Source organism: Peromyscus californicus, unplaced genomic scaffold, assembly GCF_007827085.1.
Source record: "Peromyscus californicus insignis strain IS unplaced genomic scaffold, ASM782708v3 Scaffold_11__1_contigs__length_118956290, whole genome shotgun sequence".
Classification (NCBI taxonomy): domain Eukaryota; kingdom Metazoa; phylum Chordata; class Mammalia; order Rodentia; family Cricetidae; genus Peromyscus; species Peromyscus californicus.
The window spans coordinates 34,897,948-35,019,843 of NW_026294402.1; the positions used below are offsets into that span (position 1 = coordinate 34,897,948).

Below are 121,896 nucleotides of genomic sequence, written 5' to 3' on the forward strand. Positions count from 1 at the left end.
GGGGTCCAGGATAACTACAGATAACTGAAACCATGGATAAGGATGGACTCTTGTGCTCTTGACTATACACACAGTCAAATGATTTCCTTACAACCATGTAACATACATATAGAGGCATGGTGCTTTTATTGGGCTCACAGGGACCCTGGGGCTGGACCCCAAAAGTGGGTAGTGTCACCTGTGTGAATGTGTGCATTCATATACGTGTGTATGCACCTGTCTGCATACTTGCCCTTCCCCACGCCTTTGCCTGCTTCCTGTGTGTGCACCTGCAGGCAGTCTCATATGTGAATAGGCATATATATATATATATATATATATATATATATATATATATATATATATATATATATATGGACATACATTAGTGCCTTTGACCCTCCCTTCCCCTCTGTCCTCAGCAGTGCCAGCTTCCTGTGTGTCTGCACCTGGGCAGAAGCCCCTAATGATGAGAAGAGGCGGAAATGGGTTAAAAGTATCCTATTCAAAAGCACTAAATAGGCCTAATTATAGGTGACTGTAAAACTCTAATCAGCCAAGGACTCATTAGCTATTAAAAAGAAGAGGAGACTGTAGACCTGAAATTAAGGGACCCCAGTGACAAATGCACTCAGGCACTGGAGAGAAAGGAACTTAGGGGCTGGGGAAATGGCTCAGGGAAGAAAATGCTGGCTGTGCAAGCGTGACAGCACCGGTGTGAAAGCCTGTCTGTAATCCCAGCGCTCGGGAAGCAGAGACAGGCAGGAGAGGCCAGGGACAAACTGGCTTGTGCAGCCAGCAGGCTCCAGGTTCCGCAGAGACTCTGCCTTAGTAAACAAAGTGGGGAGTGATTGAGGAAGACATCTGAAGTCACCTTCTGGTCTCCATGAGTGTGCAAACACACACACATACACGTGCAAAAAGAAAAGAAAGGGACTAATTTCTTCTAGTTAAACAAGGGTTGGCAAGACAGGAAGGGGAGGAAGCCAGTAACCAAAGAAGAGGAGTCCTGTGAAGATGGCCTCCCTGGCTGGGGCTATTGGCAAGGCCTGTGTTCCCAGCAGGTCTGGGGACTGAGAGGAGAATCACAAGTTCAAGGCCAGTCTGAGGAACTCAGTGAACTCCTGTCTCATAATAAAAGGAGTGCTCAGAATGTAGCTTAGCACTTCCCTGGCATGTGCTAAAGGCCCTGGGTTCAACTCCCCGTACCACAGACAAACAAGCAAGATTCCTTTCTGGGGAACCCCCACTTCCAGGCTCTTCCAGGCTCTCTGTAGTTTGCATGTGAGGATGCAGGTGCAGTAGGAGGGACTTGTGTCTGTCACTCTGCTCCCTTCCAGCTCTGAGGTGCTTCTGTGCTTCTTCCTCCTAATCAAAACTCGTTCTCTGGGGACCATAAGCCTTACCCCAGGGAGAGGGCGCCTCTTCCTGTCCTGGCTCAGCTGCCCACTAGAAAGCAGGATGACCTCTGAGAGTCACTCATGCTAGGCAAACAGGGCTGGTGACATCTGTGCCCTAGAGCTTTGAACACACAGGAGGGCCAATGAGAAAGGACTCTGTAATCAGCATGCTCCTACAATGCTTGGCTTCTGTGAACCAGGTCACATATTCCTGAGGACAGGACTTATTTCTAGTCAGATTGCTGCCACTCTTTAGTTATATGGTGGAGTTATTCTCATCATGGGGCACATAGATTCTGTCTACACTGGCTCACAAATGGATAAAAGCCCCAGCAATGGGATGGAGCTATGGTGGCCATGCCAATAACTTTAATATTTATTGTCCATTTACAAATACCAGCATAAGCATATATTGTGTTTATATATTTGCAGTCCCTACAATGCCCACAGTATGGAGTATATTATCTGTATCAAGTCTCAGGTTAAGAACCAACTCAACAGCCTGCTGGGAGCAGGCTGGAAGTACCTGAGATGCAGCACACTCCCAGCTGTGGAGTCTAGGTAATGAATGATAAATGGTATTTGCTTTTTAGATTTTCTTATTTGTTTATGGTTGTGTGTGTATTTGCATGCAAAAGCATGCCTCCTACATGTGTATGAATACTCACAGAGGCAGCTAGGCTGGCAGAGAGCAAGCCCCAGCAATCCTGCTCTCTCTGAGCGCTCGCTCTAGTGTTAGGGTTATGGGTGAATGTGTCCACACCCAGATTTTTAAATATGTGGTGGGGATTCAAACTCAGGCCCTCACGATTGTGCAGCAAGCTCCACGGAGCTGTCTTCCCAACCAACATCTGGCTCTCTGGAAACCTTTGATTGTGTGGTTTCCTCACCCCCCCTCTTCTTTTCCCTCCCTCCTTCCCTTCCTTTCCTACTTCACTTATTTTCAGTGTCTCATTTCTCAGCCTCAGCTGGCCTCTAACTCACTCTAGTTCAGGCTGGCTTCAGATTCTAGATCTTCCTGCCTCAGTACCATTGATACTGGATTACAGGCATGCGCCATCACATCTGGCTTTCTGGCCTTGCTTTCCCTCAAGTGTGAGGAGTGCTCACTTCTTGCAGTTCTGGAGATGAATAGCCAGCGTTTCTTGAATGTTTATAGCACCTTAGACCTTTTATGATATTTTTACACATATCATCCTTGATTGCTTCCACGATACTATGATATTGGTACTATTGTTCTATTTCTCCACTTTACAGAGGAGGAAATTGGGGTCCAGAAAGGTAAAATAAATTACCCAAACCACAGAAGGAAATAAATATAACCATATGTAAATACAGCAAAACATCACATGGTACCCTATAATTACATGTAATTTTGATTTGTCAATTAAAAATTAAAAAAAAATCAAAGAATGGCTGGGTATGACAGTGCACACCTGCTATCCCAGCGCTTGGGAGGTGGAGGTAGGAGGGTCAAAAGTTCAAAACCAGCCTCAGCCATACATCAAGTTCAAAACCAGGCAGGGCTTCACGACCCTGTCTCACAAACAAAACAAAACATCACCCTAACTGGGGAGCGGGGAGTTTGAAAATGAGATTTACCTTGGTTTGTCTTGAAGCGTACATCATGACCCACATAATATTTTGTTGTTATTTAGCATAAGCTGTTGCCTTTCTTGTCAGAAGTTAAAGGCTGGTCCTATGAAGCCCACGCAGACTAGTTTTGGAGTGAAGTGAGAGAAGTCTTGTTGGTAGTCATGTCATGGGGGTGGCAGGTGACGATTGAGGTTCAGACTGTCGGCTCACCAGGAGGCAACCCCCTAGTAAATAATTCTCAGGTTGGCTAGGCCTCCCGAGACCCCAGACCCCAGAATGTCCTTTGCTTCTGCTCTGCCTTTGCATGCTTGCTGTTGCTGTCTCTCTCTGATATCTGACATGGTTGAATTGGGGAAACTCCCCACTGCCTGTAAGGTAATGTGTTTATCACATGGAAACATCTATGATTCTTCTTTTTCAGTAGCACCACATTTGAAAGATTTTGCCTATCAAAGCCAAGTCAGCCCAAACAACAAAAAACCCAAGATACATACATACGAATACATATGTGTAAAGAGTAGTGTGTAGTTGGTTGTTTTATTTTTCTCTTTACTCTTTGGCTCTTTTTTGGAGGGCTCAGCACCCAGCTCCCAAATAAGTCACACACAGAGGCTTATTATTGCTTATAAATGCCTGGCCTTAGCTTAGGTGATTTCTAGTCAGCTTTCCTTAAATTATCCCATCTACCTTTTGTCTCTGGGCTTTTTCCTTTTCTTACTTTTATATATTTTACTTTTACTCTTACTCCATGGCTGGCTGTGTGGCTGTGTGGCTGTGTGGCTGTGTGGCTGTGTGGCTGGCCTCTAGCATCCTCCTCTCCTTGTTCTCTTGCTCCTTGATCCTCTTGCTTCCCTGTCCCTCTTTTTCTCCTTCTATTTATTCTCTCTGCCTGCCAGCCCTGCCTATTTCTCTCTCCTGCCTCGATATTGGCTGCTCAGCTCTTTGTTAGATCATCAGGTGTTTTAGACAGGCACAGTAACACAGCTTCACAAAGTTAAACAAATGCAACATAAAAGAATGCAAAACAGCTTTGCATCATTAAAACAAATGTTCCACAGGATACACAAATGTAACACACCTTAAAATAATATTCCACAACAGCAGTGATCTTTCTTTCTTGTAATGCTAAGCATCAAGCCTGAAATTTGTATGCACACAAAGTTGCCAAGGAGGTATGCCTTATTTATCCACCAAGTATTTAGTGACTGCTGTGAGTATGGTGTCATATTCAAAGTACACATCAACCAACAAGATCCTGCCCCTCTCAAAACAAAGGAAAACAAAACAAAAACAACAACAGTAACAACAATAAAAAACCCCAAAACCAACCAAACAAAAAGACACTGCCCCTCATTTAAGGAATTTCCTTAGTTTTCATTTGAAATTGAAGAAACTCAGCATCTCTGCTTAATGGTGTCTTGGGTAGAAAATAGAGTAACGTCTATTATTAGGCATTTTGAGATGTTTAAAAGAAAAAGCAATTAGCATTTATTGAGGCAACTTTGTGGCAAATACAAACAGGTGTGTTGTGGGATATTGTTCACTGTGTGAAAATGTATTGCTGTGATTGGTATAATTAAAAAGCTGAATAGCCAATAGGTAGGCAGGAGGTATAGGCGGGACTTCTGGGCAGAGAGAGCTCTGGGAAGAAGAAAGGCGGAGTTTCCCAGGCAGCCTGAGAGGAAACAAGAGGTGCAAGATGGAAGAGAGGTAATGCCATGTGGCAGAATGTAGATTAACAAATAAATGGGTTAATTTAAGTTATAAGAGCTAGTTGAGACAAGCCTAAGCTAAAGGCTGAGCATTTATAATTAGTAAGAAGTCTCTGTGTCATCATTTGGGAGTTGGCTGGGGAACAGAAAAGACTCATTACACAGTTACTATTACACAGAGTAATACTCATGCCACTTCCATCTTTGCTGGATGGCAGCTCCATGGTTTGTTCACCGTCTTCCAGTGATGCCAGCCACTTCGAGGATGCTCAGCAAACACCGAGTCCATCTAACTTTGCGGCAATTCTGCAAAGTTGGTGTTACTATTTTCCTTTGACATGGAATCAAAGAATCAAAGATTAAATAACTTGACCAAGTTCTTGCTACTCAAGTGACAAGGCAGAGGGTCAAACTCTGGCTTTGTCTGACTTTAAAAATTGTGACTCTGGTGCTGGGCGGTGGTGGCACACGCCTTTAATCCCAGCACTCAGGAGGCAGAGGCAGGTGAATCTCTGTGAGTTCAAGGCCAGCCTGGTCTACAGAGCAAGTTCCAGGACAGGCTCCAAAGCTACATGGAGAAACCCTGTCTTGATTTAAAAAAGAAAAAAAAAATTGTGACTCTGAGCCAGGCATGGTGGTCCACACCTTTAATTCCAGCACTCTGGAGGCAGAGTCAGGTGGATCTCTATGAGTTTGAGACCAGACTGGTTTACATAGCAAGTTTCAGGACAGCCAGGGCTACATAACAGAGAAACCCTGTCTCAAAAGAAAAAAAAAAGTGACTCCTATGTGCTACAGTACCGACCTGGCAGTGAGATGTTGCCATTGGTGCAATAACGATAAGACTGGGGTGGGGGTGGGGTTACAAGCCACCTTCTGCTAGAATCTGAGACCCACCCCATAGGAGGGAATGCATGCCCAGTACAGTAAACCTGGTCTAAAGCTTATGACTAAGAAGGTCACGTGCCCTAGGAGGGAACTTGGTATTGTTGGTGTGGCGTATGGCCAAACTGCCTTCTAAATGCTTGTGTTTCTATTCATGGACCAGTGTTGCTATCAGCCTGGGTCTGAGGGAGACAATGAGTTCAGAGTCTCACAACTGACAAAGCACCAAGCATGACTGTTGCATGCTCAGCCCTAAACAGGACATCTACATTACTTCTTTAGGGCTTAAGGAGCCTCGAGGAAGAGGGGCCGGAAAGACAGTAAGAGAAGTGCTGTGGAGCTAGATATAACGTGGCCATTGCAAACATGAACACCGTGGCTACCTGCACACGACCTAAATGAAAAACAAACAAAAAGGCATGGAAATAGGAGGAAGACTACGGGAAGAAGTGGATCTGGGAGGGGACAGGACGGGGTGGTGGGGGTGGATATGATCGCGATGCATTTATATGTACATGAGATTGTCAAAATTAAACATTTAATAATCAAAAACAGAGAGTCTTCTGCTATTCTCTTCTACTACAGATGCCCAGAGCCTGGGGCTACACGGTAACAAACTCTGAGATGAAATGTGAATATGCAGAATTGTGTCTGAGATGGAGCAGGGGCTTTGGGAGGATGCGCAAAGCAGCTAAGGACTTAGGAAGGCACCTGGAGTGCCAGGCTCTGCTCAGTTAAAATTGGTTCCTGGGAATATTAATCTAGCGATAACAGGTAGAGGAGACTGGCGTTCAGAGGGATTACTCCAGTAGTATTAATTCCTAATTAAGAAGGAGGTGAGTGTGTGTTGGGGGGGGGGGGGAGGCTGCTGCTAGAGAGATGGCTCAAAGGTTAAGAGCACTGGCTGCTCTTCTAAAAGTCCTGAGTTCAATTCCCAGCACCCACATGGAGGCTCACAATCATCTGTAATGGGATCTGACACCCTCTTTCAGCATGCAGTCATACAAATAGAGCACTCATGTACATACATGTGTGTGTGTGTGTGTGTGTGTGTGTGTGTGTGTGTGTGTGTATACATATATACATATATACATATATATATATATATATATATATATTTGTTTTTTCAAGACAGGGTTTCTCTTTGTAGCTTTGGCACCTTTCATGGACCTCACTCTGTAGCCCAGGCTGGCCTCAAACTCACAGAGATCCACCTGCCTCTGCCTCCCGAGTGCTGGGATTAAAGGTGTGTGCCACCACCGCCTGGCAATCTTTTTTTTTTTTTTTTTTTTTTTTTAAAGAAGGAGGCGTGGGATCTTGGGAGATGACCCAGTGAGTTTGCCACACAAGCACGAGGACCCAAGTTTGGATCCTCAGTACCCTCATAAAAGCCAGACGCAGAGGTAAGCACCTGTATTCTCAGAGGTAGGGAGTAGATCTAGGCAGATTCCCAGAACTCGGTGGCTAGCCAGCCTAGTCAAAATGGTGACTCGTGAAGCAACTGAGGAAGTCATTAACCCTGGGCTTCCACAGGTGCGGGGGTAAGTGTGCCTGTGCACACGGGTGCACACGTTCATACACCACATGCACACACTTAAAACTATACAAAAGAAAAGAAAGAAAAGGTGGTAATCAGTTTTTGAATAGAGGAGGGGACAGAAAGTGGCAACTGCAATGGAAAGGAGGAGTCTGGGGATGTAGTTCCGTGTAGAAAGGTTGTGCTGCACACACGAGAGCCTGCATTCCTAAGTTGCCCAAATGACAATCGATGTGCACGGTCAGGTAGGTGAGGTAGCTCCCCGACGATGTCCTCCCTCTTCCTGGCGTGACCTCCGGGTGGGTGACAGCTGCTGTGATGGAATCACAGCTTCCCTTGCTTTGTATTTTATTTGCTACGTGTGTATGTGTGTGCATATCTGCCACGGTTGCGCCTGTGGAGGTCAGAGAACAAACTGACCAGAGTCGGTTCTCTCCTCCCACCTCGTAGTTCCTGGGGATCGAACTCAGGTTGTCAGGCTTGGCTGCCGCAGGCGCCGTGGCCTGCTGAGCCCTCTGGCTCGCCTCAGGTCGCAGCTTTAACATCATCTTCTTGGCAGGCAGTTCCTTAGCTAATATTTATAGAGCGCTCAGCATTATGCTCACAGCATCGGCACCACCACTGTGTGCGCTCTTAATTCAGCACAGAACATTAAGCTCATACCGGGTGAGGGTTTGGAGGCACAAGAAGAACAGAGGTGAGGAACTCTGTCAGGCTTCCTAGCTCAGTCCACACGTGACCTCTGCCTTTCCGTTTCTTTGTAGCACAGGGATAGTAAGTGCACCCGTCTTGCAGAATTTCTGCGAGGCTTAAATGCATTAATGGGAAAATGCAAAGGGAACAGTGCCTGGCATGCAGTATATGTCTGATGTTATCCCTGAGACAAAATTCTTCTCAAGGACAGGCATGTCACCGGATTGGTACAGTCCATCACGGCGTAGCAATAAGACAAAGACATAGGGGACAGAGAGAGTTTGAAGGTGGAGCGATTCTTACAGAGACCTCTTCTGTTGTTGGGTCTGATTCTTCCCACCAAGTCAGGGTCTTGTCAGTTTCTAAGGCTGGTGCTTCGTCCTTGCCCCTCTTCCCAAACTCCCCAATGAGAAAACATCAAACCCACCTGGATTTCCCAGGCCTTTGGATGTCCCCGGGGTGTACAAGAGGCAGCACTCCCATGCAGTTCTGAAGGTAACCTTTATCCACTTCAAGCTCTGAAGATCTGCCAGGAATTAAATCTTTGTCCAGGACAAATGAGACTATGTTTCTTATGGAGAGAAAAACAAAGACAATTTTCTCCTCTCTCTGGACACAGATATGCATTAGCCCGTGAAACACATGAGCCTCAGTGATACCCTCTTTCTTGTTCATTTAAGGGTAAAAAATTGTCAGCAAGAAATCAATTAGCATCTTCTAGAAGCAGGTCCCAAGCCTCTGGAACCAATTCTTTCATCCCGTCCTCTGCATACAAGCAACATCTGTTCCAGGGATCTCGTCCTAATTGGGTCCAACCTGTTATCATTTGCTCACCAGAGCCCCACAGAGTCCTTCCTTTGTCTCCAGCCCAGAGCAAGGCTATAGGGGATGAGTGGCCAAAGGAACCAGTGTGTGTGTGTGTGTGTGTGTGTGTGTGTGTGTGTGTGTGAGAGAGAGAGAGAGAGAGAGAGAGAGAGAGAGAGAGAGAGAGAGAGAGAGAGAAGAGAGAGAGAGAGAGAGAGAGAGAGAGAGAGAGAGAGAGAGAGAGATGTAGGAACCACATCCATACATCTGAGACACTGATTTGCATGCAACAAAAATAGTTTTTACTTGATGGAGTATGCTATGATTTATGTGGGCTAACCTAATCACCACAGTGGTCCAAGCTAGGGGCTAGCATTAGTTCCATTTAGTTCTATTTGAAAACAAGGAACAGTGGCCCTAAAAGCCTAAGGACTTGCCCAAGATAACCAACAGAAAGAAAGCCAAGACTGAGGCCCTGACCTTCCCACTTCAGCCTCTGCACTCATAACCACTGTGCTGAACAGGTAGGTCCTGTCCACAGATTCAGCCCAGTCAGACAGAAAATATTTAATTTTTCTCAGCAGTGCTTAGGATGAAACCTGGGTTCTTGTTTCTTCTCCTGTGTGTGTGTGTGTGTGTGTGTGTGTGTGTGTGTGTGTGTGTGTGTGTGAGATGGGTAGTACCGGTATGTGGAGGTCAGAGGACAACTTTTAGGAGTCAATGCTTCTATCATGGGGATTCAGGAATTGAACTTGGGTCATTGGGCTGACACAGCAAGTGCCATTTTGCTAGCCCAAAACCCCAAAATTTGATGCATGCTAGGTAAGCATGTTACCACTGAGTTATATCCAAAATGATCATATTGAAAAATACTTGAAAAAAATAGCACTTGTATAAATACTAAATGTGTTTAAATGTTTTGTTTTTTTTCCCACATCACTATTTAATTTTTTATTTCTCTCTCCCTTCCCCCCTGCACTCCCTGATGTTTGTGTGTGTACCTGTGTATACTACTCCACTGTGGGAGTGCACATGACCTGGTATACAAGCAGAGGTCTGAGGACAACTTGTGCGAGTTGCCTCTGTCTTTGCAGGTCTCAGGCGCCCAACTCAGGAGGTCAGGCTTGGTGGCAAGTGCCTTTACTGGTTGAGCTACCTTTCCAACCCTGGTTTATTTAAAAATTAAAAAAATCAGTTCTAGCCGAGTGGCGGTGGCGCATGCCTTTAATCCCAGCACCCGGGAGGCAGAGGCAGGAGGATCTCTGTGAGTAAGAAGCCAGCCTGGACTACAGAGTGAGTTCCAGGACAGCCAGGGCTGTTAACACAGAGAAACCCTGTTTCGAAAAACAAAAACAAATGAACAAAAATTCTAATTAGCATACAAGATGTTAGGGATCATTATGGCATTTTCAAGTATAATTTGGTTTTCTTGATTCTCACCCTCCTCTTCTCTCTACCCCATTCCCTGTACCCCTCCACTTCCAGTGGCCTCTTGCCTTCTTTCATGTTACATACTCTATTTCTTCTCTCCTTCCTCAACTCTTTCCCCTACCTCATGGTCCCCTTTCTGGTTTCATGTCTTATCATCGTACTTTCAGCGATACAATACAACAGACCCACTTGCTTAGCATTTACATTTTTTGTTTGTTTGTTTTTTTTTCGAGACAGGGTTTCTCTGTGTAGCTTTGCGCCTTTTCCTGAAACTCGCTTTGGAGACCAGGCTGGCCTGGAACTCACAGAGATCCGCCTGGCTCTGCCTCCCGAGTGCTGGGATTAAAGGCGTGCGCCGCCGCCGCCGCCGCTGCCGCCGCTGCCACCGCCCGGCAGCATTTACATTTTATTAGGCATTGTAAGCCATCTAGAGATAATTTCATGCCATCCCAGCACTCAGGAGGCTAGTGCAGAAGGACTGTAAGTTACAGGCCAGCCTAGGCTAGACAGTGAATTTCAGGCCAGCTTTGTCTATAAAAATGAGAGCCTGCTTCAAAACAAGCAGGCAAACAACACACACGTAAACCATCTTGGACGCTGTGTGTGCAGGGCATCCAGGAACCAATTTCTCATGGATACCAAGCATCAGTGGATTGCAACTCACTTCTGCGGCCCCTTGGCTGTACTTAGAGAGCTAAGTCAACTGCCTCATTCAATCCAGCTGCTGATACTGTAGAAAACCGGACAATTCCCAGAGATGCCTTCTCTGTGGTCTGCCAGTTATCTGCTGGGAGCTTATATGTGTCCTAGAGGAGGATCCTGATCATACAGACTGGGATCTAGCTGCAGCGGTGAGGTGCCGAGTGCCTTTTGGGAGCTCTGCCTCAAAGACTCAGGATGAGTAAATGACTGAAATGCCCAAGGCCGTTAGAGGAAAAGGCCTGAGTCCCAAGCCCAGAATGCCAAGTAAAGCACACCAGACCTCTCACCCCAGAGACTTTCTGGCCTCCTCAGCTTCAAGGATTTTTCCCTGAATGAGGTCTGAGAGTGTGGAGACCCACAGAGGTTTCCTAATGAGACCTTACTCAGGGTCAGAGAATCTGAGCTTGCTTTACCCAGCAGGGCTGCATAATAGAATGATTTGGCCAGGGTCGTGTTTACCAGGTGTTTGGAAGGGTCTACACTTCGCTGTATGATGTGCTTTGATCTTGCAAGGGAGAGGTCTTATGCCTCTTCTCTTGGCATATTATAAAAAGCCCTTTTGAATGAAGTTCTGGGTGACTGGGTATTGATTCAGGGCCCTCCCGAAGCTATCCTGTGTCTCTGTCTTTCTCCTAGTCATCAAGGTCCATCTTTCTACCTAATATTTCCTAATTCCTCTCTCTTCCACCCAAGAACCCTTCCATAGGTAGGAGTAGGTTAGAGCTGGTCTCCTGCAGACTCCCACATGAGAGGACATTCCTCTCATATTGCAGCAACCATCCATCAGAGCCTGACTGTTAGAGCGCCACACTTTTCCAAATGAGGCAGCCTGCTTAGGTTCAAATCCAAATGCCAGATTGAGCTTCTTCCATTTCCTACCATCCATGGTTGCTCATTCCAATGTCCACAGGAGCCAGATAAGTGAAATATGCAAACAAGGGAGGAGGATTCCAAGTGAGCAGTGCAGGCTGATGTAGCCCAGGCTACACCTTCTGCCTGGAGGCTCAGAACAAAAACAGTCTGACAATCCTACACTGACCCATCAAACCCTCTCTGGGTCTCTGGAAGAGCATCCAGTGCTCCTAACTGCTGAGCCATCTCTCTAGCCCCTAAATCATCATCATCATCATCTTCTTCTTCTTCCTCCTCCTCCTCTTCCTCCTCTTCTTCTTCTATTTTTTTAATTTTTCGAGACACAGTTTCTCTATGTAGCCTTGGCTGTCTTGGAACTCACTTTATAGACCAGGCTGGCCTCGAACTCAGATCCACCTGTCTGTGCCTCCCAAGTGCTAGGATTAAAGACGTGGGCCACCATCCACCCAGTCCCTAATTATTGTTCTTTAGAAATTTTTTTTTTTTTTTTTTTTTTTTGTTTTTCGAGACAGGGTTTCTCTGTGTAGCTTTGCGCCTTTCCTGGAACTCACTTGGTAGCCCAGGCTGGCCTCGAACTCACAGAGATCCGCCTGGCTCTGCCTCCCGAGTGCTGGGATTAAAGGCGTGCGCCACCACCGCCCGGCTGTTCTTTAGAAATTTTTTAAACATCTTTTTTTTAATTGTTTCTTTGGGAATTTCACATCATGCACCCCAATCTCCCTCATTTCCTAGTCCCTCTATTTCCACCCTTCACCTTCGCAGTGTTCTCCCTGCAAAAGAAAATTTTAAAAAATGAATTAAAACAATATAAAACAAAACAAAACACTTCTCCATCTTTCCTTCCTCTCCATTATCTCTGTATTCATCTCAGTAGCATTGGGAGCTGCAGTGTGTCACACAGTAGTCCCTTTTGTCCAAACAGCTTTACTTACAAGTGTTCATTGCAACGAGTTGGTCTGGTTCAAGGCCTCTGGCTTCTAGTGCACCATCAATACTGGACCCTCACCAAAACTCCTCTTGGATATCTTGCTATTGCCCTAAGTCACAGAGATCCTGAAGCTAGGGTTCCTATAGACCAGTCCCTTCAGGCACTCCAGAAGGTCATAGATGGAACAGATGTTGGGGTGGACCAACTCAAAGCCCTGGATGTGGGCCTGGGTGGTAGCTGAGTTGGTTAGCCTGGACCTCCACTGGGACTGCCCACCTCAGGCAAAGGGTGGAGCCAGCTCTCCTGCACCCACACCCTCTGAGTCTTCTCTCTTGTGTGCATGTTGAGAGTGGGGCCAGTTTTCCCAGGGCTGAGGTCATCAGGGCCAGCTCTCTCAAGGGCTCGTGAGGAGTGGGACCAGCTCTCCTGTGAGGGGCCCCAGATCTCCCAGAGTCAGGGAAGGGTGTGACTGGATTGGCATCCCACACTCCCAGACACCAGCATGGCCACAGGTGGCGGTCTAGACCCTGGGCATCCGTGTGGCTTTTGGTGGCAACAGGGGCCATAGACATCAACACAAACCCCTACTATAAGACCATTGACCCAGACATGGCCCTGGGCAGCAGCCCAGGCCCGGATGGCACCATGGTCCTTGGTGGCATTGCAGGACACTCAGATCAGCAAGGCACAGTGGCAGCATGGCTTTTAGACATCAACATGGCCTCAGGTGGAGCCCAGTTCCTAGGCATCTGCATGGCCTTCAGTGGTAACAGGAGCCATGGACATCCACATAGACCCTGGCTGTGGTAGGGCCATGGACCCAGACATAGCCCTAGGCAGTAGCCTAGGCCCAGATGTCACCATGGCCCCAGGTGGGAGCTCAGGCCACCCACATCAGTTTGTTCCTCACCACCTTTGATTCTTCAGTTCTGCCTCTCTCCATAGCACATGAACTGCTTCTCTTCTTTTTCTCTCCCATTTCCCCACTCATCATAATGGCACCTGCCTGCCTGATGCATGGAGGCACTGGGCAGCTCTATGGGTGTCTTCCACCTACCTAGGCTGAGCCAGTGCACTGGGCAGGCCTGTGGGTGTATTCAGGCAGCCTGCTGGACCTTAGAAATTCTTGCAGCATTTGTTGACAGGTAACAACTTCTTTGACTAGAGAGAGACTGCTTGGAGTGGAGAAACTTGGGGCTGAGATTTCGCATTTTAAATGATCACATAGCATTTGATATTTTATGAAGGGCTTTCTGATGGCTCGAGATCCTTTGAAACAAGTGACTTCACTTTTTTTTTTTTTTTTGTCTTAAATAATCCTCTACAACAAAACTCTAAGGCAGGGGTCACAAATCCCCGACTGTAAATGGGATGATGGAGGCTTACCGGGGTCAGTTGACTTGCCCACAGTCACACAGTTAAATGCAAGTTCAGGACTTAAACCCATGCCTTCATCATACCCTGTCTAGCAGCTGGATCCTCACTGGCACCTAGAGATCTGGCCTGTAGCAGTAGGATCTGCAAGCCACACTTACAGCCCCTTGCTAAATGCCATGGGGGAGGGGACTGGGGTGATGACTCCCCAGGTACTGTAAGCATGAGGACTCCATTTCTCAGAACCTATGCAAAACAAGATACAGTACTGCACACCTGTGGTGAGATGGAGGTGGAGACAAGCCACTCCTCAGGAGCTTGGGGGTGGGGCTGGGAGGGGGAGGGCGGTTGGCTCAGTGTCAGATGGCAAAGAACGCTGCATCAGACAAAGTGGAAGGAGAAGACTGAGAGCTGAGGTTGTCCTTTGACCTACACACATGTGCTGTAACACACACACACACACACACACACACACACACACACACCCTCACCATGCATGCTGCCATGGGAAGTACAGATAATATCCTGACTAGATCTTCTTTATATTACAAATGGAGAGACGAGACATTCACAGGCTAGTGAGTTCACAATGGAAGGAATTTGGTCCACTGGTTCAGTTGGAAGTGAGGTTTTTTTGTGCTCAAGATATGGAGCTCAAGATATGGAGCACACCGACAAAATAGAGGAAGCAAGAGAAGTCGTATCTGCCCTGCTCAGCTCCATCCCCATTCATCTGTCACCCGAACTCTCAGTCTTGGATGTCCCCAGTGCCACAGAAAGTTCTTTCTCTCTTTTTCTTTTACTTGACATGCGTGTGTGTGTGTGTGTGTGTGTGTGTGTGTGTGTGTGTGTGTGTGTGTTTGCTGAGGGCTGGGGAATTGATGCCCAGCCTCTTCCCAGCATTCTTATCACTATGATTTGTTGAGTTTCCTAATCACCTAAGTACTGGTCAGCAAGCTGAGGAGGGATGTTGGGGCCGGTGTAGCACCTTCCTCCTCCTTCCTCAGCACTGTTATCCCCATTTCAATTCAAGGGGCCCAGCAGCCTGCATCAGACTATATCAGCTCCATTTCCCTCCAAGATTAATAATTATGACATTAGAAGGGTGATCTGTTGCAATTCAGCCTTTCTATTTGCAGGCTTGCGGCTGCATATCAATGGCGTGATTAGGCAAATGAAATCAGATTGGCACTGTTAGGAAATATTTACATGGCCAGAATGCATATGCTTCAATCTCATTGTTCCCATTATTAAGCCATTTTATAATCTCATAACATTTAGACTCACACTTTGCATTTCTAATTAACTCGAGCAGCGCCTTCGCTGGGAATTAATTGCAACTTGTGCATTCTTATACACACAAACTTGCTGGGGAACAAACTCTGGTTGGCAGTCATGTAACTCACCCCAACATGGACTCTTGAGCTGACTCCTGCTGTACGCCAGCCTCACTGCCAGTTGGGAAAAGTGGCGGGGGACGTTGGTTTTCATTAAAATCGGGCAGCAAATCGCATGCAAGAACAGTCTGAGTGCAAGGGTCCCCATGGACGGACTTGCCTTCTTCTCACAGCCGCTCATAAACAAACTGTTGGATGTGGGGCAGTGGATTTCAGCCTCGGGAATTTAATGAATCAATAACACTGCTAAAATAATAACAGCAGCACCAACATCTGGAATGCCTAAGTTGCTGTCCTTCAAGCTATTGGGTTGCCTTTCTCTTTCTTTCTTTCTTTTTCTTTCTTTCTTTCTTTCTTTCTTTCTTTCTTTCTTTCTTTCTTTCTTTCTTTCTTTCTTTCTTTCTTTCTTTCTTTCTTCCTTCCTTCCTTCCTTCCTTCCTTCCTTCCTTCCTTCCTTCCTTCCTTTCTTTCTTTCTTCCTTCCTTCCTTCCTTCCTTCCTTTCTTTCTTCAACTTTAATCTATTTATTTTGAGTCAAGGTCTTATGTAGCTCAAGCTAGCCTCAAACTAGCTGAAGATGACTTTGATCTCCTAGCTGATGATCCTCCTGCTTTTATTTCTCAAGTGCTGGGATTATAGCTGTGCACCACCACACCCAAGTAGTTATTTATTTCTAAAACAGGGTCCAACTATCCAGCCTAAGCTGACTTGGAACATACTATATGGTTCAGACTGATTTCAGATTGGCCAATCTCCTGCTCAACCTGCTCAACCTCATGAGTCCTGAGATTAAAATCATATATTACCATATCTGGTTTGTGTTGTCTCAATTTACAGTTGCTTCTGTATGAAGAGTGTGCTGTACATTTCACACCTCAGGGTTGGTCAGTTAACATTTGAATATCTCTGGTCAAAAGTGCATTACCCTTGAAGTGGCTGATGACTGCACTTTAGTGATATTTGTTTTCTTTTTATTTATTTTTTATTTTTATTTTTATTTATTTATTTATTTATTTTGGGTTTTTAAAGACAGGGTTTCTCTGTGTAGCTTTGTGCCTTTCCTGAAACTCACTTGGTAGCCCAGGCTGACCTCGAACTTACAGAGATCCACCTGGCTTTGCCTCCCGAGTGCTGGGATTAAAGGCGTGCACCACCACCGCCCGGCGATCTTTATTTTCTTTTATCACAGAGTTTTTATTAATAGTCACAATTAATGTTAGAAGTTGTTTTTTTTCTGGCCAATAGAACGTTGTTCATGGTATATTGAATAGACATATTGACAAGGCACTTTCATGAATGAAGAGGAAGCTTTGAGCAGCCTAAACCTTCTACACCAGTGCCCTTAGTCTAAACTTTTTCCTGGTCCCGTTTGAAGAGGCTTACAGAGATGTGGCTGTCCGGTTCTGTTGAGATGTTATCTGAACCCAGGGGAGTGAACATGGCTTGCAAAGTGCTCATAGGAGTTGTTCTCAACTGCAGAGAATGGTGCGCACCCTCCTCACCCTTCCAGAGACTGCCCACGTGTGTGAGGGCGCGACTAGCATCTAGTGGGTAGAAGCCACAGATGTTGCCCAAACTTCTTACAATACTGAAGGCAGCCTCTACAACAAAGAATGGCCCAGGGACCGGAGAGATGACTTAGTGGTTAAGAGTACTGGCTGCTCTTCCAGAGGACCAGAGTTCGATTCCCAGCACCCACAGGGCAGCTCACAAACATCTATAACTCCAGTTCCCAGGGTTCTGATGCCCCTTTTCTGGTCGTTGAAGACACCAGACACAGAAAGTAAAGGTGCACAGATATACTTACAGGCAAAACACTCACCTATATAAAATGGAAAAGAAAAAGAACAGCCCACCCTGAAATGTCAGCAGCCCTGAGAACTGGAACCTGCACACAGAGAGCTTCATCGTCGTAAGCCACAAAACTGGCTATCTAAGGGTTTTACACAGAATTGCTGAGGTTTGTGTGTGGCTGAGTTAATGTCTCTTTCCTCGTAGTATTTATCTGGTGATGAAGCTGTCGATGGAGAGATAAGGAGCCTGTCCCTATCTCAGCTGGAGATGGGACATTACAATTGTCTGTCAAGAGAATCTAGTAATGGGACTCGTCAGATGGCTCAGTGAGGGAAGGCGTTAGCCACAATGGTCTGGAATTCACCATGCTCCTGCCTCAGCTCTTCAGTGCTAGGATGTCAGGCTGTGCCCTCACACTTAGCTGTTTTCCATAATCTCAATCCAAGTCATGCAAACCTCAGCGGGAGTCACCTGTCATGATTTGTCTAAAGATCTTTCAAGGATTTTATCCTCAGTGTCTGAGGGATTACAGACTAAGTGGCCATGGATAAATTATCTAGTCTAGGGCCGGGCGGTGGTGGTGGCGGTGGTGGTGGTGGTGGTGGTGGCGGCGGCGGCGGCGGCGGCGGCGCATGAGGCAGTTGGATCTCTGTGAGTTCAAGGCCTGCCTAATCTACAGAGTAAGTTCCAGGATAGGCTCCAAAGCTACACAGAGAAATTCTGTCTCAAAAGACTTAAAAAAAAAATCTAGTCTAGAGGTTTCTAAATGCAGGCATTATAGATCAACAAAGCTTCAAAAATAATTATTTACTTAGATGTTTTCCAATAAAAATATTCTCAAAAGTATTATTATTAATATCAGTTTATTGAAAAAGGCTATTTTAATAGTAGAAAACAGAAAGGGTACAGTTTATTTCCTTATTCATTCCACATGTATTTATGGGTTGCCTATATGTACACGTGTCTTCTGGGGGTTGGTGATAAAACCGAGAACAAGGATGTCCAAGTGCTTGCCTTCTTAGAGCTCATATGTTCTGACATTAGAATAAAGGCTAGTTTGGTATGGGGGCACATGGCTTTAATATCAGCACTCCAGAGGCAGAGGCAGTCTGACCTCTGTGAGTTCCAGGCCAGCCAGGGCTACATGATGGGACCTTGTCTCGTATAAGACAAAGTTTGAAGGAATGTTTCTATTGGCCACATTGTATTCCTTTAGGTTTTCCAACTTTGCCATGTGTCAGCACTGGTACAGAACCCATTGTCTGGGAAAGGGAGCTCCAGCTCACTGCTTCTAGGGATAAAGCATTGAAACTGAGAACAAAATGTGAGGGGATGCTGGAGTCTCCTCAGAGCAGGGTTCAAGGCTCAGGTAAGAAGTGAATTCACTGTGCCTGAGCAGACTGATGGGAACAGCTCTCTCCCTGTCTTTTGGTTCCACATTACTTTGCATTGACGACTTTTCCTCTGCCTCACAGGTGAGTTTAAAGAGTGGTTTAAGAGGTCACCCAGAAAGGCAGAAACAGCTATAGATCCAAACCCCAGCTCCTCGATTTTTCATGCATGGATGTATTCATTGGCCAAGCTTGAGTCATTCCTGTTCAGAACACAAGAGGCCAGAAGCACAGAGTCTCCAAAGCCCCGGCAGGAGCGACCTTTTTCACCTTTCCCCTAGCTCTTGGGGGTCTTCAAAGTCATCCTTCCCCAAATCCTCAGCACAAATCATGTAACAAGTGTGCACGGTGACTATCTCGTGTGTTCAGAATTGCCCATCAGACTTGGGAAAGGAAAGAGAATGTCTCAAACATGGCAAGATTCTATTGTGAGAGGGAAGGAGAGGGAGAGCCAGGCTAGAGAAGCAGGAGCACTAGAGGGAGTTCCACAGTCTAAGGCTGATATCAGCCTTGGCGCATACGCAGACTCTCCTTATGCATCCATGTTGATCGCCACTCTTTTCTCGATACTAAGGAAACAGAATCAGCCCAGCCGTCCGTCAACAGATGAACTGATAACAAAAATGCGGTGCATAGGCACAATGGAATTTTACTCAGCCATAGAGTCGAATGGAATTGTGAAATTTGCAGGACATTGGACGGAGCTGGAAAATAACTATATTAAGCAAGGTAACACAGACTCAGGAAGACGAACATAGTATGTTCTTTCTCACGTGCTGATCTGAGCTTCTAATCGTTAAATATGTGTGTCTTGGTGGGAAAGTGGGAAGGGGTGCAGGAGGCTGCAAAAGGGGGGGCTTTAAGGGAGGTGGTCAGGAAGATAATAGTGGAAGGGGGAACAGTGGAGGCGAAAGGGGATCGCATGGGAGGGAGGGCAGGGAGATGAGGCCAGAGCTGAGCAGTGAGTGTGAGGGCTGGGAATCACCTAAGATACGTATGAAAATTCCAGGTGGAATCCTGCTATTTTGTAAGCCCACTAGAAATATTTAAATAAATAAAAAGAAAGAAATTTGAGGGTACCATCCCTCTGCTAGGTCACTGAGGCCATCCCAGACAAAAAGATCAGCATCCTTGTCCTGGCTGCAAGGGGTAGGGAACAAATGTCCCCGTCTACTTTGTGTGAGTGGGGTCAGTTAGTTTTGCCTTAGAGGAGCAGTTCTCAACCTGTGGGTCTTGACCCCTTTGGGGGCCAAACAACCCTTTTTCACAGGGGATGCATATCAGATATTCACATTATAATTCACAACAGTAGCAAAATGACAGTTATGAAGTAGTAACAAAAATAATTTTATAGTTGGGGGGGTCACCACAACTCGAGGAACTGCATTAAAGGGTCGCAGCATCAGGAGGGTTGAGAACCATTGCCTTAAAGAAAGGGAATTCTGGCTGGCTAAGATCTTTATGAGACATCAGGTTTTCCCTTTGGACCCCGAGTAAGGCTGTGTCCACAGAATTTCTGCTGGCTTCCATTACACAGGACTCCTCTTCCTCCTCCCAGGGCTGTGCAAACCTGGCACACCCGAACACCTGGCACACACACACTTTCCCCACCTCACCGCCATGGTCAAGTGTGGTATGTGCACAAGTCTGACCTCCGTGACTCACGCAGTTTTCACTGATTGTAGAGTGCATTCCTGGTCAACTAATGCGGCTGCCTGTCACCAAGAAGGGCGGGTGACAGGATCAAGCAATGGCTCAGGCCTAGGTCTTTCTGTTGGGCCTTTAGAACTGTCGAGTAACTTGCTTTGGTTTCAGATGAGGTCTACTTAATGTAGCCCAGGTAGACTTCAAAATGCCAATCCTCCTGCCTCTACCCTCTGAGTTCTATAACTTCAGGTGCTTGCTACCACACCTTGCTCTGTGAAATATTCTCTTATTTTTTATTCTTATTACTAATTATTGTGTATGTTGATGGCATATGCATGCATGTATGTGTGTGGGGTACATGAACATGCCACGGCATGTATATGGAGGTCAGAGGACAGTTTGGTAGAGTCACTTCTTTCCTTTCAACCTTCTGTGTGTCTTGAGGATCAAACTGGGGCCCATCAGGCTTTCTCTGCAAACGCTTTTTGTTGTTGAGCCATCTCGCTGGCCCTCCTTTTATTCTTTAGGTTAGGGTTAAAAAAGGAAATGGTGTTCCCAATTCCCATCGGTAGTGACTGAATATGAAACGGGAATTCTGGGAAGCATGGCTGGAGGGGAACAGCTTCCTTGGAATTCAGGCTTGTCACGGGTCACCTCCAACATGCAGAGTTGAGAGCTAATCTTTTGCATAGAATTATCATGCTTTTCAGTGTGTATGGTGTATATGTTTGGCAGAGTTTCTCTTGTCTATAAATGTTGGAGTGAATAATCAGTGAGAAAATACAATATGTGTTTCTATCTGACATTGTTCACACCATACTTGGACTATTAGGCTCAATTCAAGGGAAGCATGATTTTAAACTATATAGATTCACAAGGGACTAAAAAAACATTAGGAATAATGGTGCAAGATTTGAGAATATGCATTTGGAGCAAAAGAACACTTAGAGAAGCTGGCAGAATGTTTTCGTTTCCTGTTTTTGCTTTTGCCTTTGTTTCTCAGACAAGGTCTTGCCATGTAGCCTAGGCTGGTTCCAAATTCACTATCCTGTCCCAGCTTCCCAGTGTTGGGATTACAGGCATGCAGTGCCATGCCTGGCCTTGAGTGGTTGGCATTGGTTTTAATATTGGCAAAACTTCTCTGTGATAAGTGTGGCATTCTAAAAGACACCAGTGTCAGAATGGGAATCACCAGTTGAGGTTGTGTGGAAGTAAACTGAGACCTCCTATGGGAAAGACATTCAAGTGAGTTAGGTGTTTCCGATGGGTGGAGATTGGGCTAGATATCCTTCAAGGCTGTGTTTTGCAACTGAATTATTTGTGTGAGATTTGGTTCTCTCTCTCTTCCTGCCGCCTTCCCGCTCTGTATTTTTTTTTAAGTGGGAAGAACGTGGAAGAGACCATCTTCTGTGGGTACACTCACTATTTGAGAGACTGAGAACATGTAAAGATGTGTGTACACATAGTGGTGTTGTGATTTCCATTCAACAATATTCCCATATCAGATGCTACACCGACTATTTCTGTGTATTGTCTCATTTAAAGCTCTCAGCCATCCTTTGGGGAAGGAGAAGCCATTTATTTATGTCTCCACTTCACAGAGGAGGTTCCGTGGGGATAACATACCCCGAACCACACAGCTAGGGAGAGCTGGGGTGTTCCTCCTAGGGTGTTGGATGGCCAGCCTCTTAAATTAGGATGTGCCCCTTGTGTTTAAATACAGAGACTCACTCTGAGACTGCACAGGCATCACAGAAGCCCGTGTCAAAAGGCAGAGCCACATAAATACCTGCTGCTGCCGCATTAAAACAAATGTCCATCTGGGCTGAGGAGATAGATGGCTGGGGGAAAAAAAGGTCTTGCTGTACAGGCTTGAGAACCTGAGTTCAACCCCCCAGAGCTTGCATAAAAGCCGAATCTGTAGCGCAGGTGTCTGGCATCCCAGTGCTCCTTACAGGGAGCTGAGAGGCAGAACCAGGAGAACCCTTAGAAGCTCAAAGGCCAACTCACTAGCCTGGTGTATGGAGCAAAGAGAACAACATCAAGCAAAGTAGAAAGGGGGCGGGAACCAATACCTGAAGTTGTCCTCTGACCTCCACACACCACACTTGTCCCCATTGACACACACACACACACACACACACACACACACACACACACACACACACTCTGCAGATGTTGGGTGGGGCTGGAGAATCGGAAGCTTAGCCCCTCCCCTGAGCCAGGGCCCCTCCTCCATCCTCCTCCATCCTCCTTAAGGATCCACTTGCCTCAACTTCAAGGGGCTTAGAGCTTATGGCAGCGATGGGTCCGAGGTTCATCAAACAGGATAAACAACCTTCGACCTTTAGTTGCTTCGGTACACGAAGCTTTCTTCGGCTTACTTGATAGGTGTGTGTTTTGTGTCTGTACACGCACGTGCGCCTGTGGAGATTTCCGTTTTGTTTTCCTAATGGCTGGTATTGGCAGTGGAGTAGCTGGACTCCTTCCAGCAGGTAGAAGCTTCCAGATGAATGGGGGTGGCTAAATGAGAGGCCGTGCTTTTCTTAATTTGTCTCAAACAATCACTTAATGGGCACGGGAGATTCCCGTGAAATGGGTGAATAGCTTCCGTCCATTTTCCCCAGCCCTCACTGAACTAAAGCCCACTAGCTTTTAAGATACAGACAGCAAATAAATAAATAAACAAATAAATAAGGGGGGGTGTCTTTATCCTCACACACCAAATCTGTGCGCCAGTAAAGTGCAGGCCCTGACAGGAATTTCAATTATTTAATCAAAAAGAAAATGAAAGAGGTCTTAAGTGTTGCGATACGGAGACAGCCTTTTCATAGACCAATCTAGCGAGCGCGCACATTGAATATGAAGCAAAATGGAAGGAAATTAAGGCAGCTCCGGCTTAAATCATGTGATTGCAAATAGTAAATTAGTTTCTCGATGTTTTCATTTAAGTGTTTAAGTGGAAGGTTTTATTCCTAATGTAGTGTAGTGACACAGAAGAGAACCCTCGGCCGACTGCCGCTTCCCCATCCTGGCAACAACGGGTGCATTTGCCCTGGGGAGGGAGAGGGAGGGATGGAGAGGGCCGGGGACGCGGAGCCGCGCTCGCGTTAAGGCGCTTTTGTTTCGAATTGCTACCGAAGTAGCTTTCACAGCAAACTCATTAATCCAGCAGATGAGCAACGTCTGTTGAAAATGTACTAAGCGAAACGCATTTAATTTGGAAGGGAAATCAGGGGCCGCATTAGTCAGAGCGTATAAATGGCCACATCAGCCATTCGGCTTTTTTTTTTTTTTTCTTTTTTTGCTTTTATTTATTTATTTATTTATTTTGATGTGGACACGCTGAATTTGTGCTTAACGGTCGGGAGAAGCCGGTCATCACAAAGCTTGAGATCAAACCAGGCCGTCTGCTGTCACAGGCTTCTTTCTGGGTGGTTTAGACCGGCTGGAAGCCTAGTCGCTTAGCTAGGCGCCTGGGGTCCTAGAGGAGGTCTCCGCAACCTCCGGGGAAAGTACTAATTGGGTTGGACTCAGTTGACCTCTGGCTGGTGCAACAAGTAACCAGGGTCATTTCTTTGTAAATGAGCATCCCTTTGTGTTTGTAATTAGCTTTGATTATTCGTCTAAGAGCTTACAGCCCTGAACAGCGAGGAGGTCAGGCGCTGGGCTTCCCTCACTGCACCAACAGCAAGTGGACTTCCAAAGACAAATTAGGCGATGGGGCCCCTTGGACAGTTCACGGGTGGGACTGGGGAGTCAGGAGGCCTGTGGTTTTAGACCGACAACTCCCTGACCCTTCCTCAGTGACCCCCAGGCTTGGCTAGTGCGCATTCATCCACCGCCCACCTCCTCCAAGAAGTACTCCTTGCTTATGTCCTGTCAAGAAATCTCTTTTTTTTTTTTTTATCTCAAGACTCCTAGAAAGGTTTTGGTCTGTGGCGTTTTCTGAGTACTATGTGCTGAATATATACTAACGTCTACCATTGTTTAACTTTTGTGATTGAATATTATTATCAAATCAGAATGTTATAGTTATCAATCTTCTGTCCTGAGTCTTATTTAAATTCAGACATGGTGAAGTTCCACCCGTATTTAACAATCTCTCCCTGTTTGTCTCTGTCTGTCTGCCTGCCTCTCTCCTTCCTCTCCTTCCCTCCTTTCTTCCCATACTGCTGTGGGTTGAACCCAGGGTCTATTCAAACTAGGCACAATCTGTACTACACCCACTCCTGTGCTAGACCCCCAGCCTGCCCCCTCTGTGATTTTTCTTTGTTTATTGTAGCCTTAGCTGGCCTGGAACTCTCTGTGCAGACCAAGCTGGCCTCCAACTCACAGAGATCTGCCTGCCTCTGACTCCTGAGGGCAGGGATTAAAGTCATGCAAATATGGGCTCAGATTCCCTCTGGTGCCCAGTGTGGGCCTTGAACCTATGCCCCTGAAACTAAGAGTCTCAAGCTCAGTTGGGTGGTGGTAGCACATGCCTTTAATCCCAGGAAGGAGGATCTCTGAGTTCGAGGCTAGTGGGGTCGTTCCAAGAGTGAGTTCCAGGATAACCAGGGCTACACAGTGAAACCCTGTCTCAAAAAACAAAACATAAAACAAACAAACAAATAAACAAAAATTTCTTATTCTTAAAAGCATCCTTTGTTGTTGGATTGTTGGTTCAAAGCAGGGTCCAATTTAAAGACCACTAGTGTGTGACTTTCTCTCGCTCTTTTTTTAAAAATGACTTTTAATCTTATTATTATTATTTTTTTGGTGTGTGTGTGTGTGTGTGTCTCTCTCTCTCTGTGTGTGTCTGTGTCAATGGGATAGCTTACAGGAGTCGGTTCTCCCCCACCCTAAGATCAAACTCAGGTCTTCAGCCTTGGTGGCAAGCACCTTTACCCACAGAGCCATCTCATCACCCTTGATCTCAGCTCTTAAGTCGCTGGTCCTCACTATATTTCTGTTTTCCTCATTCCTGACTGAAGGATTGCAGGAATTCCCCAGTGTGGTATTGCATCTCCTGAATCTGTCAGGCTGCTTCCATGCAGTATAGTTTACCTTGTTTTCTGTCCTTTGTGTGTCCTATAATAACTTGAACTTAGTTATAACCCTAGTTTAATTAAGAGTAAACATTTCAATCCAAATACTTTTTTTTTTTTTTTTTTTTGGTTTTTCGAGACAGGGTTTCTCTGTGTAGCTTTGCGCCTTTCCTGGAACTCACTTGGTAGTCCAGGCTGGCCTCGAACTCACAGAGATCCGCCTGGCTCTGCCTCCCGAGTGCTGGGATTAAAGGCGTGCGCCACCACCGCCCGGCCCAAATACTTTTTTATTTTGTTCTAAGATGGAGATCTTCTGGTTTCTGAGGAGTATGTAGTCCAGGCTGGCCTTGAAGTCACTTTTCTCTTTAGTACCTGCAGCACTGGGATGATAGATGGGTACCACCACACCTAGCTTTGGTGCGAATACTTTATAGCCACATCAGTTAACACCCTGAGTACACAGAGCCTGATTCTCTCAGGCTTAGTTGATGCTAAGCTTGATCTTTGGCTTGAATGGCTAGCAAAAGGTTAGACTTTCTATTTAATAGTAAGTGATCTGTTGATGCAAGCTTGAGCTTTCCTGTTTTACAATCCCAATCATAAAATGTCCCAGGAGCTTGGGTTAGAGCTTTCTGTAGTACCTGGTGGTGCAAGGTACACAGTAACACTCTAAGTATTGGTGGAAGGGTGGAGGTAAGTGAATACATAGGATTTAAGTGGCTGGATTTTCACAATCAGCACGAGGAGAAGTACTGCAATTCTGGCTGTGACTGATGTGTCTCTGACAGGGTCCCCTACCTCTGGGAGTTACGGAAAGCTAACTCTCCACTAGATGTAGAGACTCTGGTTTCAAGGTTCTGCTTTCTTACTGTTTTTCAGTGTGACTTCAGATAGATGAATCCCCTCCTGTGGAATCTATTTGTACTACAAAGACTACCAAAAAGAGATATTTCCGAGGCTCCAAGGATTTACTAATCTTGGCATTCTAAGATACACACACCAAATAGTTGGAACCTGCAGATATACTGTTTTTAAGATGTACTTTATTATTTACTTATTTGTATGTGTGTATTTACATATGTGAGTGGAAATGCCTGAGGAGGCCAGAAGAAGGCACTAAATCTCCCGGAACTAGAGTTAGAGTGTGAGCTGCCATGTGGGTGCTAGGAATCAAATCCAGGTCCTCTGGAAGAGCAGCAGGTGCTCTTAATTTCTGAGCCATCTCTCTAGCTCCAAGCATGTAGATTTAAACCCACTTGCATCTGGACCTTCCCTGAGCACTATAGACCAATGATATTTAATAAGGTTGTCATAGCAACCACCCTCCCCACGTCTTCTTACCTGATAGCAAGCCAGTCCACCATCATCAAACTCCATTGCTACCTAGGATTAGCGTGTCCACTTTCCCCTCAAGCACAGTAATATCTTCCAGGGTGATGTTTCATTTATGCATTTACTTATTCACTTACTAATTCAGTAGTTACTCTGCATTCACTGAGCCCCGACTGTGTGTAACACCACACACCTGATGCTTGGGATGTGTTGTATCCCAATAATTGGCCTTCCTTATTTGGAGTTTCCAGACTAGAGAGGGAGACAAAGAGGCAGTTACAATACATGAAAACATATGTCAGACGTGTGTGGTAGCACAGAAAGGGTACCTAACTCCCAGGAGCATCAAGAAAAGACTCTAACATTAAATGACTTTTTGGGGGGAATTGATGTGTTAGCTGAGAACTGTATGGATGGAGTGAGAGTTGGTAGAAAAATAAATAAATGTTCCTGGTAGAGGTATAGTATGTATTAACACTTAAAGAGAGAGAATGGGACTGGAGAAATGACTCAGCAGTTAAGGGTGCTTACTGCTTTTCCAGAGGACATGGGTTCAGTTCCCAGCATCTACATCAGGCAGCCCACAACTGCCCATAACTCCAGTGTCAGGAGATCTAACACTCTGGCTTTTGTGGGTACTTTCACACACATGATGCATATAAACTCACAAAAGCATGTACTGAACATCAATAAAAATAAATCTTTAAAAAATTAAAGATGAGGGACTGGAGAGATAGCTCAGCGGTTAAGAGCACTGGCTATTCTTCCTGAGGTCCTGAGTTCAATTCCCAGCAACCACATGTTGGCTCACAACCATATGTAATGAAATCTGGTGCCCTCTTCTGGCCTGCAGACAGAACACTGTATACATAATAAATAAATTACAAAAAATTAAAGAGAGATAATGAGGTGTCTTAGAGTTTAGCATTGAGAAATCATCAAATGTTATTGTTTTGTTGACAAATATACACAACATACTAAGAGGATTTTCAGCATTAACTGATACAATAAGATTTACATTTTGAATCAACCTTCAGGCCAGAGAAGAAGGGATTGGAGAGACAGACCAAAAAAATGATTCCAAAGCAAAGGGCATGTTATTTGTATTTATATCTAAGATAATACTGTCATATATAGCTGGTATCCATACAAAGTGACATGGACTTTATTTTATTTTATTTTATTTTATTTTTAACAAATGAGAGGTTAGTTGGCTACTAACTGAAGGGACTTACATCTGGAAACACCAAAATTTAAATGTGTGGATTTACCAATTTCTTTTTTCTAATTCCTTCTGTACATAGAAATGAGATACAATTAAACCTTTTAAAAATATTGCTTTATTTCTCTCTCTCTCTCTCTCTCTCTCTCTCTCTCTCTCTCTCTCTCTCTCGTGTGTGTGTGTGTGTGTGTGTGTGTGTGTGTGTGTGTGTGCGTGTGTGTGTGTGAGCGCGCACGCATGCATACATGCCCACAGAGGACAGTAGTGGGGCTGGAACCCTTAGAGATGGTGCTACAGGCATTTGTGAGTTGCCTGGTGTGTGTGTGTGTGTGTGTGTGTGTGTGTGTGTGTGTGTGTGTGTGCTAGGATCCAAAGCCCCTTCCTCTGATAGAGCCGTAGCACTCTTAACTGCTGAGCCATCTCTCTAGCTTGAGATACAACTTCTCAGAGCGTCACTATGTGAGGGTGCAGATCCGCTCAAATAACCTTCGTTGTCCCCGGTTGTATCTATTTTTCCTCAAGATCTACCTCTGGTGATCTTCACATACCCAGCCATACTTCAGATACTTCCAGAAATATTTGCTGTGATTTTGCTAATCTCCATATCCTGCAAGCAAACCGTGTTCCACCCCACCTGTGAGCATCTGTTTATATGACTCATGTGAGCTGGAATCAACCCCACTGAAATATTCCAGAGCCTCCCAGTCCTTATAGGCTCAACTCCATTCTCCACATGCATTGTGCTTGACATATAATTTGAACAAAATTTCAAAACAAAGCACAAAGCAAGAACAAAAATTTATTTCTTAATATATAAACAAAAGCGTGATTTGGTGGAAAGAGCTCGATCTCTGGACTTGTATAGGCCTGTGTTTGAATCCTCTTCTGCCACCGACTAGCTGGAGGCCTTGGAAGGCCCCTCACTGATCCTCCATTCCTTGAAATGTGAAACTAAATTAATTGTGTTACATTGTAGCCTGGATTAGTGTGGGAGCACGAAAGCACCAGATGCTGGGAGGAAGCTATTTATTGCCCTTGGCATTCACTAGGTTTCCTATTTCCAGACAGTCTTTTAAAGCTTTACACATTCACTTCACAAAATACTTCCTACAATAGGTTGTGGTGTAGCACTTTCCTCTGAGACATTCCACCAATCCAGAAAGCTGAGAAAGTAAGGAAAAGGAAGTCCCTGAAACTGACTAACTACACTAGCCATGTGATCTTGACCTTACAACTGTTCCTAAGAGATTTCCATGTTTCATTATCCATAAAATAATAAAAGTTATGCAGAACAGATATATGTTGAATAATATAAATGGAAGAAACTCATCCTAAAGTTACCCAAAGAGCTATTATTGGGATAGTAAAAAGATTTTTTTTTTTTTTGAGGTAGTGTTTCATATATCCCAGGCTGGCCTGGAACTCACTATGCAACTGAAGATGACTTTGAACTTCTGATCTTCTTACCTCTACCTCTCAAGGGCTGGGATTTTACCACCATGCCTGTTGAAAAACTCTTGTTAACACACTCCTTCAGATGATATTATCTCTATTTATATGTGTTTGAGGGCAGGGATGTGTTAGTTCTCTGAAATCACGGCTAATGCATACGAAAGCAAGAGTTGCACGATCCTTACTAAGGAATATAAGTTTACTTAAACATCATTATGTCCTAATTTGGGACCAATAATTTGCATAGATAAAATGAAAATCGTAATATAAGATGATTTGGGTATTTACTTTAAAGTAAAATGATCCTTTTTTCTGTGTTTTTACTTTTGAAATTTTAATGTTTTTTATGCTTTATACTTAAAACATCCAAAAGGGGCAGAGGGGAAACACTTAATCCTCACTAAGTTCACAGCGCCTAGGTTGGTCCCTAGAGGCCACTAATGGGAGTGTCTTATGCATCTCTCCAAGTGATACAAGCATAGGTAATTAAGTTTGTTTTCTCTTCCTCCTCTCCTTGAAAACAGAAGTTCATATCTGGTGCTCAGCTTTTTTCACTTAGCCATGTGTCTCAAGGTTCCATTCATTCGAGTTCCTGTAATTTAGCCACGGTTTGCAGCCCGCAGGGAACTGATAATTTTGATCAAGTTGTTCTTCATCGAAGAGTTTATAATCCTTGCATGAATGTGGGAGAACAAGCATTTCCCACGATCCATCCACAGAATTCTTTAGTTGATTTTGATTTTGGGGATTTGTTAGTTGCGGCCCAGCATAGAGGCACTTGCCTTCACACCTGACCCTCAGAGTTCTACCCCTGGAATCCATATGGTGAAAGAAGGAACCTGGCTCTTGAAAGATGTCATTTCACTGCCACAAGAGAGCCATGCTGCTTGTCTCCTCCCCACAAAATAAATATATGTTTAAAAAAAAAGGTAGGCGGAAAATTTTTCTTATTGTCATCAAACTGACTTTATTATTTTTAATTTCATTTTAAAATTTTCCTTTCTTTCTTTTTGAGGTAGAGTCTTACTAAGTATCTCAGGTTAGCTTCAAATTCATAATTTAGCTGTCTCAGCCTCTTGAATGTTGGGATTATAAGAGTGTGCCAACATGACTGGCTAATATTTCTGTTTGCATCTTTTCAAATGTTTTGTGTGTGTGTGTGTGTGTGTCTGTGTCTGTGTCTGTGTACGTGTGTGTGTGTATGTATGTATGTGTGTGCATATATACTGTTTCTTTTTATCATTTTTTCCATTTTATTTATTTATTTATTTATTTTTATTTTTGTTTTTTGAGACAGGGTTTCTCTGTGACACAGTCCTGGCCATCCTGCACCTCACTCTGTAGACCAGGCTGGCCTCGAACTCACAGAGATCCACCTGCCTCTGCCTCCTGAGTGCTGGGATTAAAGGCGTGTGCCACCACTGCCCAACTCCTTTTTCCATTTTAAAATTATACTCTTTGGCTGTAGATATGGCTTAGAGGTTAAGAGTACATACTGCTCTTCCAGAGGACCTGAGTTCAGTTCCCATGTCTGGAGGTTCACAGTCACTGTAACTCCAGGGAATCTGATGTCATATTCCAGTTTTTAAATACCTCTGCTCACACGTACATACATATACATATACACACATAATCAATAATAAAAAATTATACTCTTGAGCCAGGTGTGGTGGCACATACTAGTAATCTCAGCATGGGCACTGAGAGTTTGAGGCCAGTCTTGGCCTCAGATTAAGTTAAAAACCTGCGTGGGATACATAGAGGGACCCCTGTTTCAAAACAACACAGCCTGTATCTTCCTACGACTTATAGGAATTTACACATAGTAAAGCACTCTGATTACTAATGAATCACAAGTACTTTCTTCCTGTTTGTGGTTTACCTTTTTTTTTATGTTACTTAAGATTATTTTTGCTATGTAGAATTAAAAAAAAATCAGCACAGCTTGTCTTACTGTTTTTTAATGGCTTCTAAATTTTTTATGTCACACATAGAATGCCCTTCCTTGTTTTAACTGTATTTATTTATCTTTTGATTGATGGATTGATTTTGAGACAGGGTCTCTCTAAGTAGCCCTGGCTGTCTTGGAATTCACTCTGTAGACCAGGCTGGCCTCAGACTCATGGAGATTCACTTGCTTCTACCTCCAGAGTCCCGGGATTAAAGGCGTGGGCCACCACTCCTGGCTGTGTTTTAATTTTATTGAACAAAGCTTTTTCAATATTTCCCCTTCTGTTTTAGGACTATATATCTTTGTGGTCATTGGAAAACAAATGCAATATTATTCCCTTAGAGTGATAAGACCTGTATTTCCTTTCTTTATCTAGTATCAACAAGAGTTAAAGGATTTAAATCAACTTGGCTTTATGAACAGTGTGTAACAACTAAGCAATTTAATAAAAAAAATGTACCAAATATCTACCTCTAGGCATGAATCTCTTTGGGGAAATGTTCACAAGCTCATCTCTGTTCCTAATAACAGAATTTGAAAGGGTCTTACAATTCATAATACCAGAAGCTGACCAACTATGAAAATAAACACACATATAAATATATTATCATACAAACCCAAATAAATAAGGAGTGAATATCTTTGGGCTAGGGAGATGGCTTAGCGTTAAGAGCACAAACTATTCTTGCAGAGGGCCAGTTTTGTTCCCAACACCTACATAGCATGGTTCACAACTGCGTGTAACTCTAGCCCGGGAGGATCTGACACCTCTGACAGCCACGGGTACTGGTAGATATTACCCACACACTAACACATGCATAATTAAAGATGATTAACTCCTTTTAAAAAAAATAAGACCTATGTAACTTAGTAATATGATTAGCAGTTCGTGTTGTGAAAGCTGTTTGCTGAACTCAGTTGTATTTTTGAGACAGGGTCTCATTAAACCCAGGCTGGTCTCCAGCTCATCTGGCTATCTCAGAAGTACCAATCTCCTGTCACCACCTCCTAAGTGCTGGGATTACAGACCTGCACGATCATGCCTGCATAACAGGGTATATAGAAAAGGCTTTTTGTTTGTTTGTGTTTGTTTTGTCTTTCAAGACAGGGTTTCTCTGTGTAGTCCTGACTGTCCTGGAACTTGTTCTGTAGACAAGGCTGTCCTTGAACTCAAAGATCTTCCTGCCTCTGCCTCTCAAGTGCTGGAATTAAAGGCATGCTCCACCATCGCCTGGCTTTTTTTTACCTTATCAACCATGCCCCTACCCCCACGGTAGTATATTTGGACACTCTTTCAAAATCTGATGGAGAAACGTAGAGCTACTGGTAAAAGGTAGATTAAAGGCCATTTTTATTCTATTGTGTATTTTTCAGGGATTTGAGAAATGGCATCAACTCTTTCACATTTGAAACTGAATTCTCTCTTCCAAGTTCCCCTTCCTAATAGATCATGAAATATGTTTTAATTTGAGATAGCCAAAGACAGCATTGGGAACTTCAGGAGAGAAATGGAAGATCTTAGAAATGGAAGATCCAAATGAGCAAACTGGATGGATTCTGTCCTTGACACATTAGAAATGCCGGGTTTTCAATCTCACATCTTTGAATGTGTTTCTCATGAGGGTTCACATCCTAATTTCCTGTACAAAAGCATTTGTTTTGAAGATGCATTTGCTAGAAGCATCCAGCGACTCCTGTTCTTTTTGTAGACATGTCATCCACTTTGGTAGTGCTTAAAATAAAGTACCCAGATAGAAGGTAGGCTGAAGCGGACAGCCAGCAATATAATACAAACTGTTATGAGTAAAGTGTGTTACTCAGATCCTGCTAAAATACATGTCTCCTTTATTTTGAAGGCAACTTAGCTAATGGAACCAGTCCTTCCTTTGATCATCAATAGGGCCATCTTTTTGGGAAACTAAGTCCCACCTCAGATGGCAGTTTTAGCTGAGGCTGACATGAAAGAGAGAGGGCCTGTTTAATTATCTATTCCCTGCAAAGCATGTCTTTTCTCTCTTTAAATGAATGATTCTCCAGCTAAAACCCAAGCAAGAATGTCATTGAATCCTAGATGGGGAGAGAGAGGATCATTTGATCTTTATTATTATTATTGTTGTATTCTTTTATTCTGGGCAACATATAGGATCTGGATTTGTGTCAGCCTTACAGCTACAGCTTTCTGGTTCTGAGTGACAGATTTTTTTTGACCAAGTGAGTGAGAATAAGATAAAACAAAATGTAACATGGATGCATTTATGAAACTTACCAAGGCTTGGAGAAAGGAGCCTTGTAGAGTAGATGCTCTGTGAATTCTTAATAATTAAGCATAGCGGTGAATGAAGGGCAAGCCTTGAGAATCTGTTAGGTTGGTTGCAGCAACTGCTTTTTATTTTTTTTGTGTGTCTGCCTACATTTGAAGGAAGTAAAAGAGAAGGCGGTGGTGAACTACAGGGCTGCTGTACAGTACGGTAACCTCAAACCTAGTATGGCTACAGAGCGCTTGAAAGAACTAGTGTGAATTGAGATGTGCAGTAGATGCAAAATAGACACTTCGCTTTAGTGGGAAGCCTTGCCTGGGACCTGTAATCCCAGAGCGTGTGAGGATCGAGTTCAAGGTTATTCTTGCCTGCATGTTGAGTTCAAAACCTATCTAGACTGCACGAAACCCTGCCTAGAAAACAAACAAGAAACGTAGTATGAAAAAGGATGCAAATAATATTTATATTCATCATATGTTGACTAATAATATCTGGGGTATATTGGGATTAAATATAGTACACAAATATTTGTTTTAATTTTTATTTAAAAAAAATTCTTTTGCTACGGGATTTCTCTGTATAGCCCTGGCTGTCCTGGAACCCTGCTATGTAGACCAGGCTAGTCTCAAACTCACTGCTTGCCTTTGCTTCCCTAGTGCTCGGATTAAAGTCTTAAAGGCAGGCGCCACCTGGCCTGGTTTTAAAATTTGACGGGTGGAATTGAAAATGGTCTATGTGGGTCACACTCTATTATTGACGGGCACTGTTCTAGGCTTCGGGGTTAAGCTAGACAATGACCCATCTGTCTTTTGGGTTTTTGTTGTTGTTTTAAAAAGAAATTGTTTCCCTGCAGCTCATAATCTTTACCCCTATCTAAAATCTAACACTGACTTGGTTACCTAGGCTGTCCCGAGCCTGGGAGAGGTGGAGTTGGAAGGTAGAGAGCGATGTGTGTGTAATCGGGCTGCCGATTGCAATACCCACTCCCTTAGAACAAGCTAGGACTGAGACCTGGAGGGGCCAGACACCGCGTGCCCGGCATGCACCCCAGAGCCGCTGCAGGACTGGGCCAGAGCTGGTTTTGGTCACTCTAGCGTTTTCGCAGGGGTTCTGCTCAAGGAGTCCGGCCAGTGGGAGAAACTTTATGGCACTCCTTGCCTCAGGATTTCCTCTAGGATCTGGGACATAGCCCGGCCTGGAACCTGAGGCCAGGACGGGATCAGAAACCTTCTGAGGACCAAGCATCCGCATACAGTCCGCACTCGCGCTTCCCTCCCGTTGGCGCACTGGTCTCAGGCCCCGCAAGGTCCCTGGCTGCGATGTGTCTGGGACCAGAGGAGAAGGGGGCTCTGTCGTGGATAAGGGTGGTGGCGGCACCGAGCATACCTAAGAGTTCCCAGGGGTCTGCTTTGGTCCTGGCGGCTGGAGCGGAACTCATCCAGCCTCCTAGCATTGTTCGCTAGCGGCGCCGATCGGGAAGGGAAAGACGCCAGTGCCCCAGGTCTTGCACCTTTCCAGCGACCGTGTTTCCTCCTTCGGCTCTAACTTCTTAGGTCCTACAGCGACCTAAAGAGGCAGAGGCTGGCCGGATTACCGAGGAAAACGCCTTCCAGTCTCTCTCCACGGGCAGCTATGCTTTCGGCTAGCCTGGGCGTGAGCCTCCGCCACGGCCACCCTTTCCCACCCCCTCCCCGCCCCCCCCCCCCCCCCCCCCCCCATCGCCAGTTTCTGCCCCGGGGAGAGAAGCCTGAGCCTGAGCGGAGAATACAGCATCTATGTTAGGGTGTAAAGTCTGACACCAAAGGACCGGGAAGGCAATCTTCCACTCCTTCTCCCCGCCCCCCATTCCTCTAGCATTCGGAGATGTGTTTGTTTAAGGAAGAGTTCTCTGTGTCACCGCTCAAAGACTGGCATTCAAGGACGTTCCTACTAACCCTATCCCCCAAGTGACATTCAGTCTTTTCTGTTTCCAAGGTACAAGTCAGTCCCTGACCCAAGGAAGCTGGAAAGTCCGCCCCCCGGAGGTCGGGTGAGGATCTGAACCTAGGCTGACGGACATTCACCGAAGTCTGGTTGTAAGGCTCCCTCCCCACAATAGCCCGCCAGCCTTGTGTTTGGAGATATAACAGATGGATATCCATTTGCTACGTTTGGATGACTGATACCCATTTGATACATTCACACCGAGAGTAGAGATGGGTGGACTTCCATTGTGTGGACCATCATCACCTTTATCTCCCCCAGTGCCATAAACGATGACTTGGCCAGGACAAAAGGTTAGGGAACTTCTCTAAAGTCTGCTGTCTCCTTTCAGTGCTCACCTCCTCTCCCGCCTTCTCTTCCTACTATTACAAACTTCAAAACACAAGTCACCTCTCAGACAAAGAGAGACAGTTCTGACTTCATTTACATGCCTGATTGATTTACCAAGATCTCATTTCGCTGTCTCCCCCGCCATACTTTCTCCCTCTGCTTCCTCTCCTATCTGCTTACCCGTGTGTCCATGTGGAATAGGACACTTCCACTTCCTAGAGCACTGAAGTTTGGGGCCTAATTGATTCTGGTAATTAATTTGTTCTACCTGCTAGATCAGATGGAAATCCTGCTGCAGTGCCCAAGGATTAACACTTGACTTCCCAGCACCTCCTCTAATTATCTCATAGCATGGGTTGCAAGGACTCAGTCTCTGTTAAGACACTTTTGCTATTAGCAGTAGTGATTGGAATTGTGATGACGACTAGATATCAACAAATTAGAGCTTAAAAATTGGGAGATGGAAGAGAAGTGGCTTCTTTTAATTTCCCTGAGTTTAACATCAATAATTAGAGCAATTTTCAGAGATGCGAGCCCAAATTACTCCTGCTGTGCTGTCGATGATCACCTTAATTTTAGCAAATTGACTCCAGGGAAATAAATGTGACAGATTAGAAAAAGACAAACAGGGTGTGTGTGGGGGGAAAGACTGGAAAGAAGAGTAAGGAAAGAGGCAGGGGAAAGAGATGGGATAAAATCTAATGCAGTGATGGGTGAAGACTGTGGCTGGAGCTGGTGGTGTAGAAAAAAAAAAAAGAACCACCACCACCAACAAAAACAAAAACAAACCACCATATGACTGAATCGAGGAGAGGCAGGATGGAGGGTGACAGCAATGGTGTCTGTGGGCAGATTTAAAATGACCAAGTCATTTGGGTGATAGACATAGACCCCCCTCTGTCTACTCCCTAAATTCCAGGTAAAGCATCTTCCACCGTCATCTTTACTCCCTCAACAATTCAGTCATCCTTCCTGTCAAGTTAATCTAACTCTAGCCACTTGATGTAGCAGACGGTCGGTCTGCATCTTTATTTCTCCACTTTCCTCCTCTTTGTTACGGATGACTGAAACTCTTTAAAAACCGAAACGGGCTTGGGTAAGTGCTTTATTCCTATGCCATCAGGACTCTTTTGGTATTCTGCTTTGCTAAACAACGGCTAAAAAAAAAATTCATTTTCAGTCTTTTCAAGAGACAGAACACAACACCTCTTGCAGCTCCGGGAGGGGCAGAAATTGGGGTGGAGAAGCCTGCTAGGAACCGAACCCATTGGGCTCAGCGCTCCCTGCTCGGCCAGGCTCATTCAGCACCGCGGACAGATCCCCGCCCCGCCCCGCCCCGAGCCCACCCCACCCTCCTCTCTGCCTCCGCAGCCTCGCTATTGGTTCTCCCGGCTCCCCTCTCCAAGCTGCCAATTCTCCAACACACAGAACCAACCTACCCTGGCGCTGGAGAGGCCAGGAGACAAGCGCCGGGACAGCCCGGGTCGCTAGAGCAGCCGAAATCTGAGCCTAGGCGATCAGGAGCAGGTGCGGGCTTTCTTTCGGCTAGGCCAGCTGCGAAGCTGTCTGCCTTGGACACTTTGTCCTGGCCCCAAACCTTGTGACAGGCGCTCTGCAAGATGAATCTCAACTTCACCTCCCCTCTCCACCCGGCATCTTCTCAGAGGCCCACGTCGTTCTTCATAGAGGACATTCTGCTACACAAGCCCAAGCCGCTGAGGGAGGTGGCCCCTGACCATTTTGCTAGCTCTCTGGCCTCTAGGGTGCCTTTGCTAGACTATGGCTACCCCCTTATGCCCACACCCACCCTCCTCACCCCTCATGCCCATCACCCTCTGCATAAGGGGGACCACCATCATCCTTATTTCCTGACCACCTCGGGTAAGTAGCAAAAGCCTCTAGGAGTGGGGAGAGAGAGGGTGGGCTGGGTTTTATTTATTTGTTTTATTTCAGCACAGCCCCCCCCCCCACCAGATCTGGAGGGAGACTAGATCTGGCTGGGTGGCCTCCCTCCTTCGGTAACAGTAGAAGGTTGGGGGTACGGCTGAGAGGAGAGCTCCCCTGTGGCATGCCAACTGAGTGGAACGATTCGTGGTTACTTCACGGTTTTTATAACGGGATGGGGCTGGTGTCTGGCCTGAGGCAGCTGGAGTCGATGGATGGGATCATATTCCTGGTGGGCAGTGCTCAGTCTTACTCTACTCTTCCAGGCCACTTTGTTCATTTCTCAATGGCCCCCTCTCCCCCTTAGCTTCTTCCATCTCAGAAGGGGGTCCTCAGTCATCTTGTACCACAGAATTGCCCTGAACTTTCCAGTGCAGAAACTGAAAAGGCTTCACTTGGCCAGCTCTCTTCAGCTAGGTCCGGTCAGGAACATTTGCTGATTCTGCAGAGGACATGGAAGTGAGGGAGGAAAGGAGATTCAGGTTGTCAGGAAAGGGTCAGAACAGAAGAGAGCTGCTGTTCTCGAACCATCTTCACTTTTAGTGTTCAACGTTTAATTCATGGTCAGTCTGCTCGGCTTCTTTCTTCTGGCCCAGTTGCTGGAATCAGTTGCTAAAGTATTTCAGATTGACTATTTGGCAAGGAGTGGGGACTGATAAAGTAAGACTGGGCCTGGAGATTCTGAGAAATAGGTAGGTTTTGGTTTTGTTTGCTTGTTTCTCTCAGGCTACACGCACACTTTCTTCCCTAGCATTTTCGTTCCAGCCAGAATAGAAAAATTCTTCTAATCTCAATGCTGAGTATCATAGTAAATTGGTTCCAGCAGGAGCCGAGGAAAGGCAGCAGGCAATGTATGAAATATGGACGCTGGAATCTAGAAAAAAAAAAGGTTGAAAGTGTATGACAGTAAAACCCGTTCTCAAGCACTGGCTTAGAGAGGAGATTTTGAGGTTCCCGTTGAGGCCCGCTTTGCTTCTGGCTTCACCACACGGCTGAGGATGAACCCTTCTCCCAGGGCTGGTATTGCCCCAAATCCGTGGTGCTAAAACAGATTGATTTTCGTTTTTCTTTCCCGGGGATTGGTAGGTACTGGTGTCCGAGGCCTGTAGGCTTGGAGCGTCTAAAACACTGAGTAAAGCTGAGAGAGTGGCGAAATGGAAGCCTCCTCCCCTGATCACCAGAAAAAGGCGCTTCAGCTCTCCTGATCCGCGGGGCTTGGAGTCGGAGGGAAAAGCTTAGGATCAGACTACATAACAGGGTCTCCAGGGCGACCCTGCCACTGACAAGGAAATGTCAGAGGAGAGCACCACAGTTTCTTGGGATAAGCGTCCTTTTGCGCTGTTTTGTTTGGTTGCTGGAAGGGCGAGGGCGACTCGGGAAAGGTGCTTTTCAGAGTTGAGAAGGCAAAGTCCTATCTAGCCCTCGGTGTTGTGAAGGTCTGGATGGATGTGGGTGGACAGCTCCAGTACTCTCCGACTTTTGCAAGAAAACTTCACCAGGCCGCACGGACCCAACAGGAAGTGCGCTCTGAGGAAGTCTCCAGGAAGATGTTTTTTTTTTTTTTTAAAACGTCCTCTGGATCTTTGCTCTATTTTTCTTTTCTGTTTTACTTACTGCTTAGTATTTGTATTTTGTGATGGCCTTTTGGGAGGGATCTCCAAGCGCTATTTTGCGATCCCCCTCTCCACTGTCTTAGGGTTATTGGGAGATGGGATCCAGGAGCTTTGGTGCAAGTAGGAGACAGGTGTTCGGGAAGGCTGGGCAACGGAGTGGAGTGGAGCTGGGAGGCTGAAGGCTCCTTCCTGGGGATGCAGGTTCTGTCTGTCAGACTGCTCTTGTCTCTGCAGGGGTGCCCGTCCCGGCGCTGTTCCCGCACCCGCAGCACGCCGAGCTGCCGGGGAAGCACTGCCGCCGCCGCAAAGCTCGCACGGTGTTTTCTGACTCGCAGCTCTCCGGCCTGGAGAAGAGGTTCGAAATCCAGCGCTACCTGTCGACACCAGAGCGCGTGGAGCTGGCCACAGCCCTCAGCCTCTCCGAGACTCAGGTGGGCAGGAGACCCCGGATCCTGCGTCCTGCTTTTCTCCCCTCAGCTCTGAACAGTGCCAGAACCATCGAGCAAAAATGAACCTCTCCCCTCTCCTTCGAGGTTATCCCCAAGACCCGACAGAATTTATACCCAATTTTCACATTAGATTTATCTACCCGCCTCTACTGGGGGAAAAAAGTCACTTCGAGTGATTTGGCTGTCACCTCCAAGTTAATGGTTGTTTCTATTTTTCTTCCGACCAAGCGGGTGACAAGCTGAGTGGGGGGGGGGGGCTCTTGTTTCTGGAGAAGCTTAAACGTTTTTTTGTTTTGGAGAGGGTTTCATCGTGTAGCCCAGGCTGGCCCCCAAACCTCGTCTTCCCGCTTCAACCTCGGTGTGTGGATTACGGGTTGACACCACCCCTCCATGCTCCGTTGGCCCCTCTTCACTGCCCCCGTGTACTTATTTCAGTACCATTCCCAGCAGCAAGTCTTCATAGGTATCCCAGGGCTTGCTCACACTGTAGTTCAAGCTTCCCCTCTAGTTTTTATCTTTGGTCCTATTCATTCACCCCCTCAAACCCTTCTTTTACTCCTTCTCAGGATCTTGCTGTGAAATCATCAGTCATTCGGAGCTGAGACTAATATTCTCTCCAAGAAAAACCAGTCACTTCGCTCCATTCTTGACTTCGGGGCCCACGAGTCCTGTTGGGCCCCGGATTTAGTTGTTTCCGTCACAGGGTCATAAATTGGGTGTAAAGGAGACCCTATCCACCCAGCACTTACCCTTATTAATTACTGTCCATACCATTGATCCTCATCACTATTCTGGTGCAATCTCTCTTGGAAGCCTGAAGTTTTCATTCAGCCTAAAACGATAATGCGTGGCTTTCCCAAAAGCGACCATAGCGTTAGGACCGAATTCAACTCGGTAGACAGAGAGCCTTTTCCCTTAAACTCCGCCACTCGCTCAGATCTTAGCTCCGTCACCATTTGTCTGAGGAGTGACAGGATTTTGTTTGTCTCCCCTCAACCAGGTGAAAACGTGGTTCCAGAACCGGCGGATGAAGCATAAAAAACAGCTGAGGAAAACTCAAGACGAACCCAAAGCCGCAGACGGGCCCGAGAGCCCGGAGGGCAGCCCCCGGGCCCCAGAGGCCGCGGTGGCCGACGCTCGGCTGAGTCTGCCCGCCGGCGCCTTCGTGCTTACCGAGCCGGAGGATGAGGTGGACATTGGGGACGAAGGCGAGCTCAGCTCGGGGCCGCACGTGCTCTGAGTGGTCGGGCTGGGGAGGGAGACCGGGGCGAGGAGGTCGCCGCGGGGCCAGCCGTGGTCCTTCCCGGGCAGAAAGACTCGCCGAGACTCTAGACTCTGCTCCAGTCGCCCGGGCTGGAAGAAAGACAAGACGCCGGCGACTCGCCCCCAGCCTTCTCCCTGTCCTCATCCTGTCCCCGTCCGGATCACCAGTGTGATCGCTGGTTCCCGCGCTCGCTCGGCGGCGTCTTCAGCGCCCCGGGACCTGTCCAGTGTCGCAGCAGCCCAAACTGGCACCTGGGCTCGCGGTTCTACAATTCGACCGAGCTTTCTTACCCCGCTGCCAATGCAGAACCCCTCCATCCTCATTTCTCGGCCACTCGTCCCCGAGTTCTGTCGCCCTGTACCCGCCGCCTCTCCACCCGGACGGTAGCTTTCCCTTAAGCAGTACAGTTGACTGCAGATGAAGGGACCAGGTGGCTGGGGCCATGCGGGGATCCAGGGAGAGCTGGACCCTTTAAACCTTCTGTGTGCTGACAGGGTTGTCGGTGGCTTTTCACTATTTCTGCTCACACCCCTACTGGGACCCCACATTTCTAACTCAAATGCCTAGGCGACCCCCTTCTACGGACTGCGCTTCCATCCTCTGGGGTCCCAGCGGTCATCCAGGCGCTCGGTGTCCCGGGCGCTTGCGGCGCTGGTGGCCCCCACAGCGTCCCTCCCCACAGACCCGTGAACAGAGAAAATCCACAGCGCAATTTCTGCTTCCGGAACTTGTTGCACTCTTGTCCCGCAACCCTTCCATGTCCCAAAGGCGACTGAGATTCTAAAAGTGTTGTCTTCGGGTTGTTTGTGGACGCGCTCACTTCGTGCAGTGTTTTGGCAAGGCGTAGGCTGGCAAAGACCACACTCCACAGCCTTCGGAATTAAGGCAAAAGGTGTTGTGGATGCGCACTTGTTTGGGGGTGGGGCATTGAAGCTATGGCTGGCCGGCCACTCCTCTCCATTGCCCCAGGAAGGTCTTCTATTCTCTTACTAGGTCTGCGGTCTCTCTAGATAATAAAGGGCTTGCGGGGTAAATTGGGAAGGAGCATAGGTTTCCGGGAATCGTTCGTTGTCCCGTTTCTCTGCTGGCAGTCACCTCCCTTTTCCCAGTTTCTTATCCCCGGTAGCGATGAACTTGGCTATTGACCTTTACTTAACACTTTCCGTCTCCCCGATCCCGACTTTTCTGTTTTCAATCATTTGACTAATGGAGATTAATGAATCTCATCCAGGTGAAAAAGGTCACCACAAATGGTATCTTGTCTCTGCAAAACGCTGAGGGGACCGGCGCCTTTTGGTATTTGGAATGTGAAACTATGCTAATGAACTATGTGAAGACACTTATCGGACGGACGTAGCTGCCGCCGTGAGGGAGGAGACCTCGGTTTTGGGCCTGCCTTGGCTTACTGGTTGTCTTTAGATCAGCGAGCCTAGGAAAACTGGAGAGGAGTGAACTTGGCAGGTGCAATCCTCACCCTCGGGAGCAGAGATAAATAATTACAGAGACTGCAGTGGTGTGAGTTTTGGGTCATTTAATCTTCCTCTTCTTCCTCTTTCTCTCTCTCTCTTTTTTTTTCCCAACGAGGGGAATGAATTTTCAAGACTCCTCTAGGTGAAAGTTCTGAGTTTATGCAGTGTAACAAATGTAGCGATGCTTCAAAAACACCTGGCAGAAAGGGAGCTTTACCCAGTCTGCATCACCGAGGAGGCAATGCCACCACTTAAAACACAGGCGTTATGAAGCTTGCTCTGTAGTTAGTCAAGGGGGCTGTGAACCAGAGGTCAGCAAACTGAGGCTCCACAAAGTTGAATGTATCCACGAACTGGGCTAGCTAACAGCTGGATGGACGCAGATCATATGACTCTGTTCCCTTCTTTTTGTATGCTCTTCCTATTGTTTCTTTACTTTCTGGCAACAATGCCTTGGCTTGCAATTTGCCCCTGTGGCTTTATAGGAACATCCTCCTCATTTCTTTAGTTTGTGTAGTTGTGGCTAATGATGCAAATCCAGGCTCAGATTTCTTCTCCTCTGTTCAGATAATGACCATATTTTTTTTTCAAAGCCGGAGTCTCTCCAGGCAAACCCTCTACTTCCACACCGTATCTCCAGCCTCACAGAACCATTTAAAAGAAGTAGTTTATAGAAAATGCTTTACATTCGCACACACACACACACACACACACACACACACACACACACACACACACCCCAAAACAATAACCAACCAAACCAACAAACAAACCCTTGGGCTAGAGTAGTGTGATTTGATAATAAAAGAAAGATATCTCACATAAGAGCATGGAGCCAAAAGCCAAGGGGAAAAAAAACTCAAGTTTTTGTAGTCCTGTGGACAACAGCTACTTAAAGTAAGAAAAAAATACTGTGTGATTGGAGAGAGAGAAAGAGAGAGAGAGAGAGAGAGAGAGAGAGAGAGAGAGAGAGAGAGAGAGAGATCAAATTAGATGGTGAACACAAACTCAAAAGCACTAGGCATTTATCTTTTCTGCCTTCAGAAAACGCCAGGACTTACTCCATGGGGATCGGAGTGAGGGCACTTCTTGAGCTTTTGTCTTGAAGAAGCAGGTAAACAGAGAAGCTTCCAGCTTAAAAATAGCTCTTCCAGATTGGGGCACAGTGAGTCTGGAGCCCCAGGAACTGGAGTCTGATTCAGGAGCATTGCCTGCTTAGGGAGATGCCACTTCCAGTCACCCTGGTCTTTACTACTGGAATGCTGGGAGTGGAGCTCTGAATGCAACCAGAGCAAGGCATTGTGGTAAATAAAGTGATAGCAAAGTCCTCACAGCTTTTCTCCTCTCCTCTCCTCTCCTCTCCTCTCCTCCCTTCCCCCAGTCCTTCTTTTCTTCAGATCAGTGATATTAAAAGACAGACACAATTTAGTCTCAATTGAATGTAACATGGCAGCAATTTTTGCTTTTGACCTTCAAAACTGATCAAAGCCTCAATGGGCTGACAAAGTATTTTGTCTGAATGGCTCAGATTTTTGTCTCTACTCAGTCCCTCTTGTTAGTAAAGATCCCACAAAACTATGTTCGTTATATTATAGGAAGACATATAGACCCGATTTTGAAGAGACAGAAACATCTTTGAGTAGCCGAGGAAGGCAAATAATTTCTCATCTAATCCCAAATGGGATCCCCCCCCATGTTTGTCCCCAAGACTGCTCCTGAAGGACTTGATTTCAGAGCTTCTGCGAGAGATTTTCAGTACTATTTTTCAGCTTAGTGTTGCTGACTGTTATGCTAAGAAATACTTAATCTGAATGTATGACATGAGAGAGTGAATTGGCTCTCTGAGAGGCAACACACTAAACAGGGCTTCCTGGAGCCAAGAGAACTATGCAGTAAACACATTCATTTGAAGCAGCGAGCTCCCTGGGTCTTCCTGAATTTGTCTCAATCTACAAAACAATGAATTAATTGAAATACTTAAACGCTATGTTTATTTTACATGTTTTTGCCATGGAACTTCAAAGAGAATATTGACAAGCTAAAATGTCCAGAGTGTGCAGGAGTCCAAATACTTACTGGTGTGTAAAACACAAATAAAGGACTGTCAGCCCTTTGACTAGTCAGAGGAAAGCTTTGGGGAGGGGTGGAGAAGGAGCTAGCCTGTGGTAGCTGCAATTGTAGGGTAGATGTACTCTGTCATGCTGAAGATGAGGCTGTCTCTACACTAAGCACCTTCTCATTAGGAAGGTTTAGACAGAGATTGCAAGGCAAGTCGGGGCATTTTCTAGTGTGGGCTTCTCTACCTACACAAGGCTGCATTAGATACCTCCTCCTGCTCCTCCTCCTGGGAATGGAACCCAGAGCCTCATGCATTTTAGGCAGTGTACCACCACTGAACTCCATCTCCAGCCCTTATGTGGTTCTTCATCATTAAGCTCCGACACCCTGTCTTCTTTCTATAGGAAAGGAACCGCAGGTTTCCCATTGTTTAGATGGTCTGACATTTCATGAAGACTTCAGTTCACGCATCCTAATTTAAATAAATAGATCCACAGCAATTAGAAGACTTAAGAGCAACAGGGCAGAGGAGGAGAGTATGGATTTTAATTCATCAAGTTCTAACACTTCATTTTAAAAGTAAATGAAAACAAAGGATCATTTTACTAAGTTAAGGACAAAGTGTCTCTCAGGAAGAAATGATCCCTGTTAGAAGATACATCTAATAACTCCCAAGCCCTTCATTTGACACTTACTACAAGGGAGAAGTCAAGTCTCAGATGATCACAAAGACCAAGTGGAGGGATTAAGAGTAGAAACTGCTTTCGGTGCCACCTCACAAGCAATTGGGGTTACTCTGGTAAGTGACAGCGGCTCTGTGGGTACTGTAGCACAGGGAGGAGAGGATTTTTGTAGCAATTTCAGATGTAAGAATGAATAAGAAGTTGCAGCTGCCAATTGTCTAATAACATCTTAGGTCAACTTTTGGCAACTCTTCTGGCCAAGAGCAATCTGAACCTGGAATGAATATTCCTGGGGGGTTCCGAGTTCCTTCACACTCTGTTCATTAAGCCAAGGTGGGGCAACTGCCTGCTGGGCTATTTCAGAAGACACTCCTGCATCTGACAGGATGAGCTGGGTCCTCGAATTTACACCTTTCCCTAATAAAACAAACAAACTCCTTCACCTAATCTTCTAGTTATGACAAATCAGTCATCCCAGGCACAGAGAGACATGCTCAGTGTCTCAAAGCTCATTAGTTTGGGGAGCTGCAGAGTTAATACATCTAGTTGGTCAGAGAAAATTCTAGTAAATGTTTACGAGTGAGCTGAACATTCAAAATGGCTCTCATATGTTCCCTCCAGTGTATTGTGTTTGTTGTTCATTTGAAGTCAAGTCTCACTCTGTAGATCAGGCTGGCCTTGAGCTCATGGTTCTCCTTTGCCAGCCCCGCCCAAGTGCTAGGATCACAAGCTTGCATCCCATGCCTAGGGCCCTTGTATTTTTTGGTTGTTGCTCCTCCCCTTTAACCCCTTAGAATTTCTAGAGGATGCACCAGATAACTAGCCTCCGTGATTTCGTTTGCTCCGTGATTTCTCTTGTGCTCTCCCTGTGGTATTGGAGAGTCACAGATGGAGCTGAGTAGGCATCGTAGCCATTGGCTGGATGTGCCCCACAAATGAGTTAAGAATGGTGAACAGAGTGAGATGAGAATTTTGCAAGGATCTACTATGAGGTCTCAGCTGGAAGAATATAACAGACGACAATGCAACGTAGGTCAGAACCTATCAGTTTAGGAAGTCCCTGACATCAGACTACATAGGATCTCAACCATTCATCTATCTGATTCACATTAAGTAGCCATCTGAGCTTCACCATTTCATTACAAAGGGGTTAGAATGTCTCAAAGGAGCTGTTTTTTTTTTTTTTTTTGTTGTTGTTGTTTTGTTTTTTTTTCTGCGCTATGAGAAGACTTGTATTCCATGAAAGAAACAAGGCCTGGAAGGCTCCGTTGAAAATGGCTTGCTGACATCATGCCTTTTTTCCCTTTATCTAGCCCTGCCCCATTCTGCTCTAAGGTTTTAGTTATCTGATTTGGTGACTGATAGGGAACAGAGAGAGGGTGGTTCAAATTCATAAGGACGTTTTAAAGTGATAATGAATATAGTCTTCAACTTACCAAGGGAAAGCCAGAAATTGCATTCTAGCTGGATCTTTGAGGTGTTCGTCTCCTTGGAGCACAAACACAAAACAACCCTCTCTAAAAGGAGAAACAAAACTGGGCATAATGGTCCATATTTGTGATCCTAGAACTTGGGGGTAGACACTAGAAGATCGGAAAGGAATTCAAGTTCATCTTGGGCTTGACATAGTGAGTAAGAGGCCAGTCTGGGAGACACAAAACTGTGTCTCAAAAATCAAATCAAAGAAAAATGTGGATGGAGGAAGTGATGAGACCAATTTGTGGGGGCCAGAAAGATTGTTCTGTAGGTCAAGTGTGTGGCACACAAGGCTGAAGACCTGCGTTCCATCTCAGGAACTCACATAAAGGAGGAAGGAGAGAAACAAGTCCACAAAGTTGTCCTCTGACGTCCACATATCCACCGTGGTTTGTGCTACCACCCCCTGACCCCGAATACATAAAATACTACATTTTAAGGTAAAAGGACGTGAACACACATGGTGAAAGTTTTAGAAGGATTTTTTTAAAAAATTAATTAAAATGTTGATGAATATACTCCCTGGGGAGCAACTGAATTTCCAGTATTCGTTGTCTCTCTAGGATCCACATTATAGTTAATAAGATAATGGAGTGTCCTTACCAATAATTTATGCCAATGCAAGCCAAAGAATAGCCCACTGGTATCTTTTTTTAAGGTTTATTTTATTATTTTTAAAATTATATACATATATGTGGTTATATGCACATGTAAGGGCAGGTGCTTGCAGAGTCCGGAAGAGGGTGTGAAATCTTCTAGAGCTAGAATTACAAGCAATTGTGACCCACCCAACATGGGTGCTGGGAACCAAACTTGGGTCCTCTGTAAGGTCAGTATGAACTCTTCACCACAGAGCCATCTCTCCAGCCCCATAGTATTTTTGAGGAGACAGGATTTTATATAGCCCAGACTGACCATGAACTTGCTATATAGTTGAAGATGGCTTTGAACTCTAGCTCCTCAGTGCTGGGGTGACTGGCATGCACCCCCATACCCAATGTATGACATGCTGGAGACTGAACCAGGGGCTTCAAGAACACCAGACAAGCTCTCTACCAGTTGAGCTACATACCTGGCTGCTCAGCTAGTCCTTTCTCAGCCTCTTCAGGGCTTGACTTCAGACTTCAAATGGGAATTTATAAGCTTAAAGCAAAACCAAAGGAGTGAAAACCCAATACATCATGCCAGCTCTGCTCTTACATTTTTGCATTTACTTTAAATTCCTAAGTGCTTTATTTCAGATTTTAAAGAATTGTCTTTTATTATTTGCACATGTATATTGTTTAAAGAATCAAATAGTTCTATAAGGATTTTATTTGAAAGAAAAGAAAAGAAGAAAAAGAGCTGCCCCATCTTCTTCCTCATTTTTTAAAAATTACGTTTTACTTGTTTACTGTGTGTGTGCATGTTTGTGCATGAATGCATGTTTGTGGGTATGTGTGCATGTGTGCGTGCATGTTTGTGTGTCTCTGCCATCCATACCATAGCATGAGTGTGAAGGTCAAAAGGTAACTGTGGGAGTTGGTACTCTCCTTCCACCTTGTGGGTTCTCGGGGTTGAACATAGGTCATCAGGCTTGGCAGTAAGCACCTTTACTGCCTGAGTCAGTTCACTGACCAACCCCTTCCATTTTCTTTACTACAGAGATAACTAGCCATCTCCCATCTCGCACTGTTGATTTTAGGGCGTCTCTATGTTTCTAAGGGATTTCACTGAATTCTTGCTTTTTTGGTATTTCTGGTTTAAGAATTTTCTAGAACTTTAGACCAGGAAAGATGGAAATAGTGTTCTTTCCTCCCTGCCTCTGCCACATGCATACTCTCTCCATTTCTCTTCTCAATAACGTAACGTCAATTACTTCATTATGGTGATATACATATGCCAGTTATGATGGCTAGCCAATGGCTTCTCTGGAGGGCTTATTTTTTCCTTTGATTGAATTATCTCATTGTTTTAAAACTCTTAATGGACTTGTGACTCATTGGCTCTTAAGCTCTGTCTGTCTGTCTCCCACTCCTGAGGTACTCATATTTCTAACATCTCATTTCCATGAAAAATCTCTCTCACAACCTCTTCTGATGGCGTCCACTCCATGTTTAGTGTCAAAGCAACTCCTTTCTCTGTCACCCTGGGAATCCCTTTTATTCCCTTCTGTTCTTCTTTCTCATACTATCCTTTTTCTTGCTTTGCCCTCTCTTGTTTGGGTTTTGTTTTGCACTTGGGACTGAGGCTCCAACTTCAGTCAAGAGCTCCACCATGGAGCTAACATCCCTTGCTCTGGGAAACCAATCTACTGTGTTTTCTGAGAACTGGTGCCTGATGGGTAAAAGGACTGAAATCATTCCAGTCTCATGGTTATTGGCACTTCCAAGTAGAAATAATTTATGAGTATTTCTGAGTAATTCTGAATGCTGGACTCCACTGGCTCAGCTGCCAATGGCCATTGTTACTCCAAACCCACGTTCATTCTTGACTAGTTCGCTACATGCATTCTGGAAGCCAGCAGGGTCTTCTCCTTGCAGCCAGTGTACCGGAATTCAGTTCTGTGTCTTGTTGTGGTTCTGTTTTCATCCACTCTTTTGCACATCCAGAAGGCACTGTGAGTCGGAAAAGCCATTTGATCTTTCAGTTAGAAGCAGTTTTCTTGAGTTGTTCCTTTGGTGGCCTTCTCATTTTTTTCTTTTTCTTTTTTCTTTTTGAGACAAGGCTTCTCTGTGTAGTTTTGGTGCCTGTCCTGGATCTCGCTCTGTAGACCAGACTGGCCGTGAACTCACAGAGATCTGCCTGACTCTGCCTCCCGAGTGCTGGGATTAAAGGCGTGCACCACCACTGCCCGGCCCCTCTCCTTTTTTCTATTTGTTCCTTATAGGATGTCCGTGCTTTGGATTCTTACCTGCTAGATTCAGTCTCTACTTTTCTTTATCTCTTTGCTTTATTTCCATCCCTTCCCACTTTCACTCTGATTTCTGGGGAAATCCCTTTCTGTTATTTTCTAACCTTATGTTTGAGTTGATTTCTGCTGCCATGCTGTCCTGTCTCTAACTCGTATGGTCCCTGGTTCCCCGGGTGTCCTGTTGTAATATGCTCAGATACTTGGGATTTCCAGTATTCTCAACCTATTTAAAATGAAGGATGAGCAACTTGATGAGAACTTAAGAGTACATGGTCGTGGAGCTGAGAGCTTTATCATGGGCAGTTGAAGAACCCCTGAGGCCAGGATTTTTAGGTCTTTCCCCTGTTAAATTTACTTATTTACTTGATGAAAGAATCTTGGTAGCCTAAGCAGGGCAGGTTGCTGAGGATGAACTTGAACTTCTGATTCTCTTGCTTCTACCTCTGTGGTGCTGTTATAGACACGTACCACATGCCAACTGTGTGGTTCTGGAGAGATAATTAAGATCCTTGTGCATTTTGGCAGTCACTCCACTGACTAAGATACATTCCTGGCCCATTAAAGTATGGTCAAAGCAACCCCAAGTTAATAGTTTCCTTCCCCCCTCAGTACTATGGATTCAACCTAGGGCCTCAAGTATCTTAGGGGATTGCTCTACCATTGAGCTACAGCCCCAGGGCTTTTCTTGTCGGGTGGTCAGATTCCCTAGAGAAGACTTTTCTAAACTCTTCCTTGTGAGATGACTCTCTACTTTCTGAGCACCAGGTGAGATTGGACTAGCTGCCTCTGAGCTGTGCACCCATGCCTCCTGCTTACATAGCATGTGTTGTCTTGTCGGAGCCAATTGTTCCTCACTCCCTCATCAGAAGGTGACCATCTATTCCTGGGGCTGGGGAAAGCCATAGCTTGGTTGCATGGAGAATGGAGGATGACACAGGTCTAGCTGCTCTTGAACACATTTTTATCCATGCCTCATTTACCTCCTCATCTCTACTCCAATATCTCCTCCTCCTTCTAGCTTATTATTTTCTTAAAATACTTGTTTTTTAGTTTATCTGTATGAGTGTTTTGCCTGCATGTATACATGTGCACCACATGCACACAGTGCCCCTGAAGGCCGGGAGAGGGCATTGGGATCCCTGGAACAGGAGTCACGGATGGCTATGAGCTGCTATGTGGGTGCTGAGAACCAAACCCAAGTCCTTGCAAGAGCAGCGAGTACTCTTAGTCCTGAACCATCTCTCCACCTCCTCAGCCCTCATCCTGGACGTGACTGACACCGTCAGCTCTTGAGCATCTTTGCTGTTTACTGAGGTGAGTCAGAGTGACTCAAGGCTTTTCTCCGTGCTAGCTTAGAGTTAACTACTTTTGGAGTTTGTCGGTTTTTCTGAAGTGTGGCTCTCATCTGTTTTTCCAACTTCCAAAATTTCATTACTACTGTCACTCCTCCTTGGGCCTTTTCAAGTTACTGTTGTGTAAGTTTCCTCTGAGATTAAAACCTTCCATCTTGGAGGGAAGGTCATCATCAAGATGCAAGATGTTTACAGGCAGGTGAAACAACTCCAGAGACTAATGAGGAGGTGAAACATTTCATCTTGCAGGGAAGCTTCTGAAGACATAAACATCTCAGAAGAACCTCAGAAAGTCCCTGAAACTGAGCAGCCTCACTAGGCTCCTCCCTCTCCAAGCATGTATAGAAGCTATCCAAACAGCTGAAAAATCACTCTCGGACAAGCTGTGCGATTTGGATGAAGTTCAGACTGAGTACCCTGGAGGAAGCAAAGACAAGACAAGCAGTGAACTGCCCAGAAGAAACAAAGCCCAGCTGCGCTGCCTGGAAAAGGCTCAGACCAACTGTGCTACCAGGAAAGGACACCCTAAAACCTGTTGAGCTGCCCGTAGGTTGTGCAGTGTGCTCCAGGGTCCCAGCTTGGTGAGATTTCACCTACGTGGGGGTGGGCTTTGGTGATGCAGCTGTCTTTAAGTCATTTCTGCTTCTGTAAATAAGCCCTCACCCATATTCCTGTATCTAATAAAATTTATTGGCTTACCCAAATCGGACTTTGGGAGTAACTGGACTTTGATCTGTTGTTGGCTTTTTTTTTTTTTTTTTTGAGACAAGGTTTCTCTCTGTAACAGCCCTGGCTGTCACTGAACTCATTTTGTAGACCAGGCTGGCCTTGAACTCACAGAAATCCGCCTGACTCTGCCTCCTGAGTGCTGGGATTAAAGGTGTGCATCACCACCACCCAGCTTGTTGTTGGTTTCTTATCTGGGATAAGTGGAACATTTGTTCACATTTCCCCAGGAAGAGTGTCACTCAATTATTTCCTATGATTCATCTTGAAAATGAAAGCAGATTTGTGTGTGTGTGTTTTCAGTCTACCATATCTATTCAAAAGTTTCATCATCTGAAATTTGATGTTATTTTTTTGACCTTTATTTGGCCTGCTGTTGGAATTGAATTGATCCTTTATTTTTATTTCTCAAGGTTGAAATGAATTTGTTGAGCTGGGGGGGGGCCTGGGTCGGGAATCACTTTATCACTAGAGTAGATTTAAAGCTGGGGGTGTGGGAAAAGACATCACAGGCCAATATCAGGATGGGAACAGGCTAGCCAGGCTCATCAAGGTGATTTTGACAGTCCTCTAGGTGGCCAAGATAAAGTACAAAATTAAGATGGGAGATAAATTTGTCATCAAGAATAAGTATATACAGGGCCCAAAGTATTTAGCACATAGTTTTATTCAGTGTATTCCCTCTTTTGTGTAGGAGGAAGGAAAAACAGAATAGCCCTTCTGAGATCATAGTAAGAGATGCACACTGTAGTCAAAGTTTTCTCTAGTCCTGCCCAGCCCCATGATCCCAAAGAGCTTATAAAATAATCACTCAGAGGCTTATATTAATTACAAACTGTATGGCCAATGGCTTAAGTTGCTAGCTAGCTCTATCATCTTAAATTAACCCATCTCTATTAATCTATGTTTTGCCACATAGCTGTGGCATTACCAGTCTGCTGGTATGTTGCTCATTGGGTGGTGGGTTGGTGTCTACCCAGACTCTGCCTTTCTCTTTCCTGTCTCTCTCCTTGGATTTCCCGCCTGCCTCTAAGATGCCTTGCCATAGGCCAAAGCAGCTTATTTATTAACCAATGGGAACAATATATATTCACAGCATACAGAAAGACATCCCCCAGCAGTACACCCATGACATGAGATATATGAGGATGAGAACACAGAACCTAAGCATTGTGTCTGTGGAAGGCTCTGAATAGCTCCAGATGTTTGTAGAAATGACAAGGCATGGTCCAGCAACATAACTCAGTGGGTAAGGGTGCTTGTGGCCAAGCCTGATGAACTAAGTTCCAAGCCCAGGTTTCACATGGTAGAAGGAAAGAACAGACTCATACACATATATACACACACAAAATAAGTAAATGCTTAAAAAATTATTTCAAGGGAAGGCATTTTTGCTACAGTTGATTCTCTACATTTGGATGATGGATTCTGTGACTCCAACCACCAACTGAGAATATTTGAAAAGATATGTTTTCTGTGTGAACACACAAAGTCTCTATTTCCTTGTCTCCATTCCCCAAACAGACATTTCCGTAGCATTTGCATTGTGTTATGGTAGGTGTCCTAAGTAACTTGGAGCTGATTGAAAGGACATGAAAGGGTAAAGAGAAGTTGCATGCAAATACCAAGCCATTTTAATCAAGGGGCTTGACCAGTCACAGAGTTTTCATATCTGTAGGGAGTCCTGGATCAGATTCCCCTCGGATTCTGAGGGGTGGCTGTGTTGCCTTTTTCTTGAACTGAGATTAATTGTAGGTATGTAACCGAGTGAAGAGAGGGGCGAAATGGGAGAAAAAAGAGAAGGCCAGACAGTGACGCAGACAGACAGACAGACAGACACACTTGCACATGCAGGCTCTCAGGAGAATGAGATGAACAGGACAGGCAGAATTGGAAGGTGACCAATTAAGACATTAAGTGTTCTGTGACACATGGACGCATCTGTATTTGGCTCTGATAACAAGGCCATCAGCTCATTTTCAGGGGGCTGCTGCCTTCTTCAGCTCAATCCTCAGATCAAAGCAGAACTGTCTGCCTGCATTTTTCAGCCAGAATGGGGATGCTAATTTATACTCCTCAATGTGTGATGGTGAGAGACCCCTTCAATTAACTGAATTCTATAGCCGGCAAAATAAAAGGTACACAAAAAAGAGGTGCAGGCTGGAAGAGCCGAAATTCTCATTAAATCAAAAGGTCCAGTATTCATTACCTCGTGCATCTGAGGCTAAACACTAAATATGGGGATCATCAAAGGAGATTTAATGGGTTAAATTGAGACTATAATCTAATTAAAATATTAGACACGGCTAAATAGTTCTTTGATATTCATCTAAAGCTTTCATTAAAAATAGGTGCTTGAGGTTTGTAACATAGGAGATTATCAATTTTAAGTAGGGACAACAAATTTAGGGACCTCATCTGCTCCACTTCAAAGTGTCGCCATTGTGTGGGTGCAGGGAAAACGGGGATGGACCTCACTGCCAGGTGACTGGAAAGAATGGGGATAGGAGGTGGGGCCCGCCGAGCTTTATGACACACTCATTTGGCTCACTGCTTGGGTGTCAAAGACTGTAGTGAAACATTCAAGGGGGAGAGAATTTGCCATAAAGGGAAAAAGTGGGGCCCAAATTATTCATTGTAGAACTCTTCACTGAGTTTATTATTCAGAATAGTCTCTGCTTTTCTTTTCTCTCTGTAGTTTTTCAAGAGATGAATTTTTTTTTTTTTTTTTTTTTTTTTTTTTTTTTTTTTTTTTTTTTTTTTTTGTACTGTCACATTGGCAGTATGGATGCAAGCTTGGGATCCATGGCCAGGGAGATGGCTCTGTGGCTAAGAGCACTTGCTCGGCAGGCATGAGGACCTGAGTTCAAGTCTCCAGCACCCACCTTAGGGAACGGAAACAGTGGCTCCCGAGAGCAGCTCCCGAGAGCTCACTGGCTAGGCCGCTTAGCCAAAATGAGGCCCTGTCTCAATAAAGTGAAAAGCAACAGAGAAAGACACCCAATGTCTTACTCTGGCCTTTTGCGTGTGAGCATGCATGTGGAGACAGATTTACACAAAGCTTGGACCTACAAAGAACTGACTGCAAAGCAGGCTAGGAGTCCCATGATCACAGCCGGCCTCTGCGAACTGTCAATCCAGTAAAAGAGTATGTATGAAGTCTTAGGAGAAATGTCAAGGCCTTACTAAATGAATTTGCCTAGACGTCTCACGTTGCTGTCGTCCTCTCAACCTATTAGAGTGATATAATAGCCAAGACCATTTATCCGGCTTATTGAAAATTAATTACTTATGTGACCCAGGTTTGCGAAGGGGAAATAAGAAGGTAATGGAGAGGCAACACGAGACATAAACCTGCCTACCAAATTTTCCTCTCTTCATATTTTCTAAAGAGCACTGCATCTCTGGATAGAGCTGAAAAAATACCCACATCTTAGTAGATTTTTGCAATGTATTGTTTTTATAACATTTTGGGAAGCTCTGACTGTCCAGTTGTTCTACTGAACCAAATCAAGTCATCCACAGTTGGACTATGAGCATGTTTCAGACAGTGGCATGATTTAGGGAGTGAGATGAATAGATGGAAAGTCTGCCATTAAAAGCTGTTTGCTTGAGAAATTGGTATTTATGTCCTCCCAGTCCCATTATGAGAAGGATGTATACTATCGCCAAAGGAAGCCACTGGGTAGAAATGGACACTGTATTCAGTGTGGAAGCTGTGGGCAAGGGGACAGTTCTGAATACCACTGGCTTTCAGCCATGCCGAGTGACTTCTCAGTATATTTGAAAAGCGGGATAAATTAAACTTTGAGTGTGCTTGTACGTGTGTGTGTGTGTGTGTGTGTGTGTGTGTGTGTGTGTGTGTGTGTGTGTGTGTATGTGTGTGTGTGTGTGCACATGTGAAGGTCAAGAGCTGACCACTGAGTTCCCTGGCTCTGTGTTTTCTATCTCTCCCATCCCCACAGTGCTAGGGTTAGAGGTGTGTGGGTACCGGGGATCCAAACCCAGACCCTCACTTTAGGACTGAGCCATCTCCCCTGGCCCTAAATGTAACTTTTCTAAGAGTGCGCATGTGGTGGTTTGAATAGGAATGGCCCCCATAAACTCATGTGTTTGAATGCTTGGCCCATAGGGAGTGGCACTATTAGGAGGTGTGTCTTTGTTGGAGTAGGTGTGGCCTTGTTGGAGGAAGTGTGTCACTGTGGGGGGCGGGCTTTGAGGTCTTATATGCTCAAACTATGCCCAGTGTGGCACACAGTCTCTTCTTGCTGCCTGTGATTCAAGATGTAGAACTCTCAGCTCCTTCTCCAGCACCATGTCTGTCTGCACACTGCCATGCTTCCCACCATGATGATAATGGACTAAACCTCTAAAACTGTAAACCAGCCCCAATTAAATGTTTTCCTTTATAAGAGTTGCTGTGGTCATGGTGTCTCTTCACAGCAATAGAAACCCCAACAAAGACAGCATGTTTCACCTTAATTTTTCCTTAATAGTATAAAAATAGTATTGTTTTGCTTGACATTATAGACAATTTCTTAAAATCATTGATGTAGTGAGTGAGTATTGTAGACCAATAAGATCTGCCCCAAAGCAGAGACTTCACATTGTTGCTACAGTTTTCAATCCTTTCCTTCTTGGGAAAATAACCAAAGAGGCAGATGGAGCATTTGTGTACTTCTGTCTGTTTCTGCCCATTGGGAACAGAAACTATGAAAATGTACTGAGCCTTAGTGATGAGATGCTCTAGGCCTGTGAATACTTGAGAGTTGACTGAAATGCACGTTAGGTAACAGTATTCTTTCAAAGACCACACTGGGGACAGCAACCATGTTTCCTTAAGAATTTTTATTTTCAAATGCTGCTTCTAATGTCACGATAATATGTATCGTGATATACATGTCATGATTGTATGTATGATATACACGTATGTACCAATAACAGGGAGATTTAGTTAAGGTTGATATCTGCAGGCTGCCACCCAAATTCAATTTTCTTCCCTGCTATTTTTCAAGAAGTAATTAGGAAAGAAACCCCATCTGAGCTGACCGAGTCTGCTATTGTAGGCTCTTTGCTGTCCACTCAGGGTTCTCAATTAGCTCCGGTGTTGTTATAATCACTGGACGTGTTTTCAAACAACTCCCAGTTAATAACTGTTGGGATGAAGAGTCATTTTCTCACTGTCGATGAGACTGTGCACGCTCATGCTTGCTGTGATGTTTTGACAATGATTCATTAACCAATAATAAGCCCCAATTGGACCCATTAGGCATCATTGCCTTTCCTGGGATTACCTTTTATTTTGTTCCTCAATATTGTCTTTTCTTGACTTAGTTTCTGGATAAGTCCCAAGAGACTCCTTACTACACAAAACAATATCAAGAAGACAGCTGTCATTAAATTCAGCTACTTGTGAAAAAAAGAAAAAAAGGCTCCATGTAAGAGGATGTTCTTGTTGAAACTTTAGAAGAAGCACCATCAAAAGGATGCTGTACTAAGGAGAAGGCATGGCTTAAGGAGCCTTTATCTGTACTAGTTCACAGAGACCGGGCAGAATTATCCTATGCCTTTCAATGACTCATATAACATTTGGTCAAATGCATCCTCTCCAGCTCCTTCCTGTCTCCCTCATGATATCACTCAAGTCTAAATCTCCTTCCTTTCTTCCTTGCTTCTATTCTTTCATTCTGGCAAGCAACTGCCTTGTTTTGTCAAAATTCAAGGATTCCCTAGGTGGTGATATTTTCAGTTTGTGTGTGTGTGTGTGTGTGTGTGTGTGTGTGTGTGTGTGTGTGTGTGTGTGTGTGCTCGAGTGCACGCGCGTTAATGTCACAGTGCTCATGTGGCAGAGGATTACATTCAGGGGTCAGTTTTCTGCTTCCACCATGGGCTTCAGGGGTTGAACTCTGGTTGCCTGGCTTGTGTGGCACTCACCTTTACCTGTGGAGCCTCTTGCCAGCCCTCCATGTGTTCTAATAGAAGACTTTGATGCCATGTTGATACTGATATGGGTTGGTCCACGTGGCTGACTTCCAATAGGCAGGTTCTTTTTTTCTTTTTTTTGAGTTTCTGAAGCAAATGCTATAAAATTAATCACTTAGGTTTATGAAATCAATGTTGGGCTACGTAAAGAAGGAGATACAAAGCGTTTGTCCTTCACTGTACCTGGACCGTGGTGGCCTAGTGACATTCCACTGAACCTTAACATTGTGAGGTATCTTGAGGCCACGGGAAGGTCCATAGGATTCATTCTTTGACTTCAACCCCAGACTTTCAGCAACGATTTTATTTATTTGACTGAACTATTTTAGATGTCATTTGGCCCTGAATAAAGAATTTTGATGTCCTAGGGCAGCGGTTCTCACCCTTCCCAATTCTGTGACCCTTCAATACGGTTCCTCATGTTGTGGTGACCCCCCCAACCATAATATTCGTTTCGTTGTAATGTAAATATCTGATATGCGACCCCTATGGAAAAGAGTTGTGACCTACAGGTTGAGAACCCCCCCCCCCCAGGGTCTTACGTGCTGGCTGGGTAAAGCTTGGCCTTGGGAGGAAATAGTGTTTGTGGTCTGCCAATTCATTTCACCTGCTTCGGCTCAGCATTGGCTCCTGAAGTGTGGAGGTGGTGGGAGGATTTGAAACTCCTAACAACATCCTCTGCCCACAAGGAAATGAGTTTCTCTCCCATCAACTCTGCTTTCAGCTCTAAGAGGCGGTTTCTTGTGGGCAGCTTTTGTTCCTCTCATGACATATGCAGCACACATACCACACGAACGCGAATTTCTAAGGCTAATCCTTATACCGCACGTATAGATTTGCCCTAGGTGGTGAAAATGACTCATTTCTGGACATACTCAAGGAAGGACGCAATGTCCAGGAAGGAGGTAAATGTTAGTCCTTGGGTAAGTGTGTTCTTGCTCTTTTGAGACAGACTCTCACTGTTTAGATGAGGCTAGCCTCCAACCTGAAACACACCCCCACCCTCCCTGCCTCAACTTCCCAAGTGCTGAGATTACAAACACATGTGACCACTGCTGGCTCTTTAGTCATTTTAAGACTGGAACTCTTGATAATGCTTCAAAAGAGAAAAATAAAAAAGAGTATGAATCTTCACGCTCAGAGCAGACTCTGAAGTGCATGCATTGATAGTATCTGAAGAGAGCCACAAGCATGACAAGATGCCCAGGAAATTCATAGGTGTGGAGTCGATGGCTTTGACCATAAAGTGATCTGAGGTGGGCTTCCCTGGACTTGCAGGATCTGTGACTAATGTCTTAGTGTTCTGTTAGATTGAAATTAGAACTCCCCCCCTCATTTCAATATGCACATCTAGACATATCTTTAAATAACAGACTTTTTTGAAACTTGAAAGCTGAAGTATTACTTTGGACATGTTACCTCAGTGACCAGGTCAGCCAAACTCAAGTTAGGAAAACCTGAAGTCTGTGCACTCTGTGGAAGAAGGGCAGAGGTAGTTCAACAAACCAGAAGATCCAATATAAACCAGTGGCTTTATTGTCTAGCTCTCTATTAGCCCCAATTCTAACAGGTTTGAAAATAAATAAAAATATGTATTTTTATATCCAGAAGGGTCAAGATGTCCGGTGTCTGACTGGGCCCCACACTAACTTCTGCAGAGAGCAGATGGCGGGGGTGGGGTGGGGGGTGGGGGGTGGGCAGGTGACAGTGCCAGGTTACCACTCAGCGTAGATGGAATTGTTTGGTTTCTGTTCTCCGTGTCCCTTTCATGGCGGCTTTGATCCCCACCAAATGCTGTCTAGACGATGTGAAGGACTTTGAAAGCGGCCACAGCCTGCTTTTCCCTCTCGTGCCTGCTCTGCAGGATCTCCAGCAGGGAGATTTCCGGCAAGCTTCCTTCTCGTTCACCCTTCCTCGACTTCTTATTCTTCTTTGCTGCTTGATCAGTCAGATTTGGTGGTTTGGGTTTGGGGATGGTCTTAGCGTATTCCAAAGCCTGAGGGCAGAGAAAGAAAAACATCATTTAAAGTGGGAAGTTGGTCTTAGGAGAGGTTTATGAGAGAGATGGAGATCACTGTACTGTAGGCAGAAATGGCAACTGAATGGAAGATGCAGATCACACATTATAATGCATAGTTTAAACAAAACAAATTAGCCACTGGACAGCCTGCTGTGGAGTGAAGAGGAGCTGGTTTAGACAGCTGTTATGTTACTCAGATGCTTTTACCGTGACAGATTCTTTTAAGTGTTTGCAAACAGATTTCTCATGTGTTTATTTGGCCAACTCTCTGAGAGTCTTGCTAAAACCAAACTTCTAACAAGCCTTTCTGCCCAGAGTGGACTTGTAGCTGAAGGACTCAGAGACTGAAGCCCCATCACTGTAGGTGATGAAAACTCACCTTTGTTCATGACATCCCCTTGTTCTTGGAAAGAAAAGTGGGTATTTTTAAGTGTATCTATAGAAGATAGATGTTGAAATGTAGGGCTTTTTTTTTTAATTGATGCCAAATTTTTTTTTTTTTTTTTTTTTTTTTTTTTTTTTTTTTTTTTTTTTTTGGGTTTTCGAGACAGGGTTTCTCTGTGTAGCTTTGCGCCTTTCCTGGAACTCGCTTTGGAGACCAGGCTGGCCTCGAACTCACAGAGATCCGCCTGGCTCTGCCTCCCGAGTGCTGGGATTAAAGGCGTGCGCCACCACCGCCCGGCTGATGCCAAATTTTAAAGGTTAAGTTATGATAAAAATGAGGCCAGTTGGGCTAGGGATGCTGTTCAATGACAGAGCCTTTACCTACATGTACATGGCCCTTGGTTCTGTTAGGATGGAAGGAGAGGTGGGGAGGAACAAAGGGAGTGGAGAGAGAGAGAGAGAGAGAGAGAGAGAGAGAGAGAGAGAGAGAGAGAATTAAACATGACTTATACTGGTTCTGCATTTTTAAGCTTCTGTTGCTAGATTTATGTGTATGAGTACTTTGCTTGCAGACATGTCTGTGTACCACGTACATGCCTAGTGCCCTCAGAGGTCAGAGGAGGGTCCTTTGGAACTGGAGTTGCAGACAGTTGTGAGCCACCACATGGGTGTTGGGAACCAAACCTGGGTCCTCTGTAAAAACTGTAAGTGCTCTTAACCACTGAGCCACCTCTCCAGCCCCAACCTTTGTATTTTAATAAGAATTTATTGACAGCTGAAATGGGAATGGACAGTATTTTCAAGTATCAGAGACGGGGGGGGGGGGGGGGGGGGGGGGGGGGGGGGGCAGGGGGGGTTGGGGAATAAACACCCAAACATGAAATGTTCATGTTCTGAAAGCATGTAAGAGAAAGGTATGGGAATTCTCAAGAGATCTGTCACCATGAACATCTGCATGAAAATGTGACGGGTTGGAGAGGGAAGGAAATGGTGCCGTGGACACTCGGGGAGGAAAATGGAGTTGTCAAGGTCTGAGGAGGAATAAATGTGACGGTGGGTGAGAGAGAGCACGCGGCACACGTTCCTAAGGGCACCAAAGGAGAGCACATTCCTCCTGCAAGGAGTCCCCATGGCTGTGTAGGACTGAACGGATCAGCTGAGGCAGGGCGCAGTGTGTCTCCACAGCACACGTTTCACTCCCATCCTGACTCTTCGTTAGATGACGCCTGAGAGGACAGACATTCTGCATTGCTTTAAGTCCCCACCCTCCCCCAACGGAGGAACCCATGCACTCTCTCTGGAAAAGCACAGAGAAATGAACTTAAAAGAAACAATGAGGGATTTATTTATTTATTTATTTTGCATGAACAACAAGAGCATGCTAATTTCCTCAAAAGTTGTTTAATTATAAAGGATGAAATCAATAGTTAACCCAGACCGCTAACTCCTGATGAGAAATCACTTTGCTATTTTGACATGTGACAAAACCAAGACAACATACTGACCTAACAGGAGTGTGTGTGTGTGTGTGTGTGTGTGTGTGTGTGTGTGTGTGTGTGTGTTTATGTCAGTATTTGTGGATAACATGTAAGTGCAGAAATGGTGGTTACTATACATCTTCTATGTTCCAAACTCCAACCGCCCCCCCCCCCCCCCCCACACACACACACACCAGATAGGGTTTCTCTGTGTTAACAGCCCTAGCTGTCCTGGAACTTGATTTCTAGACCAGGCTGGCCTTGAACTCACAGAAATCCACCTGCCTCTGCCTCCCCAGTGCTGGGATTAAAGGCGTGCACCACCATGCCTGGCTCCAAACACATCTTTTGAGGTTAGGTGGTGACCAAAGTATCCTTTAATTCCGACTGAAGCAGTGAATACCCCGCACGAGCTTTTTACCTTCTGCCGAGAGAGCACTGATTTCCTCTCAGTTTTTGCTGCCTGTGGTTTGGACAGGAGGGACAGTGTCTTCGTGTTGTATTCCTGAACTTGCTTCGCGTATTCTTTTTGCTGTATTAATTTTTGCATCTGCTCAGAGAAATGGAGTATAGTGAGCTAATCTCTGCTAATTCTCCCGGTGACACTGGTTTTACTGAGGTGGGCAGCCGGGGGCGGGGGCGGGGGTGGCTTGTGTAAGGTGGCAGCAGTGAACTGGTTAATGTTTCCCTGGAGAATCCACCGTGAGTGGAGCGGCACTACCGGTGTTCTCGTAACAGAGGCTAAATCCTATTCAGCCTCTTCTTTGTTGCATTTACCCAATTTATTTTCATTTTTGCTTCCAACTTTGAACTCTACTCTTTTTATGCCTGAGTGCAACTGCAGTTCAAACACATTACATGAAGATCTCCTTTCACTAGAGGAAAGAGAATAAAGTGGATGTACTTCTTAGGGGTTGGGGAACTCGTATCCTAAGTGTCTTCTCTGTGGCCACTTCAAAGTTATCAAGACAACTCTATCAGGGAGACCAACAAGCACATAGCACATGCATCCCTTTCCACATTCATGCGCCCACTCTTCTGGGGGAGGCTTTCAGATCTAACTGAAAGGCAGTGCATAAAATAACACAGGCTGAGAATGTTTTTTTTATTTTGTAGCAGGAATAGCTGGGTCTCTATTGTGTCAGCATGGCTGTTTCTGAGGGGTTTGGTGCTGGGGTGCCTCTTTACCCCCTACTGCTAAGGACAGGTAGAGAGCACCAAGTCTGAAAATGCCACACGCCACTTACTTTGTCTCTGACGGACTCCAAGTCAGGTCCCAGGCCTCCAAGCTTCACTTCCTTTTTCTGATAACCTTTCACCTTGGAACTCTGAAAACACAACCACAGAAACCGTTTCTTTCAGGGATCAGTGTCTCCTCCAAGAAGTCACAAGGACATAGGGAAGAAGGACAGTGAAGGCTAGAAGCCCTGGCGGAAGGTGGGTGAAGGAGCGCACTTCTCGGCAAGGGTGCCGTCTTCACGGGAGTTGCCTGTCATCGTCTATTTGGTATTTGTAGTTGTATGTGTTTTGACCTTTTCACTTCTGCGATAAAAGGAATTGAAATTCCGAAAGAATAAGCAATTTCAAGGTGACAGTTTGCTCTTTGGTAAACATTTTTAACTGAAGCATGTGTAATACAACTCTCCTCCCCAGGCAGCAGTTACCATGATGTCCAGTCGAGCAAAACCAAATGACTCCTCACAATGGCGGTCAAAATACACTGCTTCAGAAAGTCCCTGTCCAGTGGGGTGACTGCTGCCTCCCGAGACATTCACAAGACAAGCCATGTGACTGCAACTTGAAAATTTCACAGCTCGTTGTTGGAATAGTAGATAGTTTTAGGGATGGGAAAACAACGCTCGTTCATTCACAATACTCAAAGCATTTGAGCCTCAGCAAGACCCACTGAGACATTCATTTAGTTCTGTTAGTGTGATTTCGGAAACACTGAAGGGCACCTAGAATTTGACATTGTAACTCTAGCATCACACACCCGAGCAGACAGGGCCTCAGAGTGAGGCTATGATCTGAGGCTAGCCCAGATAGACCCCAAACTGCACCTTTCCACACAAAAACCGAAGCTTGGACTGGCCATTGGCCCTTGTGGGGGAACCAAATCTTTTCCTCTTTCAACTCCTCAATGAATTTAGTTCCACTTTCTGGAAAGTATGAGAGAGACACCACTGAAGGAATGGTTTCAATGACTTGTCTTAGGGTTTTCTATTGTTATGATAAAATACCATGACCAAAAGCAACCTGGGGAGGAGAGGGTTTGTTTCATCTTATTTCCACACTGCATCACTAAGGGAAGTCAGGCAGGAACTGAAGCAAAGCCATGGAGGAACGCTGCTTACCGATTCACTCTTCAGTTCTTGCTCAGTTGTTTTCTTCTATGCCCCAGGACCATCCGCCCAGGGGAGCACCACCCACAGTAAGCTGGCTCCTCCCCCATCATCTATCCATCAAGAAAACGCCCTGTGACTTGCCTACAGGCAGTCTGACGGAGGCAGTTTTCTCAACCAAAGTTCCTCTTCCCAGATATGTAGGGCTGTGTCAGATTGTCAAAAACTAACCAGAACGATAGTGGTAACTATGTTAGAGCAAAGTTAAGTTTGTGCTTAGAGTGAAAAAAATGATGGGTGCCACCTGCGTGATACTTCCTAACTGTACATCACTCTCAATTACAGAGTCTTGCGCTGAGTGTGGGGGCACACGCCTTTAATCCTAACACTGGGGTTGGGGGGTGGGGTGGAGGGGCAGAGCAGATGCATTTGTGAGTTCGAGGCCAGCCTGCTCTACTGAGTGAGTTTGAGTTCCAGGGATACACAGAGAAACTCTGTCTCGAAAACCAAAAATAAATAAATAAATAAATAAATAAATAAATAAATAAATAAATAAATAAATAAATAAATATGATTGTGGCTTGCTTTGAAAGAGTCTTACTGGATTGTAAAATTAATCTTTTTCAGAATAACCATTGAGACTCAGACTCCAAATATAACACAAAACTGAATGGTTAAAAACAAACAAACAAATCTATATAGTAAAACATTACTAATTTGATAATAAATAATCCATTGTCTTATTTGAGGAACAATGAATTCCAGTTCTCTGTGTAGAGAGAGCTCATACACATACTGGAAGCTCTCATGTGCTGATGTCTGGAAAGTGTGACACACTTTAAAGATTGACAGAGTGCTTTTATGTGTAAAACCATCAAAAATTAAAACGAAATGATTACAGGCCACACTGATAACAAGATTGGCAAGTCGTATGGCTTTGAAATCTTACACTGGTATAAACTGATGCCACCATTTAGACAAAAATTCAATCTCTGTTTGTATGTGTAGATAAAAATTCACAAGAATACAACCCAAACTGTTAAGAGGTGTAAGTAGGCTTTCCAAGAGTTTTCAGAATAATTTTGTGTATATGTGTGCATGTATTTTAAAGTTCCTGTAAATTATGTTAAGTTCTAAGATAGGCCATATACCTTTTAAAATTAATTTTTTTGTGTGTATGGTTGTTTTGCTTACATGTAGGTATGCATACAACATGTGTGCAGTGTTTGAAGAAGTCAGAAAAGGGTATTGGAGCTCCAAGAGCTGGAGATACAGATGGTTGTGAGCCATCATGTGGGTGCTGGGAACCAAACCTGGGTCCTCTGTAAGAGCAGCAAGTGCTCTTAACCACTGAGCCATCATGCCATCCTGATGGGCCATACATCTGCTGAGCCTTTTCTGAGGTACAGCTCGGCAATGATCATCAGATGAATGAAAACATTTTGTCAAATAAGTTAGAATCACTTCGTGTAAGTCCATGGCCCTAAGAATGAGCTGGGCACCCACTGTCCCAACCATCCCAACACGGTTGCTACTGACGGGTGCTGCCCTGGCTTTTCCCTTGACTCCTCCCACTGCAGAAGTCCCCGGTCCACTACAGTTAGTTGTCCTTTATCATCTGTGGGCATTTGGTTCCAGGACATCCTGTGGATACCAGTCTAGATGCTCAAGGCCCTTATCTAAAGAGCAGTATCAGCCTATAACCTGTGCACACGGCCCATATGCTTTCGTCATCTCTGGATTGTTTATACCCGGCGTGATGTAAGCACTACTCAGAGAGTCACTCTGCTGTCACAACGACTTGGAAAAAAGTCTGTTGCATTCAGTAGAGGTACACTATTTCTAGAACCCACGGATACGGGGACCGATTCTTTCCCCCCAACCTCCCCACCACAGAGCTCTGGCTGGTAAGCTATAATTGAGTTTGGTGGGTAGCAGTTACGTCTTTTTATTCCGGTTGGCGTGGCAACTGCCCTCTTGTTTTTTATGTTCTATGCCCACCCCCAGAGTGGATGGGCTCCTGCAGCTGGAGCCGCACCCCTTCAGGCAGGGGGAAAACAGGAGAATCACACAATTCTTGGTTCTGATGTTCTGAGCTGTGGAAACCCCAGTGGTAGCAACTGCCTACCCCTGGGTTAATTGTATGAAAGAAGAATGAACCCATGGTTTTGAAATTGCTGGTCACTCTGTCACCGCTGTGGAAGGCAATATTCCTAACACTCCAGGGCTTCAGTGTCGCTGTTCAGAAGGAGCAAAATAAAGTGCCACGCAGGTGCAACACTTCTGCACTTCAAGGATTAAAGGCTCTGTAAACAGAGCTGGCCCCGTTATGATGTTAAACATTTATGGTCAAAGCTCCCTCAGTGGGTCCAAGTCGAAAAATAGAGAGAAGCTAAGATTCTATTTTAAGGAAGTCTTTGTTCTGAAATCATTAAAAATAACGTTAAAATGGACAGGGCAATTATTGCTCATCGAAGGATATTCCAAAATAATATATCTTTAGGAAAACAGTCATTATCAAGATAACAGCACTATATCTGCTCGTGTCTGCTTCCTGTCCATCATATGTTTTGACATTTTTTTTTTTTGGGGGGGAGGGCTGGGTCTGGCGATGTAACCGTGGCTGTCCTTGCAATTCTTCAGCCCAGTGTTGGGATTACAGGCACATGCCACTTGTATGGTGATGTTTGGCTTGTTCGTACTCTTGTTGTTTTTAATACTAAAGATTTTTTATTTAAAAGTATTTATTTGTGTGCACACATCATTAGGCTTGTGCAGCAAGTACCCTTCTCCACTGAACCACCTTGCTGGCCCTTCTTCATATGTTTATAAAAGTATTCATATACTACACATATTTTAATTTTTTTGGTTTTTCACTTTACTTTTCTGACATCAAGTGGATTTCAAAAACGTGAATTTTAGACAAATATTCTATCATTTAGTGTCATTAAATGTTGTGTTGCTCTAAATGTTGTCCATTGAAGATCCACGGAGATAAACACTGTATGCTAGTTTGACTATTTTTGGAGATAAATTGGTGGAAGTATGACTATTGAGATCTAATAGACGTTTAAGGCCACCAATTAGCATCTCTGCTCCCACTGAACAATAAGATGGCCCCCGTTACAAACCTTGGTTACAAGGTGGGGTATTATCACACTCTCAAAATGTCAGTCATTTTTAATAGTCGAGTGAATGTAGACAACTTATCCATTCTTCTCAAAGGTACCCTCTGTGTCATGTTTTTGCAATAATTAAATTATGGTCCATTTGCCAAAGCAAAAAAAAAAAATGACAAAAAAAGGAGTCAAATAAATAAACCACCACTCATATCCAAGCCATAAATCCAATTTGCCCGAAGACAATGAGAAAGAAATGATCAGTGGGTAGAAGCCTCATCCTTAGCCCTGGTGCAGCTTAACTTTTAATCATGCTACCAGTTCACAAAGGACATGCCAGGAAGCATGGATAATTGTGTGTTGATCTTCAGCCACTCTTCTTACTAGCAACTTTAGCAAGCATCAAGGTTATTGTAAAAAAAAAAAAAAATCAGAGCCAAGGGTCTAGCATTCCATATAGACAAGGAGAGAGAGAGAGCATGTGGCCCAAATGGGCCATCCCCATGGCTGCTGATCCCTTTACAGGATGAGCACCACGACATTTCCCAGGGGATGGAGGTGGCTCCTAGGGGAGTTTGTTCCGCGTGACTGACGGTGAGAATCTTGGATCTGCTTAAGTTTGGCGCAAGTAATGAGGAGGAGCTCAGCGCTGTAATTCTGTTTGATCTCTCTCCATCTAAAGTCTTAACAGCATTGTTGAGGTGTAATGCTCATACCACAAAATTCACTCATTTAAAGCTGTCCAATTCAGTGGTTTTTAGGATAGTCACCGAATTGTGTAAGCATTGCCCAATCCAATTCTACAACATTTTCATCACTCTGAAAAAAACAAAACAGAACTCCAGGACCCGTTAATCCTCACTGTCCTTGTCCAGTCCCCACACCTCTAGCCCTAGGCAGCTAAGCTACTTAATGCTTCTTCAATAGTCTTTTACAGTCAAACAATCCTCAGATGTTATTTTCATTTACCCTTCCTTGTTTTTTTTTAAAGACTGAAAAAGCAGCACAATGTCAAAACAGTGATGATGATGATGATGATGATGATGATGATGATGATGGTGATGATGGTGATGGTAATGGTAGCTATAAGACATCAGCCCTGACAGTCTTATTAAGTCTCTGAACGCAGGGATCGAACATTGGAATATAGAGGCATGGTCTAGACAAATCCTAAGCACAGCCACTACTTGTCTTTGCGTAAGGCTCACATGGACCCAGGCTTTGTGGTTTACACCTGTAATCCTAGCATATGATAGGAGACAGGAGGACCACCATGAGTTAGAGGTCAACTTGGGCTGCAGAATGAGTGAGACCCTGTTTTTTTAAAAAAAAAAAAATCCCCAAACCGAAAAACAAAACAAACAAACAAAAAAAGCCACATACCCACTGACACCTACTGGCCTTGGCCCCTCAAACACTGGACTTTCCTGGGGGCGAGGTTTCTACTAATCATTCATCATGCTCTCTAGCAAGGTGTGTGACTGTCACTGTATAAAGAGTACACCTGAACTGAAATGACATTGGCTGATCTTTGAGGACTTGTTTCAATTCTGAAATGTTACACCCTGCTGAGGGTAAGGAGACTACACTGCAGACCTAGTCTCTAGAAAATTCCTCAGATGTGTAAGACTGAGAAAGTTACTGAAAATCAAGAGAAAAACAATGCCTTGGATGCAGGGGAGCAGCAGGCAAAGGATATGTGCTCTGTGGTCACTAAACTTAATCCAAATAAACCTCTTTTTAGGGGCAGCCAAGCAGCAAGCCCCAGATTGTCTGTGACAACAAACACCAGCTAATTATACAAGCTCAACCCTCATCTGCCAGAGAACTCTTTACTGAGCCCGTACTCAGGAAAGTGGCGGCTGGAGACAGGAGAAGTGTATCTTGATAGTTTGGCATCCCTTGTGCTGTGTTAATTTCTTAGTCTTAAGCCTGGATTTAATGACGTGGACAATGCCTTGTATTCTGAAATCACTCTCAACGGTACCGCCAGAAGAGGAAGGGGCCCCCAGGCCTATTATCTTTACAAATCCTCAAAATTTTTACCGTGACTCGGGGTGCTTCCCTTGGAAACCAAGAGCTTTGACTTGGCCAGCAAATAGGCGTGACATGGATAATGACTCCCTATGTCTGGTGACCGGACTACCTGCTGTCCTATACAAATCACTCAGTTCTAGTGACTTCAGCTTCTAGAAGGGCTTAAAGACAAAGGGTGCTCTGGTGTGCTTGTCGGATGTAGATTGAAGGTACTGGGCTGAGAAAATGGATGTGTGTGGATTGCAGCCACCCTCACAGAATTTGGGGAGGGGCGGGCAGGGGCAGGAAGTTGTCCCACTCTTCCCACCTTCCCACCACCTCAGATTGTGGTGCTATGTATTGTCACCAGGACATTTGCCTCTATCCTTTCTCAACACAAAATGAATTCAATTTGTGAAAAGGAAGGAAAGAGAAATGACATTTAATTGATGTATAATCTTTGCTAGGGAATAAGCTGAGGTTTTAGTACATGATTTCATTTAATATCACACCACACCTAAAAAAAAAAAGAAAGAAAGAATAATTCTGATTGTTTCTATGCAGAATCAGGGACTGGGGTAAGTCAGAAACTCCTCAGCCGAGAACGGTGCCTCCATAAGATGGGTCTGTAGGCAAGACTGTAGGGCATTTCCGTAATTAGTGATGGATGTGGGAGGGATCAGCCCACTATGGGTGGGGCCAGTCTTAGGCTGGTGGTCCTGGGTTCCATGAGAAAGCAAGCTGAGCAAGCCATGAGGAGCAAGCCAGTGAGCAGCATTCCTCGAGTTCCAGAGACACTAGGAGATGGGACTGGACCAAGGACTTTGGAATGACTGAGTCCACCAACTTCCTCTCAACCCTGCAGTTAAAAACCCAGTTCGCCGGGCGGTGGTGGTGCACACCTTTAATCCCAGCACTCGGGAGGCAGAGCCAGGCGGATCTCTGTGAGTTCGAGGCCAGCCTGGACTACCAAGTGAGTTCCAGGAAAGGCGCAAAGCTACACAGAGAAACCCTGTCTCGAAAAACCAAAAAAAAAAAAAAAAAAAAAAAAAAAAAAACCCAGTTCAAAAGCTTTTGTTTTTCAACTACAGGAAAGTTCTCTTCTGAGAGGCTGTGTTTGTCCATTTCTTAGGCCCTGGTGATCTATGAGCTCTGGAGTAAGCAGACATTCTCCATGTTGACAGGGAGTGTTGGTTGCCGAGGCTGATCATATGTCCCCATGGAAATGATACATAGGATGCTTGCTTCCCAGTCTGGTCTGTAAGTGTTGACTTACCTGAGAAACACTGGAAAGTGATATAGGCACTACTTTAGCACCCAGCTGCCCTGTAATCACGTTTCTCTGGGAGAAGAGGCGACCTGTGATTCCCGAAACTCAGGCCTCCTTATTTACAGTGGAAGCTAACAGCAGCACTCCCCATGCCTCAGAACCATGAGCTAAATAAACTTCTTCATAACATAACCTGCCTTGGGTATCTTATTATAGTAATGAAAAACAAAACCACATTATTTCACCCTGGGACCAAGTGATCTTCCTGAGAATGTAAAAAGTTGGGTTTAAAAGCAAGACATGGAGAGACTGAATTGCACAAAAAAATGCTCACCATGGTGACCCAATGTCTAGATGAAGAACTCAGTAAAGACCAGCTGCCATTCTGGAGAGCAGCTCAGTCCACTGGTTGGCCCGGGTACTTCCTATAGAAGCTGAGGTAAGATGTACACCAAGAGGAATCTTTGGTGCCGAGGGACCAGTGATGGATGGTGAGGGAGCTCTGACAACATGGCTCTCCCTCACTCAGCCCTACTCTCCCTTTTCAGATATGAAGGTGTGAGACTCAGCTTAGGAGAGGGACTGGGGTGAGGGAAAGTGGGGATTGAATTGAGGGTAAAAGCAGAATTATTATTGCCTTCTGCAGTGTATACTCTTCCCTGAGATGACCTGTAAAGAAAGTGGGAGTAGGCATCCTCGACAACAGAAACTTCTGGAAAGGTAGGGAGGGGGAATCAGGGACTAGCAAGGGATTGAGGGGAGGGTTCCTAGTTCCTGGACCAGTTTGCTGTGACCAGCCCCATTCCAGGCCCATCTCTGTCATCAGAATTACAAAGTGACTAGGCTAAACGGCCACGCTCATATCACCTTTGTCCCGCTGCGCTTCCTGTGTCTTCTCCCTCTTTCCAGCTGAAGCAGGTAGCCTTCCGAATTACTGCGGGCCATCTTCATCTGGTGTCGGCGGCTTCTCTCTGCATCCAGTTGGGATTCACTCTCTACCCTGGACAGTATGGGCGGGAGTGTGGTGCTGGACAAGGAGCCCTCGCTGGGCTGCACTTCCGCCAGCTGCACCAAGGCTTGCTGGTGCTGTTCCATGATCTGGGCGAGCCGGGAGTCTGGAGAGGCATTCATGCGTTCCATGTCTGAGGAAGAGTGGAATTTCCTTTGGAGAAAACACACGTGGTTTAAATAAAACTTGAATCCCTAACACCACTTTCTGTATAGACGTCTTTAGGAACCATTCATCATTTCATGAATACATTGATTTCTCATCTTCAAATCCTCCTCTTTTTCCTTGGGACATTCTAACTCCCTCTCAAAAATATTTATTTATTTATGTGTCTCTGTGTGTGTGTACATGTGTGCACAGGTGCCCTTGGAGTTCCAAAGAGGGTGTCAGATCCTGCCACCCGGAGTGACAGACATCTTATGTGAGTGCGGGGAACCAAACTTGGGTCCTCTGTAATAGTATTCGACTCTTACCGGCTGAGCCAGCCTTCCAGCCCCCAACAGGTGAGGCTTGTTAAGGACTTTCAGTTAGTGCTTGAAGCATAGGATAATAAGCAAGCAAGCAAGCTAACAACTACAAAACCCCAAACACCATTTTGAAACCCAAAGACCTTCCCATTTCACAGCGGCTAGAAATGATGGATTAAATTAAAGAAGCATTCTTTAAATACGTAGTTGAATGTGCCAGAGAATCTGGGAATCTCTGGGGATGGAAACAAAAAGAAATGAAAGGCAAAACGGTTCTGGATTAGCTGAAGATGTGGCTTTCTTCGTGGGACTTTTGGGCAAAGGATCTGAGGTCTAAGAGTTAGTGCTGGTGGGCTGGGAACGTGGCATTGTGGTGGAGCGCATGCCCGGCACAAACGGGCCAGCAAGCAAGTCCTGGGATTTTCTTCTCCATGCTGGGAGGGAGGCTACTGTCTTTTCTGAAGCTCCACACCTTTGAGACGTGCATTTCTGAAGAAAGAAAAATACTCTTGTACCTGTGAAGTATCAGGAACAGAAATTCATCGGACCCCCTCCCCCAAGAAAAAGACACAGACCCGGCAGGAGGAGCCTTCCGTCAAGTGGCCCCCACTGATCACCCCACAGCAATCAGATGTCAATGGGCCTGTCACTCAGCTCCCGATACAATGTGATTTTCAGATTGTCAGACAAGCAAGAGCAGCCTTGATGCAGATGCAGAGCAGGGGGGGGGGGGAGAGAGAGAGAGAGAGAGAGAGAGAGAGAGAGAGAGAGAGAGAGAGAGAGAAAGAGAAAGAGACTATTCCACCAGCACCAACCAAAACCCAGAGGAAAGAGAAACTAAGGAAATTTAAAAGCTTAAAAACTGTCAAAAAGGCTCTCACTTAAAAAGTGCAGGGCTCTGGAGAGGTGGCTCTGAGGTTAAGAGCTGCTCTTTCAGAGGACCCAGGTTCAATTCCCAGCATTTACCTGGCAGCTCACAACTGTATATACTTCCAGTTTCAGGGAATCTGATGCCCTCTTCTGGCCTCTGAGAGCATTGTTGCACATATATGCATGCAGGCAAAATACCCAAAAATATGGAAGAAAAAAAAAAAGGAAAAGTTTCCCGGGCTATGGTGGTGCACGCCTTTAATCTCAGCATTCAGGAGGCAGAGGCAGGCAGATCTCTGTGAGTTTGAGGCCAGCCTGGGCTACAGAGTGAGTTCCAGGAAAGATGCCAAAGCTACACAAAGAAACCCTGTCTTGAAAAACAAAAAACAAAACAAAATGCTCTCACAGCCATGTACCTTGTTGAGAATGTAGGATGTCAGGAAGGAATGATGCTGTTTTCCTGGAAAGAGGCGTGTCAGAAGATAGCCACAGAAGCAAAGATATACCCTGAGCCGCACGAGAGCAGTGGAAGAGTGGAACTCAGGACCCACATGGCAGTCCCGGAAGGATGCCTCTGAGTAAGCAAGGCATGCTACTGGGAAGCATGGACAGAAGATGGAGAGGATGGGAAGAGATGGCCCATGAGACCCTTCTGTGTTTTTCCCAGACTAGGAGGAGGCAAGTCTCCAGGTTCAAAGGAGCTGGCACAATCTATAAAAACAGTGATCTGGAATGGTGGATCTGGAATCAGGTGGCTTCGGATTGTGCAGAAGTCACACTGGGGGCAAGAAGATGACTCTGAGGGTGAACGGTTTCTAACTTAGAATTCTGCACTACTCTGTCAGCTGTCACTCAGACAGGGGCAGAATAAAAACAGTGTCAGTGGTGCAAGTCCCAGAATGCTTAGCTTCCAGGCAGCGGACCGAGCTCTCTAGGAGAATGAGAGTGGGAAGTATGGGAGACAAGGAGGGATGGAGAAAGGCAAAGGGAAATTGTCTGAGGGCATCCTTAGCTCCATCCTGGTAGGATAGGCCTGTCATGGAGAAAGCACGTGCAAGACACCACAGGGAGACACCTGTCCTCTGCCATCACATTTCTTGTTCAAAGAAAAATACTAGAGGATGAGTTCAGCAAAATAAGGAAAGTGAGATTCTAAAAGAAAGAAAGAAAAGGAAATCCAGTCAGGAGAAAGACCAAGAGTGTCCTCAGAACAACTGTGCAGCAGGTCTCTGGAACAATCAGAAAAATTGTTGAGAAATGTCAGCCTGGTATGATGGTGCAGGCCTGCAAGTCCCAGCACTTGGGAAGTCGAGCCAGGAGGATTGCCATGACTTTGGGGACAGCCTGGGTAACACACTGACTGTTAGGCCCTAGGCAGGATGACACAATAAAATTCTGTCCCCCTAGCCACTCAAAAGGAGAAAAAGTAATAACAGAAAAGAAAATAAGGACATGACTACTGATAGAAAAGATTTCAAATATTGTGAACAAATGAAATGAAAACTTTAATGTAGTACATCTTCACACAAGTGTTACTTTTTTTCTAGAAAATGCAATTCATCAGACTTAGTAAAGGTGAAACAGGAACACTGTATAGACTAAAAGTCATTATAATAATGAGTAGGGGGTTCAAATCTGCTCACAGACAATAACAAAAACAAGGCCAGACAAAACAACCTTGATCCAAACAGTATCATGGGAAAATTCCATCGACCTTTTGTGTCACATGTAATTCTGATTGCCTACAAACTGCCCCAGAGGATAAAAAAGAATCGAAGAAAGCCAAGTCTTCAACTTATTCACAAAGCCGACACTCTCCCAGCGTGCTCAGGTCGTCCCTCCTCATATGCCCCGACTGACCAGGAACTCAAAACATAACTGAACTCCTGACCTTGACAAGACCTTGAACTCCTGATTTTTCTGCCTCTGTCTCCCAGAGTTAGGACCTGTGCCACCACACCTAGTTTGATAGCACATTGATAACACAACTGCCTGTCTTCCTTCATGTATATGAATGTCATTAAATACTAAACAAAGACAACTGAGCAATCTTTTAAAAATCCAGTCTGGGAGGCAGGGCATGCCTAAAATGTGCAAGTCTCTGGGTTCCTTCAACAGCACCACAAAACCAAAAGTCCAATATGACAAGTTGGGTTAATTTTGGGGATGAAAGGACGGCATCACAGTAGAAAGCCTATGGATATATTTCATTACATTATAGGATTGGTGAGATGTATTTGATAAAATTACAAGCTCACTTGTAATAAAAAGTCCTTTGCAAGGGAAAATACTAACAGGAAGAAATTTTCTATATCTGTCCACTAAAAACTAAAGATTATTTACTTTTATTATTGTGTTTGTGCATGTGGCTGTGCGTGTGCACAAGTGCACATGTGTGTGCATGTTGTGAGAATATATGCTTGTGTAAAGGACGACATATACATGTGTTACAGGTCAGAGGATAAAGTTTGGAGATGGAACTCTAGACATTAGGTTTGCATGGTGTACCTGTTTGGAGTCAGGTTGTTGCTATGCAGTCTAGGCTGCCCTTGAATTCAGTATCTTTCTTCCTTAGCTTGCTGTGTAGTGAGATTACAGGGGGACACACAACCACACCCAACTTAAATATTAGTTATAATTACAGAAGGGTGGAAATCATCCCCCTAGAGCCAGAGAAAAGACAACAAAGGTGCTGTCACTGTCACTGCAGGAAGTGGACTCAGACCCTTACTAAGTGTATATCCCAGACCATCTGATAGCGCACCTGTCTCCCAACTGATTTATATGTAAAGTTGCCTCTCCATCCTGCCTGGAAAACAAGCTCATGAAAGGCACCCTGTGTCACACTGCACATACCTTCTGTGCACTTCAGCATCAAAGTCATCACACGTCAGGTGTCCAGAAAACATGTTTTGTAAAGGAACATCAGGGGCGGTCTCTTGAAGTGACTTTAAAAACTAGCTTTTTTTTCTTATAGAAGTAATGCATCTACATGGTAGGGAACTTGAACAATTCTAACTCTAAAGAAAGAATGAAAAGTAACCTTGATTTCTCTTGCCAGAGATAGTTACTCTATCTTTTAAATTTAAGGTGTTTTTTTTTTTTATTTATTTTATGATGGGTCTCACTATATAGCTTTTACTGGCCTGGAATCTGCTATGTAGATCAAACTGGACTTGAACTCATAGAGATATGCCTACCTCTGCCTCCTGAGTGCTAGAATAAAAGTCATGCGCCACCACACCCCGCACTTTTTATGTGTCTGGATGTTTTGCTTACATGCATGTCTATAAGCAAATATATAATATATATATTATATATATACACAAAGATTATACATGCACACACACAAAATCACATGTACAGTCACATTAAGAAAAATAAATTTTTTGAAATTAAAAAAAGAGAGAGTTCTCACCATAGCATCTCTATGTTCTTGTATTTTGTCTCTGCCTGCGGTTGTTTGGATGGCTTCTTGATCTTCGTTGACCTGGGTGTGTTCACGTCATAACCAGACTGAGGGCCTTTCTGGCTCAGGGACACGTGTCTGTGAGAAGGTTCATTGACATCTTGCAGATCCATATCAGAAAGAATGTAGATGGGCTGCTGCTTATACAAAGAGCTTTGTTCTTCTTCATGTCTGTGCCCTCTTTTTTTATTAGTGTTCAGCCCCAAGACAGAGTTTTTATACAATACTCTGTCGAAAGCCTGCTTGGGTGGAACGAACATGTTGGAGGTGACTTTGGGATTGTGGGTGAGTGTTCTGGAGTCCTGTAAGTCGGTGTTAGAAGAGTTCATATATGTGGCCATCCCATGCTTTGCTGAGGCATCCATAGGCTGCCTTTGGTTTTGTGCTTGTTGGACAGGGTAATTCTGGCTTTTTTGACTGAAAAGGAGCTCTTTGATCCCAAGAGATTTTGGGCCATTCTGGTGCTTCTTCTGTTTCCGAACCCTGGCCTTGCCTGTTCTTCTGGAAGGTTGTGGCCCATTGGTTGCACTGGAAGAGTGGCCTCTTGGGACATTGCCTGATTTTCTATCTTCATATTGAGACAAATGTTCTTGGTAATTCTAAAAAAGATATTATAGTTAAGGCAAAATTAAAAGATGAATACTCTTCATAAATTTTCAACTAATTCTTTTTTTGTTTTAATGGGAGTTGAAACTTCTAGGAAAGTGGGCATGGGTTGAAAAGGAGAGAGTACAGATTTCCTAATTGCAGGCGATTAGATGGCGAGCGGCCGAGGAAATGTTAGATTGTGAGCCCAGAAAGAGCTTGAAAGCTTCAAACAGCCTCTGTGTTAGGTCTCTGACTGGCAAGCCAGGTGGGAAGGTGTCACCAAATTGGGAATGGGAGAAAGAAAAGTGTTACCTCCAAAGAGATGCACAGAGGAAGAGTGTACATCTGCATCAACAGGTGCAGGCCTGTGTTAACTCAGTATTTAGAAAACCCCATGCAGAGGACACCAGAGGTCTGCCTGTGCCAAAGCAAGTCCAAGTTCAGCGTAAGGCACAGTTCAGACCATCAGCTCTGCGTACTTGCACAGGTCAGCGGCTGGAAATGACCTCTTTGCCAGATGAAACAAATTAGATCTTATTCGGAGGATTATGAGTGAGCCCGAGCAGTGATCGGGCGTCCGTGAAACCACAAGGGTTGTTTTGCTTTCTGTTGCTTAATATAGCCTGCACTTAGGCAATCAAACATCTGGGGACAGGGATTTCAATCTCAGAATCATCTCCATGCTTTTCTAAGTCCAGTAACAACAAAATGTACTCCCGGGACAATAGATACACTGTGTAACTATATTGTACTGTGCAGCCATTTAAGAGTATTTCCCGAGGAATGGAGCACTCATTACTTTGTGGAAAATGAGCAGGGTTAAGAGGCTTTTGGAAAGAATGATTAACTGCTTATTGAAACAGTAAGATGACCATGTGCATCAATGTGTTATATAACTGCAACGTCTTTGTCCCTTTCAGGACACACATGTAAAAAAGAACCCTTCATGACCCATATCTATGCAATGTTAATTGAAAAATGCAACCATTAGGCAGCTCACTGGAGGCCAGTGAAAACAGCCAAAGTGGGCAGAGCATGCCTTTTCTTGTTCAGATTTGTCTTAGTTGGTTGGGAAGAAAGATTGCATCATGATGATATGGTTTTATGTTTTACTTCACTTCCCTGATACAACCTGGAAGACTGACAATAGGAGCCTCTGCATGTTCCCAAATAGTAATCATGGTCCCCGTTTCTAATAAAACCACATTTGGATGTTAAATTTACAAGGTTATTAAGTGTTCAACAGTAATATACAGCATCACTTGTAACAGCAGATTGATTAAATAAAGAATGACTTCTATTTGAAATGTATGTTTTCAAATACATTTTATGTTTTCAAAAAAGCCTGTTTTCTTGGGAATTTGAGCCATTTGAGGATGGACCAGGCTCTCATTGGCTCTTATAAATTTCAGTCTTCACCAGTAGTTCTCTCTGACCTTGAAAACCTGACAAAAATCACAAACAAGCAAACGCCTTTCCTTATGCATCCAGGTCAGGAAAATGTTCCCTTCCACGTGGTCGACCGAGTTGCATGGGCAAAGCATGAGCAAAAAGACTCAATACATGGCCTCATGTCCATTCTTCTCTCTAGTGGCGCCCCAAATTTATTCAAGCTTTTCATTACATGTATTAATTTGTGTGCACGTGCACACGTAGTCATGTGGCCGCACACATTCCATAGTTCATTTGTAGCATCGGAGGACAACATGCAGGGGTCAACTCTCACCTTCCACCGTGTGGGTCCTGGGGTAGAACTCATATTGTTAGGCTTGGTGGCAAACACCTTTGCTTGCTGAGCCATCTTGCTGGCCTGGCAGTTGCTATTTTATAAACTTACAGGTGTGTTTCTGAAATGCAATGGCTCTTTTCATGCTGTCATTATGTTAGTTAAGGTCAAACAAGCCTCTCTTTGCCCTGATCTATAAACGCTAACGTATACTGACCAATCATAGCTTTCTTTTCAACATTTGCTCAGTCTTTCACTCTCTGGGGGAATAAAGGACTAACTAGAGACTTTCCGCTGTCACCTGACTTATATTTCCCCAGTTTCCTCTCTTTATTCCCTTCAAAAAGGAAAAGAACAACTCCAGGAGAAATTGGGGACCTACATCTGAAGTTCCGGTTACCACTTAATTCTAGCCATGTTGTTACCTTTGCTGCTGCTGATTCAGATCACAACAGCCCTCATCATAGGGTGCTTTGTCAACAAAGGTCAAAGACTCATCATTTTACCAAACTTGAATTGTCTCAAGAGTTAAATCCTCCACTCACATGGACATAAGTGCCCGGAGATGGCATCTCAGTCCTCAGAAAGGAAGACATTTATGGGCTTGATATGATTCTTCTCACCGCCCACGTAGCCTACTTGGGCTACTTGAGATCTGCTGCTGGCTGGAGATTTATTACCCCACAATTGAGGCATCAGGTGTCACTCTTCAGGTGGTGAGACCCAGTTCCCTGAAGTTAATATACAAAGCCATTCTCAGGCTGTTTAATCTCCATCAGAGCGGAAATCCGCGATTTCATTCTGTTCTCACTAGGATTCTTTTGTTACCCACGCTGGCAATTGGAATACCCTCCATGCACTCAGACTAACGGCTTAATGGCAGTAGGTTTTCATGTCACATGTGGAGTGTCAGTGCTGGGAAATCTCAGTGCCCGAAGTTGAGATGGGAGTGTTATAGTGAGAGTCATCCTTAGTCATCAGTGTCCACCTACACTGTGCCAATCATTCGAGCTCTGTGAAAGGCACTGTCTGGCTGCTTCTGGCTTGTGGCTTGTGTGTCATAAGCAAAAAGCAGAATGCACACTCTTACTCCAACCAGCCACTCATCTCCTCTAACATAGAGGCCATTCTGCTTTTAGCTGTCCTGATTGGGCCCTGGGGTCCTGGGAGTTGTACCTAGGTTCCAAGATCACCACTGACCCAGAGAACTTTCCATTGTACTATTCCGTTTATCTTCTGTGTGTGTTAAAAATAAAATGTGTTCCAAATAGCCATTTTATGCACCGGGAATATGTCCTGGTCCCACTGTCAGGGGCTCCCTGACAAGATCTGTCGCTCACATTCAGAGGGCCTAGTTTGGTCCCATGCATGTTCCCCAGCTGACAGGCCAGAGTCCATGAGCTCCCATCAGCTGAGGTCAGCTGTCTCTGTGGTTTTCCCCATCATGATCTTGACCTCACTTGCTCCCGTGATCCCTCCTCCCTCTCTTCAACTGAAGTCTAGGATTTCAGCATGAAATGGCTTTTTGGAACACATGCCCTAGGGTGGGATACCTTGTTCAGCCTTAACATGGGGAGCAGGGGCTTGATCCTGCCTCAAGTTAGTATGTCAGACTTTGCTGACACCCCAAGGGAGGCCTTACCCTCCCTGAGGAGTGGATGGGGGGTGGGATGGGGGCAGGTGGGGGTGTGGGAGAAGGGGAGAGAGGGGGGAACTGGGATTGGTATGTAAAGTGAAAAGAAAACTTTTTTTAAAAAATCAATTCATTAAAAAAATAAATAAAATGTGAGCTTAGGTTTCACATTTTATCTAATATTATTAAGAAACATCTGGCATGAATTATTAACTAAGTCCCTCATTGTCAGCAAGGAAGAAGTCAGGTCAGACAAACAGAAGCAATACAGATCTGCTGCTGGTGTTGACCGGACCATACGCGTAGCTCTTTAGAAAGGTGGGCAAAGAGGCTGACCACAGGGGCTTGACCATGATGAGTGAAGCCACGTGGCTTCTCACGCTGTCACCATTGGTGGTTTTGTTTTGGATCTGGGAAGACCTCATTTCATCCTAGGACACCTGGAAGGGTCTTGTGGCCAGGGACTGACTTCCACACTCTGTCCTGCATGGCCATTGAGCACCTGATGCCTTCAGTTTGGGCACACCAATGAAGTGAAGACCCACGGGAGAGCACAGAATGCTGTAGGATGATACGGTCTGAGGAAAGGTCCACAGAGAAGGTTTATGCAGGAAGTAAAGATCTTAAGTAGGCCCAAGAATCTGACACAAACTTCACGATGACACCGAGACTCTCAGGTTGGGTCCTGGATCCTGTCCTCCACATCCCACTGCCAGGAGACATTTCAGTCCCCACCTTTTCTGCTTTTTTTTTTTTTTTAATTTATTTTGCAATACAATTCAGTTCTACATATCAGCCACGGATTCCCTTGTTCTCCCCCCTCCCGTCCCCCTCACCTTCCCCCCAACCCCCCCCCATTCCCATCTCCTCCAGGGCAAAGCCTTCCCCACAGACTGAGGTCAACCTGGTAGACTCAGTCCAGGTAGGTCTAGTCCCCTCCTCCCAGGCCGAGCCAAACAATCCTGCATAGGCCCCAGGTTTCAAACAGCCAACTCATGCAATGAGCACAAGATCTGGTCCCACTGCCTGGATGCCTCCCAAACAGATCAAGTCAATCAACTGTCTCACCCATTCAGAGGGCCTGATCCAGTGGGGACCCCTCAGCCATTGGTTCATAGTTCCTTTTCTGCTTTTTGATGTGACCTCCCTGACATCGGCTTTCAGGAAGCTCTAGGTGAGTGGCTATTTATTAATTTACTTATTTCAAATTCTATCACAGCCAAGAGACCTGGTGAGGACAAGAGAGAGTTGAGGATGGCTGTCTTTTCTAACTTCTCTGATGCTTGGATGGACTTTAATGTTTTAAACTTTATAGTTGCTTCATGTGTGACTTTAACTGGTGATTTCAAAAGGCTCGCCTCCCCCCCGCCCTTGAAACAAGGTCTCACTCTGTGGTATTTGCAGTGTACACCAGGTTGACCTCGGACTAACAGAGATCTGCCTGCCTCTGCCTCTGAATGCCGGAATGCTGGAATTAAAGGCATGACACCATGCTCTTTTCTTAAACAGTGGAACCTGATCCAAGAATGGCTCCATATAATTCCATGGACAGACTCAGGAAAAGATGAGATCCTAATTATTTTCCTATTTCTTCTAGAAAGAGTGGGACAATTACCCCTGCCTCCAAATCACTTACGAGTATCCACAGACAAGAAGGATGCCATCATACTAAGTTACCAGTTGGTAAGCTTGAACGTTCTGGAAACAAGGATTGGTGAGGCTCTGAGGGATTCCATCAGCTTTAGGGACGGCGTTACCTGAGTCTACTGGGTAGCTACTGGCTCCCAGAGGAAACATACTGTTTTCCCCCCTGCACATCCCTCATCCCTTCGTTTGGTGAGAGATTTTTGTCTCTGTATGCTTGGAGCGTGACATGATGGTGTTCTGGGACAGGGGACCTTTTAAGAAGCAGGCAGGGTTGCTGGCAGAGCAAGCATGCAAGCTACAGCACTCCTTGGCAGAAGGCAGTCTTCAGCATAGCATGGTAGGTAAGTATTCTAGGCATAAAACAGACCCTTCAGTGACAGGAACCCAGGGACAAACATGACTTATATCTAGCAGCATCCCTTGAAGCACACTCCACACACACTCCAGCAGATGACCTTGAGTTGTTTTGCTCTCTGATGCCATTTGTCCTCAGGATCCATGGAAGCGTTTTCCACCTCTTTGTCATTCTGGACAGCCATCTTGCCAGCGTCTCTGATGGGGTAGGAGATCTAAGAGTATAAAGCACAGAGCACAGTAAGTGGCACATACTGCCTCCTAAGTGGATTCATTTCAGTCCTACAGCCGTGGGGGTTCGAGTCTGTGTACTCTAGAGAGCAGTCCTGCAAAGACAGGATGTATGTTTGGTTTATTTCAAGGGTCCGTTGTTTCAGTTCTCAGGCACTTCTGTGAGTCAGCCTGTCATCAGTGTGATAAAAAAAAAAAAATACAAGACAAACCATATCAAGGAGGAAGCATTTATTTCCATTAATGATTGAGGAAGGTTCCGCCCACAGTACTTAGCCTGTTGTTTTGGGGCCTGGGGTGAGGTAGAATATCATGGTGGGGAGCATAGGATGCCACAACTGGTTTACCTTACAGGAGCCTGGAAGCAGGAGACACAGAGGAAGGGGCTGGTATCTTAGTATACTCTTCCTGGGCACAACCATATGATCCACTTGTTCCAACTAGTCCCAGCTCCTAAAATTTCTACTATCTCCTGATAGCACCATCAGGTGGGGACCAAGTCTTCAACACCTGAGATTTTTGGAAAAATCGGAGGTAAAAATCTTTAGAGGGACCTGGATTACTCTCAAGGAAGATGGAAAGAGAGTGTTCTCTTGTGCAGGTGTGAAGAGAGAATGGGTGCTTTGAGGCCCAACTACTCCTGGTTTAAGTGTTCCATGCCTGGTCAGGAGACTCACATTTAGGACAGTTATTCGAACAGGATACTGAAAGTATCAGTTGATCCCATCAACAGAAATGTGATGATACCATACCCTTTACTTACAATGAAGATTTTGTCCTGATAAACCCATCACCAATTTTTAAAAATGCATTTAATTCACTGTGCTGAATAGCTTTTTTTCAACTCTGTACAAGCTAGGTTCTTTTGGAAAGAGGGAACCTCAATTAAGAAAATGCCCCCACCAGACTGGCCTGTGGGGCATTTTCTTGATTGATTGATGATTGATGTGGGAGGGCCACTACTGGACCGATGGTCCTGGGTTGTATAAGAAAGCAAACTGAGCAAGCCAGTAATCAGGATTACACTGTGGCCTCTGCTTCAGTTCCTGCCTCCAGGTTCCTGCCTTGAGTTCCTGCCCTGACTTTCCTCAGTGGTGGAGTGTGACCTCAGAGTTGTAAGATGAAATAAACTCTTTCCTCCCCACGTTGCTTTTGGTCATGGTACTTTACCATAGCAACCTAAACCCTAACTAGGACATATGCCTAACCATCTGAACCCCACAGCTTAGCCTAGCCTACTTTAAACGTGCCCACACAGTTGAGCAAAATCATCTGACAAAGCTCCTTTTAATTTTTTTTTTAAAGATTTATTTATTTATTATGTATACAGAAGAGGGTGCCAGATCTCGTTACAGATGGTTGTGAGCCACCATGTGGGTGCTGGGAATTGAACTCAGGACCTCTGGAAGAGCGGTTGGTGCTCTTAACCTCTGAGCCATCTCTCCAGCCCCCAAAGCTCCTTTTAATAGGCAGGTGCAGTGATGCACACCGGTCATTCCATGCCTGGGAAGCTGAGGCAGGAGGATGAGGAGATGGTGTGAGGTGGGTACTTTAGGAGGTGGGTCCTAGTTGGAGAACACAAACTACTGGGGGTGTGCCTTTGAAGGTCACACTGGGTCTGCTTCCTGATTACCCAATGTAGACAGTATTTTCCTCCATATGCGGCAGCCGTAACAGTCTGCCTCACCATCAGCCCAGGATCAGCGGAAACCAATGAACTACAGAATGAACCTCTGAAACCGTGCCCAAACAGATCTTCTTTTCTGATCTGTTTTCTCAAGTATTTGGATCACAGCTATGCAAAAATAACAACCCTCCACTGACTATTTGTTTCCTATCAAGAAACATGTCTCTGAGCTATACAGAAAGGTAGTTGTTAGAATGTCCTGCAGAAATCTACCATCTCAGTGTAGAGAGAGAACCTGGAAACAAGCCATTTCAAGCTCCAGGACATCCATGCCGACTCTAATAGATGCTCATCCAGTATGCCTGCAACTCCCAACCAGCCATTTCTGCTAGTCAGTATCTAAAAGTCTTTCACGGGTTAAAGAGGAGGAAAAAAACCAATCTGTTTCATGCATGATGAGCAGAGTGTCCATCACCCAGTAGCCTTCATGTCAGAAATCTCTTACAGGAACAGAAACAGTTTTCTCACACTGTCTATCCCTCTGCTTTTTGGAGTAATACAGATTAAGTGACCCCCACTTTTCAGACGGCACATCCACACTGGTACCAACTGACTCAGAAGTCTCTCCTATACATTCTTTTTAACGTAGCTGTCTCAAGATTCCTCACCATTCTGACTGTGACTTGTTGCTCTGGTTGTGCTCTGGTGGCTGCCGTCTGCTTCCCACCTATAAAATGTCAAGTCTCTCCCCTTCTGGATGGATGCAATCCGTTTTTTAATGTAACTTGAGGGCTTTGCACTTGTCCTGTCAAATTTCCTGTGGTGGGTTGTGGAGTGCGGGGTGGTCACATGCAAGAATAAAGGATCATAGGGAACGGATCTGACAGGCTTGAGTTCAAATTCTCCCTCTGCTGCTCATGTTTACCAGTGGGGTCTAGTGTTCAATACTAAGAAGGAAGTGTATTTGTTGACTATTGTGTGCTAAGTAAATATTTGATAATGATGACAATCTCAATCTTTTCCACTCAGTGTGTCATCTGTAGCTCAAGAAGGAACAGTGTTTCTTTTAGCTTGAGTATAACCTCATCTGTCCCTAGTAAGTCCATGAAATTACACACACACACACACACACACACACACACACACACACACACACACACACACACACTCCAGGAATGGAAAGTAGGCAATATGGAAGCTCAAATAATTGAAAGTTGATCAGGGACTGGCAAGATGGCTTAGAAGGGATTTTTTTTTTCAAGACAAGGTTTCTCTGTGTAGTTTTGATGCCTGTCCTGGATCTCGCTCTGTAGATCAGGCTGGCCTCGAACTCACAGAGATCCGCCTGGCTCTGCCTCCTGAGGGCTGGGATTAATGGTGTGCGCCACCACCGCACAGTGGGAAAGTACTTTCTCTGCACGTCTGTCGTCTAAAGTTTAGAATGCTCAACAAAGGCCAAGAGCCACTTCCCAAATCTACATCAGGGCTCCCCTCACACAACTGCTCCCAGAAGCACCCTGAATTACAAAATACGAAGTTTCACAACAATCGCTGGCATCATTTCAAAGGTTGTGTTGTTTGTTTATTTATTTATTTATTTATTTATTTATTTATTGAGGCAGAGTCTTGCTATGTCGTAGTCCAGGCTGGCTTTCATCCTGCTCCCTCAGCCTCCTGAGCACTGGGATTCTAGGCGTGTGTGTCCATGCCTGGCTACTGTATATCTCTTATTACTATGATGTTAAACAGAAACACAACTTGTTTAAAGGAAAATCCAACTCTGCTCTGAATGAGAAACACAGTTGAAGAGAGGGAAAAATTCTAACTAGGCTGACCGGGCAGGCAAGGATACTCTCTTAATCTCAAAGAGGCCGAAAATGTCTCCTGGAGGGAATAGGAGAGGTGGCCAGTGGGATGTCGATTCTCCAGCTTTTGCAAATGCAAAGAGAACTATAGGATGTGCATTAGCTGATGGGGTTTATCATTTGTGACATTAATTTTCCATCGACAGCCATGCTTACATAGTTCCTTCAAAAACTTTACATATTACTAAGAGAGCCTTGGTGGCTTCCTTTGCCGGGAGCGGAGGACACACACTGTTTCTGTGCACACTGTTTTGGTGGAGCTTGGCTGCATCACCCCAATGAGCTTGCTGGGCAGGTAAAACATACTTCTACATTAGCTCTTTGAAAGTGGAGTGGGACACAACCTCTGCCAGCTATTTTTTCTTTTTCTTTCTTTTTTTTTTGTGAACCATTCTATTAATACCAATCAAATCGAGAAAATGATCAAATGAAATTGCATTTTGAGCATCGTAAGCTGTGTAATGTCTATTCTGTTAAATTGGGGCCTATAATTGCTTCTGTACTGAAAAGATACAACAAAGACAGCAATCATGGCATGTCATTATCCCAGACTAGAAAACCGGCCTTTGCAGGGAGGACTTCAAAGGCTTGTGGTTCTCAAATTGCATTTGGCTGCTATTGTTGGAGCGCAGGCAATCTTGATTAGGTGTTTACACTGAGGTAAGACGCAGAGCAGAGAGTCTGAGTGCCTGGGTCTAGAGCCATTAAAAAATTGTACATTATGTTCCTTGCTTTGAAGTGAGGGTTTGTAGGGAGGAAAGCAACTCGGATTGAGTACAGCTGAGCTGGACTGCGCGCTGCTGTTCCTCTCTCAAAGAAACACACCCGGTTCTTAGAGAATCAGGCGGTGCCGGGCCGCAGAAAGCAGAGCCCAGGCTTCACCCAGAGCCGCGTGACACAGCAGATCTGCATAACGCACAGGCTTCATAAACACGCTCGTATTAGACTGTAATCACTGCGGGCTGTGCCCGTGTTTCCCCTTGTATCCTGCCTTTTCTACTGTCTGGGTGTTATCTTCCACGGCGAGCTGCACATTGGCTGAGAAGGCTTTGTTATGCCCACACCTAGTGGTAATGCACTGGCAACTAGCCACACGGCCAAATTAAATAAGCCGAAGTGTCAGATTAAATAAATATGTATTGTATGTATATATGTGGGTGTGCACGCATGTACGTCTGCATGCACGCATGTGTGATGTGCATGCCATGGTGCATGTGTGGAGGTCAGAGAACAACTTGAGGACAACATGTAGGCCCTGGGTATCAAACTCATGTTGACAGGCTTGGCTGTGGGCAGCTTTGCCTGCTGAGCCATCTTGCCAGCCCTGTGTCAGATTTTTTTTTTTTATATATGTCTCATCATGGTTCAGATACATCAGCTACTTACACTCCCACTTTGGCACAATCACTGGGTGTGGCGAGGGTTTCTTTAATTTGGCTAATGGGTGCTAGGAAGCATTTATTCCTATTGTATTCCTGGCACATTTTGCCCTGGGCTGTCCCCACAGCCAGCGAAAAGAGACTGATTCAGATTCTACTACTGTGAGGCGGCTTTGCTGACACTCAGCCTGGCTGCTTAAATTATCAAGGGGTTTTGTGTTTTCAGCTGTTAGAGACAACACACGAGAAATATTTGGACTCTGTTGCCAGCCTGTCTCCATTCCTATAGAACACCTGAGAACATGTGTGCTCAATACGAACTTGATGCTGAGTCCTGTGGACACATATGTACACACACACACACACACACACACACACACACACACACACACACACACAACTACATTCCTTTTCGGTAGAAGATTCTGGAGCTGTTAAGATTCCCAAAGTGATCATTACCTCCTACTTAAAAAACACTTCCTTATTTTTCTGTTGCCTTTAATCTTTATGAGCATGCAAGGCCTATACCCGGGGCTCCCAGCCACTTCTTCATCCTGGGATTCTTGCTGTGTTCCTAACACTGATGTTTACATGGACAGTTGTCTCTGGGCCTGTGTGAAGGTTGTTCTCTGCTTAGAAACTACACTTCGCCAGGCGGTGGTGGCACACGCCTTTAATCCCCAGCACTCGGGAGGCAGAGCCAGGTAGATCTCTGTGAGTTCGAGGCCAGCCTGGGCTACCAAGTGAGTTCCAGGAAAGGCACAAAGCTACACAGAGAAACCCTGTCTCGAAAAACCAAAAAAAAAAAAAAAAAAAAAAAAAGAAAGAAAAAAAGAAAAGAAACTACACTTCATGTCATTATCCATATTTACTTATTTTATTGAGGATTGAACCTATGGCCTTTTGCATGCTAGGAAAGCTAGATCCTTATCCTTAAAGTTTTTTGTTTGTTTGTTTTTTTTTTTTTGAGACAGGTTCTCATGAAGTTAACCAGGCTAGCTTTGGACTCACCACCCTCTTGCCTCAGCTTCTGGAGTAGCTGGGATTACAGGCCTGGTCTGTCCTATTTAGAGTCTTGGTACAAATGTAACTTCCTCCATGAAGTCTTCCCTGATTCCCAAAGGAAGCAGCCGCAGACACACTTTGTGTTTTCCTGTTCCTCACAAGCACCACCCCGTGCCTTGTGTTTCTTCCCGCTTTGTCTTAGTCAGGGTTGCCATCGCTGTGATGAACGCCGTGGCCAACGGCAACTTGGGGTGGAAGGGGTTTATTTTGCTTACACTTTCGGGTAACACTCCATCACTTGAGGGAAGTCAGGACAGGAAGTCAAGCAGGGCAGGATCCCGGAGGCAGGAGCTGACGCAGAGGCCATGACGGGCTGCTGCTTACTGGTTTGCTCCCCATGGCTTGCACAGCCTGCTTTCTTACAGAACCCAGGACCACCAGTCCAGGGGTCATCCCACCCACAATGGGCTGGGCCCTCCCCTGTCAATCATGAAGAAAATGCCCTACAGCTGGATCTTATGAGGCATTTTCTCAGTCAAGGTCCCCTTCTTTCAGATGATTCTAGCTTGTGTCAAGTTGACATAAAACTAGTCAGCACACCCTTCTTTACTGAAGTTCTGTGATGGCAGAACGGAGGGGCTGTGTGCAGGACTGCTGTGCTGTACAGAACAGAGCACTGTGCGTTTGTACCTCCTAGTGGCTCTGAATGTGCCTGGCATACAGATGTTCAACAAATACAACTAGATGGTGAATTCAACCCATGTTGTTCCTGAGCTCTCCCATCCCTCAGAATGGATATGATCATCTCTCTGTCTACACAGATTCCACAGCCATGGGTTCAGTTGGGGCCTGGGGCATGGCTCAGTTGTAGAGTACTTCCCTAGCGTGCATGAGGCCCTGAGTTCAATCCCCAGTACTGCAGAGAAAAAAACAAAACCAAACAACGAACAAAACCAAACAAGTACTGCACCAGTACTGAGCATGTGCAGACCCCATCCCCATCACTCCCAGAATAATACGGTGCAACAGCTATCGGTATAACTATGAGATGTCAGCAGAAGATGTCTCAGAAGCTAAAGCCGTCTGAGAGCGCACATGAGGATACGCATAGGGTTCACACAAACACCGTACCATTTAGTAAAGGCTTTTGAACTCATCAGACCGCAGTGTCGGAGAAGGGTCCAGCATGGATATCGATGGGCAGTTCAATCTACTTAATCATCCAGGCATGTTTGTGGTTTCTATCAAATCCAGGCCCTGAGCTGCCAACACAAAGGCGGTGGAAACCAGGGCCTCATCTTCCATCCTGCTCTTGCTCACTGTGCCCAGGGCCACTGGCCCTTCAGACCCAGCTTCCCATTGTTATCCCCTCTCCTAGGAATCATCTTCCCCAAATATTGGTGTGGTGTGTTTTCTCACGGCCTCCATATCCTCAGAGAGACACTGCTGTACGACCTGGTTTAAACCGCGATTTCCCCACAGCGGGACAGAGCTTTTGGTATCTGCTCCACTCCATCTCTCCTTTACTCCTATGTATTATGTTTACTGTCCACCCTCCTATACACATAATGAATCTCTACCTCTCTGTCCCTCCCTCCCTCCCTCCCTCCCTCCCTCCCTCTTTTATCCTCTTTCACCATAAGAGAACGGTGTAGAATTTTCTACTCATGGCCCCTCGATGGCGGCTCAGAAGTTTTGGACTTGGGGGCATTTCATATTTGGGGCTCAGGATTAGTGACTCTCAGTCTGTGGACCAGTTTCCAGTAAGTTCTGGCTGTTTACCTGTCTCCCGCCCTCCCCACCCCCATTCCATAAGATGTCAGGAGGCGGCACACAGACAGTGGCCTGACATGACTAAGGATTCATGGCAGCCCGGGGCCTTTGCTACAAAAGACAAAAATGTCATTCACATGGCTGCTGACTCTGATTCATATTGCTGCAATATACCCTGTGTAAGACAGCACAGAATTATCCAGAGTGGCGGGTACATTTTTGAACGCTTAGAGGAGACGGATCCTTAAAAATGATTAATTGTGTTAAATTTCCAGTTTTCCAAAGGGCGTGTATGAGTTATGTGGGACGTTTCCTTCTGTATGGGTCCCTCTTCAGTCACATGGATTTAATGAAGTGTCACTCTGCAGCGCTGAGCGGTGCCCATCAGAAGGGTGCCTCAGAAATGCCTCATATCGAAAAAACTATAAAGTTCAATTGGAATTCCGTAGTTGTAAGTAAGTGCTCTTGTGTTGGTATAGGACAAAATCAGAAAATCTATCAATCAATCCATGAACAGCCCTGGAGTCCCAGCTGGGTAGAAGAATAATTTCTGCAAGTGTGCTATGGAGCCAGAGCTCAGGAGCAGCACTAGACTGGAACATTCTGTAAGAGAGGAGTCCATGTTTCCAACCAAATACAGTTATACAAAGGTGATTGTGACTTAAAGATAAAACTAAATCTGACAGACAACTCGAAGCTCCTCTTAATTCAAGGCCGTGGAGAAGGAGAGCAGGTCGTGGCTGGATAGTGGTCTCATCACTAGTAAGCTAAATTCAAACCAGGCATTCAATAATAAATACATCACATAGGCCTATGTGACACTCAGAACGTCCACATAAAGAATGCCACTTGAACATGCCAACAATCCTGAATCTGCAGAAGAAAGTAAACCTTGGTGCTTTTGAGACAGAGTCTCATGTAGCCCAGGCTGGACATGAGATCTCAGTGTAGCTGAGGATGGCCTTGAACTCTTGACTGCTTCTGTCTCCCTGGTGCTGGATTGACAAGTGTGCACCCCACGCTGGGTTTATCCAGCACTGGGGGGGCGGGGGGATCAGAACCTGCACTTTGTATATTCTAGTAAGCACTCAGCTAACTGAGCTGCAGCCCCGGTTCCAGAAAGCAAACATTTGTAACCTCACTAAACCAGGAAAACAGGGCTCAGCATGCTTTGGTGATTTGCCGAAGGCATCAAATGGCTCTAGAAGTAAATGGGGTTAGGCCAGCAGGGTGGCTCAACGGTTGCAGGTGCTTGCGGCCAAGCCATGATGATCTGAGTTCTATTCCCAGAACCCACAGGTAGGAGAGAATTGACTCCTGAAAGTTGCCCTTTGACCTCTGCACTGTGTGCTCCATCATGTGCATGCATGCACCTACATACACACACAAAACCACACAAAATGAAAAAATAAACATGGCAAAAATAAAAGGGCCCCAAATCACACCTTTTGACTTCAAATTACATTAACTCGATAGGCACCTAATTCTCTCCTTCCCTCCCCACCTTTCTCCCCAATTTCGGACAAAAAGAAAGTATTTTAAAATTACTTTAAATTTTACTTTAAAATTTCTTCACAGGGTGGCGGTGCATGCCTTTAATCCTAGCACTTGGGAGGCAGAGGCAGGCAGATCTGTGAGTTTGAGACCAGCCTAGTCTACGAAGTGAGTTTCAGGATAACCAGGATTGTTAACACAGAGAAACCCTGTCAAACAAACAAACAAAACAAAACAAAATTACATTACTTCAGTAAATATTTAGTTATTGCTTTCTGTGTGCCAGGGACCAAGAGACCAAGGGACAGGAGGGGCCAGGTCAGCAAGGGCTTTTCACACCCCTAGAGTCTGAATTTTATCTTCAAGATTATAGTGGCCAGCAGCGGTGATGCGAACCTTAAATCCCAGCACTTGGGAGGCAGAGGCAGGTGGATCTCTGAGTTGGAGGCCAGCCTGGTCTATACAGTGAAATCCCAAACAGAAACAAACAAACAAACAAACAAAAAGATAATAGGGGAATAATCAGAACTGTAGCCAAGCAGACTTCTAGAGAGGTCAGCTTTGAGGAGGGGAAATGTTGAAAGGATTATAACACAAAATTATAATTTAAAATCAAAACATTAAATATGGTGTACATGACCCAAAGTTATTCATAAGTTCCTTATCTTAAACCCAAAGCTGAGGCATTCAAAGCAGTTATTAAAGGAAGTGCCAGTTAGGTGGGTATAAGATCGCAAGGTTCAGAGGCTAGTGAGATGGCTCGGGGGAAAGGCGCTTGGGGACAAGCCCGACAACCTGGGTTCTTTTCTTGAGACCCACACGGTAGAAGGAGAGGATCAAGCCCCACAAGTTGTTCTCTGACCTCCACGTGACGCAGTGACATGAACATGTCTAGTAAACAAACAAATAAATGCAATAAAAATGGAAGAGTTCTGTAATCCACGGCGGAGTCTGATTGGCTGGCGATATTCAGGAGAGAATCAACCCAACTTGCCCTGAGTATGGGTGTCTTGATCCCACAGGCTGGTTGTCTGGATAGAATAAATGGGGGGCATACCCCCTTCCTGGCCAGCAGAAAGTGAGCTTCTGCCACACCCTGCCCACCACAATGGACAGAAACCTTGGTTCCCTATGAACCTTTCTTCCCCCAGCTGAGTTTCTCTCAGGCATTCTGTCAGGTCACCACCAGCAGCAAAACTTCTGACTCAGACGGATCCCTTTGTAGATGCCATTTGAGGAGCAACACCATAGACGACGACGTCACGCCATACTCAGGCACACTGGGTATGTCCTGCTGTGTCTTTATGCGAGTCTATCTCCTTACTTCTGGGCGCTGTCGCTTGGGATAGGGGAAGACCATTTAGATGGGCTATTTCCTAAGTGGTTTCCTTTCTTTTTGTATGGCGAAAGAAATGTGCACGCGCATGCACATATCCACATTTGTGCACATGTGCGTGCAGGTCTGAATGTAGAGAGAATAACCTTGGGTGTGTCTTTTCTCAGGCATTATCCACTTTTTTTTAAAGACAGGGTCTCTCAATGACCTGGGGGTCACCAATTAGGCTAAGCTGGCTGACCAATGAGCCCAAGGACCTATCTCCCCCTTCCCAGCACACACTACCATGACCAGTACAACCCCCGCCCCCGCCACACACACACACACACACACACACACACACACACACACACACACACACACACAGGGATTCTGGGGATCAAACTCGGCTCCTTGTGCTTGCTGTCTGAACCATCTCCCCAGCTCTAATAGCTCCCCATTTGCTTGCTGGTCTGTTGTATATCAAGAGCTTTGGATAAAGCGTTCAAATAGAATTCCAACCTGGAACTTGACCCCATATGTAAGCAAGACAAGGTTTCCAGGACCCACTTGTTCAAACACCTGGCAAACACTGTGCTTAGATTCAGGATTCTCTGACTTTCTAACCAGTATTTTATTTCTCTTTGGTCTTCTAGATCATCATTTTCCTCGGGCGAGGATCCTACTACCAAGGGCAGGGTTAGCCAACACTCTTTCCGGATTTCTCTTCTGTTTGTCTTCCATCCCTTCCGGGCTCAGCTCGAATGATGCCTCTACAGTAAATACAGCTTGTTTGGTTTTCTGGGAGATGTTACCCAGTTTTGTCTGCCACGCGGATGGAAAGCAGGCTCCTGGACAGGCGGCGGCTCTCCATGCCTTATTTTCTGCTGCTTCCCTCATACAGAGAGAGAGAAAACCTAGGGCACAGTTGGTGCTCAGTAAACACCCGCTGACTGCTTGGCCCGAGGTTGGTCCCCAGATCTGGGCAGTGGCTTCTGTTGATGGCTTTACATGGTTCTGATGACTGCAGACAATTGAATAACCCTTCTGTATTTACAATTGTAAAATACCTGTAATTTCTTTTCAAGATATTAATAGGAAAGGGCCAAATCACACTGATAAGGCACTTACAGCTCTTCTGAACTCAGGCTAGACCTCATCTTCATCTTCAAAGTCAGTTGAAATCAAGATAGAAGGGCAGTTCATTTCAGAACACAATTTCCTTTAATGGTAGGTCATAAATTTGACTCAGATGCTAATGAGTTGAATAAGAGCCAGTGGTCACCAGCAGAGCACGGCCAGATGGTGATGCTCAGGTGCCCTCTAGTGTGTGCTGCTTTCCCTGTCAGTTCCTGGCATCACACGTCCTGTCCTTGAGTCCTTGTTGAAAGGGTGTGCACATGCCTTTAACCCCAACACTCATCTGGGGATCTCTGAGTTCGAGGCCAGTCTGGTCTATAGGTAGAGTTCCAGAACAGCCAGGGCTGCATAATAGAGAAACCCTGTCACAAAAAACCAAAAAGAAAGAAAGGAAGGAAAGAGTGTGGTAATGTGTAATCAACAATTCTATGAGAAAACTGAAGTTAAAAAAAAGGAAGGAAGGAAGGAGAAAGAAAGAAAGAAAGAAAGAGAGAGAGAGAGAGAAAGAAAGAAAGAAAGAAAGAAAGAAAGAAAAGAAAGAAAGAAAGAAAGAAAGAAAGAGAGAAAAGAAAGTAACTTAGGTGACTGACTGGATGCAGCTACAAGGAGAGGACTTAATCAGGGTTATTACAAAGTTGATATTGTAAATGACCCTTACCCTACAACCCCTTTTCTGGGATAAGATCATATACATCCCAGGTTGGCATCCAGTTGCTATATAGCTAACGATGACCTTGAACTTCTGATATTCCCGCCTCCACTTTCCACGTGCTAGGATGATGAGCGTGTGCGACCATGCCTGGTTAACATGGTGCCAGGGTTTTGTGCATGCTGGGCAAGCACTTTATCAACTGATCCACTGCCCTAGCCTACCCTGATCCATATTTGTTGTTAATTTTTCCCATTTAGGTTTTTATAAGTTATAACAATTACATTATATTAAGTGTGGTTCAAAAACAATAGACACAGCCAGATGTGGTGGCCAATGACTTTAACTCCAGTCCTCCAGAGGCCGAGACAGGCAGATCTGTATGAGTTTCAGGCCAGCTAGGGCTATGTTGAGAGACCCTGTCTCAAAACAGACAGCAAGAGAAAGAAAAAGAAAGAAACCCCCACAGGCATAAGAGGGCACAAGGTAGAAAGCTATGCCCACCCCCCACTCTTTTCTAGTAATCACTTATGCAGGGTTCCACAGTGTCTCACTATATAGCCTTGTCTAGACCTAAAACTTATAGTCTTCCTGCCTCAACTTTCCCATGTGCAAAGAGTACAGGTATGTGCAACACACCAACTTGATAGGTATTTTTATTCCTCTTTTGTTTTTTACTATATCTGTATGTTTCACTCCTTGAATTTCTCTTACTGATAAATCCTCTTAAACTGACCAAAGCATTTCAGAGGGAGTCTTTGTTTCTTAAACCGTCACAGTGTGCTCTACCGTGCAGATCTACCATAACTTCCTTAACTCTCCCCTCCAAAATGATGGCTATTTGGGTGGCTTCTGATCTTTTGATATCACAAACAAGGCTGAAATGAATCATCGAGCATAGCTGCTTTTTCAAGACTGCACACATCTATCTAGGACAAATTCCCAGGAGTGGAGTATGTGGGGCCAAATAAAAATACTAATTACAAAATTATATGCAGCACTTACTGTGACTCAGGCTGTAATCTAAGCCTGCTCTGTACACCATTTGATAGTCTTAACAACCCTACGAGGAAAATGCTGTTATTATCTCCTCTATAGACCAGAAAGCTGTGTGGCACAAAGAGGTTTAATAGCTCGCACAAGGTCACACAGCTAGCACAGGGCAGAGCCAAGCAACTGTGACTGCATTTAGACATTATGTTCTGGTTTCTCTGGCAGGGTAATTGTATTTTACAGAGACATAAATTGGCCTTTATTCTGGTTATGCTGATTTCTTCTCTTCCTGGCATTACTGTACATTTTCATCAACAGGTGAAAATATGGATTAATTATAGGTGGAAATGAATCTCAATGTAGTATTAATTTGCTCTTCTCTTATAGGGACAGATCTGAGTATGTTCACAAGTGCTCAGGAGTCACGTGTGTTAACGTCTCTGGGACTTGCCCATCCTGAAACTTTTTTGTACGTTCCTCCAGTGATTTCGGCCTCCCTCTTATTGACAAGGAGGAGGATGTCTTTACCTATCAGATACAGAGTTTCACCTGTGGTAGGAATCAGGGATACTTTCTCCTAGTTTGTTTCTCATATTTTCACGTTGTTTATAGTTTTCTCTGATAGATGTTTTTAATACACACACAGCCAAATTACTAATCTCTTATGTAATCTAGATTTTTAAATATTTCGGAGTCTTAAGAGGATCTGCATATGTTTTTTTCTAGTGTTTTGATGGTTTAATTTTAATAATTAAACATTTGACCTATTTGGAATTTATTTTGTATGATGGGTGTATTAATCCAGTGTACTGTTTCCCTTGAGCTGCCTCAGGCTGCTCTTTTGAATAGTGCAGCATTTCTTATTGTAGCACACAAAACATCACATACAATTAGGTTCGATTTCTAGACTTCTCATTCTGTTGTGTTCAGTTTTTCTGTCTATGTATGTATTAAATATTATCCTATTATTTGAAGCCTTGAAATATATTATAACATCCAGTAGGGCTGAATTTCACCCTCTGCTCATGCGTGTGTTGTGCATGTGGGTGTGTGTACCAGAACATAACTTAAGAGTGTCAGAGGCCTGGAACCAGACCAATGACTCACTGCAATGAACACTTACAAGTAAAGATGTGTGGACCAAAGGGTATGCTGTGTGACTCCTGGGTCACACTACAGCTTCCATGCCTAGATTTTTCTTATTTGTTTTTTGTTTGTTTGTTTATTTGGTTGGTTGGTTGAATTTTCTTTTTTGTTTGTTTGTTTGTTTGACTTTTAAATTTTGTTTTTTTGTGGGGAGGTTGCAAGGGCAGAGGGTGGAGCGAGGGAATGGGGAGATGAATGGGATCGGGGTTCATGATATGAAATCCACAACGAATCAATAAAAAGTAAAAAAAAACAAGTGTTTTTCTGTGTTATTCTCCTTGTTATTGCCTTGAGACGGGGTCTCTCCTTGAACCAGAGCTTGCTGTCTTGTCTAATCTGGTTGGTCTTCAGTGAGCTCCTGGGAGCTGTCTGTTCTTACTGTTCCACATGCTGGGGTCACAGGGACAAATAGCCATGCCAGGCTTTTTATAGGGGTCTTGGGGATTTGAACTCAGGTCCTCAAGCTAGCTAGGCATATACTCTTACCACTGAGCCATTTCCCTCTTTCCATACCCAGCATTAACTCTTATTTTCCACAGCTTTCTTTATTATGATCACTTATTATAAACTTAGTAATCAGTTTTTTTTGTTGTTGTTTCTGAGACAGGGTTTCTCTGTGTAGTTTTGGTGCCTGTCCTGAATCTCGCTCTGTAGACCAGGCTGGCCTCAAACTCACAGAGATCTGCCTGACTCTACCTCCCAAGTGCTGGGATTAAAGGCGTGTGCCACCGCCACCCGGCAGTAATTAGCTTTTTAACTTTTATTAAAAATACAATCACCCAACCAAACAGGATCAGAAGTTCAAGACTGTCTTCAGCTACCTAGAGTTCAGGACAGAACGGGCTATACTACACTGTGTCCCAAAAACCAAAACTAGACAAAAAAAAAAAAAAAAGACAAACAAAGAAAATCAACCACGTATCAGTGGAAGAAACTGTCACATGCTTATATTTAACAGTTAGAAAGAACACACAAATTTTTGTATTACTGAATATATTCAATAAAACAAATGACAGATATCATTATGACACTGCTATATTAAACACCTCTCTACTCTTTAAAAAGAGTAAGAAGGAAAACATCCATCTTGGATTTTTTTAGCATTAAGATATTTGAACTCACAGCAAGGATGGACAAGCAACATCTCCTTCAAACAGCAAGTCAAGAGCTCAGAGACAGAAAATCTATGAATTCAAGGTTTCCTCTGTGACAAAGCAAAAAGGAAGACCAGGCTCTGAGAACGTCGACAGCCAAACCCTGTGACTGATTGCCACGAGGACTTGTAACCACTACCGAAATCAGCAGCTAAGGAGTCAGCCACAGAGTTCATGGTAAATCTTTTTTCCTCTTGTACTGGGAGTAGAATTCTTTCTTTTGGCCTCGCCATTGCCTGTTCCACGACGAGCTTGTCTAAGAACACTTTAGAACGTAGCGGTTAGAGCAGGATGCAGTCCTAGCGCTCCAGAGGCTGAGGCAGGATGTGTGCCGTGAGGCGGAGATGGCCTCCAGTTTGAGGCCAGCCAGGAGCAGCCTGAGCTACAGAGCAAGACACCGACTCAAAACAGAAAACAGTCCGGCAATGACAAGTCTTATCCGAGGCTGGGAGAGATGACCAGCACTAGACATTTTCACTCTTGAATTCATTTGGATGTTTAAGTCAGCAGTCAAGTGAAACTTGAAATTTCACTTCTTAAGTTTTTTTTTTTTTTTTTTTTTTTTAAAGATTTATTTATTATGTATACAGCATGTATGCCTGCAGGTCAGAAGAGGGCGCCAGATCTCATTACAGATGGTTGTGAGCCACCATGTGGTTGCTGGGAATTGAACTCAAGACCTCTGGAAGAGCAGTCAGTGCTCTTAACCGCTGAGCTATCTCTCCAGCCCAACACTTCTTAAGTTTTATGAAACAAAAAGTATGTTTACATTTCAAACAGTCAAAAAATGTTGAGTTAAATGTTCTGTACCCATTCCTGTGTTTTATTGCTAGCTATAAAGGCAAAGATGTCACATATTCCTAATTCTTGAAAGGGACTTCACCTTCATAGGTGATGAATTCCAAGCTGTTCTCCACTAGGGGTATTGGATTTATGATCAGCCAAGCTCTTTACTTGAGTCTACAGGATATATGGCACATTCACTAGGAGGTGAGCTGAAGGGGTCCTTATTTGTGTCCAGGAAATAAAGCTATATTGTAACGGTATTTTTCTTCTTCTTGTGTGTGTGAATGTGTATGTGCATGTATATGTGTATGTGGTGTGTGAAGGTGTTTGTGAGTGTGTGTTTCAGACAAGGTCTTGTTACATAGTCCAGGCTAGCCTCATACTTGTCATCCTCCAGCCTCAGGGTTTTGAGTGATGAGACTACAAGTGTGCACCTCTGTGCCTGGCTCCCCACAGGCCCGTCATTCGGAAAATAACTTCTCCTCAAAATGACCAGATGAGGCAAAGAGGGCATTCATTATCTTTCTCATTTTACTTATGCAGAGTCCAAGCTACAATCATTTCATACTGCTTGTACAGGACAGTGAGGGGGCAGTGCAGTGATTATCAGTGGGGACTGGTAAGATATAGAGTCATTTCAATAACTAAAAGGAAAAATCTTCTATGCTGTGCTCTGCTTCACAACACCCCCCTTCCCCCCCCCCATACACACACAACCCTAGCTCAGGACCCAGCACCCAGCACCTACACAGAATCTGGGTGTAGAATCATTTCTTATGCGAGCTGTGGTTCTTAGGGTGAATGCGTCACGTTACTGCTTCCAATGTGCTGGGTTGCTTTGCAAGGTTGCAACCAATGTTAAGGTGAGAACAAAGACAGGCAACGCAGGGAATTAAGGGCTCAGCCCTGCACTCCATCTATTGGAACACACAGGAGGAATACATTCCAAGGCACACACGTGGGGTGCAGACACACATGCAGGCAAAACACTCATATACATAAAATAAACATTTAGAAACCTTCATGGGTCTTTGAATGGAGGCATTTTAGAGAGAGTAACTGATGGTAGCAGTTACAGCACTGTAAACCACAGGCGTGTTTCAGTTTGCCCTTAAGGACTTAGAGGGTTCTAACGTTCATTCTACAAGAAGCCGCTGGGCTAGCAAGGTGGCGCAGCTGGTAAAGGCACTTACCGCCAAGCCTGGTGACCTGAGGTGGATCCTCAGGATCCGCAAGGTAGGAGAAAAGACGTGATTCCCACAAGCTGACCTCACTCACAACCACATGCATACACACACATACACACACACACACACACACACACACACACACACACACACAAAGGAAAAAAGGAGGAAGAACAAGAACAGGAGGAAAGAGGAGTGGGGAAGTGGAGGCAGCAGCAGGGGACAGTATGCACCAGTACGGAAGCATTTGCTCTACCCAGGCAAGTGGTTACTATGGCATCATCACCCAGAAGGAAGAGACATCCAAGCCATTTCAAACAAAGGCAAATCCCAGGGCAACTCAGAAGGGATGCTCAAGCAGCGGCTACGCACCTGTTCGAGGTGAGTCTCTCCTCTTTTTTTATTGTGAAGTTGAAGGTAAGAGTCTGTTTTAGGAGCAGGTAATCCCAGAGTCAGCTTGTTTTTTTCCACAAAATATTGTTTGGACTTCCTTCTCCGGGGCCCCCGTGATCCTGGCAGGAACACTTCGTTGTGTGAACTTGAGCTCTTCAGGTACTGAGAGAGGTTGCTGGACTTCTCCTGGTCACTGTCGCTTAGTTCTGAAAAGGACTCGTTTTGGCGGGTGCCACGCTCATAGTTTGGGCTTAGGAACTCACTTCCAAGCAAGGAGGCTTCACTCTGAGGACTCCTCTTCTCTTGGCCTTTCCCTGCTGAGAGTCCCATTGACGGCTCCCTGGAAGGGTAGAGTGGAGCCAGAGGCAGGCTTTCTGAAGAGCTATGGGCAGACCCAGGCAATGGCGGCTCCTCCTCTTTCTTATTCTTCCAGTTGGGATCATATCGGAGGTCTGAATATTTGTCGTCTACATGATGATGGCTGTCCAAAGCAGAAAAGAAATGAGAAGTCCTTAATTAAGGTAAATCCCCAGGGGTTTTCCCTAAGGGGACAGTCCCCAACTGAGACAGACCCACTAAAAAGTTCACACACACACACACAAATAATAATAAAATAAACTCACTCTATTCACTTCATTGTTTTATTCAAACTCAATCTCGGATTCTGTCCTCTGTTTTCCCTTTCACTATCTAGATGGTGAAGGTGTGTCAAAGACTCAAATTAGAACCACAGAGAAGTTCATTGAAATCTCTAGTAAAAATGGACACCAACTAAATTCTAAAAGCCAGAAAAACCGGCGAAAATGAAACGTCCGCAGCGTTAAACCAGCATGTCTCTATGGTTCGAAGAGTCCTATTACTTACGCATACCAACGATGATCCCGTGTGTCTCCTGCTGAAGATAAAAGTACAGTTCACACAGGCCGGCGGGGCTCGTAGCTCAGTTGACAGAGTGCTTGCCGAACATTCTAGCCCCAGCAGTAGGCATGGTGGTGCGCCCTTGGGTCCCAGCACTAGGGAGGTGGTGGGAGACTCAGAAGTTCAAGGTCGTCCTTGACTAAAAGGCACACTGAAGGTCAACCCTGGCTACATGAAACCCTGTCTCAAAAAGGAAGGAAGAGAGAGGGGCCGGGGAAGGAAAAGAAAGAAGGGGAAAACATAGCAATTCATGCCTTAGCTGGTTATAGGCATATTTGGTTATTTCTTTCTAGGAAGGGAAGTACCTCTCCTCTCGGGATGAAAGCCAGGTTTTTTAATCCCAATTGAATATCTACACAGTCTCACCTTTCTTTTCAAGAAGTTTGGTTTTCCCTTTTTCTTACCCATAGAGTTTTATCAAATGTTCCACAGAAAACCCCACAAGGCTTAGACTCAGAGTGTGGCTCACAGTGTCTTGGTTGTCAGGGCCATGCTCAGGAGCCTCAGGGGACAGGTCAGCATGAGCCTCAAGTTCTAGGACAATCTCACTTAACTAAGGTTAAGCACATGGTCCTGTCTGAGGGAAGTTAACTAGACCCCAAATAAAGTCCTCCCTCCTGCCCGAGACAGTCTCAATTTGTAAAGTAGCCCTCTAATCTTAACCGAAAAAGAAAAAAAAATGAAGAAAGCTGGTAATATGGCATATTTAATGGCCTCTTTGATCTTCAGAAGCTAAATGGGAGAGATTTTTTCCTTGCTGAGGACAGTGGATGCAATCCTCTAATCAAAAAGAAAATGTAAATCACCCAGCTTTTTATGCTATTTGATATTCCCGTTTACAGAGGACATAATTTTATGCTGGGTAAACAAACTAATGGTCTCTATAATGCTAATTTACTCATCTTAATGTGGACCTAGATTTCTTTGATTCAACGTAAAGCAAAAACTGGACAAGGAGACTCGTCGGCTTTACTAAATTGTCACTGCGAGTTTTCCAGCTGTCCTAAGAAGGTGGAAAACCTCGGGATGCAGGCAGCTTTTCCTTTTCCTAGACGGGCTCTTCCCCAGCAAAACTCCAGAGGGAGAATGATCCATCTGTCAGCAAATGAGACTTCACTGTTTCACCCACAACGACACCACAAGGTGGCCCGTCTTCAGGGCCGTGATGGGTAGGTCCCTCCTGTGGGTTGTCTGTCCTACAAACTTCCGTATTGGACACTGGGCCTTTCACCCTTCATTTTCAAGGTAGTTTGTCTCAAACGGGGCTGTGGAATTTCTTCCACTTCTCACAGCTGACTGAAGTTCGGCTGGAAGCTGTGTGTCTTAGAGTGCTCTGTGCTCCGCACACGTGCTCATTAACGTGTCACTATGATGCTGTTCTTGCCTAACTCAGGTCCTGGGCAGCAGGGACTTCGGTATGCCTTCCTGCCCAAATCTCTGCCTTAGTACAGGGCAGTGCTCTCGGGCATACAAGTTAAATGCTTCTAGAATAAATAACTGGATCTCCATAAATATTCCGACACAATTACAGCAGTTGATATTTATTTTAAAAGCTAGCAACATAATTAAAATCTGAACATGAAGACGCTTCTTGCACTGGGACAAATTAGTGGATGATTTTTAGGGTTTATCTTCTACTAAGGGACCTAAGGTTCAATGGCAGTTGTTTACATGGAGAAGAAAGCTCAATTATTATCTTCAAGCAAATCCGACTTCAAACAAACAAACAAAAGCTGTATTCCCGTATCCGTGGTTTTACTGGAAGGAAAAACTCAGCTTTATTCTTTTATTCATTAGTTCACTCTCTGGTTTGACAAGTGTTTCCTGAGCACTTTCTAAGCTGGGGAGATACAGTGGTTAGGTAGCACAATGTTGGGGAAACAAAGAAACCCAACAATTAACACTTTGGAGTGATGCCTGCTCTGGTGGGGACCACAGGGCCACCTGGACTCAGGAGGGACCTTGCTTGCTTCTCAGGAGGTTGGGAAGAGCTTTGGGTAGGAAGTCATGGCCTCGACCTAAGGCTGAGGAAATGTGCACCAGGCTGAGAGAACAGCAGGAAAGAGGAGTGGAGGGGAGAGCAGCCTTGCTTCTCAAGACCAGAGGCTTTGTGGGTAAGGGGAGGCGGAGAGGAGGAAGGCTGGGGTTCAGAGCTCAAGGTTCACCAGAGGTCAGATTTGCAAGGACCTCAGAACTCTGGAAGAGTTTGGGCTTAGCTAAATTATCTGAGTGTTTAATTATAGAGAGACTGGTAATCAATTAAGGACAGTCAAAGGGATGAGCTTCAGGTCAGCCTTACACACACATTATTTTGAAGACATTTAGAACGGTCTCCTTGGTGATCAGATGAGGCTTCACTGGGCTGGAGGGATGAGTCAGTGGCTAAGAGCACTTGTTGCTCTTACAGAAGACCTGGTGTTCGGTTCCCAGGACCCACATGATGGCTCATAACCACCAGTAACTCCAGTTCCAGGGGATCCATATTCAATTGCTCAATACTATCTCAAAACCCACTCCAACCTTGTCATCTTGTGAGCCTAAGATAACTCACTTACTGGTATAGCTGGTTTTTTTTTTTTTAAGGTAATTGCTATAGTTAAGATTTTAAATGCCCCAGAGAGGCCCATGTGTTGAAGGTTTGTTCTCCAGCTTGTGACAGCACTAAGAAGTGGTTGAACCTTTAGGAGACGGGGCCTCATGGGAAAACTAAGTCACTGGAGCCACACCCTTTGGGCTGCTGGAACTAAGAACGGTTCTCCGTTTCTTGGGCTCCAGGGGGTGAACAGATCTCCTCTCACAGGAGCTCCTGCCTCGATATTGGCACAGGCCTCAAGAAACAGGGTCGAATGCCGTGGAAGAGTGGGCCTCCTTTTAAGGAGTCTGTTTCTAGCATCTCATCACAATCATGGAAAGATGACACAAGGGCCTTCGATGTTTGAAGGGAAGGTATTCCCCTCTTTTTACACTGGTGTTCACATCGGAAACACTAGAGCCTCACTCCGACTGCTCACAGCACTGAACCAGCATCAAACAGTGACAGCCACCTACATGCGCACGGTGCCTTCTTTCTCTGCGCAACGACATGGAGTTTTCTGGCTCGGGGAGACGCCCCAGGGGCGTGCGCAAGGACAGCAGCTCTAAGACAGAACTGCCTGCCCTCAACTTCTGGTGCCACTGAATACTCTGTGAATGACTCTTTAACTCTGGTGCTTGGCACAGAGTAAGGGCGGAGTAGACAGTAGCCCAGAGAACACCACAAGGAGCTCTGTCGCCAGGCTTTGCTCACTGCCAACTGCACTGGGTCTCCAGGACGTAACACAGTTGTTGTGTATGATGCTTCCTCCTGATGGAGCTCAAGGGATCCTTCTCCCTCCAGGGCTTAAGATATTTTAAGAGCTTGAGGCTCTGAATGGTGCCCTAGTGGCCTGAAAGATATAACACACATTAAAAAAAAAAAATCCAATTTTTAGTCACAACTTAGGTTCTGTGGGAAATGTTTGAACCATAATTTAGGAAAAGGGATTAAGAAATATCAGTGAATCCACATGATGAACTATTTTAACAACCACTAAAACTTGATAAGAGAGATATAAGTAAGAAAATTAAATTGTTTCGTACCTTTCAGAGAACCAGTAACTTCGAGGCCCTGACAGATTGCCTTTCTTTAAGAAATGGCAGCTTGGAAGATCATCACGCCTACAGAGCTCCATATTTTTAGCAGAAACTAGACAATATGAAAGGGGCTGGGAGTAAACAAGAAGAGATGGGCTGCCGAGAAACATGTTTCTGAACCAATTGTCAGAAGGGAGGCATGTATTATACAGAAATAAAACCCAAACTACCATGGTTCAAAAGAAAGCTTTAACAACTCAGGGCCATCTACACCGGCAATGGCTGTCTCCAAACACCCCCTTCACCGTTTCAAATGGAAGGCATGTTGAAACTAATGGGAGGCTTTTTTTTTTTTTCAAAATCATGTGCATGAAAAACTGTAATGCTTCCCAGAAATAAATCGAATTGTTGAAACAGAACATGATACTAAAGGAGCCCATTGTATGGAGCTCGTGTGGTAAGAAGCCCAATTGTGTTTTGCAGTCTGGGTCAACACACAGGGACAAAATGAGTGTGAAGTGCTCTTTCACGGGCAATCATCTGCACACAAAACATGCACCTCTTCCCCTCCTCATCCGACAGGAAGGTCACACAGACAATGAGAACACAACTCTTTTGTTACCCTTCAGACAACAGATGTCGGGGCTCCTCTTCAGAGGCTTGGGTTAGAAACGGATGCAGAGAGGCGAGGGAGTGGGGAGGGGCATCTCATGTGTGTTCAGTGGGGTCTTTGCTGCCTTTAATGGACCCTGTTTGAGTCCGTGCTGTGATAACTTCAAACAAAATAAAATCAAATCTCCATTTAATGAAGAGCCTCATACTCAGTTTGTATTCAATCAAAAAATTACTAAAATTAGAGCATGTTTCTAGTTCAATTAACATCCTTTGCACTCACAATAAAATATTCAATAACTGGCCATTTTGCCTGTTGAGGAGCGGAATAAAAGCGAAGCCCCACAGCCAGTTAGCTGTTACTTATTTACCACTCTATGTTAAGCAGGCAGTTAGATTGAAACTGCACATGTTATTACTGATTTAGGTTTCATTTAATCCTTTGAAACAGAATAATTATTCCCAATTTATATGCCATTAAATCTTTTATGCACACGAGCAGCAAATTCAATTTTTGTTTAAGTGTAGAGTTTGTGATGTTCTTTAAAGGAGCCACAAAACACCATTGTTTCTGAGATTCCTAAGTCCTGCCTCATCTTGCTCTTCTCATCGACGGCATTTAAGGAAATAAAATGCAATAAAGCTAAAAGATTAAAAAGTCACTTTTGCAGGTATGAAATAAAGTGTTTCCACAGACACGCTTTGTGGAGATTATTTTGTAACCCATAAACTTTCATTTAATGGAGGCATTTATTTTACTTAAATAATTAAACATTTTAATAGAACAAATAATAGCTCAATGAACTGAAAGTAAAGCCTGTCTATAAAACACACTCAAGTGAAGGGGGCTAATTGTTATTTAGTGAACTTTGCTTACAGCAGTTACATTATTTAGATAATTTTGACCCAATCCCTTTTTTTCAACAACAGATTTGTGTTCTTCTGTTGCTGTTTTTTGTTTATTTGTTTGTTTTTTTTTTATTTTCGGCAGGGCCTCTCCACGTAGCCTTGGCTGTCATCCTAGAACCCACTCTGTAGCCTAGGCTGGCTTCAAACTCACAGAGATCCACCTGCATCTGCCTCCCAAGTGTGGGATTAAAGGTGGGCTCCACTACACTGGGCTTCAACAACAGATTTGTGATTGTTATAACCAGACATTTGTCCCAAGTTATTGCCAGGACCAATTTCAACTCAAGGTGGACCTGGGAATAAAGGGGAAATAAATGATCTAAACAGCACATGATAGTGATCTCAATGTACAATCCTGGCACCTCACTCTACTGAGATGACAGTGAAGCAGGACGGAGGCTACCCCGTCCCAAGAAACGCCATATTTCTATAGTGGTCTTGACCAGGGTTCTGCTGAATCCCGTTAAGGAAAAGCTTCTCCTGGTCAATGGAGTCTACCTCTAGTCTGGGTATGAACCTAACATTGCAAGCTACTCAAAACATAAGAGTCAGTCTAGTTAAATTGATCAGTCATCTGGCTAAGGAGCCACCCCTCAGGAAGGTGGATTCCCTTAATGCCATGTTAAAAAGAATAATTATCCCTTTAATGAGATAATGTACCTTTCCTTCCCAGAAAACTTGGTTTTTATTCAGTACCTAAAGGCCTGCCACGAGGCTCTGTTAAGTGTGTCTATTGATTTTCCCATGATGTTAAATATAAATTCCAATACCATTAATCTGATATTTAAAATGTAAAATATAAGTTCTCTAAAGAAAACCTAAATACCCCAAAGTCTTAAAAGTTGAGGCCCTGACTCAGAAAGGTATATTTCCCCCTTTCCTTTTTTCTATCTATTTCTTTTACATGGTGGCCAGAGCATAAATATTTTTTTCCCTCTGGTACTTTGGGCTTTTTTTTATTTTTAATGTTCTCTCTGAAGCTCTCTCCCTTTTGCTCTGTAGCTGCTTCCTGAACCTCTATGCCTAACTCAAAGAGGTGCGGCCTTTTCCTCTTATTAATTTTTATTTTTTTATTTCATGTGTATGGGTGTATGTATGTGTATGTACCACTTGCATCAATGCCTAAGGAGGCCAGAAGAGGGCATCAGATCCCCAGAGGCTTGTGAGGCACCATGTGTGTTCTGGGAACCAAACCCCAGGTCCTCACAAGAGCAGCAAGTGCTCTTAATTGCCGAGCTATCTCTCCAGGCCCCTTCATCCTTCTTCCTCCTCCTTCTTCTCCTTCTTCTTCTTCCTCCTCCTTCCTCTTCTTTCTCTTCTTCATCTTATTCTTCTTCCTCTTCCTTCTTCCTATTCCTTTTCCTCCTCCCCTTCCTCCTCCTCTTCTTCCTCTTCCTCCTTCTTCACGAGTAAGATGGGGCTCCTCAAAATTTCCGGTAATTGTGGCACAGCATTTGGAGCCACATTTTCTCTCTCCAAGTGAGAGTTTATGACATGACTTGTGGACATTTTCTATGGAAAGTTTGAGTGTTCCTTTTACTCACCAAAACAATGGTTAAGAGTAGAGATTTTTCTTTTGAGATGGGTGTCTAGCCTTGAACTTCTTATTAGCTCAGAAGGAACTTTGGACCATTCTGACTCTCACTCCTTAGTCCTGGGATTACAACATACACCACCATGCCCAGTTTCTGCCGGGCTGGGGATTGAACCCAGGGCTTTGTGCATGCTAGGCAAGCACTCTAGCCACTGAACCACATCCCTAGCCCAAGGGCTCAACTTTTAAGACTTTGGGGTATTCATACCTCCTTTAGACAGCGCACATTTTACACTTTAAATATCAGATTAATGGTATTAAAATTTGTATTTGACAACAGGGGGAAAACACTGGACAGGTCTTACCCCTGTGTGGTAGTTTGGATGGTCATGGCCACTGTAGGCTCATATATTTGTATGCTTAGTCCCTAGTTGGTGGAACTGCTTTGGGAAAGATTAGGAAGTGTAGCCTTGTTGGAGGAGGTGGGGTTTGAGGTTTCAAATGCTCATGCTGGGCTTAGCCTCTTTCTGCTACAAACTTGTGGATCCGATCTCTCAGCTACTGCTCCAGTGCCAAGCCTGCCCGACATCGTGCTTCCTGCCACGATGACCATGGACTCAACCTCTGAAACTATAAGGAAAATCCCAATTAAGTGATTTTTTTTTCAATAAGTTCCCTCAGTCACAGTGTCTCTTCTCAGCGATAGAAAAGAAATTAAGACACCCTGTGAGCAGGTCCTGTCACTGACTGACCAATGGTGTAAGCTTGAACAGCTCTCTTAGTTCTCTAGGGCATGGCTCCTCCTTTTGTATAACAGGAAAACTGGCTGACTTTCCACACTCTAAAAGGTCTAAGAATCCATCACTGTATGAGTTAGGGTGGGCTTATTGTGTAAATCGTCTCAATGTTAGTAAGTATTGGGAAAATCATTTCATTTAAATATAACACATTACCAATTATACTAACAAGATTATAAAAACTAGAACTGAAAATGTATTAAACTGGGTTTGATGACTCACAGTGGGAATCTCAGCACTTAGGAAGGACTTCCATGCGTTCAAGCTCAGCCTAAGCTACACAGTGAAACTCTGCCTCAATGACCAGATGGATCCACAAAAAAAAAAAGGCATTCTATTCTCCTGACCCAAGTGACCCACCCCAAAAGTTGCCTTTTGATTTCTGTGACTGCACCATGATACCAGTGTTTCCCCCATACAAATAAATTATTTTTTTTAAAGAATGGAGGTTGAAAACTATATCAATCAAAGTTTTCTATATTTTTCAACTTGTGAGAAAGTGGAAGTAGATCATAAATTGAACTATCCCCTTAGTAACTTGCTATAATATTCTTGATAAACTCACAGGATTGTGGGTAATAAATTTTACTTTCTAGGTTTTTTAAAAAACTGGCTGTTTACTTACTTGAGCACAAAAACATACCCCAGTTTTGAAATAAACAAGTAAGGAACTAGCAGATATTTCTGGGGCGCAATAATGGAGAGTCCCCATGAGTCTCTGCGGCTTTAGCATTTCTGGCAGGAGCTTGGTCTTTAATAGACATAATCCATGCTCCCACACACTCCTTACTTCCTCTATGACAGTCCACCTGTCATGATAGCCCCACGCCTGCTCTGAGGGTTTAACTAAGAAGTTAGTGAGCCTGTGAACGAATGTAAAGCAGAAAGAGCTAATACCTACAACAAAAAACACCACTCTGATATAACTATTCCCCACATGGTTTGAAATAACTAAGGTTTAAGCTGCTGTTCCCCCCACTCCAAATCATTTAGGACTCCCAGAACGTGGTATAACAGGGCAATACATTTAAAGAGACTGGCCAACCAACGGCCTTAAATGGAAGGTTTACCTATCAACAGAAATAGCTGTTAACACAGATGAATGACATTAGAAAGGAGCAGGAAGGAAAGGTGATTCCCATAACTTTCTGGAATGGTCTTCATAATCCTAGAACATTAGAACCAGTCTTAAATGTTTTTCTTGTGTTCCCAACTGATGAAACAAACAAACAAACAAACAAACCACAACCCTTATAAGGGACATGAGTCTAGTCTCAGCTTAAATATTTCCCAAATTCCAGAAAACAGCTGGAAGGAAAAAAGGAAGGAAAAGAGCTGGAGAAATTTGGGAGGAATGGAAACTTACGGTATTTGATCACCACTAAGGCTTTCTTTATCCACTCTGTTTGTTTTGACTCTTCAACACTCCTCTTCAAGCCCTAGCATTCATCATCCAACACCTTTCCTGATTCTTGTATTATTACTAGGAGCAACATACCTTAAAGCACCCAAGCCGGCGCGGGGGTGGGGGGAATGTATCCTATAACACAGTTTTCAAAAATTTGATTTTTACCAAGTCAGTCCCCCACCCCTTTCCAACAATTCTTGAATGCTTAACTGAACTGGTAATGGCCCACCGTGCTACCTGCCTCCTGTTGATACCTACCTAGTGCACAGTGCATCCTTAGTCAGGACACAACCCCTTTGCATACGGATACTGTGGTTTCCAGGTGATATGAGAGGAAACTACCACTGAGCACTCTAATGTACACATGGCTGTGTCCCAGGGCAATTGCTTAAGAATAGAAGCTAAGGGCTGGAGGGATGGTTCAGAGGTTAAGAGCACAGGCTGTTCTTCCAGGGGTCATGAGTTCAATTCCCAGCAATCACATGGCAGATCATAACCATCTATAATGAGATCTGATGCCCTCTTCTGGCCTGCAGGCATACATTCAGACAGAAAAGAATAGAGGCTACTGTGATCCCTGACCTCATTGTCCAAGGAGAAACACAGTAAATGTCAGCTTATTCAGAGGACTCAATATCCTTTAGACAACTTTGTTGCTTTATAAAAATGTGTAATTCCGCCACCTTTGCCTGCGCCCATGCGAGCCGAGCAGATCTCCATGCACCGAGCATCCAGAGAGTCGCGCCGCATGCCAACGGAGCAGACATGGGCAGAGCGATGGTGGCCAGACTGGGCCTGGGGTTGCTGCTTCTGGCACTGCTCCTACCCACACAGATCTATTGCAACCAAACATCTGTTGCACCGTTTTCAAGTAACCAGACTATCTCTACTGCCCCAAATCCAACTAATGCCACCACCAAAGCAGGTGGCAGTGCCCTGCAGTCAAAGGCGAGTCTCCTCGTGGTCTCACTTTCTCTTCTACATCTCTGCTGTTTGAGACTCGGGCCAAGAAACATCTCTACTTCCCCATCTTCTAGACCCACCCCAATGGTAACCACAAGTCCAGTGTGACCCGGAAGAAACAGGTCCACATCAAATCTGCTATTACCACCCCTCAACAGAAAACCTTGAGAATTCATGTGAAGGATGTGACAGACAGTGAATACCAATATTGAATCTGTTAGAGTTCTATGTTCAAGATGAAGAGTGATAACATCTGAAGTTGACATGATTTCCTTGAATGTGACTTAAGAAATGTGGACACTTAAAACTGTAACTTGAAATCAAGCATAGGTTTTATGTAGAGATAAGGATGGGATGTAGGGTAGAGATTGTTTTCATTGGCTCATTCAACCTAGGTGATACTAAAAGGCTTCTCTGATGCTATTTATGTATATGTTGGAAGGAACTATCAGGTGTTACTTTAAATCCTCAGTGTATTGTTTCATTACTACTAATTTAATATGCTAAACTCTAGTTAAGTTCCACATTGTTGAGCTGTTCTCTTTGGAACTGAGCATTATACCCCCTCCTGTGGCTTTAGGCTTGACATTATATTTGACCTTTATTAGTAATTGACATATGCCAGGCAAGGATGGATTGGAACCCACCCCCAAATCCAGCCATCACTGAATAAATCGTACTTCAAAAGTCAAATAGTAGGTGTTTTCCATCATCTTTTTTCACTCAACCAGAGTGCCAGATCCCCTTAAGTAAACTGGTTCCAGAGAGCAGAATTACGTTGACCTCCGCCAATGTCAAAATGCTGCTTTTTATTTCTGCATATGTTGAGGGGTTTTCATAATTTAAGGTGTGGTCTGTTAGGAAAGTGAAATTATGAATCTTGACATTCTAAAGGCAAATATGCAAAGGAGCCAAAACCATAAACCTAGCAGTTGGGATGTGAAGACGGAAGACGACTTGCATTGAATTCACAAAGTCTTTTATACAATTTCTGTAAATACTTTTTTTAAAAGAGAAAAACAAAACAATGGATCAGAATAGCCACATTTGGAATACTTTGGTTATCAGTTCTTATTTTTAGATAGTTTGACATTGGTCCTGTGCCTGAGAGGGGGCTTGGTTCTGCAGTAAGTTTTTCCAATGCCTCGATACACTCTTATACCTTTTAAAAAATAGACATTCCTTGAAAAAAAAATCTTTTGTTCGCATGGTCACACACTGATGCTTACACACTCTGGGATCTCATATGGCCACAGTAGTCTTGATAACCAGAGTCATTTTCTCCACCTTTAGAAGCCTCCCTGGGAACAAGGAGACCTCACAGACCCGAAGCTACTGTGTGTGTGAATGAACACTCCCTCTTGCCTCGTACCTGAATGCTGGACATCCATTTGATTGTATATTGTGTTTGTGTATTTATGCTTTGATTCATAGTAACTTCTCTGTTATGGCATTGATTTGCATTGAACACAAACTGTAAATCAAGGAAAGAAATGGCTGGAAAAAAATGTATAATTCCACATGCTCATTTACTCTGGCGTCAGTTTAGTCCATCCTGAGATGGTTCTATCTTCTATTCTTATTATCTTTGTGTGTGCATGTGCATGTCAATCAGTGCAGGTGTGGAGGTCAGAGGACAACTTGTGCGAGTTGGTCCTCTCCTTCCCCCATGTGGGTCCAGAGGAGTCAAACTTAGGTCCTCAGGCTTGGTAGCAGGTGTCTTTACCTGCTGACCCATCTCAACGGTCCTATGGTCAACGTTTCACTAGTTAGTAAAGTGGAATCCATGATTGCATATTCATTTACTCCGTTGACTTATTCATTTTATGTGTGTGTGGGTGCACACACTGTACATGTGGAGGTCAGAGGACAATGTGTGGGGTCGGTTCTTTCCTTCTCCTCTATGGGTCTTGGGGATCAAACTCAGGTCACCAGGCTTGGTGCTACGTAAACCCTTGATGGTAAGACACTTAGACCCATGATTACATGTTCACAGTGAGAGCCTTGAGCTGAGTCATTGAGAAGCTTACGGGTTTAACACATGCCCAGGAGCTTCGGTTTCTTATCGGCAAAGTAATGGTAACGCCCAAGGCAGGGGCTCACACATGTCCAGTCCCGAGTTCACTCCCTAGCACCATATTAAGGACAAAGTTTTTAAAATTAAATTAAGCCTATCTAGAGGCTCCAACTAAGATAAAGGAAGTAACATAGGAAGCAAGTAGCTCTGCAATTGAAAGAATTATATAAATACTCCTACAAACAAGACGGGAGTAAGCACATATGCTTGGTACTGGATGGTGGCTTTCTGACTTTCTTTCTTTTTCTTTCTTTCTTTTTAAATGCACAAGACTTTAGAAGGCTTCAGACTAAAGAGGTTGTTTCTGACGCCCTGGGCATTACATTGATCTTCTTCTTTGTGAGTGCTGAGTGTCACGAGGCTCATTCTGGAGTGGGGCTTAAGGATTATCACACGATGATCCTCTCTCCACTCTTGATTCATTCACCCCTGTCAATGCTGCTCCAATTTCCATTAAGTAAAGGGTTTTCTCTAATCCATAGATCCTGAACTGTGGCTTTGACTTCTGGAGGTTCTAGTCATATCAAAACCTAAGTGTGGGGCTAAGTGATTTGTCAGGCAGCTTTTAAAATTATTGCTTATAAAAGCAAGAAGAAAGGTTTGTCTTGGTTTAAGGCCAGGCCTGGGCTAAATTTTTTTTGAACTACAATCCCCAGAATGCCATCTACCTTGCAGAAATGAAAGCCTGCTTCAATTTTATGTTGAAGCCCAAGATCAATTTATTTGTATCATGGCTCACAACTACTTAGATTTGAGTGACAGAACGCTGACGAAAGAACCATATAACTAATATGAAGCAGAGAAAGGATCGATACCCAACCACACTTGAATCACATTTTTGAGACATTATTTGGACAAATCCTTCAGTTCTGTTTTCCTTTGTAGTGTGGAACTGGTCCTTTTTCATCCAGTCAATGGAGCACTACATTCTAACAGGTACTAAATGGAGTCCATTCTAACCCTGCCCCACAGTTTATAGTCTATCACTGAACATTACCAAGGCAGGGCAATCAGAGGAAAGCAGAATTATCTAAGAGCCTCTGAACCAGAAGAGGAATCTAACCATACTTTTGACTTTTTGGAAGTATAACCTTTATTTTGAGATGGCTTCTGTAGTAATCAAATTATTCCTGGGAAGTTTAAACAAGGTTAAATTAAAGTCTGGCGCCTGCTAAGCATGGTACAAAAAGAAGAACCAGTCAGCAGCTGTGGAGGTGAGGTCATTCGGTGGACTCTTGCTTTGGTCTCCTCACCTTAGAAGTCAGGCAAGGAAACTTGGTACACTGCGGAAGACTTGGGGTTGGAGAGATGCCTCCGTGGTTAAGAGCATTTGCTGATCTTCCAGAGGACCCAGGTAAGATTCCCAGCACCCACATGGCAGCTTACAACCATCTCTAACTCCAGTCCTCTTCTGGACTGACTGGGAGCTGACATCCTCTTCTGGACTCTGTGGACATTGCACACATTGGTGTACATACACACCCGCAGGCAAAACACTCATACACATTTAAAAAAAAAAGCATGAGAAACAACAGCAAAGAATTCCTTTCTGATGTCCTCATTTTTTTTTTTTTTTTTTTTGGTTTTTCAAGACAGTATTTCTCTGTGTAGTTTTGGTGCCTGTCCTGGACCTTGATCTGAAGACCAGGCTGGCCTCGAACTAACAGAGATCAACCTGGTTCTGCCTCCCAAGTGCTGGAATTAAAGGCCATGCGCCCGGTCTGATGTCCTCATTTCTATAAGTAAAACTATTACCATTTCCTATCATGAAGACGACAGATCTCCCACATCAGAGCCAGGATAAAAACATAGAGCACCAAATCAGACTGCCTGAGTGTTCTGCTCAAGTACTCACTAGGTACAACGAGTGAGCATTAAGGCAACATCCAGAAGCCTCCCTGACAACCTTCAAGATGGGCTGACTACAATATCTACCTTCCGGGACTCCACAGGATTAGACGAGGTAACATATGTAAAGTATGTAGTGCATGAGAGAAGTTCTACGTGATAACTGTTATTACACCTAATCAGTGCCTTCCTTTGTTCCTTCAACCTCTGTAGCTAATCTGTCCCTGAGCTCTGTCAATTCATATATATATATATATATATATATATATATATATATATCAGTTAAAACATTGGTTATAAAAACAAATCACCCAGGATGCTGGTGTCTACCCATGGTCTTAGATAATCACACTGTAGCAATCTCTAGACACTGGACTACTGTGTAGCATAGTCCAAATTACAAGTACAGAAAAATATGCTATTTTGTTCAATGAAATGATTCAGTCATTGAAGACTATACCTAAATTGACCTTCTTTAATATAAGTCACGAGGAGGGACAAGCAATTGAAATTTACCAAAAGGAGAATGTTATACCCTCTCAGAGTGCAGAGGTTTAAGATGTCTGGGCAACCACAGACACTGTGGGCACATATTCCTTCTCCTAAGATTCTATGATTGCATTTCTGCATACATATACCCTAGTGGAGTTCACGTATCCAGCAAGCCACAGAAGGATGCACAAAGACACTCGTGTGAAATTAGAATTGGAGCAACCTAAATCTATTCATCAGTAGATATGATGGTTAATGTCGGTTGTCAGCTTGGCAGGAACTAGAATCAAGTAGGGAACCAGAATAAAGCGTAGTTGCGAGGGATTCTTAAGTTAACTGACGTGAGGAGACCCATCCTAACCGCTGGGCAAATACAAAGGAGGAGGAGCTGAGCAGCAGCCTTCATCCCTCCCTGCTTCCTGACTGTAGTAGATGCCATGAGACCAGCGGCCTCAAGCTCCTGCTATGGTGACTTCCTGCCATGATGGACTGCATCCCTGGAAATGTAAGCCGAAACCAACTCTTCATTCCGTCAGGTGCTTCTTGTCAAGTGTTTGATGGCGGCAGTGAGAGGAGTAACTTAGGCAGGAAGTGGGTAAGCTGTACTGCCACACAACGCACCTCAAGATTAACCAAAGCATAGCAGGAACACGTCAAAGGCACACCGCTGACCGAGGAGAAGAGAGATGTATATGTATATCAGCACCAATTATAGGCGCCCATGAAAGCAATGAACAAGTAAAGAGGATGTGCAGCCACATCAGCATAGTTTTGATCACTTCCGAGGAGGAAGACAGAGAAAGGATAGGAAAACGGTAGAAGGCAACTAATTTTTTTTCTTTTTTAGACACATGTGTCTCTGTGAATCTGCGTACAGGAATGTGCAGTTAAATGCAGGCATCTTCGGAGGCCAGAGGTGTCATAGCCTCTGGAGCTAGAGTTCTAGGCAGCAGTGAGCTGCTGTTGTGGGTGCTGGGAACCGAACTCTAAAGGCAGTTTGGATTCTTAATCATTGAACCTTCTCTCTGGCCCCAGCAAGGAAATGAGTGAATGATATTTATGATTATGACTCTAAAACAACCTAATATAAATATAGCATTAAGGATTGTATGTGTCATCTTTTCCCCTGTGTGTGTGGTTTTTTTTTTAACAATAAATATTTTTCACAGTCAAAAAGCTGACAGGTGTGGGTCTGGCTCAGTGGCAGAGTGCTTGCCTAGCATGCCCAAGGCTCTGAGTTCGATCCATAGAACCAGAAAACAAACAAAAACAGTAAAACATGGCATTAATAACAAAAGAAAAAACGTGCCTTCAAATCACTATGAGCTTAGACAAATTATTTCTTCTCTGTTAACCTCATTTCCCCCAACTTTAATGTAGGAACCACAGTCCCTTCCCTACATAATTACAGTGAAGAACCACGGGAAAACGGTCTTTAAAACATTCTACAGTATTGCTACTGCTGTAATAATCGTTACTAGCAGGACATTATTAGAGTTCCAGGACAATCAATACTATTACACAGAGAAACCCTGTCTTGAAGAAGAAAAAAAAAAAAAGAGGAGGAAGAGGAGGAGAAGGAGGAGGAAGAAGAGGTTGGGGAGAATGTGGTGAAACCAAAGAGCCATGCTGCCCTTAGTTGCTTGGAGACCTGCTTCTTCACATTGCTCACTAGGACAGCCCATCCTTTCTCACCTGGCAAGGTACCAGAGACTAATCAACGTTACTCCTTTCGCAGGCCAGTTCCTTACCTGTTAGTCACACCACCTCGGGCTCCCAGGTCTTCCTTGTTGGCCCCGTGGGCTGCTATTCTGTTCACTTCCTCTTCTGGCTCACTCAGGCTATCTTGGTCAGGGCTGTCCTCTTCTAAGCTGTCAGGCTCCATATTTTTGTCCTGGATTTGGTCCTCAACTTTGGACTGGGCCTTAATCTCTTGGGGGAGGCTTTCCGAATCTGATTCTAAGGAGTCTTTTGAAATCTGACTTAAGTCTTCTTTCTTAAAGGCTCTGCCTGAAGGCTGGGTCCTCAGGTTGGTATGATGGACAGGAGACTGACTGGAGAGCTTGGGAACTGGTTTATATTTACTCATCCTGAAAAATAGAAACATGAACAGGAACGCACTTGTTAACAGAAGCAGTTAGCTAACATTTATAATTGTGGCTGTCAAAAGCATTGCTGAAAAATTATATTTATGTTACTTGGTGGCTACTGAAATCATAATGGCAATGTTTGTCAAAAATGTCAATGAGCAAGAGAACCTTGTTATATTATCTGCAGGCTTTTGAATGCACCCTTTTGAGTGTGTGAGCAAGGAAGGCTTATTGGAAAAATGATTGTTTTTCTCTCTGCAGAAACACATCTGATTTAGGGCCCATAAGCTGCCTGAGTAATCGAATGAGGTTTTATTGAGGAAATCAAATGGCTGCTTGAAAGCAGATTCTGTTTCCAGCTTCCAAGGGCTTCTTACAAACAAGCCGGAACAAAGCCAAACGGTTAATTGTGAGCAGTGCTTTTGGTGGCTTTATTTCAAATGCCCAGGGCAAGTGTGTGTGTGTGTGTGTGTGTGTGTGTGTGTGTGTGTGTGTGTGTACACATCCTGTTCAGTAGCAGCCACAGATGCTCTCAAACAGGTTTAGGATTTACCATTTAGAGAGCAAAGGAGAGAAAAGCATGATTTCCCCAACCAGAACTGTAATACACAGAGTGTTTCATTCCTAGACCATTATCAGCTGGCTCCATCATTTAGAAAAGGCTTTTGCTACCCAGGATGCTGCTAGAGAGGAGTGTATAATTTGGTGGCCATTATATGGAGATCAATCTCAGCTCAGTATTAAACAACAACAACAACAATGTAATAATAATGGTTAAAAATGTTCAATAAGCATGGTGTGTTGGTGCATGCTGGTAGGCTAAGCACTTTGGAGAGGGGAGGAGGAAGGTCAGGTGCTGGAGGGAAGCCAGCTTGGGCTGCATGAGACAACAAACAAACAACAACAACAACAAATCCAAACTGTTCAACAAAAGGTTTGTGAATCCTGTCAGTGAGTGACTCACAACACAGGCTGGACATCCACCTACCTGGAATAGATGCTGTCCTTGAGCAAAGCTGGGTAGGTAGGAGACTGGCCTACATTACATTACAGCTAGGAGTTAGTGGAGTCTGTCCGCCCCTTCTAACTTCCTTAGCAGTGTGATTCCAAGTGAACCCTCACTGTCTCCAAGGGCTACAATAGTGACCCATGAGACGGTTTACAGAAAAATGCTTTGAGTTCACACAGGCTTGGAAGATGATGGCTGGGGTTGGATTTCCTTTCATCTCTACCCAGTGTCTCTCTTTTGGTTTATCTTCTCTCACTGCCTTCACGCCGTGTGTGTGTGTGTGTGTGTGTGTGTGTGTGTGTGTGTGTGTGTGTGTGTGTATGTGTGTGTGTGTGTGTGTGTGTGTGTGTGTGTGAGAGAGAGAGAGAGAGAGAGAGAGAGAGAGAGAGAGAGAGAGAGAGAGAGAGAGAGAGAGAGTCAGAAACCTTTACCATTGGAGCTATGCTCAAATTTGTTTTGACTGGCTTGCTCATGTTCTTTTGGCAAACCCAATTTTTAATTAAATACCTTGACCTGATTTCTGTTCCTTGAATTACTATTATATTGACCTTGTTGCTAGGGTTTCCGAGGACACAGTCCTGTCCTTGGATGAAAGCACCTTGACAAACACAACAGACAAAAGGTAGTGTTCATACTTAAACAAACATGCAGTGATTCTCTGTTTAACGCCACGTTTCTTCTTGGTAGACGAATATATCATCGCCTAATTTTAGATTAGTTTGCCTGCAGTCTCTTATTTAATATGTACGATCACATTCTGCCATATTTTAATACCATTTGCTTTTCAGGATATCTTTTAGAAAGCAGTGAGCATGAAAACATTTAAAGTCTAAGTCCCTATAAACACCAGTTTTAATTGTTTAAAAGGTCACTGTATTTGAAATCTTGAAAAACAAGCTTAAAAAGTCAGGGCTAGGGGGTATATAGCTCACTGATAGAACATGAATGACACCCAGAGTTTAATCTATAACTCCATCAAGAAAAAAGTCACAGTTCATTTCATATTGTTTTTCATACAATAATACAGACCCTTCATTCTGTCTTTTCTTAAATGAGAACCCAGGGTTTCTTGGTAGCAATAAGTAAGTAATGGCCATATATGATAATAATTTAGTTGTTGACAGAGTGGTAAGATTTGGGAAGAATGGGAAAGAGCAGAGTGAAATATCCCCCAAATTGGGTTTTCTCTGGAGGCCTGAGCGAGGGAGGGAGGGAGGAAGAGAGAGAGAGAGAGAGAGAGAAAGAGAGAGAGAGAGAGAGAGAGAGAGAGAGAGAGAGAGAGAGAGAGAGAGAGAGAGAGAGAGAGAATATTACATAAAAAGAGCTGACCCCTCGAATAAATGTAGTGAGTGGCTACATTTCAAGAATAACTGCGTAGTAACAACCCATGGGGGAAAAAACACGGGGAAAACAAAACAAAACAAAAACGGATGGGCCTCTGCCATTCCTGACCGATAATCCACTTCTTAGTAAACAAGAAAGGCATGGGCATAGTCCCTAGTATCTAGGGACTAAGAAACCAGCATCTCTCAGGATCTCGTGAAGGCCTTCTGTCTCGGCCACTACTTGGGGACACATCCGCTAGGGCAGGGGGACAAGGAGGCCCGTTTAGGATGAACAGCGGATCCAAAGTTGCCCTGTTTGGAACGGGTTGGGTGCAGTCCCATGGGGAATCTCAGGGGTTTCCGCCGCCGTTGCCTCTTTCTAAGGGTCAGGACCGGCTGCAGCGGGCGTTTGAAGGTTCGGAGGTGGCCGGTAGGAAGCCCGGACAGGGGGCTGGGGATCGGGCTGCCCGGCCTGGGGGGTGGCGGTCCTGCCTGGGCGCGGTCCTCCCTCCGGGACCGCAGGCTCTGCGGCTCCCTCGCGCCCGCCCCGGAGTTCTCGGTACAGCCCGGCCCGCGCGGCCCCTTCCCACCCGCCGGGAACCGCCCGTCACCTGCCGGCGCTGCTGGGCGGCCGCGCCCCTGGCCCCGCAACCTCCGGAGCCCGGGCTCCCGCTGCGGCTCCCGCCCCGCCCGCCCGCCGCTGCCTGGAGACCGGGGCCAACACCGCGCCGGCCGCTCGCTCGCTCCGAGCCTCGGGGCCCAGCGCTCCTGCTGGCCCGCGGCGCGGAGAACCCCCGGCTCGGGATGCTCAGGTCCAGCCACCCCGACCCTGGCTAGGAGGAAAAGCAGGGAGGACAGAGCCCTGCGTCAGTGATGCTGCTGGGGTAGGCAAGGCCCACACACCAGGGAGAAAGGAACCCAGTTACTGACTTGGAGAGGGGAGGTAAGGAGAGAAGAGAGGCGGGAGGGAAGGAGAGGGCAAGTGGCCAATAAACATTGGACCCTCATCGGAAGGGAACGTCATTCACTAATATTCAGAAGAGGGAAAATTAAAGCCACCCAGGACAGCACACTCACCACTCAGGCATCTTAAGGTGAAAACTTGGCCACGCGTTGGTTATGCCCCCTGGGAATAACGACAGTCAGAGGGAGTGGTTGGAGGATAAGGAGGAGTGTGAGAGCCTCAAAAAGCCTGAATACCCAAAGGAACAGCCAGATAAACACACACCAGTTCCAAGGGTCCAGGGAATTTTATGGATGAGGGACTCTCAAGAGTGTGAACTGGGTAGCTAGCACTTTGGGAAAACGTTTGGCATTGTCTGAGATACGCAGGCACACCGGAGTTCCCAGCAGCCTCACCTTTAGACACTCACCTGAAGGAAGCATGCGTTTTTTTAGGCATCTGTGACAGCTTAAACCCGAAACGTCCCACACGGGTTCATGGGTTTGAACACCTGGTTCCCGGCTGCTGGTGGTGTGTTTGTGGTTGGGGGTCTGATCGGTGGAGGTGGGTCACTGGGGCTGGCCTTTGAGGATTATAGCCTATTGCTGAGTTCTCTGCTTTCCATTTACCCCAGGATGTGAAGTGCTTGTGCCATGCCGGCCCCTTAGATAGGCCATGCCTTCTCCACCTTGACATGCTGAAACCATAAGCCAAAATAATGGCCGTTTAGTCACAGGTATGATGAAAGTACCTCATACAGCATCCAAACTGGAGAGTTATGGGGACATAACATTAAAGACCAGCTACATCAAACTCTGCTGGGTTTGTAGGTGCACACACAGCAAAGGCAACAACTTTAAACAAACAAACAAACAAACAAACAAACAAATAAGGCCCAAGTAAGAATTTATGTGAAGTTAGGAACCTGATCAGCTCAGAGTGCTCTTGAGATTATATTTCCTAACTTTAGTGGTTGGCATTGATGTCCATTGCAAATACTTCTTTAAGTCTTACATTTATGCTGGGTGGTGGTGGTGGTGGTGGTGGTGGTGGTGGTGGTGGTGGTGGTAGCACACGCCTTTAATCCCAGCACTCAGGAGGCAGAGGCAGGTGGATCTCTGAGTTGGAGGCCAGCCTGGTTTACCAGAGTGAGTCCCATGACAGTCAGGGCTACACAGGGAAACCCTGTCTCAGAGGAGAGAGAGAGGGAGAGAGAGAGAT

At 44.8% G+C, this 121,896-nt stretch overlaps 3 protein-coding genes across 6 annotated transcripts; 2 read left to right on the forward strand and 1 right to left on the reverse strand.

Moving 5' to 3' along the window:
• The first annotated feature begins 37,170 nt into the window (after positions 1 to 37,170).
• Bsx (brain specific homeobox) lies at positions 37,171 to 40,946 on the forward strand. Its single transcript, XM_052728663.1, has 3 exons — positions 37,171 to 37,581; positions 39,492 to 39,688; positions 40,707 to 40,946. Exons 1-3 carry the CDS (start codon positions 37,320 to 37,322, stop codon positions 40,944 to 40,946), a joined length of 699 nt encoding a protein of 232 aa, XP_052584623.1. The 5' UTR covers positions 37,171 to 37,319.
• An 18,176-nt stretch (positions 40,947 to 59,122) lies between these two features.
• Jhy (junctional cadherin complex regulator) lies at positions 59,123 to 121,568 on the reverse strand. Of its 4 annotated transcripts, none has more exons than XM_052757287.1 (9): positions 120,810 to 121,562; positions 117,060 to 117,398; positions 100,118 to 100,619; positions 82,103 to 82,216; positions 76,003 to 76,652; positions 71,106 to 71,400; positions 62,739 to 62,819; positions 61,913 to 62,041; positions 59,123 to 59,605 (listed from the first exon to the last, which is right to left on the reverse strand). In XM_052757287.1, the coding sequence occupies exons 1-9, from the start codon at positions 120,818 to 120,820 to the stop codon at positions 59,408 to 59,410; spliced, it is 2,319 nt and encodes a 772-aa protein (XP_052613247.1). In that variant the 5' UTR covers positions 120,821 to 121,562; the 3' UTR covers positions 59,123 to 59,407. The 4 variants fall into 4 exon arrangements, with proteins under 4 accessions (XP_052613247.1, XP_052613263.1, XP_052613256.1 ...); XM_052757303.1 differs by lacking the exon at positions 120,810 to 121,562 and adding an exon at positions 120,344 to 120,669; XM_052757296.1 differs by lacking the exon at positions 120,810 to 121,562 and adding an exon at positions 118,387 to 118,725.
• Positions 110,634 to 111,277, forward strand: LOC128122068 (signal transducer CD24-like). Its single transcript, XM_052757328.1, has one exon. The coding sequence runs from the start codon at positions 110,694 to 110,696 to the stop codon at positions 110,997 to 110,999; it is 306 nt and encodes a 101-aa protein (XP_052613288.1). The 5' UTR covers positions 110,634 to 110,693; the 3' UTR covers positions 111,000 to 111,277.
• Positions 121,569 to 121,896: the final 328 nt, after the last annotated feature.

Excerpts from the sequence above, each read along its gene's own strand:
- Bsx (XM_052728663.1), top strand. The coding sequence starts at position 37,320 with ATGAATCTCAACTTCACCTCCCCTCTCCACCCGGCATCTTCTCAGAGG. Across the intron at positions 37,582-39,491 it reads TTATTTCCTGACCACCTCGG|GGGTGCCCGTCCCGGCGCTG; the intron begins GTAAGTAGCAAA and ends TTGTCTCTGCAG. Across the intron at positions 39,689-40,706 it reads TCAGCCTCTCCGAGACTCAG|GTGAAAACGTGGTTCCAGAA; the intron begins GTGGGCAGGAGA and ends CCCCTCAACCAG.
- LOC128122068 (XM_052757328.1), top strand. The coding sequence starts at position 110,694 with ATGGGCAGAGCGATGGTGGCCAGACTGGGCCTGGGGTTGCTGCTTCTG.
- Jhy (XM_052757287.1), bottom strand. Across the intron at positions 76,653-82,102 it reads AGAGAGCAAAACAACTCAAG|AATTACCAAGAACATTTGTC; the intron begins GTCATCTGCTGG and ends TATCTTTTTTAG. Across the intron at positions 62,042-62,738 it reads TGGAGTCCGTCAGAGACAAA|ATGCAAAAATTAATACAGCA; the intron begins GTAAGTGGCGTG and ends TTCTCTGAGCAG.